The sequence below is a fragment of the Protomyctophum bolini genome (genome assembly GCF_963924005.1).
Source record: "Protomyctophum bolini genome assembly, chromosome: 2".
NCBI lineage: Eukaryota > Metazoa > Chordata > Actinopteri > Myctophiformes > Myctophidae > Protomyctophum > Protomyctophum bolini.
Genome location: NC_137863.1, coordinates 8,443,253 through 8,561,374, shown reverse-complemented (window position 1 = coordinate 8,561,374; position 118,122 = coordinate 8,443,253). Strand labels below are relative to the sequence as shown.

General features: G+C 42.8%; 4 protein-coding genes across 14 annotated transcripts in view; 1 reads left to right on the top strand and 3 right to left on the bottom strand.

Annotated features, from left to right (window-relative positions):
* Positions 1 to 18,366: 18,366 nt before the first annotated feature.
* On the bottom strand, positions 18,367 to 60,200 carry LOC308328265 (tensin-2-like). 6 transcript variants are annotated; one of them, XR_013965282.1, is made up of 28 exons: positions 59,505 to 60,200; positions 52,354 to 52,459; positions 52,089 to 52,126; positions 34,595 to 34,627; positions 34,382 to 34,428; positions 34,062 to 34,245; positions 33,272 to 33,322; positions 32,696 to 32,818; positions 32,498 to 32,562; positions 32,024 to 32,107; positions 31,060 to 31,172; positions 30,523 to 30,583; positions 30,196 to 30,271; positions 29,897 to 30,026; positions 28,921 to 28,986; positions 28,009 to 28,125; positions 26,392 to 27,741; positions 26,033 to 26,186; positions 24,140 to 25,041; positions 22,937 to 23,068; positions 22,142 to 22,234; positions 21,925 to 22,002; positions 21,703 to 21,780; positions 21,332 to 21,500; positions 21,029 to 21,097; positions 20,697 to 20,726; positions 19,517 to 20,166; positions 18,367 to 19,483 (listed from the first exon to the last, which is right to left on the bottom strand). XR_013965282.1 is itself a non-coding variant. In XM_080782032.1 (27 exons), exons 1-27 carry the CDS (start codon positions 59,625 to 59,627, stop codon positions 20,022 to 20,024), a joined length of 4,617 nt encoding a protein of 1,538 aa, XP_080638158.1. In that variant the 5' UTR covers positions 59,628 to 60,200; the 3' UTR covers positions 18,367 to 20,021. The 6 variants fall into 6 exon arrangements, 5 of the variants coding, with proteins under 5 accessions (XP_080638158.1, XP_080638159.1, XP_080638161.1 ...); XM_080782032.1 differs by having other exon boundaries at positions 18,367 to 20,166; XM_080782033.1 differs by having other exon boundaries at positions 18,367 to 20,166; positions 26,033 to 26,183.
* A 4,343-nt stretch (positions 60,201 to 64,543) lies between these two features.
* On the bottom strand, positions 64,544 to 85,987 carry eif4ba (eukaryotic translation initiation factor 4Ba). Of its 6 annotated transcripts, XM_080782111.1 has the most exons (17): positions 85,918 to 85,987; positions 81,785 to 81,934; positions 80,977 to 81,182; positions 77,926 to 78,042; positions 77,536 to 77,590; positions 77,222 to 77,371; positions 76,653 to 76,690; positions 76,577 to 76,619; positions 76,472 to 76,546; positions 75,548 to 75,739; positions 74,190 to 74,463; positions 73,231 to 73,328; positions 72,352 to 72,610; positions 69,656 to 69,693; positions 68,641 to 68,770; positions 67,046 to 67,118; positions 64,544 to 65,546 (listed from the first exon to the last, which is right to left on the bottom strand). In XM_080782111.1, exons 1-17 carry the CDS (start codon positions 85,928 to 85,930, stop codon positions 65,478 to 65,480), a joined length of 1,980 nt encoding a protein of 659 aa, XP_080638237.1. In that variant the 5' UTR covers positions 85,931 to 85,987; the 3' UTR covers positions 64,544 to 65,477. The 6 variants fall into 6 exon arrangements, with proteins under 6 accessions (XP_080638237.1, XP_080638235.1, XP_080638236.1 ...); XM_080782109.1 differs by having other exon boundaries at positions 76,577 to 76,690; XM_080782110.1 differs by having other exon boundaries at positions 76,472 to 76,619.
* Positions 85,988 to 93,371: 7,384 nt separating this feature from the next.
* LOC308328459 (keratin, type I cytoskeletal 18-like) lies at positions 93,372 to 99,032 on the bottom strand. The gene is made up of 7 exons (XM_080782290.1): positions 98,472 to 99,032; positions 96,826 to 96,908; positions 96,345 to 96,501; positions 95,646 to 95,810; positions 94,442 to 94,567; positions 93,852 to 94,072; positions 93,372 to 93,697 (listed from the first exon to the last, which is right to left on the bottom strand). The coding sequence occupies exons 1-7, from the start codon at positions 98,946 to 98,948 to the stop codon at positions 93,655 to 93,657; spliced, it is 1,272 nt and encodes a 423-aa protein (XP_080638416.1). The 5' UTR covers positions 98,949 to 99,032; the 3' UTR covers positions 93,372 to 93,654.
* A 17,565-nt stretch (positions 99,033 to 116,597) lies between these two features.
* LOC308328391 (intermediate filament protein ON3-like) overlaps positions 116,598 to 118,122 on the top strand; it is a 6,840-nt gene continuing 5,315 nt past the window's right edge. Inside the window, exon 1 of the mRNA XM_080782167.1 lies at positions 116,598 to 117,164. Within this exon, the coding sequence (XP_080638293.1) occupies positions 116,673 to 117,164 (492 nt within the window). The 5' untranslated portion in view covers positions 116,598 to 116,672. The remainder of the gene's footprint in view (positions 117,165 to 118,122) is intronic.

The window sequence follows — 118,122 nt, the reverse complement described above, 5'->3', positions numbered from 1 at the left end:
TGTCATGACGTCAGAGGTAACGAAGAGGTAAACAACTTTGACCGCGTGAGGTTTAAAGCAACATTGTTTCACTCTTGAGGTCTGATTCGTGGATCTGACTGTGGGAGAGATCGCAGGCAGCAGAGTTACATTGTGGCTGTTTCAAATTTCAATAATGCACACGTCACGTACACACACACACACTCGAACGCACACACATTACACACCGTGTTTATTCATAAACGCAGGCTTTCTTTCGAGGCTGCGTTTTAAATGTCTTTATTTTAAATTAAATAGGCCTACGCAACGGTTTAGTTTATATCCTCATAATCGACATTGTCGACGCGGTTGAAATGGTGTTGGTGTGCCCTTTCTTTGTTGTATTTGATGCGTTTTATAATAGAGAATGAGTGTATCGCAATCCAAATGTGTGCAATGAGGCGTGTGTATTTGAGGGGTGTGTCTGTTCTGCAGTACAGTGGTAGGCTAGTAGACAGCGATGCTGCTGCATGCCGAATGGAATGCCGATGTAGCCTGCTCTGCTCCATATAGCGTTTACATGTAACATACATTCATTCATTTAATGTGAGGTAGCGTACTGCAGTTTATAGTTTTGGATAAACTAATTACACCACATATTAAACGTTGTCTTTGCACTTGGTTTTAAACATGAAGGTAATGAGTACATGTATAGTCGATTATCTTGCACCTCGTATTAATTTATGTTATTATTTGTTGTGGATTGTCCGTGGATATACGCCACAGCTCTCTCGCTCGCTCTCTCTCTCTCTCTCTCTCTGGCAACTTGCAAGTGGGAATCTGGGAAAGCGGTGGGAGATGGACGGAGCCTGGAGGGAAACTGCCAGAACGTTGTGGGAGGAGGCTAGGAGGGGGCTAGCTAGGGTGAAGGTCAGGGGTGTGTCTATAATGTAAACACAGTAAGAGAGACAGATATGGAGGGAAAGAAAGAGTGAGGGGCCTCATCCGGACCCATGCATACATACAGTACATCCTCTTCCACCCAACACCCTTTCTCTGAACCCCTGCTGAGAGTAAAGTATGCTAAACCTAATTAAGCAATGTAAGGGGATAATATAATGTTGAACATGCATAATATGCATAACGTATTTAGCCTACTTTAATACAAATCCAGTACAGCATTGCACAACCTGTCATTATTTGGACATTATTATATCAAGACCCCATGAATGTTCGAAAGCTCAACTTCATTACAGACATTTGCATGCTACATTGATCTGTTCATTTAAAATAACAAATGGCAATTAAGGCAAATCTGTATGTGTATACTATACATTCATTTTTTGCCATGTTCTGTTTATCAAATTGCATAGGAGACATATTGCAGTCTCATCAGACCTCCACTTATCCCTGCATTGATCCAACAGTCAGCACAATGCTTGCTGGGTGTCCTACACTCCCCTCTTCGCTCACCCACCCACCCCCCTCCTCTCCTCTCCTCTCCTCCCCTCCCCTGGTTCAAAAAGGAGGGGCATTTTCACAATAAACATTCCACTCCATGCCACATGAAGCGCACATACATTTTGCAGACGGTGTGTGGCTGAAAAGTACACAGACCAGTCAATAATTAGGGTGATACTATAAAACCCATGCACGCATGGACAGTTTACTGTCTTGCCCTGCATACCAGCTTGTTTATGTCAGGTTTTGTCTTGTATGTGAACATGAGATTGAAAGCATTCTGAGCCTTTCGGGAACTAAGACATGTGACATGAGCATTGCTGACTCATTAATGCATATATAATGTTTGGTAGTAAAATGTATGGGCTTTAACTTTAGAAACTCATGTGTGAAGTGATCCTTGTCCTGTGGTTTGGGCAATCTCCAAGTTGGCAGCAATAATGGAGCAAGCTGTTGTGTTAATGGGGATTTATTTGGCTCCATCATAATACATCCATGTCAGACATGCTATAAGTGTGTGTCTTCAGATGCTCAATATACTCAGTAGCCACGCTACATGACCTGAAAACAGGAAAATAAAAATGGTCTGTCTGAATATTAATAATGATATCTTGATATTCTAACATACCGATTTTTGGACTGTCAGTGTGACAATGTGATGTATATTTTGTGTCAAATGACCCTTGTCTTGTAGCGGCGATGGTTGAATGAGTGAGAAGAAACGGAGGCAGGCAGGCAGGTTGCAGTCTTACAAATCTGATCAGGTTTATTGAACAGGTCAATACTACTCAGTCAGTACAAGGCAGCAGGCACGGGCTGAAGGCCCCGTGCCCTCAGTCAGGAGTCACATTGTAGCCAATATCATTGTGAACACAAGCAAGTGGTCCCAAACATTGCAATTGCGGATACAAGCTACAGGCTATCTCCGCTATTATGAGAGCCAATCAAAACGTTATACTCACAGGATGTTCCTGTGAGTAGGAGGGACACATTTGCATGTAGCTTCATGTGGCACACAGTAACTATACGGTTTATATCAATAGGACTAATTAATTATCTATACTATATATGAAGTATGCAGAACCTTATTTAACACATAATGTTTAACACATAACATCGTTGTCAGCTTTAGTCTTTTCCCCAGTGCAGTGGCCTCAAGATATACTAAGTTGCCAAAGAATTCCATAGTCTCGCATTCTCTCAAAATGTAGCTCTCAATACGAAGGCATTTCGGTTGGCACCCGGGTTCTGTGCGCGCACCACTGGTCGCTAACCATGCTTTTTTACCGTCCCTTTCTGACTCATTGTTTAAAGTGTGTCATAGAAATGGTATTCACTCCTTCAAAGATCTTTATATTGATGGGTTATTTCCGACCTTTGAACAAATACGACGCAAATTCAATTTACCCCAATCACATTTATTTAGATTTCTACAGATACGACATTTTTTAACACAACACACTGCTTCATTTCCAAACATACCTCCCAACTCATCAATGGAATCTATATTTCTACCTGATCCATTGCTCAAAGGAGGTGTTTCTCTTATTTATAATTCTCTCTCATGTTTAGATAATAATGCCTCCTTGGAGTATTTAAAAACTGCTTGGGAAAACGACTTAGGAATATCTATCACTGACGAGCAATGGTCTACATCTCAAAAGTTTGTGCACTCTTCTTCAGTATGTGCCAGGCATGGTCTTATACAGTTTAAAATATTACACAGGTTAACATTTTGTCAAAGGAAAAATTCAACAGAATGTATCCAAATGTGAATCCAGCCTGCGACAGATGTGGTCAGGTGCCGGCCACTCTAGCTCATATGTTCTGGCATTGCACTAAACTAACATCATATTGACAAAGTATATTTAAATCACTGTCAGACATTGTTGGAAGACCTTTTGACCCGGATCCACTGACAGCAGTTATGGGAGTCAGGGGGCCCGGGGTCAAACTGTCTACTTTCAAATATAACATGGTAAAATATGTGACTCTACTGGCTCGCAGACTGATACTGTTGAATTGGAAACAAGCACAGGTTCCGACTCACACTTCACTTATGAGAGATGTTATGCACTACTTACAATTGGAAAAGATTAAATTTGAATTGAGAGGGAGTGAAGATAGATTCTACCAGACATGGCAACCCTTCATTGAATATTTCAATAGGTGCACGCTAACCCCTCCTACACAATAGATAGCACAATAGAAAATTGGAGAAAAAAAAAGGAACTGAGTGTTTTTTCTTTATTTTATTTTTTATCATTTAAAAAAGAATGTCTGTAATTCACTTAATTTACAACAACATGTTGTGAAAGTTTGAGAGCAAGAGTGTCTGTCTATTTTGTTTGTCTAGTGTAAACTCATTGTTTAACTTTTTTTTGTTTTTTCATGTTTATCACATTTATGTCTTTTTTATTATGTATTGTATGTGGAACATTTACATTGCCTGTTATTTTTTTCATTTTATTTAATTGAACTACCCATTATCATTGTCGATAATATTCTGATGTCATACAAAAAATGCCTAATACAAACAGTATTAAAAAAAAAGAAAGAAAGCTCCCTGAACACACAGCTGTTGGATTGCAGTTTGAGATAGTCCACCAAGATTAGAACTGACCCGCGACCCCGAGGGTCATCCTAACGAAGACATTGTTTTCACAGGCCTGGCTGTAAATAACTCTTAAGCAGTTATACTCTTTCTATGAAGTCACCACAGTTTGCATGTCCTGTGGGTCAGCCCGTGTACCTTATCTGATCCATATTCATCATCAGCTCTCCAAAAGAGTGTGATGGAGGCCCTGTCTCCATTTCAGTCATGGCATGGCAATACAGGCCATTACAATGTAACTATCACTTTATGTTGATATGATAGTTGTTCTATTTATAGTGACTCAAAGGAATAGACAACTGACAACCAGGTATAGACTGGTGACCACCCGAGAGATGGTTGGCAACCGGAATGTAGACGGCACCCGGAAGCAGTATGGGTTGGCGCCCCAGACTGTGTCTTCCGTGAGGAGGACTGGAGGCCCAGCCGCCCAACAGCCCACCGTAAGGCCTTTAAAGGCTTGAAAAGGCCCTGAAAAGGAGTGATGAATAGAGGGCGTTACAATAGTCCAAACGGGATGAAATGAGTGCATTGACAACTTTATGGAGGTTAGGGTGGAAAGGACTGGTCGGATTCTATAGATGTTGCGTAAATGAAAAAAAACAAGTGCGAACCACGGATTTAATCTGGGCCTCAAGACAGAGGTCAGAGTCCAGTAGTACACCCAGATTTTTGGCTACTGGTGTGACATTTGCTGACAAGGAGTCGAGACAGTTTTGTAGGTGGGTTCCGGAGGTGAGAGGGCCAAACAGGAGAATCTCGGACTTTAGTGGAAGATTTAAGGGCAATTTTTTCGCCGTTAACTTCAAGTCATGATGCAGAGAACCTTTTTGGCATGGAAGTACCTTAGGATCATAGGAAAAGATTTATCCAAAGACACAAGCTGCATTACCTTTCATTTCTGAATTATACACCTTTTTCAAAATGGCCGCCACCATTTACAGCAATACAGCATAGCCCGTATCTTTGCTTCTGTTAGAGCTATAATAATAATATTGGTGCCAAAGTATACATTTTTAGGGTCAAGGAATCCAATTAAATAGATTTCAAGACTAAAAAATCTAAAAGTTTTCTCGTTACCATGACAACGGGGGTAAAATATGCACATTTCATTCGAAAACATACGTTTTAACAGGCTATAACTTTACCCCCCCTTATCCACTAAAACTTTCATTTAGTTTCCTCTTTGGCTTGGAAGTACCTTAGGGTCATAGGAAAAGATTTATCCAAAGACACAAGCTGCATCAACTTTCATTTCTGAATTATACACCTTTTTCAAAATGGCCGCCACCATTTACAGCAATACAGCATAGCCCGTATCTTTGCTTCTGTTAGAGCTATAATAATAATATTGGTGCCAAAGTATACATTTTTAGGGTCAAGGAATCCAATTAAATAGATTTCAAGACTAAAAAATCTAAAAAAAATCTCGTTACCATGACAACGGGGGTAAAATATGCACATTTCATTCGAAAACATACGTTTTAACAGGGTAACTTTACCCCCCCTTATCCACTAAAACTTTCATTTAGTTTCCTCTTTGGCTTGGAAGTACCTTAGGGTCATAGGAAAAGATTTATCTAAAGACACAAGCTGCATCAACTTTCATTTCTGAATTATACACCTTTTTCAAAATGGCCGCCACCATTTACAGCAATACAGCATAGCCCGTATCTTTGCTTCTGTTAGAGCTATAATAATAATATTGGTGCCAAAGTATACATTTTTAGGGTCAAGGAATCCAATTAAATAGATTTCAAGATTAAAAAATCTAAAAAAAATCTCGTTACCATGACAACGGGGGTAAAATATGCACATTTCATTCGAAAACATACGTTTTAACAGGGTAACTTTACCCCCCCTTATCCACTAAAACTTTCATTTCGTTTCCTCTTTGGCTTGGAAGTACCTTAGGGTCATAGGAAAAGATTTATCCAAAGACACAAGCTGCATCAACTTTCATTTCTGAATTATACACCTTTTTCAAAATGGCCGCCACCATTTACAGCAATACAGCATAGCCCGTATCTTTGCTTCTGTTAGAGCTATAATAATAATATTGGTGCCAAAGTATACATTTTTAGGGTCAAGGAATCCAATTAAATAGATTTCAAGACTAAAAAATCTAAAAAAAATCTCGTTACCATGACAACGGGGGTAAAATATGCACATTTCATTCGAAAACATACGTTTTAACAGGGTAACTTTACCCCCCCTTATCCACTAAAACTTTCATTTAGTTTCCTCTTTGGCTTGGAAGTACCTTAGGGTCATAGGAAAAGATTTATCCAAAGACACAAGCTGCATCAACTTTCATTTCTGAATTATACACCTTTTTCAAAATGACCGCCACCATTTACAGCAATACAGCATAGCCCGCATCTTTGCTTCTGTTAGAGCTATAATAATAATATAAGGGTCAATACCATGACAATGGGGTTGCAAATCCTATTCACATAATGTATACGAGACAAGTATTTGCAGAGAGCCATGTATGCTCTGACATGCAGCATTTTCAAGGTGCCTTACATGGGGCCCTGTATGGGGCACCTGTTGTGGGGGATTCTGTAGTCTTACTGGGGGTCTTCAACGCACGTGGGCAATGAGATACTTGGGAGTGGCGTGTTTGAGAGGAACGATCTCCCTGATCTGAACCCGAGTAGTGGCTTGTTATTGGACTTCTGTGCCAATCATGGGCTGACCATAACAGTTATGGTCAGTATATGTTATCCCGGGAGACTCGGGACAGCCAGTTAAGCAACTCCACAGTGGAAAAGCCCCAGAGGTTGGTGAGATCCGTCGAGAAATGCTGAAGGCTCTGGGTGTTGAGGGGATTGGTTGACACTTGACACATATTTTCAACATAGGGACAGATAGGGTGAGAAGTTCAGTCATGCTTATTCTTTTGGAAAGGAGCCATCTTAGGTGGTTCGGGCATCTGGTTAGGATGCTTATCGGGCATCTCCCTATAGGGAGGTCCTCGATGCACGTCCCACTGGGAGGAGACCCCTGGGAAGACCAAGGATGAGATGGAGGGATTACAACCATTAATTGGCCTTGGAACGCCTCTGAATCCCCCAGGAGGAAGTTACTAATGTTGCTCTGGAGAGGGAAGTCTGTAGCTCTGGTGGAGCTGTTGCCCCTATGACCTGACAGGGAAGGATTTCGAGACGCAGTCGTGGAGGAGAGGGTACGCTTCGAGGAGCTAAGGGTTGCTTTACTGCTTTTTGCAGATTATGTTGTCGAGTGTGTGGTGGCCATAGGAAGAGCATCAGCATCTCCAAATCTGAGGCCATGGTACTCAGCAGGGAACAGCTGTATTGTGCAATGCTGGGGAAAATTGTATGTCAACTTGTTGAGACTTATTTGATTAATTACAATTGTGATGGTCTGCGTCTCCAAATCTGAGGCCATGGTTCTCAGCAGGAAACCGGTGGATTGTGCAGTCCGGGTAGGGAATGAGGCATTACCCCAGGTGAAGGAGTTCAAGTATCTCGGGGTCTTGTTCACGAGTGAGGGGAGAACGGACAAGGAGATCAGCCGGAGAATCGGAGCGGCAGGGGTAGTATTGCAGTCGCTGTACCGCACTGTTGTGACAAAAAGAGAGTTGAGACAGAGGGCAAAGCTCTCTATCTACCGAGCAATCTTCGTTCCTACTCTCACCTATGGTCATGAAGTGTTCCTACTCTCACCTATGGTCATGAAGTGATCCTACTCTCACCTGTGGTCATGAAGTGTTCCTACTCTCACCTATGGTCATGAAGTGTTCCTACTCTCACCTGTGGTCATGAAGTGTTCCTACTCTCACCTATGGTCATGAAGTGTTCCTACTCTCACCTGTGGTCATGAAGTGTTCCTACTCTCACCTATGGTCATGAAATGTGGGTCATGACCGAAAAGAATAAGGTCACGAATACAAGCGGCCGAAATGAGTTTTCTTCGACGGGTGGCTGGCATCTCGCTTAGAGATAGGGTGAGAAGTTCAGTCACACGAGAGAGACTCGGAGTAGAACCGCTGCTCCTTCGCCTTCGGAGTCAGCTGGGGTGGTTCGCGCATCTGGTTAGGATGCCTCTCGGCCGCCTCCCTAGGGAGGTCCTCGACACACGTCCCACTGGGAAGAGACCCCGGAGCAGACCAAGGCGCAGTTGGAGGAAATACATCGACTCACTGGCCTTGGAACGTCTCAGAATCCTCCAGGAGGAAGTCACTGATGTTGCTCTGGAGAGGGAAATCTGGAGCTCTCTGGTGGAGCTGTTGCCCCCGCGACCCGACTACGGATAAGGGGTTGAAGATGGATGGATGGATGGATGGTGATGGTAATGAGAAAAACATTGGGGTTTTTTTAGCGGCGCTACTATATGCACAGCTTTGTGTGTACGTGTGTGCATGAGCACGGAATGTGCTCAGCTGATTGGCTGATGATGTATGATGATATGAGTGGAAATGAGCAAAATTTTATAACAGAAGCAAAAATATTAGATCTGCTGTATTATTGTAAATGGTGGCGGCCATTTTAAAAATGTGTATATTTCGTAAATGAAGGGTGATGCAACTCGTCTCTTTGGATAAATCTTTTCCAATTGCCCTAAGGCACTTCCATGCCAAAGGGAAAACTAAATAAAGGTTTTAGGGGTGAGGGGTGGAAAGTTACCCTGTTAAAACTTATTTTACGATTTAAATTAGCATATTTAACAGCTATTGTCATGGTAACGAGAAAACTATTTGGTTTTTTAGTCTTGAAATCCATTTAATTGGATTCCTTGACCCTAAAAATGTATACTTTAGCACCAATATTATTATTATAGCTCTAACAGAAGCAAAGATACGGGCTATGCTGTATTGCTGTAAATGGTGGCGGCCATTTTGAAAAAGGTGTATAATTCAGAAATGAAAGGTGATGCAGCTTGTGTCTTTGGATAAATCTTTTCCTTTGACCCTAAGGTACTTCCAAGCCAAAGAGGAAACTAAATGAAAGTTTTAGTGGATAAGGGGGGGTAAAGTTAGCCTGTTAAAACGTATGTTTTCGAATGAAATGTGCATATTTTACCCCCGTTGTCATGGTAACGAGAAAACTTTTAGATTTTTTAGTCTTGAAATCTATTTAATTGGATTCCTTGACCCTAAAAATGTATACTTTGGCACCAATATTATTATTATAGCTCTAACAGAAGCAAAGATACGGGCTATGCTGTATTGCTGTAAATGGTGGCGGCCATTTTGAAAAAGGTGTATAATTCAGAAATGAAAGGTAATGCAGCTTGTGTCTTTGGATAAATCTTTTCCTATGACCCTAAGGTACTTCCATGCCAAAGAGGAAACTAAATCAAAGCTTTAGTGGTTGAGGGGGGGTAAAGTTACCCTGTTAAAACACTTTTTTCAAATTAAATTAGCATATTTTACCCCTGTTGTCATGGTAACGAGAAAACAATTGGGTTTTTTATTCTTGAAATCCATTTAATTGGATTCCTTGACCCTAAAAATGTATACTTTGACACCAATATTATTATTATAGCTCTAACAGAAGCAAAGATATTGGGTATGGTGTAATAGTGGGTTATTGTCGGCGGCCATTTTGAAAAACATGTATATTTCATAAATGAAGGTTGATGCAGCTTGTGTCTTTGGATAAATCTTTTAGTATGACCCTAAGGTAATTCCATACCAAAGGGTTTCTCTGCATCATGACTTGAAGTCAAACGTGTCTTAAATCTTCCACTACTTGTTAGTGTTACGTTGTAGGAAGTTTGAAGACATCCAGCTTTGAAGCTCAGCTAGGCAGGCATTAAGGGACGATAGACAGTTGGGGTGGAGGTGTGTAAATTTGAGTATCATCTATCAGTGGAAATGGATGTTGTGCTTACGGATTCTTTGGCCTAAGGGGAGCATGTATATGGAAAATATGTATATGGAGGACCAAGAATTGAGCCTTGGGGGACACCGTAGATGTCAATGGCAATGGCAAATGTGAGATGTGACGGGACGAAAAGCTGTATAGAAAGAATTAAGCTTTTATGAGCCAATGAATATTGCAGTTTTATGAAATATCTTCTTCTGCCCCTAATACATAAATGCAGAGGATCATGCCAAATAGCACTGAAATACTCCAATTGGCATTGTAGGCCTAGCCTTGAAAATGAAAACTTTAAGCATAACTCATGCCTCTTTTGGCCAAAAGCCATGGACCGTATTTACACATGTGTCTTGACTCATGAACAAGAGTTGAAAACCCCTGATTTAGCCGACTGCTTTTCCTTCTCTGTTGCTGTTGGCAGTCATGGCTGCCACTATACCGATTGGCTGTTGGTAGTCATGGCTGCCACTATACCTATTGGCTGTTGGTAGTCATGGCTGCCACTATACCTATTGGCTGTTGGTAGTCATGGCTGCCACTATACCGATTGGCTGTTGGTAGTCATGGCTGCCACTATACCGATTGGCTGTTGGTAGTCATGGCTGCCACTATACCGATTGGCTGTTGGTAGTCATGGCTGCCACTATACCTATTGGCTGTTGGTAGTCATGGCTGCCACTATACCGATTGGCTGTTGGTAGTCATGGCTGCCACTATACCTATTGGCTGTTGGTAGTCATGGCTGCCACTATACCTATTGGCTGTTGGTAGTCATGGCTGCCAGTTCCCACCACATCATGTGTGAGTCCCGCCTGCTTCAGACCATGCTGAATAACGACTAAGTCCACCGGCTGTATTGCGTGTTCCAAAGGCAATGACATGATCTCCCACCATGCAACGCAACAGCACGGCTCATCCATCTTAGACAGTCCTTCCCTCTTGGGCTCAACCTTCTTCCAGGGCAAGGTCTCTGGACTGAATTTCCACACATCATTGAAGTACTGGTTACCGTTGTAGCCTCCAACTATGTACAACTCTCCATTGTAGTTCAAGGCTGAATGATCCCAGCGTTCTTCTGGAAGAAGCTGTACAGAAGGCGTGTTCATCCATTGGTTGATCTTGTGTCAAACACACTGATGGTGTTGTAGTACTCATCCTGATCCCGATAGCCTCCAAATACAAACATCTTTGACCCGATGATGGTGGCAGAGTGATACCAGAACATTGTGCTCGTGTCCAACTTGTAGATGTCATTAGTCATCCATGGTCCTCCACACAGATGCAGTGTCCAGCAGAACATTTCTCTAACGCTGTCGTTTAATTCTTGCTCTGTAAAATAATGTGTGTTCTACTGCTTCTATTGGTTCAGTGCCACAAATGACTCGCAATGTTTGACAAATCCACAAAGCCAAATCCGATGACTTGGGTTTGGCCAAACAAGGAAGATGATGGCCGTTGTTAGCGAATCGATCAACAGCACAGTCTCAGTCCAGGTATCTTCTGGGAATCCCCTGTTCTACACAGCAGACAGTCCGGTTCAGCAGCGTTGACAGCCAATCTACTTGAAGTTACTTCACGTAGATTGATTTGTCTTTAAATAGTTGCTGAATGACATTTGGTTTAGTTGACTTTTTTTTCCACACATTGAAGTAAGGCCACCGGCACCTACCACACTAGCTGAAGTCAGGTCAAAAATACTTTTTCCCCCCTGTGATGTCATGGCTACTGTCTCCAGACAACCTGTCATCGTACTCTTGCTCGTCTACATAAGTTTTCCCTTCAGTGTCAATGGTGTTTAATGTTTTGATGTTTAATTGACATCATATTTAGCGGAATTATCAACTCTTATCATGCATCATCATGCATCATCTCATACTGGCCAGTGGCCAATCATAATGCCTGTTGTTGTGGTTCAATAAAGTTTTCCTCCTTTTAACATTAAATGTGCCCGGATCTCCACTTTGTTCTATATCGATGTGTTATCCCGATTGATCCCAGGAGCACCTTTTTACAATTTTTTTATTTTTTATACCTGCACACCTCCTGAGCACATTGGTTGCTTCCTTGCCTCAGAATAGTTGCCTGTAATTGGTTAGCTGATTTGCTCGTTTACACATGACGTTCATTTTCCCTTCAATGTCAATGGCGTTCAATGTTTTGATATGTTTATATGTTGTTTTGTTTAGTTGTTTTTGTTCTTTTTTGTCTTGTTCCTGTTAACTGTATTGTCCTGTCTGTCTTTGTTTTTGTTTTATGTTATGTTATGTTATGTTTGTTTGTTTTTGTTTTTGTTTTGTTTTCTTGTTTTTTTCCCTTCTGTTGTTTGCTTTGTTGTATTATTTTACCTATGAAAGCCATTTATTTGTTAGAAGGCTTAGGCTTCAGCCTACACCTTTTGGGTCAATGTTTCTTTTGCAAAAGAAAAGCAGGCACTGTATTGATTTGTTTTAATGACCAAAATAAATAAATAAACTAAACTAATGTTTAATTTACGTCATATTTAGTGGAATTCTGACGTCATTTCTCCATTCATTGTCAATGGCAAATATTGAGATGTGTGAGGACAAGATTTAGCAGACATTTGATCTGAATTCCCCTTTCGTTGTCAATGGCAAATCTTGAGACGTGTGGGGACAAAAGCTGTTTATAGAAGGGGCTAGGGCCCCTTAATAACTGACTGTATCATTGCCATTACACTGGCACTATATCACTGTGTGTGTGTGTGTGTGTGTGTGTGTGTGTGTGTGTGTGTGTGTGTGTGTGTGTGTGTGTGCATGCGTGTGTGTGTGTGTGTGTGTGTGTGTGTGTGTGTGTGTGTGTGTGTGTGTGTGTGCGTGCATGCGTGCATAATTTGCGGGTGGCTTGAACTGAAAACTGGAAAAAAATAGTGGTAATTTATGACTTATGAATTATTATTGCTATAGCCCTATGCATCTTATGAATCAACACGGCAGATCTCTCTTTCTTTCCCTCATAATTCTGCATGCAGCAAATCCTCAACATTGTTGGGATTCCTTTGACTTCTTCAAATATTTACTTTAGGGACCAAAGGTTATTTTTCTTTTCATAATTCCTCAGAGGATAGGTGGGAGAGAATGTCGTTCTTGTTCCTGGATCCAGTCACTTCTTAAACTAAATGTTGTAATGTATTGTACGCTTACGCTTACCAACAACAACCACTCCTCGATTTACAACGATTGGCATCGCGTGTGAAGGCCTTAGACTTTAAGAAGAATGACCAGTAAACAACCTACACTCACATGACCTGTTTCTCCTGTTTAATGTCTGAGCTCCTTTTCCACAGGAACAAGTATGCTAAAGCAAGAGTGCTGTTCAGTAGTAGCCTGGTAAATAAACGAGAACCAGGCTACTTAGCTTATTAAAAATATTTAAATTATTACAAACTTTACGGTTTGAATTATTATTATTATTACCCTTATTATTATTTTATTTTTTATTGGGACTGTAGGTCGCATTTACTATGAAAACCTGCATCTCCTGTCCGTCAGTTGTCACGCCTCCATATATGGTCACGCCTCATGACATCACACCTCCATATATGGTCATGCCTTGTCACATCACACCTCCATATACTGTACAGTATGTGCCTCGTGACAACACGCCTCCATATATGGTCACGCCTCGTGACACGTCACACCACCATATAGGTTATGACCATCTCCATATGTGAAGATCACGACAGACGACACTGACCTCATCTAACCATGGATAACCAATAACCATACATGGAGAAGATCTGGGCAGAGAGAGGAAAGAGGGGAGCGAGAGAATGGGGGAGAGATAAGTAGATAAGTAAGCCTGGGACCGAGGCATATATACATTGGATATATGTCACATCCCAAACGGGTATGGACTATATTACTAGATTTACTACTAGTCCATACCCGTATTCATTTTCTCACTCTCAACCGAATGCTGCGAATTTGGTCTGTCCCGGGGTCTGTCCCGGGGTCTGTCCTCTATCGTGTTTCCTCTGAAACCATACATTAACCCACTTCCGCTAATTCCGTCCTCAAATTTTAAGCAGAGAATATCTGCCACTTATGTGTCCCCTGTGGCACACCCGTTATGCGTTGCTCAGCCAATCAATAGCTCACCTATCAGTCCCAGCGCCAATTTCGGCGCCATACATGGTCACTTTTTCCTCACATTTCGGCATCATAAGGTAATTTTTCTGTCCTCATAACTAAAGCTATTATTGTCTCCACCAGGCCGAAGGCATGGGAGGAGAGTATGTTTTGCACTCCGTCCGTGTGTGTGTATGTGTCCTTCCTTCCTTCCTTCCGTCCGTCCGTCCTTCACAAATCACAAACACACTGTGCAATTTCCGTGAAATTATACACGCACATTTCCACTAGGCCGAGGACGACATGCCACAAACTTTTCCCCCAAATCAGCCTCACGGTGGCGCTATAACAGGCCAATTCCTGTTTTTAGCTATAACTGCATCGATCTGTATACAACTTATGTATGCGCACTCCCTAGAGGCCATGGAAAAACATTGTCCCTGCATCCCTCCACATCTGCCGGTTATAGCGCCACCATGAGGGCGATTTCTGTAAAACACATTGCTTATGTTGGTCGCAGATTTCATCCAAATCTCACGCAAATCGGTCCACATGATCTCTGTAGTCATGTGATCAAGACAAGTCTGTTGGATTTCTCAGATTCTACACTGATTGGCTTACACACTATCTCTATAGTCATGTGTTCAAGACGGATCTGTCCGATATATCATTTTCCATCCTAATTGGCTAACATTGGCTTTCAACGTTTGCAGGATTGGCCCGTTTTGAACAAAAAGCCTCAAATCATCCAATTGCCATCCAAGGCAAGAAGAAATGGCACCCTTTTCACATTGGCCTATTATAGCGCCACCAGGAGGCCACAACCTGACCTCACACACACACACACACACACACACACACACACACACACACACACACACACACACACACACACACACACACACACTCTGGGACCAACTTGGCTCGTTAAACTGCTGTAGTTCCCTCTTCTGGTGGAATTGGGGAATGACTTGTATGACACTTGTATTATTTGCTCTGAACAACAACCTCTCTGCTCACCCTTGCTCTGCCACTGCATCCTACTGAATGACAAATATTGCTTTGTTGTACATTGAAATAATAATTTAAAAAAGAAAGAAAAAAGAGCACAACCAAACACTGACACGATCATTTGGTTTGGTGTTGTATTTGTAGACTTACTTGACACCAATATAATTAGTTCAGTGCACTGTCTCAGAGCCATAGACTGTAACGTCAAGCTCAGAGCACGAGTTTACCACTTTAGGCCAGCTGAGTGTCACATGCTTTCTTGCCACACTCAGACACCATGCACATGCAGATAACACTGAACCCAGGATCAAAGCTGATTTGTAAGTTTAAAAAAAGCACGTTTCTGGAGTAGGTTTAGTTTAAACTAACAGCAGCATCGAGTTACAATTTACACTGATTCATTATACGTATCACGTTTTAGATGATATTTAGGCTATAGCTCAAATTGCCTGTGATATGGTGATTTAAATCGTTCTACCAGCGCTCTGTCGCCCTCTACTGTCGGGCCGTGCTCCGTGAGGGGACCGTGCTCCGTGAGGGCGATGATCCGTGAGGGACCGGAAACTTAACTTTGGTCCATTATTTCTGTCAAAAATTATACGACACGATTACATTTTATATTTTTTACATTAAATTACATTTCTTAAAAATGTATTAGTCCTGATCAATGATGTCCAAAATATGCCATATTTTTCTGTAGACTATATTGTTGTGGGAATATAAAGATAAATAACAGTAGACCATCTTGCGAATCAGACTATACCAGTAAGACGCCCTGAGGGCGAGAAGTGAGGTCACGTGCACACATCTGCCTGGGTGACGGCAGACTGCTGGGCGAGCGCTGGTGCTTTGGCATGGGGGGTCAGATCAACATTATGGAATTAATTCTGTACTGGCCATGGAGCGTGTCTTGAGTGTACAGGGTTTGATGAGGTCAGATCAACATATGGAATGTCAGAACAGGTCAGCTCCATATATGGAGATCAGCGGGGCCAGTGTCTTGAGTGTACAGGGTTTGATGAGGGCCCAGGTAGGGCCGGGCCTTCATTTTTGGGCCTGAGAACTCTAATAACTTTGGGGCGGGCCCGTCTAGAGTTTGAATGGACAGGTATCAGTCAAAAGGGGCGGCGGTGGCTCAGGGGTAGAGTGCCTGGATTGGAACCGCAAGGTTGCCAGTTCGAACCCGGGCTCCCCCAGAGTTACTGTCGAAGTGTCCTTGAGCAAGACACTGAACCCCTAATTGCTCCTGATGTGCTAGTTGGTGCCTTGCATGGTTTCCGCTGCCATCGGTGTATGAATGGGTGAATGTAATGCACAATCTATGTAAAGCGCCTTGGATAAAGGCGCTATATAAATGCACCATTTACCATTTATCGAAGAGGAAGGACGGGTGGGGAAGGATCAACATTATGGAATGTCAGAACAGGTCAGCTCCATATATGGAGATCTAAGGGTTTGAGGTCAGATGTAGAGTTGCTGGCCTGCTCAGCTCCATATATGGAGATCTAGGTGATGATCCAGTCTTTTCCATGTATGGCTATCCAGGGTTTGATGAAGTCAGTGTCGTGATCTTATATCATATATGGAAACGGCCATATATGGTGGCGTGATTGCATATCATTTTATTATTGTTAGATTTGCATTTCTTTAAATATGCACACTTACCAACTAATAAGCTTTCAATGAAACTATTACCTACAACAAACTACATAAAACTTTTCCAAACCGAGCACGTAATTATGATTAAGCACAGCTGACCAGCAAGTGCGTGTCGTGCACGCGCATAATGTTGCGCGTGCATGTGCGCTTGTGCACGTCTATGGCACGTGCAAGCGGGGGGAAAAACGCACTTCCGGTCCCTCACGGATCACCGTACTAGTACACATCCGGTTTCGCTGGGTTCAAAATAAATGGGTTATATAAATCAGAGTTTTAGCCAGGATATGTTACTTATAATATAAAGCCGTCCAGTTCTAGAAATGTGACCATTTCCGCGGTATACAAGAAACATTTTATAACTTATATAGGCCACTGGAATTCACAAATTACATAATGATGATAATAAGAAGTATTACCTGTCAAACTACTTAGGGCACACCACCAAAGCTTTAGGGAGCTCAGCTCAGCTCCACTGATCTTGTTCAACCCAGAATCGGAATTCGCCCACAAACATTGTTCTACTCCTACTGTTATTTATCTATCTAGTTAAAATACTGTTCATAAAGTATTCAATCAATCAAATAGATTTTATTTCGAAAAGCGCAACCGGAAGTGGATTCAATAACTAATAGTGTGACTTTACGCCAAATCGCCATCCAATGATGATGGCACACACACACACTGTTGCCCTTGGGTAGAAAAACTGTAGACTATGTTGTTTGTGTTGTTAAAATCTATTTTCCATATCTTGCAGACGCACAGTGTCAATAAGGCAGAGAGCGAGTATTTATAATTTCTGTGTAATAGTGCTATTAGTAACATATCTGTGTTTTAATGTTTTGCCTTGCTTTGGCTTGCACGTAACGTAACTAACGTTGGCTAATGCAAGCTAACGTTAGCTTGTAGCTATCCATGGGAGGCATACAATCTTACGCGCAGTTTAGGCTCGCTGCCTCTCTCCTTTGAAACATTTCCAAGACCGAAATGCGAGGCGCTTGGCAAAATATACACGGTGTCATCACACATTAATATTATTCAAATAATAAACGCAGTTCATCTATATTTTAGGCAATAATAAATATGTCATTCACCCTGAATATAACGGAGTTTGGTCCCATGGTGTAATGGTTAGCACTCTGGACTTTGAATCCAGCGATCCGAGTTCAAATCTCGGTGGGACCTCTCATCCTTTTAAATTACTGACTTAATTGCTATGTTATTACTAAATGTTATTATTTGCTCTGTAGGAGGCTAGATCTATAAAATCAAGAGGCGCTGTGTGTTAGTTTGACATAAACCGCCTCCTTTTTGTGCACTTTACCAGTGTTATTACTAGGTATAGTGTAGAGTAGGCATACATTAATATTGACCTTTTATGATAATGATGAAAGTCAACAGACTCTGATCAGACTGTAACCCTTGCCCACATTTGGAGTAATTATCCTAATAGCTACATTATAAATTATAAACATAGATGACTGACATCACAGGCATCAACAGAATTAGCAGTGTCATCAAGGCACTGAATTGCCAAATTATAGCCATCTCACAGACAGACAGATAATTTCTTTATGCCCACATATGGAGATTACTGAAATTAGTCAGACTGATCTCCAAGTACTCTGATAACGTGTACTGCACTATTAGGGCCCATCTCAAAATATAATAATCTAAAATAACGCAATATCTGCAATTATGGAGCATACACTTGTTTTCTATTGAGATTTTATTTTCCTGTCAAATATGATAGAAATATTGATAGAAATATTACATTTTCCTCAGACATCAGAAGCATAAAATATATTATTTGTTTTGTATAAAGCTCCATTATGAAAAATAAGAATCCTATTGAAGCCTAAATACAGTATTATATAAAACACACAATGACCAAACACAAAAATAATACAAAAAATAAACAAAAAAACGAACACAGAAACAACAAAACATTTCAAGCCTTCAAAATAGTAATACCTTTATGGAGTGGTCAATTCTACCTACAAGGGTGGATTCTGACAATGCTTTTCAATGGGAATGTAGCAGGGTTTTTCTTACGAAATCCACAAATGGCAACAAACTGCTCCGTTCCCATTGAAAAACATTGGCAGAATCCGCCCTCAAAGGTAAAATTCCAGTTTAGCGTGACTGCGTCCTTACATAATAATTAAATCTTTGGCTTGAGGTGAAATTCTAAAACAGAATTTGTATAATGGCAATGGTCCTAGATAGTTAAGATGTGTGGACGTTAACAATTCTCTCTAGTCTAAAAGAACCAAGACAGTCAGTCATCAAGCGGTATTTTTTCCTAGAATATTGCTGGAATTCCTTCGTTGTTTATGAACCAGACATAGGTTCTATATATGAAACTGTTTTTGTCAGCCTAGCATCTATTGTGCACCAAGGTTGCATATATTTCTTGTGCTATATTGAACGGGATAAAGAAAAAGAAGGAAAAAATAGATTGTCTAGCAATTGGAGACATATGTCAGTACCATGGTTGGATTAATAATACACACTGAGGAAAGCTCTTCTTCTGAACATCAGTTTAAATGTGTCTAACCATCTCATCATTCTTACTCATTACAATGCCTCGTAACTTCACCTTATCCATTTGATCACTTACGTTTTTACTTTCTTTGGTTTTGAAACCCAATATCCACTAAATCAGGATTCAGGAATGATGTTGCACTGATGTCACCTGACACTTTAAAAACATTAATAATTTAATACAGTATTGGTACATTAATAATAAGCTTCTGCAGCTTTATATGTGGAATCATAATAGAGGGTAGCCTATGCACGTGACATCATCATCAAACCAGGAAGTTATGCAGGAATTCCCACTGAGTGGCAAAAAACGACTTTCTGCCCTTGACAGCCCATGCATCCAAACAGAGAAGTCCTGTCTGATTGCATTAAACAACGTTAAACAATGTTAAACTCACTTTGCATGTTGGTTTGCCACTCGATGTCCCACGTGATGTGCCGTTCACTTTAAGCATGCGCATACCCTCTATACTGGAAAGCAGAAAGTAAAAACGTCAATGGACTATGGTCAATTATTTTTCCAGTCAAAAGCTTTGTAAGGTGTGCTATACATTTGAATTCTTCTGAAGCATAAAAGACAAATGACAATGAGTAAAGGGACAGTAAAAAAAAATCTTTGAATCTCATTTGGCTATCAAAGTTCTCTGACTCTTTGGGGTTTTCTCACACTGTGCCCTAGACCTGTCCATCAGTCTGAATGTCATAGTAAACACACAGTCATATCCATCGCAAAACCACCTCAATGCCACACATTTCAAACATACACATAAACACACACCACTTTCACAAAAACACCACATCTTCAGCATCCTGTGAATGTCTGTCTGTCTGTCTTCATCTACGCTGCTGTAGTCCCAGCATGACCTTGTTGATGAAGTTCACAATGGCTACAGCTGGCTGCTCTGGGTCCATCTCAGCAAACAGGTGACACACGTTTTCTGTGGCACTGCCTGTCCGTCTTGCCACAAAACCAAACATTCTGTAGAAGGGAGCGGACCCATGTAAAGAGGTTATGATGGCATGAAACAAACAGTTACCAGCTGTAAACAGTCACACAGGAGCCCTGAACAATACATCTTACATTATGTGAACTTCCTGTTTATAAACGTTGCCCTGGGATACAATAGAATGTCACGGAAAAAGCTATTCAGTAACTTGCTAATGAGCTAACCTACAAAAAAATATTCACTATAATTCACTATTATTATTACTAATTACTATTAGTATTATTATTGTTTTACATTTGCTAGTGGTGTAAACAGCTAGCAAATGTAAAACAATTTCCCATGTCTCCTAGAAATAATAGTTGAAACCATCTATTCTACAGTATATGAAAGAACACCTGGTAAAAACAAAAGGTTTGCATTATTGTAAATAGGGAAAATTCACAATTACACATACAAACAGATGCAAGTACGATCATTAGCCATGCATAAATCAGCACACAGTGGAGAGCGACATTTACTACTCTCTTGCGAAAGTGAAACACATAGAGGCACAAGCACTTACTTGCATGACGTACTATCAGAATTAATCCACCTGAAGCGCGGGCAAACAAACGGAGACATAGAGACCAGACTTAGAAAAACTTGGACAACAAGAATGTAGATAGGATTGGTTTATACAACAGTAGCCACTGAATATAGCGCTGTATATTAATTCATCCGTGTCACACAGTTAACAAAGCATAACAAAGCAAATCACAAAGAGAACTTATATTGAAACGATAAAAAGACAATATAAGTTTCTTTGTGGAGCAGTAGCCTACTAGCAGGAGAATCAACAGAGCCAGAACAAGGAGCCCACATGAGTTTTTCAGACAGACAGACAGACAGCCCCACCTCTGGTCCTGGGGGTCCAGACTGCTGAAGGTTACACTGTTGATTGGATAGTGTCTCCTGAAAAATAGCCTGGATGCCGCACACACACACACACACACACACACACACAAATGCATGTGAAGTAGTATACTACATAATAACAGGTCATACCTTTGGATTAAGTCTGGTGATGTCATGTCTTTTCTCTGATAAATTCAGTGGTGGTGTATTAACATATTAACATTTCTCTTGAGGCTGAAAAGAACAAACATAATTTAACCAATCTGGAAGTTGTGGAACTATCATTTAGTCCCTTCAACATACCGCCTTTTGCTGTCAGTGAGAGTGATGCCCTGAGCTGACACTTTGAAGTGGACCACCGTTGGAGTGGGACGAGGACTCAGAGCCAGGGTGCATTTGGTTGCCTTGGAGATGGCCTGGGGTCCCGTAAGCGACTCAGTTTCCACAGAGTTCACGTAAAGTACATTGCAGGCTGGATCAAACATAGAGCATTATGGATTAACATGGATTAGCATTACCTCATTGTGGCATAATTTTGAAGTGAAAATGAAATCTAATACAATTTAGTAAAATAAAATAAAATATAAATTCCTAATCAAATCTAATCTGGTAACATTAATTTACATTACATTAATGAATAAATAAATTCCAGGCATTACTATAACCTCTTTTACCTGCTCCTTGTTTGAGAAGATCAGCTGCTGTGCTGGTGCTTGTGGAACTCTGTATCTCCTGAAGCTCTCCCACCAGATCTGAAACATAATCCTTGTTCAGTTCAGTCTTAATAAAATACCGGTACACAGATTACAAAACTAAGCATAAAGTACGCAATGAAGGATGTCTCATGTTGTGACTAAACTTAAACTCTCCACTTATTGAAATTAAATTGATATTACCTTTTTCTGGGACACGCAGAGCACATGGAAGGGAGATGGGAGTGATTGAATGTTGGTAAACCAGGGCTGATAAACTTCCTGAAGGAGACAAGAAGGATAATGATATGGCCTATGGGCTAGTTGAATATAATAAAAAATAATATAATTTTCTTGTCTTTTATTTGAGAACATTCACTGGGCTATATATCATCCAAGTTGTGTTGGAGACATGACTGACCAAAGTAGGATTCATTCTGACAGCCCTTGATCTTGACTCCCCGTGGCCCAGTTTCTATGAGGAAGTGTCTGACCAGCTGTTCCTGTGGATCCCCTGAGAGAACGAGGGGAGAAAATAGAAAGATTCAGATTTTTCAAGACTTAAAATTACTATAATAATCACCACTCATACATGGAGACTTTGTCCTTACCTGTATCAGTATTGTTATAGCTATCTCAGTCTGGATCGATTGCTTCCGGAAACAATTTTCTCTGTATTGTAGATTTGTCTCTTGTTTTGTTTAGTTTAGTTTAGTTTTTTGTTTGTTTTCCATGTTTTTTTTTGTATATTATTGTTGTTATTATGCTCTAACTGTGTTGTCTTCTATGTATGTGGGTTTGTATGTGGGGAGGGGGGAGGGCTGTGGACGGGCGTTCTGTGTATTTTGTGAAAAATTGAAAATAAAAACAAAATATTCAAAAAAAAAAGAAAAAATCACCACTCATTATGTTCTTTCAACGAGGAACAAAGACCATAAGTATGACAAAATTTTACTTGTTGGTAAAAAAATTATTAGGGGTGCACCGATGTGGAAAGTCAAGTTTTGTACCGGTGGCAGTTAACAAGGCAAACATCGGCCCCTACCGATTGTCGGCCGATACATCTGTGCACCCCTAAAAATAATATATGTTACAAACTTACAATATAACAAAAGTCTCAGGGTTCCTTGAGGTCTAAATGGACCCTTAAAGGTGTGAGAACCACTGCAATATAAGGATGCACAATGAATATTGCATTACAGTTTATAATCAGTACCTTTGTTGCCAGTGAGGTTGGCATTAGGAGGTGGGGTGGCCACCTTGAGGGCCAGGCCATACGCCCCCTGGAAGGAGTTGCTGTCTCTAATGAGGAAAGCACCTGGCTCCTTATCCTTGAGAACTGCTATCGCTACAGTGGAGAAAACAGAAAATGTAAGGCTGCTGTGGGGACAGAAATAGAGAAGCAGTTGTCTGTTGTGATGTGATCTGTGATGTGAATCTGCAAAGCAATTGTGTGAAAGCGCTCCGTTCTCATTGAAAACCATTGCAAAAAGACGGCCACATAGGCAGACAATAAAGTGAAGTATGACCGTAGCCTAGCAAATTCACAAAGAATGGATTGCACCCATTCATAGCACCATGAATTGCACATAATTGTAAGCTGCTATCAGCCCCTATTCACAAAAGATGTATAGTGTAGGCCACAAACAGTGAAAACGAGGGAAGGTATTACGCTGATGTGGCTTCTACTTCAACATCCTAAACCTCAGATGAACAAATGAAAAATCCATTACATTTATAGACCATAATGTTCTTCTGATTAGTATAAACATAGTAACAGCACAAGGCGCATACTCGTCCCGTCACAGAACAGGTTGCTGAAAAGCCATTGGATGCTTGGACAATTTACCTCCTGTACACATGACAAATCTCCTTTGAATTATCTGCCCACGATCACGCCTGTCATGACCAAGCCTTCGGCACTGCTGCCATTGGGAAGTTTGAGGCATGACACACCTTATGAATGCGCTTCAGTTACCACCAGCTCTCTGAAGATGCAAATAACTTTCACTCTAACTGCTGCAGTCTGCAGGTGGCTATTATCGCTGGTATTTGTGTTTGCTTTTATGCAAGGAGACTCAAGTCATTTACATAGAAAAGGGCCAATATTGTGCCAAATGTATGCAAATTGCCTAATTTAAATACAAGCGAATAGCACTGGAGACCTGAGACGCTATTTGCTGGGAAGCACAGTTAGGGGGTGCTTTGAGAATTGCACAATTTATTTGTGTCTTATTTGCATGAGTTTAGAGGCCTCCTGAGAGTGTAAAAAGTTCTACACGTAAACAACGGTGGTGGTGAGTATAACAACGGACTACTGTGCAATCCAAATTATAATAATCATAAAATCATGGTCGATATATCATCTTGTATTTCTAGCTCTATTCAATTCCACTTGGTTCTGCTACTCTTATTTCACCTTGGTCTCTGGTGATGCCTGCCTTGTACCAGTACTTGGAGCTGTCCTGGACAAACTTGGAGTTGACTCTGCCGTCTCTGTCTGTCTCACTAGACCCTCGTCTTACAGGTGGAGGCACATCTCCTGCAGAGGTGGAGAATGTCACATGGTGCGGTGGGCTTGGCGGGGACGGTGCAGATGAGACCCTCAGAAGGGCGTTGTGTCCATTTTGGTTTGTGCCCGGTGTGGATGACAAGCGCTTCTTCTCTGGGAGTGGAGGCTGAATGGCGGGGATGGTAATGGCTGTGTACCCCGTGTATGGCACACGGGGTACGTTCAAACAGTAGTAGGACGCCATGGGGAAGGTCGGTGTGCAATATCCGTCTGGCACAGGTGAGGGGGGCTTGGTGTCAGCCGTGCTGTCCCCGTCCGGGGTTAGTCTCCGCCCTGACGGCTCTACAGCCAATGAGGGTGCCTGAGGGAATGAGCGTCTGTCTGGGGTGCCATTGGGAGAAGTTGGAGTGGAACTGTGACTGGAGGAAGGGTTCAGGGACTCGGCCCTACTGTTATTGCATTGGCTGTCGTCAGGGATGGCAGAGCCGTTGATTTGCATTTGGATCCCTGGGACACCTGGTTGGATGGACCTGGGCCGAATGATGACCGGAGTCCGGGCCAATGTTTCTGAGGGGTTAGATCCATCTACGCCCCCAGTAACATTTTCTTCTACATTCTTGCTCAAACCCGGGGAAAGATCGGCCGTCTGTGCTGAGTCTTTGGGTGTGCTAGAAGAGCTTTGGCTTTGTGCTGTCGTCTCATTTGCATTGGAGTCCACAGAGGCAGAGGCTGAGGTTCCTTGGTTTGGATCCTGGATCTGCGAGGGACTTCTCTGCTCTGGGCTATCAGCAAGCTTCTCCTCTGTTACACTGGAAAAAGAGACATAGCATGAAAAATACACGGACAGATTCCAACTAGATAAAAGCGAGAACAAGGAGAGGGTCTGGGTGCTCAGAAAACGTTGGTTTTGTCTGAAAAGAAAACTTCGCCGTACATCATCATGGCGTAACATGTCGATTTGCTCAGACACATTTGAGGTCAATTCTCCTTTCATTGTCAATGGAATTTAATGTTTGTGTTGGCACAAAAAGCCGATTTGCTCAGACACAACCAGATCAACCAGATGCTCAATGGAGAGAAAAAATAACAATGTAAAGTAGGACTGGTGCTTCGAAGATCAGTGGGACTGGAATACTAAAGACAAGGCGGCGATCCGAGCACTCAAAAAGTTAAAAAAAGAGGAGAGGATGGATAAAAATAGATGTACTTTATTTATAAAAGTTAAAAGAAGCCAACATGTTCCGACTAACAGAGTGTTCTCACACTAATGCTGATTGTCTGACTTGCCTGTCTCAGTATAAAGGACCTGTGTTTGCTTGATTGTCTTCATACATGCCCTTCTTCTTTTAACTTTTATAAATAAAGTAGCCTACATCTATTTTTAACCATCCCTCCTCATATTTAACTTTTTGAGTGCTCGGATCGCCACCTTGTCTTTAGTATTTTAAAAAACGCTCTAAAACCGGACCAAACCGCGAAAATTCACGCATGTAGCCGCACACTCGTGCGTGCGGACTGGGCCGCTGAAGAATCTGTCCCATGTAGGTTGTAAGACAGAGATCCGTCACTGATCAATGATCATGCATCATCTCATTCCGGCCAATCACAATTTGCGCCATCAATGTTATCAATGTTTGTGTTTACATGAACACTCAATTCATTGTCAATGGCATTGAAATGTTTGTGTAGGAAAAAGATTGTGCACACACACCAAAAGCTGAACATAGGTGGGGCTATAGCGCCCCTCAACAATTGCTAAAATTTATATAACATTTTCTGTTTAGACCAGTAGGTACCCACCTATCCTCAGTGTGTGTTGGGCTGCTGCTAATGACAGTGTAATCATGATCCGAATCCAGTCCAGGGGTGGAACAGGTCACCTGCTTGTTAGAGTCTGGTTTCTCTACTGAACCTTGTGATATATGGTCCTCCATATCAGCCTGTGTGTTATCTTCTTTTGGATGAGGTGAGATGATCCAAGAAATTAGAGTAAGTAAGTAAGTAAAGTAATAGAGGCAATGCATAAAATTCTACATCAATGATGTAATATTTTGTGTCGTTTCAGTTATATTTAATAAATAAATAAAACACAGTGGCAAAGATAAGACCAACAGACATAGTCACGCTGGTTCAACAGTGCACCGTCCTTAATTACTCACCAATGTGACTCTTAGGTCGTTGCTGATCTGGGACTCCAGACGGGCTCTCCGGCACGCTGCCTCCAGGGGTTCCGGCGTTGGGGCTTGTGGGAGGCAGAGGAGAGCCCGATCCAGACTGGTACCCCGAGGCGTAGCCCCGGCTCTCATGGCTCTCAGCAGGGGAGGCCTGATATGGGGAGCAGGGGCAGGAGTGGCGAGGTGGTGGAGGGGTGTTGTAACCACTGCTGGTTCCATCCCGCATGTCCATGAGAGAGTGGGGGCTGGCATAGCTCTGGTGAGGCCCAAAGACAAAGCCTCGTTGGTCCAGGCTTTGCCTCTGCTCTAAATGGGCGTGGCAGGCGTGGTACGACGGCATGCCCACCCTGCGCTGCCAGAACTCCACTTCTCTCTCAGCCTCCCAGGGGTGTTCGGCCTCCCACAGCGCGGAGCCCTGCCTTGTGCGCTGCACCCCTGCCTCTCGCGCCCAATGTGGGCCTTCTATTTGGTCAGGGTGCAGCGGGTGGAAAGTTCTAACCGAAGCCGATTGGTGCTCCCGCCTGTTTGTGCAATCCTGACAGGGGCAACCGGGGGACGTTGCGGGAGGACCAAAGAACACCTCTCTGTATGGGCTGGAGGGCAGCGACTGGTGGGAGAGACGAGAGGAAGGCCCGTGGCTGGAATAATGGAAGAGATGACAGTCTTCCCCTGGGCACAGTCTGTTTGAGGCCGGGAGGGTGTGGCTGTGTGGGTGAGCGTGCTCCGGGGTGCAATAAGGGTAGCAGGGACTGTGGAGGCAGGGAAGGGGAATGGGTGGGCGTTCCCATGGCAGCTCTGGCAACGGGTGTGCACTATGACGATGGCAGAGGGGAGGGGAAACGGATTTGGATGGTAAGGCCGGCAGTGTTCGACTTTTGGGATTGTTTTTAGTGCCGCTGCAGCAGTGACATTTGGCAAGGCATCGTTCTCTCTCCGTCTTCTGTCCCCCTTCCCCACATTGTCCACACGAACGCTTCAAACCACCAGGGCTGGAAAGGTCCCCATCATCCAAGATAGCCGTCTCCCTGTCGCTCTCTTTTCCCTTTGCTTTGTTCTCCCCTTCTCCTCTGTTTGATGGGCATTTAGTCTCTTCTCTGTCCGGGCAGGAAGGGGAGAGAGAGGGTTCTTCCAGATGATCAGACTGGGCTGAAGAGTGACCAGAGTCCGAGCTGAAGGACAGAGGCTGGCCGTGAGACTGGGTCTGGCTGGGAGCCTGGGGTTTCACGGTGGGACTGTCAGGAAGGCATCCGTTAGGCGACACCGCCGAAGGCCCGCGACGTTTCCTCACCTGGGCGTACAGACTGCCATCCAGGGGACCTTTTGTATGAGAGATATCTACCAGAAGAAAAGAAGAGCATGTGATGAATGTTGTACTATTTGTATGTCTCTAACTGTTCTGCTGAATTCAAAACGGTGGACCCTGTTGTACACAAGTGTAGTGCCGTCCACAGTAACCGTCTTGGTATTGAGTTTCACATGAAAGCATGTGAAATGTACCCATTCCGCATACTGTTAATAAATACTTCAATCAATCAGAGAGTGTGTGTGTGTGTGTGTGTGTGTGTGTGTGTGTGTGTGTGTGTGTGTGTTAAAGTATCTTACTTTCCAAGCTGTCTTGGTGGTGCAGGTTGAAGTTCTCATAAGAGTCCCATCTCACCACAGGGTCTGAGATGTTGTAGTCCACTTTGATGGCAGGGTCATTCTTACGATATTCACGACCTTGTAAAGCAGAAAGTTTGATATGAAGCATTAAGTTAAATATGAATTATGCACCACTTTCACCTTAGTTTTACAAGTAAATGTTATATACAGTATGCAAGGGATAATGGACTGTCATCATTGAGAAATAAACAGTGACAGTGATTTTTCACTAATGACCGGCTGCCCCGTTGGTTATCCAGCTTATTACATGGCTACATAATAAAGAACTAACTAATTTGACCCAGAAATAACAACATGATTGGATTGATTTTTAAAGGGTTGTATTAATTTCCATTAACTCATGTCAGGTGTGTCCAGTGCAACATGGTCGGCTCGGAAACCACCGGTAGGAGAAATGTTGATCGTATATGAATCAATATTCTGTTAATGAATTCTCACCTCAAATGTTTAACCCATTCTGACCGGGCACCCATTTTGGTGTTAGCATCATGTTATGCTTTACCTATTGAAAAATAGCAGATCTACAAGCTCATATCGCGCCACCGAGTGGCGCGATACGAGCTTGTAGGTCTGCTATTTTTGAAAAATTCGAAGAACGACTGACATTTTTAGAATCTGATCTCAGGTCAGAATGGGTTCATCAGACCAGTGTGTGTCCAGTGGAAACCTCGTATGAATCTGATCTCAGGTCAGAATGGGTTAGACAGTGGCCTGTTATTGACTTCGGCTGTCATTATTGAAAAATCAATCAGAATCAAGCACTCAACCAAGCTGTGTAATTAGTTATGTTATTGTTTCCACACACGTACTACCCATCCACACACTAACGCAAGCAACGGCCTTCATCATTACCTTTCATTTTCTCTGCACTGTTGGAAAACACAAACTCAACGGTAGCATCAGGAGGGAACCGATCATCTGCATGACATTAGACCCAAATAAAGAGCAAATAACATTAGAATCAGTAATGTAGTCTACAAATAAATGTAAAATATTTATTATATTATCTCAATTATCATTGAGACAGACGAGGGCTAAAGTAGACAGTACATACATACAATAAAGTCTATCATCAACTAAGCACAGCATGTCTAGAATTGGAAAGTAAGTACATTTACTCATGTACTGTACTTAAATAACATTTTGAGTTATTTTGGCTTTACTGGAGAATTTCCAACATTCTAATACTTTCACTTCTACTCCACTAGATCTCAGAGGCATATATTTTACTTATACTCCACTACAATTACCCATTATTGATAACATCCTTTTAGTACTTATTGATGCCAAAATGTTTAATGCAGGACTAAAATGTGGGTACTTCTTCCATCACTGCTTGCAGATGTGTGTGTGTGTGTGTGTGTGTGTGTGTGTGTGTGTGTGTGTGTGTTATTAATTATGAACACTGCATTATGTACATGTATCTATTTGGAGCATATTTCATTTCATATTTCATGTGTCAGGGGAATGCGGTTTACTGAGGCCTCCTGTTTCTTCTCATCTGACATTGTTATTTGTTATCTGTTTCAAAGTGCATTTTGCAACAGCTTTAAAGGGTCTTGAATTATGTAGCCACAAAAACAACGTGAAGGAGAGGAATGGAAATGTAGCGCAGAAGCTTTTCACTAAAAACAAGTTTCTGTTTATGCTCTCTCTGCAGGCACAAACATCTGTGTCCCATATATTTGCTCATTCTTTACCCTTGTTATCCCCCTTTCAGCTAAAGGCCTTATAAAATAGATCTGCAATTGATGGAAAGATAACTGGACTGTTCCAAAATGGAAGATTTATCCCCTTTGGATAAACTATAAGTAGCAGAACTTCCTACCTGTGCAGGCCATGTCCAGCTCAGTCTTGCCGAACCACAGCTGAGCTCCGTGAACAGTGCACGTGTGGAACTGCACTCTGAACACCACCTCTCTCTCAGAACCCCGGGGCCTCCGATGGTAGCACCTCACCTGCAGGATGCAAGAGCAAATTAAACCCTGGCTGCATACCGTACCAACGTCTCTTGCTATGCAACAATTGAGTGACTGATTGATTTGGATATTTCTCACTGGAATTGTCTCCCCTCTCTTACTTGTGATCCTTCCCAGGGTTTATTTTGTTAGAGTTAGTATTCCTCACCATAATGTCTCCCTTCAACAGTAGAGCTGGTTCCATGGTTATACATAGCTTCCTCGCTGTGGAACTCTGGGGGTCACTACAGTGCACACACACACGCACGCACACACACACACACGCACGCACGCACGCACACGCGCACACGCACGCACGCACGCACGCACGCACGCACGCACGCACGCACGCACTCACGCACAAAAACGCACGCACGCATAAAGCCAATACATGTCGTTGTCACAAATGTAAATAAGATCAACTTTACAGTAAGCACAGAGCACCAGATATCTCGTAGGTGGTAACGTAAAACTATGCATATATTATTATACTTACTAGATCCCTGATGTGTAGACCAGCTGGAGAGACTGATAGATCTTCAGGAAGGGATAGTAACCTGTGGACAGAGATGGACCAGGACACAAGGACAATAACATGAACAAACACATGCAAGAGCTTAGTTTCTTTTGTATGAGGGGTTAAAACAGGCTATAATATATTAATAATAAAGCTTTAATTGTATAGCACCTTTGAAGAACAAGATCACAAAGTGCTTATATGGTAGTGTAGCCTACACAGCAATGATTCTCAAAGGGGGGGGGGGGGGGGGCATGAAAAAGCTTAACCGCTAATTTAGAAAGCATTATTTTGTAGAATCGGCCTCAGGTCTTAATGGGTTAAAAAATCCTGGAAAAGTGTAACAAAACAAATCTTATCTTAAATGGAGTCCCTGGCTCAAAATCTTTTCTGATAGGGGTCCACGACCAAATACATATTAATTTGGGGGTCCCTCCCGCCCGGGCATAAAAATGTTTGGACACTACAGTACTACAGATGTATAGTGTTGTAGGAGGTCAAAGGTCAAACACTGACCTCCGCCAACCTGGAAGTTGGGCAGTGAGGGAAGGAGGATCTGGTGGAGGAACAGAGGGCTGCTGTTCATCTTAATGGATCCAGACAGCAGACCACCAAAGTAGTAGATGTACCTGGTGGGTAGAACAAGGACCAGGCTTTTAGTTCAGTGTTTTTAATCTATAGTGCAACATCACCCCAAGAGGTCTCTGTGCACTTCACAGTAAGTCATACAACAACAAAACACAGCAGCAAAGAAACACAGTAAAATGAGGCAGCACGCCATGGCCAAACAAATAAAATACCATGCGGTAGTCAGAGCTGGAAACTTTACAAATCAGCAACAAAGAAAAGAAAAGAAAGAAAGAAAGAAAATGAAAAGTTACAACACAGTGTTTAAAACCACAGGACAAGAAGATGTGGTCATAACAATGGATTCGATGGAACTAGGGGGAACCATAATGCAAGAAAATAATATTTAGATTTAGAAATGTCCAAAGAGTCTGTGCATCTCTAACAGCTGGAGGGGGGATCATTCCAGAGAGAGGGGGCACGACGTGTGAATGCTCTGTCCCTGTTTTGTTATTTGTGACTTTGTGACTGTGAGGTGTCCGGCATTCTGGGAGTGTAGCTTTAGTTTCACTTATTTGAACCGGGAGTCGAGCCCGCGGCACACCGTCAGGCTGGCTCAGCAGCCTAGGTGCCCAGACGGTGGAGCTAAATGTCCGGGCCCATAAACTTATTTCTAACCTTATTATCAGTAAAACTAAATAAAGAATACAAGACCGGCGGCACCGAGCAGTCGGTGTGAGGTCGACGGAACACATGACGAGTAAACAGATTCTGATGTCTTAAATCGGCACAGTGCCAAAATAATCAGATATGAAACCACACAGGGAAGGAACAGCAAAAAACAATTATAATCTGCAAGTTAAGGAAATTTGGATAATCTGTAGATGGTATGACGTGGTACAGTATGAGTCACCTGTTCTGAGAGGGCTGTAGAGAAGTGGAGACTTTGTCTTCGCAGAATTTCCTCATGGCCAGTGTAGTGAGTGCCTGGTCTGCCCTGTAAACACATGGGTTTACAGTACATTTAAACAAGTAAATAAATGGTAATGTACAATACGGAAAGGTCATGCATTTAATGGGGATGTAGAATTAAGAGTGGCCGAAATGCTAATACATTTCAGCTGTGGGCATAGCAAATTTAAATACGTACAGTACAATAATCGTAACCTTTAGTCAATATTGCTTTATATGCAATAGGCTCGGCACAGCAGCCATATTGGAAAGAAATTCCTTACTTCCTAGAAAGCTCTGTTCTGTTTAGTGTAGCACAGTGGTTCTCAAAGTTTTTAACGTCAAGGACCAAAGGCAGGAACCAACGCAAATGAGATGAATGTACGTGCATGGTATAAACAGTCTCTACAGTATGTGATCAATATGTATAGGTTACCCAGCAGAGATCTTGCTGTAGTGCATGTACGCTGCCACAATGACGCCGGTCTTCCCTTTGTTTCCCTGTCAGAAGGAAGGGCACAAGTTATCGCGTGACGTGACTGACTACAGCACTCTTTCCACAACATTCTGTTTCCATCACAGAACAAACAGCAGGTGTCTGTGTCTGTGCAGTGTGTCTGTGCAGTGTGCCAACCTTGCAGTGAAGGACCACCACGTTGCTGGGGTTAGAGGTCAGCCATGTCTCCATGGCCTTGCACACGGCACAGATCCGGTCCAGAGGTGGGGCATGAAGATCAGGCCAGCCATAGTCCTGCACCTGGTACAGAGAGGAGAACAGACAAGGAGGATGGTTTCTTTTATGGCATTTATTTCAGACAGGAGAGTGTTGTAGAGAGACATAACATCTAAGGCGGAGGGTTAGGAGCGACATAAGACAAGCTCACGCCAGTAGGCATTCTATGGTGTTGTTATTGTGGAGATACAATTGATATGGTGACAATTAAAACACTTAGTTCTCTCCTCACCTCCAAACTGCTAGGTGACCATACAGTTTGTTGGCACGCATGCACACGCACTCGCACACGCACACACACACACACACACACACACACACACACACACACACACACACACACACACACACACACACACACACACACACACACACACACACACACACACACACACACACACACACACACACACACACACACACACACACACACACACACACACACACACACACACACTACATAATAACAGGTCATACCTTTGGATTAAGTCTGGTGATGTCATGTCTTTTCTCTGATAAATTCAGGAGCTGGTCGAACAAGAGATTTTATGTTAGTAGCCAGCAGGGATCTTTATTCACATTCAACAAAACGGAGGGCTTAAAATTGGTTCCATGTACTGAAATGATTGGCCGTTAGCATTGTTTAAACCAAATAAATAATATCACTACATTTGTAAAGTGCCGCGGCAAACTAGAACTATACATTTTACGAGTAACTGGGAAGGGAAGCATTAGCTCAATCGTCTATAATCGCTTACAGATTAAGATGCAAAAACAATAAAATGAATGGAAAATTATGCCAATGAACAAACAAAAAGGCCTTTATTTTTGCTAGAATAAAAGCCTTTTAATAGAAATCATTACTGCCATAACTCTGACGGTCTCGCATTGAATTAGGCTTTTATGAGCTGGCAAGTCATCCTTATTGCATAATGAACGCGAATCCAATTCTCTCTCTTTAGTTTAATCACACCATTTTTATAACCCTTTTTTACCCAGTGTCAATTATCTAATGTAATCCTGGGTGCTACACTCCCCCTGCCAACCTGGGGAGAGCAACGGACTGACCTCATGCTTCCTTCACTGCACGAGGAGTCCAAGCCGCTTCTTTTCACCCGACAGGGGGGGAGATTCCCCGGGTTGGACGTACAGTAGTGCGGTGGAAGGAACGCGTTATATTCCAACCAGTTCCTTTCCCCAAATTCAGCCGCGAATCCAATTCAACTCTACGTTACGTATCTGTGGTGGTCAGGTCTGTGCAACTAACCAGGAACTTGTCTTGGTGCTTGGACTTCAGCATGGCGGCCACCTCCTGCAGGTTGCGGCGGTAGCGCACTTCCTCCAGGTCGGGCAGGAAGAAGACGGAGATGATCCTCTCTGTGATGTAGGTCAGGTCAAAGTCATAGTGACGCTCCATGACTCGCTCCATCACTCTCTCCACACTCTTACTCCTGCAGGACAGGCTTAGATTATACATTTTGATGACATAACATTTTGTGTGTGTGTGTGTGTGTGTGTGTGTGTGTGTGTGTGTGTGTGTGTGTGTGTGTATATAAGCTAATCAAATGATTGACTTTGGCCATATACCTAGGCAAGGAGCACCTCTTCTTCTGTGATGTAGATTTAGTGGAGCCCTAGAGAGAGAAAGAGAGAGAGAGAGGGGGGGGGGGGGGGATACTGGCTACATGATTGAAACCTTTATTTTTATTGAGTAATTATTATATATTATATTACTGTTGTTGTAGCTGTAATGAGGTACTCATCCAAATGTAATAATAAACAGGTGGTGTATTGACTCACCAGGTCTGGGGCTGAGATACAGGTGGTCGTCACCTAAAAGTGAAATGGAGTATCGATTATAGGTTATGTAGCATTCATGTAACCACAAGCGTAAATATGCACGCACGCACGCACGCACGCACGCACGCACGCACGCACGCACGTTGGAGGGGCTGAAGCCCATGCAAAGTCATTAGTGCTTAGTCTAATGCTCTTGAGTTGTCTGCAGCTGCATAGGGATGGAGGGATGAACAGGAAGGAGGAGTGCTGATGGAGGGGACAGAAAGATCCACTCTCACTCTCTTCTGTCGTTCTGCAGCAGCTGGTTTGGGGAAGAAGCTGTCGGCAGCGATTTATCCGTTCCACATGATTGGCTGGCCAAGCCGTGATGCCAGAGTATGTGTATTGTGTGCATGTACGCACGCAAGCATGCACGTGCATGCACAGCACACAAACCTGTCATGTGGGGACCCCCCTGGGGGTCCCGACCCACAGGTTGAGATTAGAACCACTGCTCTAGAGCCACTATCAGGCCAGAAATGTCACTTGCGCACATTTAACTCCCGAACAGCATATTTCATAAACTACTGTCCATGGAATTGTCCCAGATGATGGATCCTATTGATTTCGCAATAGCCGAGTAGCCGACCCCATGGCCTTTCCGCTAGCATCACCCTTAAGCCAGCATTTCCATTTGTACACAAGATGTCTCAAAATCTACTGTGTCCAAATAGCCTAACAACCTCTAGCAATACTGCCCTACAAAGCCACAGTGCAGTAACTACAGGGAAACAAAAGTCTGATAATTGGTTTAAAAGTGGTAATTCTTTATCCTCCAAATCACGAAGGCTAATTTGACCTTTGGGATACAGAAATAATGAGGGAAGTCGCTGTATCCAAAAAACGTAGTTATACTGCACTTTGGCTTTGTAGGGCAGAATAGCTGTACGACAAAATATCACATTTTCTTTAAATGTAGCAAGCGGATTGATATTCAGGCAAAAATGTCAACACACACCAACACACACACAGTGTTAGGAGTAGCTGTGCTTTACGACTCTATTTTTCACACTGCTCAGATACAGGATACAATAATAAGAGGTACTCACTCAATAATATTGACGTTTCTTTTACGCGTAAAGAAGACTAGGAGCAGAGAGGGACATCGTTTATTACTCCACATGTGGTGCACAGTCCTTATGCCAGTGAGCCAACACTAACTTGCCAAACCACACACACATAGACATAAAACATTTAACACAGAGGTCACCCAAACAGCCATGGCTACAGTCACTATAGACTACATCCACAGAGATCATAACAGTGTCCAAACAATCAAAATAGTTTTGAATATAATATTAGACTCCATAGTGAGAAGCTTAATTTGGTAAGTCAGCGTCAGTTTTCTAGGGGTTCAGGAGAATATATATTTAGATTAGAAAATGTGTTCCTCGGAGCACAGATCTCCTTTTTTTAACCCTTTCCCCCACCCACAATCTGTGATGTGACAATAAAGTAAATTCTGAGAGCATCTCCAACCACTGCTACCTACATTGTATCAACATACTCTACCATACAGATGGTTTCATACATTAAATCCTGGGTTGTAGCAAGAAAAGGTTTGAGGATTCTATTTTATTTGATGCAGCTCATGAGTTTGTATCTTAAAACAAGGCTCCAGACATCCCAGAACAAACTGGTCAGGCTACTACTTCGCCTCACTCCCAGAACTCACCTCACCCATCCCATGCACATTGTGAGAGCTTGGAAGGGCTTAGGGTTGACGACTGAGTACAGCAACTTGCAATGGGCCTGGTCTACAAGAGGTCTACAAGATGCACCTTAATACTTCCTTACTTTCAACGAAGTCCACGATCACAACACCAGAGAGAGTTCCACAAACCAAGTTCAACCCAGATTCGGCTCAAACAAGGGTTTAAATTAATTTCGCCACCAATGCCTATGCCACTAAAATGTGGAACGCCCTACCAGCAGCCGTTAAGAAATGTGACTCCCTAGACTCTTTCAAAACCGCTCACAAAAAGCACTAACGGGTGGCTGCAATTCGAAACTAGCACCTGAAAAAAAGTCCCGCCCTATTTTATACTGTACACGTTTTCCCTGTTTTCACATTTCCTGTGTTTATTACACGTTTATTACACGTCTCCGTTGCCTAATCAAAGCCTCAGAGCACCTGCTGCACTGCTTGATTTACTGCTCTATCCAACATGACACCCATGTAAACACACACTTTTACGGCTAAACAAGCGAGAAATAGACAGTTGCAGTACCTGAAATTGGATTCTATTTGATCAACTCACTCTTTTCCGACAGTGCTGCAACTGTACCCATTCTATTCAATCAATCAAACAAACCACATTCACCAATGCAAGACGAGCTTCTAGCAAAACAAACATACCCAAACTTAAAGTGTGAAACCCTCTGGTGACATAAACCAAGAGAACATAATGACCGATTCATACTCCTATTTTACCGCTGTTTCGGCGCTGTAGTGCCGAAATGATTTCGGCTCGTCAGAAATTTTCAGTAGCACCGAAGAGCCGACTTTAGGACGGTACCCCCCCCCCCCAACATCAAATGACGTCACATTGTAGGCTCTACAGCACCGAACCGACTTTTATTCGGCTCTAAAATAGGAGTATGAATCGCCCCTAAGGAAAGGAGACGAGCCGAGACTCCAAACTCAGTTGGTTCCTTCAAAGCTCCAATTCTGGTCTCACTTGGGCCGTTTGACCTTCATAACTCTGTGTGTCAAGGCATGGTTTAAAGGCCAAAGGTCAACAGAGTTATAGTCTGCTGATGAGACCTGCATGGCAGAGGCCCAGCAGGTGTTGACAGGTGACAGTTGACAGGTTCAAGAGTCAAATCTCTGGCAGTAACCGACTAATCTACAACCAAAACAACAACAGAAAAGAAACTGTCTGAAAAGTTACCCTCCATATATTTTCACCTTGTTTTGTGTGCTAAAACATTAGTTCCCTCAGTTCCCCCGGTGCCTAGTTTGTTTGTTTTCTGTCATCTAATGACTCTGGAAGGCTTGAGTGGTATATTGAGCATGTAGGAACTGAACCAAGGGAGACTGAATGAGTGGTACATTGAGCATGTAGGAACTGAACCAAGGGAGACTGGATGACCGTATTGTGCAGGGAATGTGTGCAGTATCCATTTTCTTCCCTCTTTAGTTTTCCTCAAAAGGAATGAAATAAATTGTTCACTGGCATGTCTTTTTGATGCTGATGCTTTTATTTCCCTATCAAAGACGGTGAGATATTTCCAGTATGCCAAATGTCTCTTTCAGGATAAGGATGAAGGGATGGACAGAGAATGCAGAACGTCAACACACAGATTACATCTCTCTGGCTGCCAATTACACAGGCGTTTCCTGAGGCCTTCTAGATTATTCTGCATACACACGCACACGTGCACGCACACAAACATAGTCACATGGCACACATTAACTTAATATAAACATGCATGTGTGCACGCATGCACACATCATTAGTGTGTGGTGATGCATAGTAGATTACATGTGTACGCACGCACATGCTTATACTGATGGCCACTAAGCAGCTCCAGGGGGAGCAGATGGGGGTTCAGTGCCTTGCTCAAGGGCACTTCAGCGGTGTTGGTTGGGTGATGACAATCACTTCCCCACCCAGATTTTTCATGCCCGTCCGGGGAATCGAACCGGCAACCTTTCGGCAACAAGGGCGCTCCTCTAACGCTTAGGCCACCGCTGCGACATAGTGGACAATCGTGGGTCGGACCTACTTGACAACTTGGAACGCGTGTGTCGAATTTGAAGTCGGTGGGGCGAACGGTTCTCGGGTTACGTGGATTACAGACGTACACACGTACGGATTTCTGTGTCAGGCTGTGGCATGCCCAAATATTGAGTGTATGGAGTGGCCTTTTCTGGACAACCGTGGGTCCGATACCAATTCCAGAACCAACAGTTGCAGCCATAACTCAACCAAACCACCACAGTCACACCCACTGTGGCAACATGTAATATCCTCAGTTACTGTTTATTTTTGCAATCATGTTCTTTCCTTTTTATCCTGTGATAATAGCAATGGAACATTTGGAACATTTAATTATCCTGCACGCAGCATGGGTTTGTAATCGATCTTTTCTGTGTGTGTGTGTGCGTGTGTGTGTGTGTGTGTGTGTGTGTGTGTGTGTGTGTGAGAGAGAGAGGGAATGTTGGAGGGAATACCAGGGAGGCTGCCCCGGACAGATGCCTACATTTTGTCTTGAAAAGATACAAGATAAAGGAAATAATGAATAGAAAAAATGAGAACGGATGGGCGGACTTTCATGAAACCTTTTTTGTTTGCAGCTAGGTTTGTAGCACCAGATGCATTTGTTTAATTTGTTAATACGTGTAATATGTGGACTTTGGAAACAAACAAATTGCAACGGTTTGTAATCATCCCAAAAGACAAAGTAAACAGACTAAATGTGACGGGAACGACGATGTGGTATTAGAGACAAGACAGTGAAGGAATTCAGACTTTAAGAGAATGTGGCAAAGAAAAGAGGGGAAACAGACAGGGGGAAATAAACGGAGACAAGGAGGAGTGACAGACTGTGATTAGTTATTGCATGGCAGAAGGAGCCACTGCTGGGTATAATCACCATTATTAACCACTTTAACAATGTAGAAGCCTGTGCGCTGCATGCACACACACACACACAAACACGCACATCAAGGGGGAGAGACAGAGAGGGGTTCAAAGATTCCAGTCTTCACACAGGACCTAAAGTGAGTGAAGTCAGAGACCAACAAACCAGGAAAGATGAAGAAGAATGAATGAAATCGGAGATGTAGATGGAGAAGAAAGACCAAGCAGGTGTGTGTGTGTGTGTGTGTGTGTGTGTGTGTGTGTGTGTGTGTGTGTGTGTGTGTGTGTGTGTGTGTGTGTGTGTGTGTGTGTGTGAGCGTTTCTAAGTCTAAGGGCTGTATTTGTCTTATTACTTAATTTAAGACCTGGAGGCGTGATCAATGCCATTTGGCTATTCTGAGTGGCCCCAAACGCTTTTATTAGTTGAGATCTACACACTACTACTCATTGGTTATTTGATTGGTTCAGGCTATGTCGCAACGCAATAGGAGGACAGTATCGCCGCTCGCTCCTTGCCTGTGTAGACGAGGTGTTAACCATACCCCCCCCCATACAGTCCCACACAAGATACAACAGGTCAACAGCTCAGTGCTGCGTAGAAGTGCACCAACGCTTCTCCCTCCATCACTCCAAACATCCAAACGTCCTCAGCTGTATTAAAAAGAAATGCCTCTGGTTGGCTTCCATTACAATTGCATTGAATCCATATGGAGCTTGGAAAATTAAAGACATTTAACCCATTCTGACCGGGCACCCATTTTGGGGTTAGCATCATGTTATGCTTTACCTATTGAAAAATAGCAGATCTACAAGCTCATATCGCGCCACCGAGTGGCGCGATACGAGCTTGTAGGTCTGCTATTTTTGAAAATTCGAAGAGCGACTGACATTTTTAGAATCTGATCTCAGGTCAGAATGGGTCAATCAGATCCAGTGTGTGTCCAGTGGAAACCTCGTATGAATCTGATCTCAGGTCAGAATGGGTTAAATGAAGGATCGGGGTGTTTTGCTAAATTGACCATTCATAGACAGATGTCACAAGTCTCCCTTCCTTCTCCTAAAACCCACTAGCGAGTCCTTTGTCTCATCATTGTTTCCTCATTCCTGCATCCTGTTTCCATTTGTAATCAGGCCCAGCTAATGTGTGTGGGTGCAGTATGCATGCAACAATATCAATATTGGGCATTCCTAATGCCATTTTGATTATGCCTGCACATCCTGGTACACTAGCATCCCAACGACTATTAAAAATACTTCTCCACCTGAGAAGATATCTCCTCCCTGCTGCTCATTTCATTAGCCTCGAGTGACTCTGAGTGGAGGAGAGAGTCCCAGCAAGCACCTGAACGAATTAGTGACGTCTCGATTGGGGCCAGATCAAGTCAAACCATAAGACTAGTGAGATCTGCCCCGGTATATCACCTGATTTCAACCAACATCAATTCTGCCCACTAAGATGGATGTCCCTGGATGAATCAGAGAGAGTCCACTAAGATGGATGTCCCTGGATGAATCAGAGAGAGTCCACTAAGATGGATGTCCCTGGATGAATCAGAGAGAGAGTCCACTAAGATGGACGTCCCTGGATGAATCAGAGAGAGTCCACTAAGATGGACGTCCCTGGATGAATCAGAGAGAGTCCACTAAGATGGACGTCCCTGGATGAATCAGAGAGAGTCCACTAAGATGGACGTCCCTGGATGAATCAGAGAGAGTCCACTAAGATGGACGTCCCTGGATGAATCAGAGAGAGTCCACTAAGATGGACGTCCCTGGATGAATCAGAGAGAGTCCACTAAGATGGACGTCCCTGGATGAATCAGAGAGAGTCCACTAAGATGGACGTCCCTGGATGAATCAGAGAGAGTCCACTAAGATGGATGTCCCTGGATGAATCAGAGAGAGTCCACTAAGATGGACGTCCCTGGATGAATCAGAGAGAGTCCGATCAAGGCCAGATCAACTTGAGTCATATATTATTTCAAATGACGTAAAGATCATCTCCATATGGGCTGGCATCTGGCCTAGTCCTGAAGGAGTCGGAGGACGTCATCATAACAAAATTTGGCTTATGTAACATTAATGTCAACAAGATAGTAAAGGTTAGGTTAGCGATGTACACAGTTATTCCACCAGAGGGGGCTCCACAGATTTTGTACTTGCAAAAGTACAAAAGGACAATTTTTTATTCTCAGCAGCAGTTAAGTGGAATGGGTTACCTACAACATGATCAAACAATGAAACGCACATCCACAAACCATTTTAAGGCAAGAGCTGAACCCAGAACATCACTTTTTCTGGTCGATGCCTAATTAAAAAAGTCAGTTAAGGGAGCTACCCCATCAAAGGGCTCTTTTAAGTCGATTAGCTCTGTTGTTAACTTCAAGTCCTTCACAACATGAACGCATTGCGACATGTTGTGAGCTTGCCTTGGAGATTGGCTATTTTTGGTTTTGTGCAAAACACCATTTAATAATGACAAAGTTTAAAATAGGCTTTTGGCTAAGTGGTTAATTAGACCACTTAGACGATAAAGAGAAGTATAAAAAACTCTATTTAAAATGTTTCGGGTTGATTTGTAGATATGCAAGTGATGAAAGACAGTACACAGCCTAGCATGTTTAGGCTCAGGTTATTTCCAATTCATGGCTACTTCCAAAGATGTGTCTTATCCTAGAATTATAGATAACCTTAGATGATTGTATCCAGGCCCGGATTAACGATGAATTTACTGGAGCTTAAGCTCCAGGGCCCGCAGCTTGCAGGGCCCTGTGCGAGACTATTTCAAATATACAGGTACAGCTGTTGCTTCCGTCGAAACCGTATTCATATAGTCACCGATGTCAATGTAACGCAACACAGGAACCCCATCTAGTGTTTTTGGTTCTCCAACAGTTTCTTAACCACTCGGTGGGAGGAGACGCAAAAACAGCAGATCCAGCGTCTATGGGAGCAGCATTATAACTCTATGGGAGCAGCATTATAACTCTATGGGAGCACGTTCATTCACTGGGCTCAGGACAGGAGCGCAAAAAGTGTCGTTCTTGATTGTGTTGCGCACATGCGAATCATCGCACGTGAATGGGGCCTTTTGATTTGGTGTAGCTCCAGGGCCCTTGGAGGGCTTGATTCGGCACCGATTGTATCATCATAATATCCTTAATGTAACACATAAACACAACAGCTGGTCTTTAGCATCCAGGAGTTTTGATTGATTGATTGATTGAAATATGTATTAACAGCAGAATTACAGTACATTTCAGCACAAACTCAATACAAAGACTGTTAACTGTGAGTGGGCGACCCAAAAAAGCATTACACTACAAGAGGGTACACCATGTTCAAATCATCCAAACATTTAGAGACATACAAATAGACACTTCTATAGCCTATAGCCAAAGAACAGAACAGGAATTCATCATAAAGGAGGTTTAAAAAAGGGAAAAGAAACATTATACAGTGAGGGGAAAAAGGGGTGGGTGGTGGATTCAGAGTACTTACTTATCACCCATACCCTCTGTAACAGTTTGCACAAACAAGTGCAGTGTGCAACATCCTGGAAGTTATGTGAATTTCAGTGCAGTAGTCATATATTATTCAGTGTTACATGGCACATGTAGGTTAAAATAAGCCAGTACAATATTCTAGTCATATTGCCTTGCATCCACCACCAGCGTTGCCTACCAGGTCACAAAGACAAGCCTGTATAGAGTTATGGATCAATTGCACTGGCACCTTATTCTTATTCTTTAGATTTGAATACTTGCAGATATGTATTCCTATTTCCTGTGCCTTATTTGGCCATTGTGGGCAGCTCATCATAGGGGCAGGTGAACACATAAGGGATACAGGTGCAATAAGGCAGTTAATCATGGGCTCACATGGAGAGATCACAACGTTTTAACATTTATTATGTAATAATACAATCAATTAATATAAAACAGGTCCTCCGGTGCCCAGCCAAGTGGCTTAACAGTTGTTTGAGATAGTCACTATATTGATTTATAGATCAATGTACCGGGACAAATTGCTTCGTCTCCAAGAGACCAATTAACCGATTCCAGTTCCTGTTCTGATCAAATCAATCTAGAGGACCACCAGCTCATCAGTTCCAAGTTCTGGACTTTCATGTCTTGCAGGGCCTTTGCCTGAACAGTAGTCTGCAACATGTACAGTAGCTCTCTCTCTCTCTCTCTCACACACACACCCACACACCCTTGCACATGCACACGCATGCAGAATAATAAAACGTCGGAAATGAAGGAACATGGAGTTTCAGCCATCGGCGAGGAAGCTCCAGCTAATGGGTTTAATAATGGGGGTTAAATGAATAGTTGTCGGGCCTCAGGACGGAAGAGTAGGAGACAAACAACACGCTAACAACACACGCACACACACTATGACTACGCAATACATGAACACGTGTAGAAAGAAACGTGGACACAGTAGTGGAGTGCACTGATACACTGTATACAGTACAGATACAGGAGGGAAGACACCAGAGTCAACAGGAAGTCATTAGCAACAGGACACACACACACACACACACACACACACACACACACACACACACGTACGTCTATGGTGACCTGCAAGGCCTGAGGGTCTTCATTAGTGCATGAGCCAAAGAGATTGGTGCCATCTGGTTCCATTCGCCTTACTCCTCTGCTCTGACCTGAGGATGGTGCCACTGCAAGACTCTAATTCCACCTCTGGGACTGAGAAACACACCGTTTCGCTCAATGACTGGCTGACTGGCTGGCTGACTGAATGGCAACATGGCTGGCTGACTGGCTGGCTGGCTGGCTGACCGACTGACTGGCTGGCTGACTGACTGAATGGCAGCCTGGCTGTCTGAATGGCAACCTGGCTGGCTGACTGACTGGCTGACTGAATGGCAGCCTGGCTGGCTGGCTGGCTGAATGGCAGCCTGGCTGTCTGGCTGGCTGTCTGGCTGACTGACTGGCTGGCTGGCTGAATGGCAGCCTGGCTGGCTGACTGTGTGATAAAAATCCACTGGAAAGAGACAATATATGACAGATGACATTGCCAGGTCCTGACACACTGGCACTATTCCAGACAGAGGGATAGAGACGTGTGTGTGTGTGTGTGTGTGTGTGTGTGTGTGTGTGTGTGTGTGTGTGTGTGTGTGTGTGTGTGTGTACTGTATTTAGTGTTTGCATGTTTTTTCTCTTGGTACCCTGGTGTCCTCCATCACCTAAAGACATACTGTACTGTACAGTACATACAGTACTCCTGCCAATGTACTTGACCAAGGTACTGGCATTACAGCTGGCACGGGTCCCTGAGTGCTGCACTGTGGCTACTCACAAATCACCATGGGTCAAATGCAGAGGACAAATCTCCCCAAGGGGAGAATAAATTATATAAGAGAGAGAGAAGAGAGAAGAGAGAGAGAGAAGAGAGAAGGGAGAGAGAGAGAGAGAGAGAGAGAGAGAGAGAGAGAGAGAGAGAGAGAGAGAGAGAGAGAGAGAGAGAGAGAGAGGAAACCCAACACAGAGGATAGCTGCAGGAAGAAGTGAGTCAGAGGAGATGCTAAATGTACCAGATTGAATCATAGGTGTCAGTTTGACATCCGGGGGCAGGCTGGGTTTCGACCTGACCTGGCTCACAGCTGACATCACCCAAGGAACAAGTGACTAAAGCCTTCCCATTTCAAGCTGCAAAAGCAAAATGGACACCATAACCATTTAAAGGCATGAATAATTCCACCCTCTCGTGAACAAAAATCCAGTGTTGCAAGTGCCATAAAAAACATCATTCTGTATTCTTCTCCTATCCTTTTAAGTACAAACAAAAGGAGAGCGCCAACATTTCACTGCAGGCAAAAGGAGAGCAGATTTGGAGTAGGAGTAGTGGTGTTGCTGAGGTTTAATCCAGTAAGTTATAGAAAGCTTCACATGAAAGAATGTGACATTCTTCTTTCTTTATCCCCCTCTGCCTAGCATTTTCCCCTTCTCTGTTTTCCTTTGATCCGTCCCTCTCCATCCTTCCATTTCCTACCCCCTGCTGTAATGTCACTACTTTGGTCTATATGTACCCCTCCCTCTAACCCTCTCTCTCTCTCTCTCTCTCTCTCTCTCTCGCCCTTGGGTAAACAGAGGGACAACAGTGTCGCATGGGAAACAAGCATGTACTCCATCCTCTGCTGAACAAACAACTGACGGTACACCGAGACGTCACAGGACATCTAGATTAGCATTGTACACAGCTGGTAACTGGCAGGGGAAAAGAAGATAACAAGAATAAGTGATGTGGAAGGGAAGGAAAAGAGGGGGGAAATGCATCAAATAGCCCTTAAGGACTATTTGCGCCAGCACAGCGTATAGGTTTTTTAATTGTTCTCAATGGGGCCTCCGTGTATTTATGCCATGCTGGAAATACCAGCAGAGTAACAAGGTGTTGAACGTCTATCATGTGCTGCTGGCTGCTGAGCCATGCGTGTCTGGTGTTTTTATCTGGTCGCCAGGAGTTGAAAATGTTCAACTTTGAACGTTTGGATAAGCATTTAATTTTATTTTATATAGTATATTTATTGGTTTTAACAAAATGGAGGACAATAAACACAGACATTACACAACAAGAACATAACAATAAGTGGCTATTGATAGACAGACTCCCATTCAGGAAATGCATACATACTGTATATATATATTGGATAATAAAAAAAATTAAGCGCCTTGTGTGGAGTGTGGACAGACAGACAGACAGACAGACACACACAGAGAGATAATGTGGTGCAGACAGGCAGAGAGAGGTGTAGATATATCAATGGGAGGGTTTACTGTAGATATTGAGGGGGGGGGGGGGGTTACTGTAGACAGAGAGGTGTAGAGCGAGAGTATAGGCAGCAGCCAGAGAGATGTGGACAGCTGAACATGCCTCTCATCCACTGTCAGCGTGAACAGTGATTCCACATAGCTATTTTAATAGAGATCCTTATTTTAGATCCATACATACGGTGAAGTCTGAACACTTGACGGCTCACGTTAGGTGAAGTCTCCCCACACCCCATTTAACAGCAATGGCATACTACATACAGTACGACATACACTTTAATCACATTTGAATTTAATCACAGCCTAAGTTATAGTGAACAAATATGCACAGTTTGTGCATGGCTTATTTGTTTTGCCTCACTTTAAGTGCATTCACTCCGAGCAGCATTTGCAATGACAAAATCCCTGCGTAGACAAAAGTATAGTATAGTCTTCTCTCACGCAACACAGTAAAGGCAAGAGGACGTGTGACACAATTGAAATGGAGAAACTAAAATCCTTTAAGCCTAACTGGCTCTGGGGACTTCATTATTGCAACGCCACAGAAAATAGCAAGTGCATATATAATCCCTGGGACATTAGACAGAGCTCATTGTGGTGGCTATCTCCAAGCTTATAGACTCACAGGAAATGAAAAAAATGATGGGTAAATATAAACACAGTCTGCACGTTTACGGCGTGTGTGTGTCTGTCCCTTTATTACTTCCTTATGGAGTGTACATTAACATTACGAGATGTACTGTACACTTCATACGCACATCTACCAGAGGACCCAGTAAAGTCTATATAACTCATACAAAACAACAACAATGGGCCAATGATAACTACCGTCTCAATATTCCATACACAGCATCATCATGATCACATCCCTGTGACATTTGATACTCTGCTCACAAAATCTACCTCAGCTTCCCTCCCTTGTATTGAGCCGGCCTGTACTTTGGTCTCAACAATTCATTTTTGTCATCCAAATGATCTCCAACGACACAGTGAGCTATACGGTGTACATCTAGTCCGCAGCAGCATATTAATACATCGCAAACAGGAGAGAAACTATTGAAATGATGCTGGACAACAGCTGTGGAAACTGTTAACAAGATTCTTGCAAAATGTACTAAGGACTTCCATTGGCTCTCTCTCTGACAAGGATAAATGAACAAACTAATTCATATAAAACACTTCAGCGTACAGTCCATGCAGTGTCATAATCTCTACATCAATTTAGAAGTCAGCGCAGGACATTAGCAGAGCAGATGCTGGAAGTGTGCAGCCATCTGTGTTTCACTGTGACATTAGGGTACATCAGATGATGCTAGGACAGGCTGACAGAGACCTATCTACAGTATACTGTGACATTAGGGTACATCAGATGATGCTAGGACCGATCTACAGTATACTGTGACATTAGGGTACATCAGATGATGCTAGGACAGGCTGACAGAGACCTATCTACAGTATACTGTGACATTAGGGTACATCAGATGATGGTAGGACAGGCTGACAGAGTCCTGAAGAAGAGACATTAGGGTACATCAGATGATGCTAGGACAGGCTGACAGAGACCTGAAGAAGAGACATTAGGGTACATCAGATGATGCTAGGACAGGCTGACAGAGTCCTGAAGAAGAGACATTAGGGTACATCAGATGATGCTAGGACAGGCTGACATTAGGGTACATCAGATGATGCTAGGACAGGCTGACATTAGGGTACATCAGATGATGCTAGGACAGGCTGACAGAGTCCTGAAGAAGTGACCCATCTACAGTACACTGTGACATTAGGGTACATCAGATGATGTTAGGACAGGCTGACAGAGTCCTGAAGAAGTGACCCATCTACAGTACACTGTGACATTAGGGTACATCAGATGATGCTAGGACAGGCTGACAGAGTTCTGAAGAAGAGACATTAGGGTACATCAGATGATGCTAGGACAGGCTGACAGAGTCCTATCTACAGTATACTGTGACATTAGGGTACATCAGATGATGCTAGGACAGGCTGACAGAGTCCTGAAGAAGTGACCCATCTAGAGTACACTGTGACATTAGGGTACATCAGATGATGCTAGGACAGGCTGACAGAGACCTGAAGAAGTGACCCATCTACAGTACGCTGTGACATTAGGGTACATCAGACGATGCTAGGACAGGCTGACAGAGACCTGAAGAAGTGACCCATCTACAGTACACTGTGACATTAGGGTACATCAGATGATGCTACAGTAGGACAGGCTGACAGAGACCTGAAGAAGTGACCCATCTACAGTATACTGTAGCAGTCCACCTTTGTTCACACAAGACCGTCTAGGGTTCCCACACTTTTTTGATTTGCGAGCAACTTTCAAAATGACCACCTCAACAAGATCTACCAAAGAAAGTGATGAAAATGTATAGCAGCTCATTTGGGATGGGAAATAGAGGGGAGGAAATTGAATTAGTAGGGTTTTTTTTAAATATGTAACTAACTTGATAATGCAACTGTGCTCAACACTCTTAACAAAGTATTGCATTGTGGGTTTGAGCTGACGTCAATCAAGTCACCTTAATTCAAGTGTCAGATGCCAAGTCTTTTTTTAATTATATTTATATATTTTAGGGGCATGCCATGTGATCTACCTGCACAGCCTTTGTGATCTACTGGTAGATCACGATCTACCTTTTGGGCGCCCCTGGTCTAGACGAACACAACATTCACACATACGGTACATATGCCCCCAACAATGGAAGAGTTGCCCACAAACACGCAAGCACACACGCACACTCACACATGCCTACTGTACAGCATAAGGCACACAGTTAAAGGTTTAATTCCTGCACATTTGGCCGCTGCAGTCCCTCCTCCCCTAGTCTGCCCACAGTGGTTACAACAACCGGCTCATTAAAAAGTAAAACAGACAAATCCACTCTTTCATATGAAACATTTACTTGTAGGTCATAGCACAGAATTTGCGTTCTCGCTTCAATCTCGCTATAAAGGCGGAAATACATCTCAAATCGTAGCTTAATGCTGAATGTGATGATATTAATACCTCAGGCTAAATAATCACAACAAACTCTATCTAGTCTACAGCATGTAAGGTTTGAGACAATTGGTGTTAAAAAAGCTTCCCTGTAGAAAAGAAACACACAATAGGAACATGTGATGATAAAGACTGACATCATGACATGTGTCCCTATGACTGACCATCCACACTACAAACTGCTACCTACACCAGGTCTGTAGTAAATGAAGAACAGAATGTTTTACCTTTCAACAAGCAGCTTCAGTTCACTCCCTCTGCCTCCGAACTAGTCTTGTCTGTGCCCAGTGATACAGTAACTCTCTCTCTCTCTCTCTCACTCACACATTGCCTCCCTCCGATGATAAAACACACACACACACGCACATGCACACACACACACACACACACACACACACACACACACGCTGTGCAGGCAGCGCATGTTACAATTCATGGTATAATTCTCCCTGCCACCACTCCCACTCTGTCTGTTTCATGTACATATATTAGCTGTACAAGGGATTGCACTCTAACACCCCAGAGGCAGAGCATGCACGACGCAAAGTACTGAAAAGCTCTCTGAAAAGTTAAGCATCGAGAGAGAGAGAGAGAGAGAGAGAGAGAGAGAGAGAGAGAGAGAGAGAGAGAGAGAGAGAGAGAGAGAGAGAGAGGCAGAGAAGAATGAAGTGGAACGTGAAAAGAGGTATGGAGAGATAGCATGAAAGGTAAATGAGACAGAGATGGAGAGGTAGAGAAAGATAAGAAAGAAGGGATGGAAGTGGAATGAAGAAGGAAGCACATGGGTATAGAGAAGCAGGGCGTGAAAAAAAAAAGACTGTCTCACAATAAAAACACAGCAGGAGACTCAGACATCTACTCGAGAGATTAGTGACAACGACGACATGATGCAAGGCATGAGAAAGAAGAAGCGCAAAGGAGAAAATGCTAAACATGAAGAAAACATAAATAAATGGGTGGGGGGGGGGGGGGTTGGAGAAGGTAGCATGCCAGTTTGTCCCCATGTGCCGCAAAAAAATCAAAGTATGTGATCCCTTATAGAAGGCATGCATGCACGCATGCATGCACATTACACACACATTTTCCTCCTCTCCTCCCCAGCTGCCCCTTATTTATTTGCGTCCCCCCCGGCCATCCCTCTCTGGCCTGCACCCACGACTCTCTTGTTATGTTCTATATTTACCCATGCAGACTCCTCTCTCCTATATCCACATTGATCATCATTCAGCGACAGACACACGTCAGTCGTCCACTCACGCAGAGCCTCAGTCACCACCTGACCGGCCAGGGTTGTTTTTGGCAATCGCTACAGCGACCGGGGGGAAGAATACGACCAAAATAATAATCTCTTTTAATATACACTGCCGTGGCACAACAGCTGGTGGTGTCCAGTCGCACACGCACTCACTCACGCACACACACACACACGTGTGTGCGCGCACGCACGCACGCACACGCGCACACATTATGCTTGAGTCCATGCACCGTGCATGGGGGTTGGCCTGGCCGGGGGGTGAGGGGGCCGTTTCAAGACGCGCGTTTTCCCCCTCATAAATCCTATACAGGATTTGAGTCCTCCGTAAGAGGCGATGGTTCTCAGTGTGTGACAGGCCTCAGCACACAGTGATAAGTGACAGTGTGTGGATGAGAGCAGTGGTGTTATTATGAGTGTCGTTGTGGTGGGTGACGGCTGTGTGATGAGATGGGGAGGCGTAATATAGCACACACAGTCACTACAAGGTCATGAGCTCAGTCAATGATGCTTCACACTGAGCCACACAGCAGAGACGATGGCTTCTGCTGGTGGAATGAAATGAGCTGGGAACAGACGACCGCACAGCTGTTTTTACGACAGCAAATTCCTTAATGTTAATTTAACTTTGACAGTGTACAAATGGCTTTCTCTCTCTCTCTCTCTCTCCATCTGAGTTACAAATGGATAAATGAACACTGCTTGTACACTTATAATTGTACACAAATAATGTATTCCTTGTACAAGAATATGTATTCTTGTACAAGGAGATTTCTGTCACATCACGACTCATTGTGAGGTTGTGGACGTGGTATTTTCAATGCTTTTATTATCGTTCATTAATCGAAATTGAGGCAAAAGTTTGAAATACATAGTCCTGACATTGATTTGATGTTGTTTGGCCCAGCCCTGACAGAGAGACAGAGAATGTTGCTGCTGCCTGTGCTGTTTTGTTCAGTGACCCCACTCACTATGACCCTGAACTCCTGCATCTGACCACCCAGCATGGCAACACATTAATAATATGACTCACTACTGCCCCATGTGGACCAGGGAGACAGTCTTCCTTGTGCAAAAATGTCATCAGTAGAAATAAAAGGGAATATGCGAAACCCCACCCACGCATAGACTGTTAAAGAAATGACTGAGTGCCTGTAAGCCTATAATGACACCCAATTAGTCCACTGGATATATTTCACAATGGAAAATATCTTCCAACTTGAGCTTTTAATCCGAAGTGTAATTTTGCAGACATAATCCTCCTTCCAGGGCCGTTGATCCCTGTCAAGACGCCATATACCACACTGTAATACCAGATGTGGCAAATATTCATGACAACCTGGCCAGCTGCAGTTCTTGTAGCTCATAGGGTTGCATGGGGGTGGGGGTGAGCCCTTGACTTCTCTATCCAGACATGGCAGACATCTAGGTCACTGCACACATTTCCCCCTGATATTGTTCACTTCACTTGGGGCTCGCATCACATCAGGTTCATTACCCAAGAAACTCAGAAACAGAGAATCTTCCTACATAATTACAATTATAGAAGTGTCTTATTTGTACGTCTCTAAATGTTTTGATGAATTGAACATGGTGGACCCTCTCTTGTAAACAAGTGTAATGCTTAATTGGCTCGTCCACTCACAGTTAACAGTCTTTGTATTGAGTTTGTGCTTGAAATGTACTGTAATTCTGCAAACATTAATAATAATACATATTTCAATCAATCAAAAAAAAAGACAATAGACAAAGGGAATATTTTACAGTAAGGAAGAACCTTATGGCTTACCTTGTTCTCACATTTCTTGTGAATGGCGACCTTGCAGTCTGAGGACAGTAGGGAGTGAAATAAGAGGTTAGGGCAAGTTACAGTGGCACAGTACATAATGCGTCACTCAGTTGGCCAGCTTTGAGACAGAGAGAGACAGAGAGAATCATGCAGACATAGCAAACGGTCAGGTTTGTGTATGCATGAAAGCATCCATGTGAGTCAGGTGGCCTGTGTGTGTGTGTGTGTGTGTCTGTCTGTCCCTTCTGGTTGACTTGGGACTCACCCTTGCAGAAAGCTCCAGGGTTGTCGATGTTCTGCCGACACACATCACACGCCCGCTTCGCCCTGAAACTCTTCTCTGTGAAGGCATGGCGTTCTCCTTTAGCGAGCTGTGACAGGGCAGAAAGGCACAACACAAAAAAGTGTCTATTCTTATCATTCTCAGCACAATTCAATTGGGGAGACTGGAGATGAGGCAAAATGTCACACTTCTGAAGGATTCAAATAATAATGATCATCTATGTTTTTGTAATATTTTTTTTTAATAGTGAAAATAGCTGATCTCACAGTCAGCTCACAGTCACACCATGTCACACTCATAGGCCTTGCTTGTAGATCGTGTGTTTTCACTATTCGTCATAGTAGTTACTACTGGTGGTTAACAGTGCATAGCATACAAACAAACGGTTCTAGTGGTTGGGCTTTTTGCCAAAGAAAAATGGACACAAAAATAGTACAACAAACGAAAATACTGCTTCGAACTGAACTTGTGGAAACATATAGTGTTGACTTTATCTTTGGTCTGGCCGAAGTCTGTATTTAAGTCTAGTTTAGGTGGCCTGTAACAGTGTCAGGCTTACAACAAGTTTCCATTCAACAAGGTAAGGTGGTAGGCACTAACTACAGCACACTGGACCAATCATGGCAGCTGTGTAAACATTAGCCTCAACCTTCTGTGGCTAACGGCACGTAGAGGAAGGCAGTTCTCACTGCCTTTGCCCTCCGATCGCCATAAACTTGAATGCTGCTAATGAAGGAGTGGGCGGAAGCTGTGATGTCATGCTTGATGTAAACACACATTTACACACACACACACACACACACACACACACTTGCACGCACACATGTGCAAGCGTGTACTGTACACGCAAAGAGTCATAGAAAGGGTGTACATCAGAGCTTGTACAAGGCCTTCCCTGAGTCATAATAATTCCATGGTTTTCTCTGTTTAAACACAGTCACTCAACTGTCCCGCACAGTGAATAGAAACAGGACAATATTTATATAGAGACGTAGTGGCAACGCTTTCCCAAAGCTGCCATCACACAACATGTGAAGCACATTAAACTATTAAATCTGTTCTTCCAGCAGAGAGGGGGAGGTGGCTGAGGAGAGCAGAAGGCTGGCAGCGTGTGTGTGTGTGTGTGTTTGTGCTCGCACGTGCATGCGTGGGAGAGAGAGTGTTAGGGGGCTAGTAACACCCTACATGCAAACACTGGTGTTTCTCTTCAAACTAAATGACTTGATGCAGTTGCTGAAAAGCACACTTCTCTACTTTTTTATTTATTTATTTACTTTTTTTTTTGCATTTTCCAATTGCTTCTGTGAACAGTAGGGGCATTGAATCTGAGTCAGAAAGTAAAAGGTGTCATGTTGTACGTACGCGCACACACGCATGCACTCACACTCACACACACACACACACACCCTAACAGACACTTATTGTAAAACGCTGAGGGGAAATCAGATTAATTTATCCAGTTAACTCAAGAGTGTAAAAAATGACCCTTATGGTCACTCTCACTCACTCTCAGAGCTAAATGAACACTGAGGATGTTGTGTTTAATACAAACATGGCTCTCAAGTGGAGTGTAGAGAGAATAGCCAAACTACAAGCTCACGTGTCGGGATGTGATGCATCGTGAACTTGTATACGTACATTTTTGCCTAATCATGGTATGCCCAAAATATGAATGCCAGATTCACAGTTGTTTAGCGGTGGCCGAACAGTTTGCGGAGCGTTCTTGATATCGGAAGGTCGCTAGTTCGTATCCCCGGACCGGCACGTTAAAATTACCACCGCTGAAGTGCCCTTGGACAAGGCATTGAACCCCTACCATGAAATGTTCTATGAGCAGGGCCTGGCTGTAAACAAGTTCTTGAGCTTAGTCCAGTTACCCAGGGTAAACATAGTACCTTTCCTTTCCTTTCCTAGTCTGTCTGTGGGTTTTAAGAGTTTTTATAAGCATTTAACCAGAGGAAAGTGTTAAGAGCCTGTGACTGAATAATAACTGTATTGGATCCATTAGAACACATTTCCATGTTCTGATTAGTAATGGTTTTGGACATAGAGCCTGCAAGGTTTCCCCCGCACAGCGATTATGTGCACTAGCGTGCTGTGTGCCAATACCTCTGCTCTGATGTAATAACATGGCATATATACCGGTACAATACTAAACCTTGTCAAAGACTAGACTACTGTAACTGACTTTCATCAAAACTCTATAACACATATGTTGCAATGCTGCTACTGTTGTCACTGCCAAGCAAAAGTCACAGATCACATCTGTGATCTGTGACTTTAGCTTTGTCAAAGCAAAACTTCTAAATATTGGCGAACTGACAGGCAAGACAAGAGGACCCCCAAATTGACACTAATTACCCCACAGACCCCCATTTGAAAAGATATGCCCTCATAACTTCATAAGAGAAGATTTTTTTACGGCTCTAGCAGTGATTCTCAACCCGTTTAATTTCAAGGACGCCCAGTGGGACGTGCATATTAGGCTACAGACGTCCCATTTAATGGCATTTCTATCTCTGGGACCCCAATTTATATTGTAAAATTAATGTTAATTAAACTCAGAGTGTACAAATGGAACCAAATGGACCCATTAGGATCCATTTTGTTCCATTTGTACACTCTCAGAGTTACACAGACCATACATACAGGGTCCATTTGGTTCCAAACTATCATTTAGCTGCGGCCCCCCTGGAACTCCCTCAAGGACCCCTAGGGGTCCCCGGACCCCACTTTGGGAACCACTATATAAGCAAAGCTTGCACAAATGTTATTCTGATCAATGTTATTTATTTTATTTATTTTTTATCGTGGTGACCCATGCTCTCTGACCTGGCTGGAATCAGCTATGTATTGATTTTCAGATTACAAAAGCAACAGTGAGTGTTGACTGATGATCAACATATTGACATGTCCCACATTGTCTACTCCATCAGCATGTGCAATGGTTACTCAGTCAGTGCTGCTATAAACTCTGGCTTTGTCTGTATACAGTAGATCGTATGTGAATAAGAGATGATCTATGTGAGAGAAATTACATAGTATACAACTACAAGCTAGATCGTTTATTTTTTATTTTTTTCATTTAACCTTTATTTAACCAGTAAAAAACACATTGCGACTGATGAATCTATTTACAAGTGCTATAGACAACATAATAGGCCTAGTAGGTAACATTGAAGTAGGCTATTGTCTCACATTTAAATAATGCTGCATTATGTCATGATTTAAGAGGTAGGATCAGCTGGGGATTGGGCTACTGGGCTGGCATGATCGAAGATCATTTTGCAGACAGTCCTTTGTTAAACCAACCTCCGGTTCAACTATAGTCTACATGCAAGATTAAAAATAAATGACAGCATTGGAATTTCTATTTAGCTACACTACGCACGGTGCACCCCTTGCAAATATTAGTTCTATTATTATTTTTTTAACTTAATGTTTTCCTCCCAAAGTCAATGATGCTACACAAACAATCACCGTACGTCACATTAAAGTCCAAGCTGAAATAAATTGATGAAATCTTTATATTTTCTATGGTCGATTTTCTTTTTTTCCCCTGAACAGTTGTCAGGCACTCAGGCTACAGTTGATTTGTTACATAATTTACACTGCATGCATAATTCTGCGCAGCCGAGCAACCTCTGAATTCATAAAAGAAAACAATCAGTCTGCTATCCCCAAGCCTGGGTATCGAGGCTACTATCCCCTCAACCATCCACGTTTCCAATTGAAACTGATTGAAACACATTTAACAAAAGACCGAAACTAAAAGTAGCCTAATTTCCCTACCTTCTTACTCATCCTTTCGTTGCTGTTATAATCTCCGCAGCGAATTTCCATTTGTATAGGCTACCAGTCCTTGTGAATTAACCATAGAATTATCAAATCCTAAACATAAACTGAGATTAATAATGTGCGCCGTAAAAGTCAAAGTGGGCGGAGCTGAGGTAGACCATCCATCCACAACGGGGGATTGCAATTTGCAATTAACAACACGAGTCAGTAAACATCAATGGGGAGTGGTCAGTGCCTCAATCACATATTATTTCCATGATACTATTGAAAAGACCATCGGTTTCATTTATTATTTTATAGAACAGAATCAATCAGCAGCTATTAGACTTAACATACAGTGGCCAATACAGTGAGTGACTCATCAAGCAGACAGCGATACTCTGTCGCCTGGAAAGTGGAAACACAGGACTCATTCATATTCATAATTGTTGCTCAGTCATCATTCATATAATATTATCTTTCACTAAAAAAAAAGATAGAACGTTATTATCTCCATGACGAATGTTATTATGTAACTGTTTTATTCTTTAACTTTTAATACCAAGAAGTAGCCTATTCTTATTTTATCGACATTTCACGTTGAGATTACTGGTGAAAGGCAAGCCAAGGGCAGCCCCTAGTGGTGCAAAAGTTACATTGCAGCTAAACTTTCACCATAAATCTGAGAAGTGTCTCTCAAAATCCCCCCATAAGTAAACTCTACACTACACCACTATGGAAGAATGAAGGAGAGTAGCCTAAAGGCGAAACTGGTGGGGCTGTTATCGGAGAAAGAGAAAAAAAGATTAGACTCAAACTTGTAAAACAGATACGGTTTTGAGAGAGCATTCGCCCACAGAAAGGCTCCCATGGCCGTTAGTGAAATGACGCCATTGGAGCACCCCACCCCGTTTGGTTCACTACACAGCCAAAGTGTATGTCATTCCCCAGGCATTTTAGACCATTCCAAGGCCCAGACTCCGAGCACTTCTAATATGGAGATGGAGTCGACAGGGTCAAGGCACTGACTCATGCATAATGGATTTCTTTATTACTTAGGGGAGCATGAGGGATTTTTGCTGTGTGGGAACAATGACATTGAAATAGTTTTATCCTATCATTTTTGCAAACTTAAAGAGAACCAACAACTTCAGCAATAATGATACACTTCCATGCACGCGCACACACCACCACACCACACACTTATAAATGCAAAACCGCCATATGTACTTTAGACCACCTTTTTTGTGTGTGTGTGTGTGTGTGTGTGTGTGTGTGTGTGTGTTTTCTCTCAGTGACAGCTAGCAGTTGATGACATGCTGTGATTCTGGCTCCGAGTAACACACACACACAGACACACACACATTCCAGCCAGGAAGGGACAGGAGCAGGTGGCAGGCCAGGGGTATGTTCCTACGATGGCAGGGTATTTATAACAGTGCATGAGTAGAGGCTGTCACCTCTAAAGAGTCATGAAAAGGCTCAGAATAGGTTATAGGCATAAGTTACTGCATGTGTGAGAATCACTGAGACTACAGGGGACTGCAAGGCTGTGTGTGTGTGTGTGTGTGTGTGTGTGTGCGTGCGCACGAGTGAGACAGAGACACAGACACACGCTCACCGTCTCTCTCTCTCTCTCTCTCTCTCTCTCTCTCTCACACACACTCTTGAGTCTCCATTTGCAGTCCACCCAATCAGTGGGGACAATGCTTTCATGTTTTGGCATGGGGCACTCCACACAAACAAGCACGTGCAAATACACATTGTGGAGCATACACATACATGCACGCACAGCCATGTATGATTATACAGTTACACATGCACATATGCACATGTGTGACATATGCACATGTGTGACACATACATGTAGTTGTGCGTGCAAAGAAATGCACATGCAAATTATACATTTGGATAGGGGGGGGGGGCTTAAAGAACGTGTGATGCTTTTGTTCCAAAAAGAGCTAGAATTAGACATTACACTGCATTGAGAGATCAATGCACGTCTCAGGAGTACCCAAACATCCTGCCATCTATTAGAATTAGACATTACACTGCATTGAGAGAATTAGACATTACACTGCATTGAGAGAATTAGACATTACACTGCATTGAGAGAATTAGACATTACACTGCATTGAGAGAATTAGACATTACACTGCATTGAGAGATCAATACACGTCTCATGAGTACCCAAACATCCTGCCATCTATTAGAATTAGACATTACACTGCATTGAGAGATCAATGAATTAGACATTACACTGCATTGAGAGATCAATGCATGCCTCATGAGTACCCAAACATCCTGCCATCCATTCTGGATGCATGGTCCAAACATGTCAAACAGGAACCTTTTTTAGGTCTCTATAAAAGAGACTTTATGTATGTGACTTGCCCCTGAAGCCACGGATGTGCACTGTTCCTAAATAGAGCCAGCAGACACAGACAGACAGACAGACAGACAGACGATGGAAGTTGGAACGCGACCTAACAGTAACTTACACCATTTCCCCTTGAACCTTGACCCCCTGGGGACAATTAATACTGATCAATCTGCCCCTCTGTCATCTGTCTGTTTTTCATTTTCCTCACATGCATTTGTTTTTTGTATGTAGGCCTACAATGGTAGTTATGATATAGCACGTAAATAGAAAAGGCACGAACAGTCCAATCCAGCGCCTCATTCCTTTATTCTTAAATTGATATATTAGGTTTACTTTCTACATGGAAAAATTGGTACCAGACCCCCAAATCCTGAGTCGTATATCTGCCAATTGACTGTCTGTAATAAACAGAGTGGAAGTGGATTCTTCCTCAGCCTAATGTGTATCATCTCTTTCCCTGGTCTTAATTACACTGTACACATTCTGTGAATCAAATGCCTGCATGCATGTTCCATACCTACAGCTGAACATGAGCCCTTCTACTCTTCTGTACATGTTGATAGAGGAGTGTGAGAGGAAACATTAGCTCTGAATCCTGGCTGCTTCAGTTACATTTAAAGGATAGTGATAATAGCTGACATTCCTGTTGTTGACATACATGTTTACTGAGACACACACACAGGTGTGATTTAAGGATTCGGCTAAGTTAATCTTGTTCTGTTGGGTCTGTTCAGAGTATTGTCTTCACCCTCTGAAATGAGTGCAACATATCAAAACAAAACCTAAATTATAACAGGGCTGTTTAAAATGGATTGTTTAAAATGTTATACTTCTTTAAAAAAAATCATATACACAACCATTCGTACAATGATCTTTGGTTATAATACTGATGGGCATCCTGGTAACACCTTTAACAACTCAATTCTGCCATTGATTTATTTTAAAGCGTCCAAGACAACAGCTATGCACTTACCTCTGCAAGTTGGAGGATCTCAGGATCTATTTCAGAATCAGTGTTCTTGTGGACTTCCGCTTGTTCTGTATCAGATCCATGTGTCTTTGCGATATTGGCCCTCGTACTGTGAACGCACCCCATAGTTCAACCACCACTCTCCTCCTATCTCTTCTTTCTTCTCTTATCCACAAGACAGCAGTCCCAGTCAGGGACAACCCCTCCTTCCTGTCTTCTGAGGCAGCCTTCCCAGACAGGCTCTTCTCTGCCGAGTGGTCCTCTATTCTGTTCCCTCCTCTGTACCTCACTTCTCCATTGCAGAACGGGATTCCTTATGTTTCTGTCAGTGACGGCTGTAAAGTCATGCTGCACCTTCCACACACCCCCACAGCCTCTGTGACAACCTTTTAGAGAACCCTCTCTAGAATGAAAACAACTTTCTCTTCTACCCTCTCCTCTTACAGCACTCTCTCACACTCACTCCCTGTTCTGCAAGTATAGCCACACAGACCGTACCCCCTAACCTCTCTCTCTCCACTTACATCAGTCCTTCTCCCTAGCTCTCTGGATGTCGAGGCACTTAAAACATGTGAGAACATACGCTCCTCTCCAGGACTCCAGCACCACTCTTTTCCCCAAACCCTTTACACTTGCTCGTCCCCTCGTTCTCTACAGACCCTCCTCTTCCTCTCCTGGCTCCACACTCAGACCCTCCAGTCTTCCTCTGCCTCTATTCACGGTCTTCTAGCATGCTCAGAGAGATAGAGACAGAGAGAAAAGGGGGCAGCTGTTTTCAACCCATTGAGGTCAGGCCCTTCCCCTCTTCACTTCAAGCCCCTCTCCCTCCCTCCCTCCCACAGGGGAGTTATTAGATTCCGCTTCTCTCCAACACCTCTTCCTCCCCACATGAGACTAAAGACTAAAGTTGTGATAATAACTGATGATATTGCTTGCACTTCTACCTCCAGTGCTTCAACAAACTTGAGAAAATTCATCACCCAGTGTGAGTTCTTGTGCATGGTTTCTCTAGGGCAGTGTTGTATGAAAATTGCATCACAGAGATGGAACTGTGCACTTGAGGGACAGCAGATCTGAATTTCTCAGTCTTCACCCTCCTCCTCCTCCTCCTCTCTCCCCTGTGCATCTTCCACAACTTCCCTGTAATAAACACGACACATGACGGCAACACTACTGTCATCCAACCTCTCCTTCCTTCCTTCCCTCCTTTCCTCACTCCCTTGTCTCCACTAAAGTCAAAACAATGATGGGCTCTGTTCCTGCAACTGTGATTCCCCTCCAACTTCTCTGCCGTCTCAGGCTCTCCCTCTCTCTCTCACACACACACACACACACACACACACACACACACACACACACACACACACACCCTCAAACCGGGCTAAAACAGCCAACTCCAAACAAAATTCCCATTTAAGAAGAGGGATTTGGTCTTGTGAGAGGAAAAATCCTGAACAATAAGCTCTTTCTAAAACCATGTTTACACCCCCTATAGTTAGATCCTAGAAGACAAGCCAATGTGTTAAAAGCAGCAGGCTACAGATCTGTGGCCTACAGCTAAAATTAGGCGACAAACCTTCAAGATGCATTTCTTTTACAAACTTCTTCCCTATCCAAATGCCAGTACAGTAACTATTTCATATTTGGTAGTTGGTCATTTCATGCACTCAGGACTTCAACAGACTTTTAAATATTAAGAACACTGAGATAAGGAAAGGGGTTAACTAAAGTCAGTGAAACCTTGTCTAGAAGAACTGTTGTGGACAATTCCTCACACTGTCCTACTGACATCCCATCACACTAGAATCGTTTTCGGTTACGGGCCACCAAATATTATATAAAATAACGTCCTTTTATCCTGCTTATGTTCTTAATGTGATATCAGTCCAACTTGTTATAGAATAAAGTATTATCCTGTAACTTTATAGCGAACTCCCACATTTGACGTAATTTTGAAGCACACTATTATTGCTACAATTTACTCTATTCCACTTTTTCTTCAGGCATTTCTTGACGTGGCTTTATTAACAGTCCACAGGAGGGGAAACGGGGATAGAGTGGTGTAGTGTGTGACATGCAGCAAAGGTCAGGAGAGGAAACAGGGATAGAGTGGTGTAGTGTGTGACATGCAGCAAAGGTCTGCTGGGCCCTGTAACATGAATAATGGCAAGCTCACCTCAAATCAGTCACCCCGGACATACAGCCGGCCAACTGCTCAACCTGGTATTCCTAAAATAACTTATAAGTATAAAGTCTATAAACTATGGATCGACCTCCTCAGTTTCATGAGGGGGGATTATCCCCTCCAAAAAAGCCATGTACCGTGGCTGCGTGTGTTTTGCTGCGTTGGCAGTGTTTTTCCGTGAAATCCACGGAACAGTGGGGGGGATATCCATTATCCACCCCTCCTCATGAAATTTGGGGCTATCTGCAGACTTTGCGCACACCAAATATGTCCCCCCCAGTTATAAAATGCTATCTGCGCCACTGATTATAGGAAATAGCCTACCATATATTTTATTTTAATTTGCTTTGCATCTGAACTTGTCATTAGCCTAACTGTAGGCCTAGATTGTTTTTTTTGTTTTTTGTCTTGTAAAGCGTCCTTGGGTTTCTTGAAAGGCGCTATATAAATCTAAGTTATTATTATTATTATTAGATACAGATATTTGAATGTGCAATAAATAGGATGGACCACAGTACTGTGGTAGTATATCTCAGTTGAAGTTAGCCTTTATACATTTGTGACCAGATTCAACTGAGGGACTGCCATTGGATTTGATGTATTATTACTTTCTTCCATGTCATATAAAAGCAGGGAATCATAGTTTCAAATTCACATTGGTTGTTCGTTAAATTGATGTTACTTGTTACCATAGGCAATATTGTTATAAAAAGTTAAAATGACCAGTGAGCACCTGCAACTGCACCATTTAATGTCATGAAGACTTGGTATAAATACATGAGCCCATTACGTTTTACTGGGTTCTAACTTCTGACACAAAATGTGATTTATTCATTCTGATCGGTTTGAAAAGTAGAAATATACAGTAGGCCTCCTTATAGCTGCCTCCTTCCAATAAAAGGACAGTATCAGAATCGGTTGAGACAAATAAAAGCCTAATTGAGGATTTACAGTAGCAATAGCCGATTGCCCACAATATCGAGGGCCTAACATCGCCACATACATCGTATCGTGACGTACCCATATCGTCCCCCACCCAATTCATTAAAAAAATCACACCTTTGTGAAGTGAGGGGCGCTAATATATTAAAGTCTAACTCATGTTGATTACTTACTTAATCCTCTTCGTGCTAGGTAGCACATAAGGTCTTCACCAACGAACGCCAATGCCGTCTGTCTTCTGCCCAATGTTGCAGTTGGTCCCAGGTCCACCCCAACTCCTCATGTTGATTAGGTGATGTAAAACAAACGGCCATAAACGCCATTAACAATAAACAGACAATATGACGTAATGAGTTACATTATGACAATTTTTCCCTTCATTGTCAATGGCATTTACAAAACAAACATTGAACTAAAGACAAACATTAAACCAGTGTATAAAGGCTACCACTCAAAAATAAACTTTTTTTAGGTTAGTTTACTCTGGGTTGTGTGCGCAGTGCTGTGCACCCGACAGATAAGCCCAATGAACTTCAAACTGAATGTTAAACTCTGAACTCATTGAAAACACAACAATGACCTCAATGGAAAACAAAACTGCTGCAGAAAATCTTAAGTTATGAATAAAAAGGAGCATTATAGATTTTGAGATCATATTAATGTGAATTTGATCACAATGAGTGGTAATTGATATTTAGCATTTGAGTAAATATCGGCATATTCAATTTATTCAGGCATAAACCAAATGGTAAATATTAAGATTATGTGAAACAGTGCCTTGATTCCATATTTAAAGAATCATGAAAATTGCCAAATTATTAGGCTAGCTTGATTGCAGCTGTAAAATGTGTGAACATTTGTGAAAGAATTGGACCCAGGCCTTCTGGCCTGGCAAATAGCCTATTTTACAAGGCAATGTGTGCATTTGTCGTTAACATAATTCAACACCATGTTGCAACTTGTTCAATTAGAGTATGGCCCTTTAGCTCACTTTATATTGCCCTCTTGAAAAGGAGAGAACCCAACAAATATAATGTATTACCTTCAGTTTGTGTTCCATGTCCTGTAATCCTGTATGAATGGTCTCTACGGATTGGATAAAATTGGTATCACAAACTAAACATTGGCTGATGTGGGATATTACTTCATAGACAATGTCCAGGCAAGCAACCTGTTGCTCACCAGCATTCCTTTGGCAAATCACAAACATGCTGCTTTATGTTCCATGTTTACAACTTTGACAACTCTGAATTTGTATCGTGTGGTTACTTGTAGAAGGGCTCAGCAGGACTCTTGCCAGTTGCCATCAGGCATCCAACCCTCAGCAGGGGGTGGAGAGAGAATGAGCTCACAGAAGAATCATCGTCAAGACACTTTAGACCACACCAAAGCAACGATGAGGGGAGAAAACGTTTTGTGCTGCAAATAAGATGACATATCGGATGATGAAATCCCCCCCCCCCCCCGTCTCCGTTCATAAGCAGCCAGCAGTAGCTTCTTCACACCTTACAACGATCCCAGAGTGAGCACATACATCAATGCAACATGGTTAGATGTTGTCACAATAGTGTCTGCTGTAAAAAAAACTATATAGAAAGTCATGTAATCGTCGAGTGTAGTTTGTCTTCCGTTTTAACGGAAACATCAAAGCAACTACCATTTGATTTTGTGCCATGATACATTGCACTTAATCTTAGTGGAATGCACACAATACTCCATGGACATACAATAACCACAATTTATGTACATAATGACCCCAATTTATTACAAATTGGAAGACAAATGTATGTAATCTCTTGATAATCCTCATATCCTCCCTTAGGCAACTAGATTTCCCCCCAAAGCGTCTGCTCACCTCAGGAAGGAAGGGTGAGGCATTGGAACAGCTGTGTTGAATAGCAAGATGGAAACAGGGAATACGAGGAGACTTTAATTGGTGCCATTACGTCATCAGAAACTGCAGTGTTGAAACATCTGCATCATGATTGGATACGATAGTAATGGCGCTCGACAGACTCCGGGTGAGAATCCCCTGCTGGTCTGAATTTGGCATGCAGGCCGCTGTGCTGTTGTAACAGTGTGAGCCTTAAGACAACTGGATCTGTTAGCATGCAGGCCGCTGTGCTGTTGTAACAGTGTGAGCCTTACAACAACTGGATCTGTTAGCAAAGCAACCACTGCATAATGATTTATAAATGATTGAACACTTTTATAAATCAGTAAACTAGTTTCAACATTTCACATGATTGTTAATGATGGGGAGACAGCATGTCTAGCATTTTGCATGGAAAAAGATCTACCACAGAATGATTCACAAATTATTTCATAATATTTAAATATCTTTTTGCTAATGAATGAAACCGATTAATAGGGAGTTGGAGTTACGAATTACGAAGGTCAATAAGTCAAAGTTTGAGGAAAAAAAACAACTTCCATTTAGTAGGCTACATAATCTGCTTAAAAGGATTCAACTTTTACCACACCATGATCCACAAATATACAAATTCATTTTTCCCCACGTTTTCATTTATTTTATTACAATTAATTCAATTTTATCCATCTTTTTTTTTCCATGTGTTATCTCTACTCCTTTCCTTTTCCATTTAAAACAAGTCCAGTATGTGACTATTCTCTTTTAGAAACTGAAAAGTCCAGAAGAAAGGAAGGAATTGTGGGGTTGGGAGGGGGTTGTAGGAAGTTAGGAAACGAGGGGAGTGACACCCCTCCCCTCCCAGCAGCCTCTATTCCAGGCGAGGAGACACTTTTCTCCATATTTTATGCATGATATCTTCCCCCAATTCACCGTTATTTCTCCTCTTCTCATCGTTAGGGGTTTCTCTCTTTTTCATTCATTCGACCTCTTCGCAGTCTTCTCCGTCCATTAGCAAAGCGGCATATTTACTGGCTGAGCTGAACTTCTGGAGAGGAAAGAGAAAACATTTTTTATCAGCTTGCAGAGCTTATCAATGATCGGACTTTCTTTTTTATATATATATTTTTTATCCCACGATTTTGTAACCCATTTTTCACCCCTGTGTCAATCATCTAATGTGATCCTGGGCTCTACACACCCTCCACCAACCTAGTCCCCATATATGGGGGACATGGGGAGAGCAATGGACTTGAACTCATGCTTCCTTCATGCCCGAGTGTCCAAGTTGCTCCTTTACACCTGACAGGGGGGAGTTTCCCTGGTTGGATGTAGCGCGTGGAAGGAACACGTTATTCCAACCAGTTCCTTTCCCCTCCATCAGGCGCCCTGGCTGGCCAGGGGGAGGCAGTTTAGTGACCAGGATTACTGCATGTTTTTTGTGAGGGTACCTACCCTAGGGGACACAGGGAGAACATGCAAACTCCACACAGAAAGGCCCTTTCGCCAACCCCGCCTTCAGGTATGGGCACTGATGACGCAGAGGAGGAAACACGCCGCCAGCACCCACAGCGTCCCGAGTGGGAATCGAACCCGGGACCTTCTAGCTGTGAGGCGACATCACTACCAACTGTGCCACCGTGCCCCGCAATGATCGGACTTTCTAGTCTTCTAGTCACCTGGTCTAGTAGCCATGTAGTGGTGAGATTTTCATGATTGTCTTGTCTCTAAGCCAATGGGAGACTAGCCCTATACGGCCAATGGGATATTTCTGGCAGAAGCCCTTGATGGCTGATGTCACCCTTCTGCTGGGACACAAAGCCCCATGTCCAATGGGACACTAAGCCCGCTTTCCTCTCCCCACCATGACTAGAGACTGCAAACGAGACTACAGAAAGCCCCAACAAAAGGTACAATATGAAAGACAATGGAATGCAAGCAGATATATAATTACTAGAGTCATTTATTGCTTTTTAATAACATGGATTGATCAGCCATTTTCTTTTATACTCAAATTATGAGCAGCACCAATCATTAAAACTAGCAGAAAAAGGGGGATCTTTGTTGTTGTGTGTGGAGAGCTCCCTCTCTCAATCTGCAGGAAAAAGCTCCAGCCTATGTAAAACAACGCGTTTCAATGAGTAGTACAGTACGTAGGATGGCTGTGACGTTCCGGCATGAGCTCTAGAGACACACACACACACACACAACACATTGTAAAGTGCTTTCTCATGTTCTTCTCATGATGGAATCCACATTAAATATCAGACAAGTTCCCCTTAAGCACATGGGTATAGATTTATTCGAAAATATGATGATTATTGAAATTAAATGAGGATGGAACCACAAAGGGCTTTAGGAACTGAAGCCAACATGAATGGACTTTGTTTGGGGGGGTGGGGGGGGATATTCTTTCTCTAGTTGCAAAATCTGATCGTTTGGGGACACTAGAATTCTTCAAGGGGAGGCTACATACACTCTGGGTGAGGGCGGAAACAGGGTGGGGGGCAGTGAGTCAGGAAGTGACATCACCCAGTTAAGACTCACAGGGGTGGGAGTATCTTCATATTTCTTTGGCTCTGGTGGTGGTCTGGAGTCTCGATCTCTTCTGTTATCCTTTCTACAACCACAACGGACAATCGGACATGAAGGTCAAAGTTCACAGGCTGAGCTGACCAATGGAGGGTTTGAAACTAGGATTCAAGTGTGCACCTAACACACAAGAGCACAACAAACCAAATGGAACCAAGCTACACTTATGACATGTTTCTTTAAAAAAAAAAAAGATAATTCTCAATATATCAAAATGTTTTAAAAAGTGCTGCAAGCTGTAAATATAATAAAAAAACGAACTTGTGAAGATGGTTGGTCAACACAGTCGCCTCAGAACTGATTTTCTTTCAGGGGAAGGAAAAATCAAGAAAGCCTTCCCAGTATTTCACCTACACTGTGGTGAATGAAACCATTTAATTTAGCAGATCTACAAGCTCGTAGCGCGGCACTCGGACTACCAGTCTTAAATCCAAGAACCCACAGTGTACTAACACTTGTTCAACCGAAAACAAATCAAAAGACTTCTTGGCCAGTTCCAAAGGTTTCTACATAATAGAAAGCAGGACACATAAGCAAAGTCATAAATAAATTACCAACATTACAATCGACTGCCGTAATTGATCAACTGCATGTGAATAAGGATATAGTGTAGAGATCAATGGTTCAATGTTGCAGGGCGTTATCCACCATAAGGAATGCTATAAAATTAGCCTCTGTACCAATAGACTACACCAAAAAGTCCTGAGCTAATTTCACTCGGAGGGCCAGATTCACATACGCATACATGAAAGACAGGTTAAGCCTTGCACACACCGTCTACGAACGCCGCGCGTCAAAACAGCCGCCTCGGTTATTTTCAATGAACCTATCGCACACCGGCGGCGTCCGACGCGCGTTCACGCCTCGCCTGACGCTCCTATACGCCACCGTTCTATTTTCCAGGCGATGCCGCGGGGCAACGCCTGTGCCGTGTCGCTGCACACCCGGTGTGTGTTGGGCTTTAGACTGCCATGTTGATACAACTTTTACAACTTGTGTTCCCAATCCCAATCTGCATGAAATCAACATCTAATTTACTATAACAGCAGCTACTGACAGTCGTAATAGATTTATTGATCCCTTAGTGTACAGTAAATATTGCATGACCGTTTAAGCACCTTGAACATTTGAAACAGTCTTGTTCTGAAAGATCAAGGTCTTTTGAGGCCAATATATAGAGGGTATGCACGTGGAATCATCAACATAACCGGAATTTATATCGTACTCAAAATCAAATGATCGGAATCGGATCGGGAGCAAAAAAAACCTGCTCGGGACATCCCTAATTTCTATAGTGTTTGTTCAGTAACAAGGGTCTCTCCAGCTTTTACATATTTCTATAGTGTTTGTTCAGTAAGTGCATAATTAATCTGAAACGGGGTGCAAAAGGCTTAGTAAATCTGTCCCATAAGAGTTGAATTAACTCAGGATTTTTGTGTACAGATGCAATAGATGAGTTATTGAGCATCAGCCAGCCATTAGGGTTTCCATAAAAAGCCTTGCCTCAGCCCCAGACCCATAAGTGGGTCTGGGGCTGCTGGTTGGCTAACCTGTCTGCCTCCCTCCGTCGGTCTTTGTTGGGCCCCTCTCCACGGCCCCGGCCCGCTCCAGGCCCCGTGGACCCCCCTCGCCCCCGTGGGGCCCCCGGGTCCCGACGCACACCGGCAGCCTTATTCTCGTCTGTAAGGAAAGCTCAGACAGTTGAGTGTTGAAGGAGAGGTTGGTAGACTTACTATGGGGACTAAACTCATGCCAAACTGTAGCACTAATAGGCACCCAGCTGAATTCTAGAGCAGAAGCGTTTTTCTGACGGAAGGTAAAAATGGCAAATTCACACTTTTAGAATGCAAGCTGTTTTTTTTTTTTTTTTTAAACCAGCCAACAAGCCTGGTCCTGCACAAACATCCCTAATTAAACTATCAATCAAACGTAGGGGTTAGCAAGCAGACTGTGTGTCAGACTGTGTCCATTATGGTCAATGAGTTCGCCCAAAAATTCTACATCAGGTCTTCCCAATCCTGATGTAAATAAAATGATGGCTTCGCACATTCAGAAAACTCTTTGAACATTGAAAATTCCAAGTGTTCACTGCATTATCCAAAATGCGTCCAAAAGTGGTTATGGGCATGAGTCACTTTCTCAACACTGACGCAACACACAGTGTGAGGTACAAGAGGGTTATCGATTGAAAATTAAATGTTCCACAGAAACAAGAGGTTTATCATTCAAGACTAGGATTAGGCATAGGCAATTCCATTCCGTTCCAGATAAAGAGATCCACCCTCCACCACAACGTCCTCTGTTTTAGCCGATCGCCAGCGGCCTGACCAAGGAAAGGGAGATTACGGAGTTCTCACTATTATTCCATAAACTTTCAGTGCAGGAATATGCAAGTTTTAAGGCACAGGGAACCAGTCTAGTGATGAGGGGGTGAATGCAAGACAACCCAGTCACACTCACTCTTGACTTCAGAACGTGTTTTAGTCAGAGATAGATGACAAGACTTCATCAGGCCACACCGAGGGTTGGTTAGGTGATTAAACACAGTTCATTAGTGGACCTTACCCTTTCCAGATCCTCTTTCATCTGCAGAACTCGACGAGCTAAAAAGAAGAAAAAAAATAAGTGAATTAGAAAAACATTAATTAAAAGAAACGCTCAAATTTGAAGAGGGGAAAATCTGATAGTACATGAACATTTATAGTTTGGGGAAATTAAAAAAATGTATAACTAAACATAGCCTATACAGTATATTATAAACACCTCATTACTTCCTCTTCTACCACAATGGAAACAAGCCCTTAGGGATTTTGTGTCATGCTTTTAGCATCATTGTATAATCGTACGACTGTACCATTTGCAAACGGTTAATAGAGTAATCAAAACCATTTTTACAGTCTTTGGTATGACCCAGCCGGGGATTGAACCTCAACCTCTCAGTTTCAAGTTCTCAGTTGTGAATGTTTGACACAGCAGTAGAACTGATACAGCCGAGCACTGAAGGGATTAAACAGGTGGGCCTAATGACAAGAGACAAACCACAGAAAGATCACTGGTTTCTATTGCATTTTATTTCTGTCTTGGTGTCCTATCCAGTCCACGTGCTTCATTTGTAAATTCTACAACAGGTCGTTAAGAGGAAGCAATCCGATTGGTTGAAACAGCCTTCTAGCCGGTGGTTTAACCAGCACTGTTCACCACCTAATCAAAAGAAAGAATTCAGCTGCTCTGTTCTCCCAGAGCGCTAGCAAACTCGGTGGCTAGGCTAGCTAGTTTCTTTGGACATTTGTGGTCGTAGTGACTACATCGTCATTAAAAAAATATATTTTTTCAGCGATTCTCTTTGTTTTAAGTGTAACTGTTGTAGAATAGCAATATTACAATCGAGGGTGTTGTTTAACGTGATTATTGCGGTAGGGGAACGAGCCGAAGTCGAGTTCCGCAAGCATCACCCTCTCGTGTAATATTGCTTAATTATGAGGTGCCGGAGCTCATGAAGACATTGAGAGCGCAGGAGGCAGGTTCCTGAGTTGAGCTACGGCATTAAAGGACGGAGATTAATCACAGGATGGAACATTAATGATATCATAACCTAGCTCCACAGGATCCACAGGCTCCAAAGTGGTCCCCCTTTATTTTAGTGGATGAGGAAAAACATGAAAAATGTTAATAACTCTTGATCTAAATCAATCCGTCCCAATTCCAACCAAAGATGGGGTTTTTTTACAGTTTTTTGTAGCTTTCGCCTTTTTATTTTATATTCTTTATAGAGGGACAGACAGTAGGCTGACAGGAAATGGGGGAGAGAGATGGGGGAGTGACATGCAGTCACGGCACACTGCCAGACTCGGACTACCGGCCAAGGTTCCTGGACTGCTGAGCCACGGCCCAGGCCCAAAGATTATGTTTTTGATGACCCATCTGGGTCGCGTCGCTTGTCGCGTTAGAAGTATCGTCACCGTGTCGATCGCCTCAGGGGTGTTTTGGCTACATCAGCTACATCCAAGATGGAGCCTTGTGCACCTTGAAATGGGCCCTGAAGAAACAAATCGCTGGGCGTCCTGATTTAATGGTTACAAATACCGAAGTCGAATATTGCGGACAAATCCAGTAACCACATCAAAACACCACATCCACAGCGATTGTTTTAGGTTCACAATACTTGGGAATCTCAGTAAGGCAAGAGATTCTGAAGACAAGAGATTTCCTTCACACCAGTATAGAACTCAGAGAAAACACTGCCCTGGGAAGTTAACACCTGAACGCCCGAAGTCATTTAATCAATTAAAATCATAGCGCCCAGCGATTTATAGCAGCAGAGAACATTTAGGGACGGATCGGATGTTATCCCGGATGTGGCTGAAGTAGCGTGTTGTAGCCAAAACCCTCTAGAGGTGATCGACAAAGGGAGGTATGAATAATTCTACCGCGACTAGAGACGGGACCGTCTAACACAATCTTTTCTTGGAATTGGACGGAATGATTTAGATTAAGAGTTAACGTTTTAAGATTTTCGATCTCGTCGGCTAAAATGGAGGGGAACATTTTCGATGACGTCCCACCGGAAAATAACATTGAGTGTTGCGCAACAGATGCTCCCAGCCTGTGGAGCGATGCGATCGGTTTTGATATCAATAATCTCCGTCCTTTTGAGCAATCTCCGTCTTGAGCGCTGGGCGTTACTAATTGATAGGGCGGAGAACTCCGTCCTGTGCACTCAGGGTGTTAATATGGGAGCGCCGGTTAACCAATCCTCACGATTTTGTAACCCATTTTTCACCTGTGTCAATTATCTAAGGTGATCCTGGGCTCTACACACCCTCCGCCAACATGGGGAGAGCAACGGACTTGAACTCATGCTTCCTTCATGCATGAGTGTCCAAGTTGCCCTTTACACTTGACAGGGGGGAGTTTCCCTGGTTGGACGTAGCGCGTGGAAGGAGCACGTTATTCCAACCAGTTCCTTTCCCCTCCATCAGGCGCCCCAGCTGGCCAGGGGGAGGCAGTTTAGAGACCAGGATTACTGCATGTTTTTTGTGAGGGTACCTACTCTAGGGGACACGGGGAGAACATGCAAACTCCACAAAGAAAGGCCCTTTCGCCAACCCCGCCTCAGGTATAGGCACTGATGACGCAGCACCCAGCACCCACAGCGTCCCCAACGGGAATCGAACCCAGGACCTTCTAGCTGTGAGGCCACAGCACTACCGACCGTGCCTCCCTGGAAGCCAGTTCTAATAGAAGCCACAAAGCATTCTAACCTGAGTTTAGCAGGAGCAGAGTCATTGGGAGAGACAGGAGGTCGTGCGTCTCCATCACTGGATCCGGCACTAGTGACCGCACTGCGCTTGGCCCAGGCGTTCTCCTTGGGAGGGGGAGCAGGCATCACCTTGAGCGGCTCCTTGGAGGAGCTGTTGGTGGCAGGGGGGCGGGGGGAGGAGCCAGGAGACGAGGGCTCGTCTTCTCTCCCACTGAACACCTCGTTCTCCACAGAGCGCTCGCTCTCACGACGCCGTGAACCTGGTAGGGGACATGAGCGAGGGAAAGTGTGTTTAACCGAGGGAGTGGTGAATGCTGATGGCAGTGAAACCATTGTAAGCATCTAGCGACTAAACATGACTGGATATTGACAAATGCATGGAGGAACTGCAGACCTGCCAACATTTTGGGAAAATGTACTATCGCACCACTTTTGCACACTTAGTTTCTGTGTACGCAGAGTAAAAAAAACATCCAATAGACACTAGGCTGAACGAATGCAGCGGGAGCAAGTCTGACCCAACACTGCAGCAAATGGCCAAAAACTGCCGATCTACAAGCATAAATGACAACTGACGGACGGACAACTGCGTGTGACAATGACATTTAATTGGAGAAAAAAAGGGTAAAATAAATAGTTACTCAATGAAAATAAAAAAGTACTCGTACCGGTACTAAGAATTAAGTAAGAAAATGGACAACTCTACTTGTTACTAATACATCAGCTTTGTGTTGTGTCGATTTATGACAAGTAATCTCGTTTTTTGCATGATGCAGAACAACTTGTAGTTGTCTGAGACAACTTCATTGATATTTCTTGGATGTATTATTATGCAATATCAATCAGGGCTGACATGTATGAATGAATGCCGACATCTTACCTCTTCCAGAAGTGCTTCCTGGCTGTGATGACTCACTTCCTGTGCGGGAACGCTCGGGACGCTGCTCGGTAGCTTCCTCATTCCGCCAGGTGGGTTCTCTGAACACAAAACAGAGGCCGTTAAAACCATTACACACAAGAAAAAGAAAGGGTAGAAATTCGAATATTTTACTTTTATACGTTTTGAGCATTTGAGAAATGGTGGTTACAGGAAATATAATGCATTTTTGTATGTCATTTTCATATATTTTCTGCATCAAAAAGGCTCAGTCTGTGTGCCGTCAGCCGTAAACCACACCACATATTATGTACTATATAAGTATAGTGAATCATATATATTATACCATTATTATTATTAACTACAATTGTTATTAGAATACACATATATATGAATGTATACCTATGGACAACATGAATGTATGCACTGTGTAGGCAGATAGATGTGCTACACCTGCACAAATGGACTCCAGGGGTAGGGCCCCGACAAGCCTATGGCTTCTCCCTAACCCCTTTTCGGATCGGACAGGACATGAGCTATGAACACTCAAGAAAAGAAAAGAAAAAATAAGATGGAAACTATATGTGCCATCTATGAACCTGCTTCCGAAAATAAACTGAACTGAACTGATGTATAGGATGTGGCCACGATGTTCAATCAATCCCATGGTACAACCCATTCTGACCCGAGATCAGATTCTAAAAATGTCTTCCACATCCTGACAGTTTTCTGAAAAGGCTATGTTTCTATGTCAGTCGTTCTTCGATTTTCCAAAAATAGCAGACCTACAAGCTCGTAGCGTGCCACTCGGTGGCGCGTTATGAGCTTGTAGATCTGCTATTTTTCAATAGCTAAAGCATAACGTAATGCTAACATCAGAAGGGGTTCCCGCCCAAAATGGGTTAACCTCCGTTACATCATAGTCTGACATGTAACAAACATGAAAGATGCAGTACTCTCACCTGTCTCTGGGCTTTCTGTCAAGACCCCGGCCTAGGCCATCATCCAGTTGCTTCTGCAACCTCTCCTGCTCTTTCTTCAGCCTCTCCTCCACTTCACGCTCCTTCGCTGCCGTGTCCACCGGCTTGGCATTGCCGAAAATAGAGGCCCTAGGTGCACTAGGTGCTGGGGCACTCCCACCACCCCCACCACCACCACCGCCGCCACCGCCACCTTGTTCCTCCTCCTTGGGAACACTGCGAGGCTTCAGTTGCAACTTGGGCCTTGAAGTTGAACCTGAGAGGGGCGAAGAAGACGATGCAGGAACACGGGAGGTTGAAATTGTGCCGGTATCATTGTTCCATCACAGAGTCAGCACCACAACACCATTAACAACACTACATAAGATGACAGTGAAAAGCACACCCCTATTTATTCACTTGCTACTAGCCTAGTTACTTTGCAGCACTTCATTGTTTTCTTGCCACTCAGCAAGTTGGTTGACATTTGCTTTTACTGCATTATTACATTCACTGCATTATTGCACTTTGTAAGTCACTCAGATGCTCAAGAGCTCCGCCTCAACAACACTTTTTCTAGTTTCATGTAGCCAGACAACCAGAGATCTTTGCCTACCGATTAGCCCTGGTCCATAGCTCTAATGCGAGGCATTTAGAGCCATGTTACTCTCAACTTTTGCCCAAAAAGTACGGTTTATATGTGTGGTGGGGGGCTCAAAGTGCTTCCACTAAGGAAAGTAGGCTTTCTAATGACACAACACGCCTTTGTTTTGGTGAGTAAAGATGAGGCAGGTCTGCGTTCATGCGAGCGGTGGAAGTTGAGTAACATAGCTCTAAATGCATCGCATTAGAGCTACGGATCAGAGCTACCTACCGATATGACTGCAGACATTTAATTTCAATATCTTTGCTACTAGGCAGGGGGGGAACATTTAGAAAGATACTTGCACTGTAGGTCCCTCATTTTGAGACAATGAAAGGACTGTTTGTTAAAGCAGTAGGCATAGGTTTGTTATTGGCCGTTCTCACCACTGGTGAACCACCAACTACATGGAATTTTGAGTAGTGATGGGTCCTATTAATTCATTCATTGTTAATAGGATCAATTATATGCAAAGGCTATATTGTCATCCAAAAGCCTGCCCATAGTAACTACATTTTAGAGGATAACATTTATTGTGTTAGCTTAGGCCTACTGCAGGTGACTTGAACACTATACGGTGCAATGTTGAGGGCTACAGGCCTACTAAAGTGTGCCTGCATTATTGGTATTGATGGTAATGGTATCCGTTAGGCAACATTTATGTGGATGGATAACAGAATATTTTGTGGTGCTTTATTAAAATAAAAACGCCTCTTACCTTCGCCGCCCTCACCGGATTCTTCACGCCTCTCTTCACGTCTCTCATACCGGTCCTCGCGGTCACCACCACCATAACCACCACCACCGCCATAGCGACTACCGCTACTACTCTGATAGTCATCATTGTCACGCCGGAAGCCCGTGCCAAAGGCACGGCGGCCATCTCCGGTGTCTCTGCGAGAGCCAAAAGCTGGGAAACATCAGGGAGGACAGATGAGGAGAGGCGCATTTGGAGACTAAAGCGACTGAAAGGGTGCACAATCAAAGATGGCGCAGCCCAAGGTCTAAGCTACTGTAACAACGGATAGCCATCCAAAGCTAATGAGAGTAGCCTGTCCACTAGATTGGATGAAACACATTTATACAAATGAATAAACGTAGGCTACGCATTTTTGCAGCGTCGCTTCCCGATAAATAACGCAGGCTACGTATTTTATATGGGGATGATGAGCCCACAGTGCACACATTGCCGTCTGCTTGAAATGTATTTGGAAAGCTTAATGCCCATGTTTAATTATTGGCCAAGATTTTTTATTTTAACAAAGTTGGTTATTGGTGACCATGTGTACCTTTTGGTCAATATATTTAGTTACTCTTAAATATAAGGTATAAAGTTAAATCTGACTTGACCTAAACCTGCAGATAACGTTGCATGTATTTTTCACAATGGACAAAAGTATTATTTTTTTAATACAGAATGAGATCATATTCACAACGGTTTGTGTCGGTTATCGGCCATAACAGCAATTAACGATATCGGCCAAAATGTCTCATCATCGGTGCATCTCTATTTCAGGCATTTTCAAAGTCTTGCACACCAATCTCAGACTTCATGTAGTATCGGTCGGCTATCACGCATCTATGACATCATGGCGGCTGGAATCCTACAGAGCCACGGTGTAAAAGGAAAACCGTAACTCACCTGAACTTCCACCAGAACTTCCTTCATAGCGGTCCCGACCGCCCCCACGATCGTCATAGCGATCGCGATCCCGTCCTCCGCCAAAGGCGGAAGACGAACCCCCACGATCGTCATAGCGATCGCGATCCCGTCCTCCGCCAAAGGCGGAAGACGAACCTCCTCCTCCGCCAAAGGCGGAGGAGGAGGTTTCCTTCCTGGGCTCATAGCGGTCACGTGATCCTACAAGAAACAACAAAATACCAGAGGTTCTCATAGCGGTCACGTGATCCTACAGGCACAACAACATAACAGAGGTTCTCATAGCGGTCACGTGATCCTACAGGCACAACAACATAACAGAGGTTCTCATAGCGGTCACGTGATCCTACAGGCACAACAACATAACAGAGGTTCTCATAGCGGTCACGTGATCCTACAAGCACAACAAAATAACAGAGGTTCTCATAGCGGTCACGTGATCCTACAAGCACAACAAAATAACAGAGGTTCTTTACACAACTGGTTCCCAAACTTTCGTTTTTCTTAAACATTTGTTTCCTAATTTATGGAATTTCTTTGATATTCTTCTAGTTCTTCATGAGATTACTGCAAAATATCATGGCATTTAGTTTTTAATTGATTTTATTTTTTTTAGGCTTTGATGCCACCGCATACACACATAAGAGCACACACACACACACACACACACACACACACACACACACACTCTAATGCTTAATATTTGCTATGAGGCAGCTAGGTGGAACTCACTCTCGCCAAACGCCTCTTCTCGTTTTGGAGGAGGTTCATCGTCATCACTTTTGGGTCTCTTGACCCTCCAATCACTGTCCGTCTTGTCAGGGCCCAAGTCCGACATGCGACCACCCCGGTCGCGTCCACCCATAGAGCCATTGTCTCTCTCTGAGGTGTACAGGAGGAGGTTAGAATATAGAATATTACAGTACACATTTTGCAAGAAAGAGGTTCAGTAGGTGACTTGTTAATTCCCCAAATGTACCAGCTAATTATATTAGATTACGGTTCAAGATTTTGTGGTTGATAAAATGAAAGCGGTATTAATGTACCTTTATCGTTAGACTGGTCTGCGATATCCACACGGATCCTTCGGTTTCCCAAGTTCTGTAGCCATAGATGGTAGGAGAAAAGAAAGGTTATGGTTTCCACTTTCCAGTATTATATTTCTTCAGAATTAACAAGATGTATGTGCATCTTCACTTGACTGTGCTCAAAATTGCATTGCACATTGGCGAGTTTGTCAATTGTGGCAAACTAGTCAGGAAAACTTATCTCCACCAGCCAGAGTGGCTACTTTAAAACCAAGTATGGACATAAGAAAAAAGAAAACAACCTGGCAGCAAGTTGTAAATTGTGGCGTTACTGTGAACACATCAGGGAAATTGTACTTTACCTTTTACACTGATTAAATACAAGTAGGTACAAAACAAAGCACTCACCTCCTCGTTGAGACTGAGGGCCCTTAGAAGGGAATCCACGTCATCAAACTCAGCATAACCAAACCCCTTGAGCCGCTCTGGGTTACTTGGTTCCCGAGGGAGACGCACCGCACTGATCTGGAAATGTATGAAGAGAGAAACACATGAATTGGGAACACACTGGCAGCAGGCTGACAAAGCCTCTTCACAATCAGAGGTGAACGGATGAATCGATCCAAAGGTCAACTGCATTTCACAGGAAGACAATGACACATTTTGTCATAAATATAGAAGAATTATATTTTGGCCATATAATTCTTAGTCTTTATTCGGATAGCTTCCACTGCTGCGGTCGCTAGTCTTCCTGGGGTCCACACAAAACATAAACATATACAATACCATAACAACTGACACTACATAACTACTGACTGTCTAAATCTAAATTCAATTACATCAGAATGTTAAAGATAAATAGATAATGTAGGTTAAACATCATGTACAAAAGCACATCAGTCCAATTGTGTGAACTCTTGCAATAATGTTTTTTTTAAGTATTTACTTTTGATTTGTATTAACAGATAATGACTTCCACTGTTGGGTGGCTCAATAAATAACAGATTTTTTTAAGTGTTTCTGTATTTGGTTTTGGAAGTTCCAAATACCCTGAGCTTACCCGTCTAGTTTGATATCCATGTTTTAGACCTGAACTAGAAATCTGGCTTTCCCCTCAATTTTATAGTAGTTAATTTATCCTTTACACTTAGCCATACTAAACTGTGTATGGCTAAACATCCTAGAAACATTGGTTTTAAAAGAGCAGTGCAGCACTAATCTTGCAGCTCTATTTTGTGCTAGCGGGAGTTTTTTTACATCTTTTTGCAGCAGAGGACCACACAACCGTACAATACAAATCTGAAAGCACGAATGCCTGTGTTACCTCCCTTCTTATTAGTGGTGTAACATAGGGAGAGCATCTGCGTGTAACCGCAATACCCTGCTCCATTTTTACAACAATCGTATCAATATGATCCGACCAAGTCAAGCGCTCATCAATTGTGACACCAAGTAACTTTATTTTATTAACTTGCTGTATTGGGGTCCCCTCATAGTTAAACTCAGTCGGGAGTCTCCAGCCAGCATATGTTTAGTGCCCGGTCCGGTGCGATATGAGTCTTGGAAACATTCAATATCAATTGTCAAATTGTTTTCTTTTACCCAATTTGACAATTGTAATTCCTTCGTTAAAACTTCATTCAGTATATTGCACGTTGTTGCAGCGCTAAACATGGTCGAATTATCTGCATAGGCATATCATTTGTAAAAATGGGGGAAAAAAGTGTACCTAAACAACCCTGAGGAACTCCATATAGTACATCCTTACTCTCAGATAAGACTACTTTAAAAAAAAAAAAACACTATTTGCTTCCTCCCAGACATAACTATCCATCCAAGAGAGGGCAGAGGATAGAAAACCATATGCTTTCAATTTGGCTCTTAGCAATTCGAGATCAATAACATTGAACACTGCACTGAAGTCAGGCATCCAACCAGTCTTATTGTCCAATTCATTCAACCATTTGTCAGACATGTGAACTATAGCAGAGGTAGTGGAGTTACCAGCTCTGTATGCATGTTGACATTTTGTAATTAGCTCATTACTTATGCTGTATTAGGTTGAAAACTATCATCTAACATTTTACTGAGCACCGGTAGTAGACTTATAGGCCTACTATTAGCCTCAGAAAATGCAGCTTTTTAAAAATCTTTTGGCAATGGAATTATTTTAGCTTCTTTCCATAGTGTAGGACACACAGAGTGTGCAGCCCTAAAGTGTGCACGCATGTGCAGGCCCTTTCGAAAGGTGTTTCCTTGGGCAAAACAATGTTCATTTGCACAAAACTTTAAACTGCATAAAAACATATTAAGCAGTGGTTCCTAAACTTTTTCAATTCAAGGACCCCCAAATGAATAGGTATTTGGCCACAGAATCAGACCCCTCATCTGAAACATTGTTGTGCCAGGGGGACCGCCTGGAACCCCACCCAAGGACCACTTTGAAACCACCGTCATAAAGCACCAGTGCAGTGTGCTGGAGGAGTGGGTATGAGTGTTGGAGCATAAATAAAAGAATATACTGAAATACTTGTCTGCTAGTGTTACCGCTACAACTTTGTGTATGTCAAATTGTCAATCACCAGAGACCTGACCATTGCGTCCGCCCAAGTGAATTCAAACTGAATAATGCAACATTTGTTTCCAAGCTTCATATTGACACAATTTACTTTGGAACCACAATTCCTGAGTAATGCATACGTGTCAAAACATCCCTAGAAAATCTCATATGAGGAACAGGCTTTATGAGCCTCCTAAACGACCAACTACTGTTTTACGTAACTAATGAGCTGGGACCTGTGTGTCCTGTTCCTCTTAGTAAACAGCAATAGTCCTGATGCAAAGGAATGAGAGCTCACGGGCAAGGTGTCTACAAGGCCCCAGGCATGCCATCATTCATTTAAAAAATAGAAAAAGCATATAAACAGTTGTGCAACATTTAGGTTTTTCTTTTCTCAGAATCTGTGGCATTTCTTCTATTGAAGTTTTCTAATGTTCAAATTCTATAGAAAAAGGCAGATGCACAACTCAAAGGTTTGGTGAAAGGGTCGTAGGACAAGTACTAAAAGGGCATCTTTGGAGAGAAAAAACGACCCAAACACTGTCGGAAACTTCCATAAAACGTTGCCCTTTATTAACCATAGTAAGATAATCGTGAACTGTCACATGGGTTTCATTTTGTTTACATGGATCTATCAACCATGGCTTACTTTTCAATATCCATCAAAATTAATGTATGTATATAAAATTGTGGGTGCAACAGCAACCACAACATGCCATGAAGACAATACTGTATAGAGGTAATCTACTTCATCTGTTTTTATCTGCATTTATCATTTTTGACAGTAGTATTGATGCATTGGGTACTAATTTACAAATATTATCCTACATGCAAATACATAGAACAATACTATATATATTGTGCAGCAGCCCTCGTGTGTGCACATGCATGACACTTACTGCTAGGCCACGGAAAAAGTCTTTGATGGACTCCTCACTGACATCATAGGGCAGGTTGCCCAGGAAAGCTGTATAGGGTGGGCTGCGAGGCAGCCGGGAGCGGTCCACATTGGGCTCCCGGGCCGACCGCGGCGCTGTGGGGAGGATGGATCGGTCGATGGCTGGTGTCCGGTATGAATCCTCCTCCGTTTGCCAGGACGTGGAGACTTGGGAGAAAATGAGACCAGAGCTTTAATTAATTATCTCCAACAGAGGCGCTCCTATACATCTAGTTGTTTAGTAAGTGTTACGGGCCTACGGATTACTAATGCACACACACACCCACCCATGGGTGTGGGTGTGCAACAGACGACAATCAACAGTCAAGCTTATAAGCAAACAGCTAGGATTTCCACTGAGGGTGACATGGAGTCAACCTAATATTTTACAACACATCTTCTTTGTCGCCATGTGTGCAGGTGAGAGAAACAAAGCCTCCCTAGAAATTAATGTTATGTTACAATTTAAGAACTTGACAGAAAACAAGGATTTGGTGGTACAGAATGTGGTAGTCTCGCATAGCCAGATGAATGACATCTCCAACTACCGATACATCAAAGTTTAGTGTAGTGGCTAAAACGGCAGTCAATAAACCTACTAGAGTTGTCCCGATGCAATTATTTTACCTTCCCGATCCCACAACTTGCTTATCAGCCGATACCGATCAAAGAGCACCAGAGTGCTTATAATATAATAAAATATATGATTATTATATTAACGTTAGTGTCAACCAATGGATTGGTCTAAGTCTAGGTATGCCTTGACTCACCATCTCCATCCAGGTCCTCGGTTTCGTCAGCCCAACTGGTGGACTTGATGGACGGGTAGCTGGGGGGCGGAGCTGGGGCATTGCCTCCACCGTCCTCGGCCAAGAAGTCAGTCAGAGTTAGGGTCTTGCCCTTCTTATTCTTCTTCTTAGCTGGAGATGGAACAAATACACACAGATGAAGTGATGTCAGATCATGTACTGTACTGTCTGGAATAGATAACTGTTCCCATGTTATTCACACCCATTTAAACACTCGAATTCTAGCGTCCCTATTTTGGGCTAAATATTTGTGGAAAATAGCAGATCAAGCAGTTCAGCTAAGATATTTGGTCTAGGGCTGTCGGAACGAATTTCAAAATATGAAAGAAATCGAAAATACATACGGTATTCGAATGTTATTATTGCCATTCGAAAGTAGCTTTTATCATTTATTAATTCCATTTAATAATTTAATTTTGTTTTATATTTTACCCGCTCGCTTAATGTAATGAATAACAAATCTAGCGCTGTTGAATGGGCCCGGCCGCTTCTCGCCTTCCAGCCATAGAGTTATAGCAGGGGGCGGTGCTGTAGCTGCTGCTGGGCGTGAGTCAGACTCAGGGGGGCAGTCAGACAGATATTTTGTGAAGCCACTAAGGAAATGAAAGTTCATATAATGGCCTGTTGTGGCGCTGTCATTGGGCTCAAAAAAACCCATAGCCCTATAGAAGTCCATGAACTTCACCTAGACTGTATTACCTTAATAAACATGAATACTTTTTGCTTCCAGTCACTAGTTTAAGGTCTCATTTCTAATGTCATAAAATTCTTTTTGGAAAATTATGGTCCCATTTATAAAAAAAAACGACCATAAAGTTGCGCATGTTCTGAGGGGCGTGGCTACCGTTACAGTCTATGAACGGGATCCCCCACCCACTCTAGTCAAAATATAAACCAACAAAGAAGAAGGGGGGGAAGTCCCGCCTCGTTGTCTGGGCCAGCCAATGGGCCAGCTGGGCCCAAACGGATCTAGAAAGATGGCGACTTCCAGTGCAAGGACTGACAGGCTTCATTTTATGTTCATGTTAGACCCGCGGAACGCTTTGTCCATATTTTTTACAGTCTATGGTCAGACTAAAAGCAGGAAGCAGTGCTGCAGCAGCACGTATAAACAAACAAGGCAGAGGTTCAAGACAGAGGCTGAACCAGACAGATCACCACTCCAGAACATTTACGTTCGGAAATATCGCACCGGACCGGAGCATAGTTTGCATTGCACCGTGCAGTGCAGTCAGTGCGCCATTTTCCGAACGCGGTGACGAGTGGAACGTGGACGGGAAAATAAGATCAAGAGAAAGCGTAATCTGCAGTCTGAACTCTGTCTGCAGACTATGCATTGCTGGCCTGTTCATCTGATAGCCAAGCATTCTATTAAAATAGAGAAACAATTGCTCTATTGCTGGTGATCTGGAGTTAGACTGACTAATGAAACATTCTTGTTTTTTTTACCTGCTAAAATAGCTTTGGCCCTCTAGTGGACAGAACGTGCATACAAAACTTGATATTCTGTGAGGCGTTTTTTTCAGTAGGCTATAATGAGCTAAAATGAATGTAAATGTTCCAATATTAAAAATAATAACGCAATGAAATACGAATGGGATTATAGAGGTAAACTGACAGCCCTAATTTGGTCTAGAGAGAAATACTAGCAAACTTAAGGTGAACCGTGAAGGCAAAGGAAACTACGCAATAAACGCACCTGCTAATCCGGTGTCTGGGATCAAACCAGGAACTCTGGGGCTGGGGGTACCCCTGTTAACTAAGTATATAGGGTTTAAGTCATGGGGTTAAATAGTAAATACTGTTTACAAATGGAACAAAATGGAGACTGTGGGAATCAGCTTTCCAAGATGTGGGCTACAGCCCTTATGTAAAATACTTGTAGTTATTACACATCTACACATGATTTTCATACTTTTAAATAAATAGCCGATCAAAAGCTTATAGATCTGCCCGACACCGAAGCACAACTAAATATAAATAATCAAGGTTTATTGTTACACTACAGGCTTATTAATTGGTTTTACTGGAGTTTGCAATGACTACACTAAAAGGGAAAACCAAAACATGCAATTCATTACAAATTTGTTTGTGGTAAGTAGAGCAAATCAGGATCCACACAACCTGACAACCACCACCATTTTCTGCCATGACTAACAGGACAACAAGCTATTCTTCTGAAAAGGCTTGCATGCATGCAGGCCTTCCTTTATATGGACAGCTGCTGTGTTGTGTGTGTGCAGACAAACACACCATTAGCAGTGTTGCAGTGAGCTGTGGAGTGTGCTGCTCCAACAATAACTGATAAGGGAACTGCAATGTGCGAGCCATGATAAGGAAAACCGAAAACACTGTCTTTTTGTTTTTAATGGAGATTTCTTGTCCAACATGCGGCCAAGAATGAAGTTGAACCTGAACACTCGACTGCCCCACACTAAATAGGGAGTGGTCTGTCTGTTACTGTTTCAATGCTGTAGGTCAAAAACATTAATCAACAGACGCCTCACCATTGCATCCGCCCATTCAAACAGAACCCTAACCATCGTTTCCAGGTTTCATAATGACACTAGGTGACAGAATTTAATTTGGAAACACAATTCCTGAGTAATGCATACTGAACTTTGCAAAACACCCCTGGAAAATGGGGATAGCTGGGGGCTTCAAACAGCTTTGGTTTGTTTTGGTGCTGTCAGAGCACCACAAAGCAGCTGCCACGTTCATTGTGAAATTCTCAGCTGTCAGGGCATTCTTTTCTCCCTCTCTCACACTCACACACACAATATTTACAACTGTGCCCTGACCATGATAATGCAGACTCACTGTTTACAGTTAAGTCATGGTGGAGGTGGAGCCAACCAACTGAATTGAGCAGCATCAACAATTAATACACATAGTCACAAACTAGCGAGGCCCCTTACATGCAACCGCCCCTCTGATGACATAACACAACAGTAGCTAGAAGAAAGCTAATTTAACTGGGCTGCTTGTGTGTGTAATATACATCTAAATATATAAATAATAGTTGAGTCACAGTCAACTGAAGGATTTAACAGCACGCAAAACCAGGTAGCTCTCATTGTCTAATGTATATATGCCCCTGCCTGGGCTTAGTCATCAGAGGAGTGCTGACGGGAGAGTCTCCCCGCTTAGCTGTCTAAGGTTTAGGGCCTAGTGCTCGTGGCTGCGCCAGGACCGATGGAAGTGCGCCATCATCGGATGGCTCAAAGTTGCGGGGGTACCGGGTCGGGTGGGCGGTTGAAATGCGACCCGGACACATGTCCCTCTTCTCCCGTCTGTTACTAAACAATAGATATCTATAGACCCAAGTTAGCACAGCACACACCGACACACGTGTTTTATCTTAGGTACTAGATTAGTAGCTACATACGGTAGCCCGAGTGCACATAATCAGTAACACCAACATAAGTAGGTCAGTCAGGTGCTGGATAAAAATACTCAGCACGTGAAGAGTCGAGCGAAGTGACAATATATGATATATCTGCATTATTCTGAGCATTTTGATGGGTTTTTAGGAAGCGAGCAGCGCGATACGACCCAACCCCACTGCTCCGGATCAATGCGCGTGCGCCCCAGCCGCTGCGCACACAGCTCGCGCCTCGCCTCGCGCCACCACCACGGCGAACAGAGCAGAGCTAGAATGTGGCTGTCTGGCTGGCTGCAGCCAGCAGGCTAGCACCGCAATTCAGTTGGAAACACTTAGCAAACAACGTCTCACGCCAGTACAGAAAGCACCAAAAGCCCAACGACATCGCAAACGCGGCGTTGTCATTTTGCCTAATTAGAGGAACCCGTCCCACGCCAATAGCAGCAGCATTAAAAACAAATGTTCAGATTGTTGTGCCGCTTGAGCCTATGTATGCTGCCTCGCGGATGCCCCCCCTTCTTTTGCGGGCCACTGCGTCTTTGCCGGGCAAAAACAACCGACAGACGTGTTTAGACACCCGGGACAATTACGCCGGCCCACACGACACTTCTATAACAATCCATAAACACAAGGTTCTACGTTATGTCGAGGCAATATCCCCTGAAAACCACTCCACACGACCCAGATCGTTCACCCACATAAACCTCACCTGACGCCGCCATGTTGGAGAGCGAGCTCGTAGCAAGTTCCCGGATGAAGGCGTCACAACTTTATCAACGGGAGCGCGCATATGTTGTTCACGAGCCAGTCTTCCCTCCTTGCCCTTGTAGCCCAAGCCCAATGAATTTCATTCTAAAAAAACACCACAGCTGGGGCGAAAAAACTACATTTACGTTTTTACATTACATGATCTGGGTATTCTTTATTTCTTTCAATCTTTTGCTTAGCGCAGTTGGTATGCTGCAGCTGTATGATGTAGCCTATCCTTATGCAATAATAATAATACACATAGGCTACACAATAAATATAGATCCTTGAGCCACAGTGACTTGACAAGTTGACTCCTCTCTCCTTATTGTCTTTGCCAAATAATATTTTGGTAGCTAAATGGACCACAGCTGTATGTCGAGAATCCATTCCTTATACCATATCTTTCTAGTTTTTTTCCTCACTTTTTTGTAAAGCGCCCAACACTGTCACTGCATGTGTATTGTGTGCATTCATTGCATCATACATCTAATTCAGTAGCAGTTTTTACTATATTGTTGAATACCGGTATAGATAAACTATAAGCTGATACTACACCTCCTTCACCTGCACCTTTGTGCAGCCTGAAAGAGAACATTTCACCTGTCATTGTCAGCAATGCATTGTGTAAATGTGCTGTCTAATTAGGTGGCTGTCCAAACACTTTGACAGTTATAGGACAGGCCTATATACAATAGGTAGTAGGTATATATAAATATAAAAGTTAAAAGTATACAGTAAGTGAAAGCGGGGACATCAATATGACATTCATAATGTAGCTATTTCTTATGATTATGATCCAGTCTGATTTTATTGTGCCTTCTGTTTTCAAGATGGCAAATTCAATGAGCTGCCTTTTCACAGCACTGCAGTCCAGACTCCAGAACAACAGTAGGCCTATAGTATTATTCCCCCGGCTGAAGTCATAACCCAGGAAGTGCTGCATGAGTCCTCAAGGCTGTTTAGCAAAATGGTGTCAGGGGCATTGCTACAACTGACCAGTGTTTTCATCGTATTTTTCACTTTCACTTTCAAGTACAATGAGTAGTCAGATAAACACAATTGTTATCAACAATACAAAAACAAATAAACTGCAGGACAATCAAATCAGTAGACCTTATATCAGTTTAGGATTGTCCAGGCAAATCCTCTTCTTCATTATTCACAAGCCTCACATAACACTAATACACACAACAGGATTAATTGAATCGTTAAACAGGAAACATGCAAGTGCAGGTACATAATTAAGTTCAATAAGACAACTGTCCTATATGTAGGTTATCAATTGGATTATCCAATGGAAGCGTCAAATAAAAGAAACAATCATTAATTGCATGCATGCGTGCGTGCAAATACTCATATGTAGAATTATAGTTGTTATAATATATATGTAGTACTTCTGTAAGATATACAGTCTTCTGTAAGATATACATTACTACTGTATACATTCCTATACAGTACTGCCATAAGATCCAGTTTGTGAATTGTGGGAATTTGTGGCATCTTGCTGGTTATATAACTCCAGCATGGTATTTAGTGTTTGGATGACTCCAGCAGACATTGAAGGGTCAAATAAAAAGGCAAGGCACACTGTCGTTGCAAAACCCATCTGTAAGAAAGAAATAACAGAATTACTGTTAATGTACTGTATTTGATTTTCTTCTTGATTTTTCTCTACATGTTTTAGACTCCACTGAACTCAACAAACTGGGTTCAAACACATGTCACATGTGTGTGTGTGTGTGTGTGTGTGTGTGTGTGTGTGTGTGTGTGTGTGTGTGTGTGTGTGTGTGTGTGTGTGTGTGTGTGTGTGTGTGTGTGTGTGTGCGTGCGTGCGTGCGTGCGTGCGTGCGTGCGTGCGTGCGTGCGTACTGATAGGAACTGATAGCATAACACTCTCTCAATTCTTTGTGTATTGCATGAACCTGTAAACCATACTGTGTGAACTCTGAGTTTTAATAGAATGGAATGAGACTTGTACACTTGTGTCTGGTATCATGTGACAGGCATCACCTGTCTTACACAATTTACCTCAGTCTGACTGATATATTACTTAATCCGGAATTCACAACTCTCTGAGTTACAAATGAATACATTAACACTGATAATTTACTGTGTAATATTAATATACTATTAATATAATATAATAATATAAAATATACTTTCAAGTTATACAGAGGTGCACAAACTGTGGGTTGCGACTCATCATTTTGTCATCGAACTAACATGTTTATTGGGTTGTTGAATCAGCAACATTAGAATGGCGATGCGCAATCAAGATTAAGCTACCCTTGCACAGGCTTTTTGGTCCAAAGCTAAATACATTTTGGCAATCAATATTTAAAACATTTTCAGATGTATTAGAATAGAAGTGCCCATAGAACCCTCTGCCACTATTGCAGTGTTTGGAGTTATTTCCCAAGATCTATGTCTTAACCGGCAAAACAAGAATATGATAGCCTTTGCATCTCTTTTGGCTAGGCGGCTAATACTATTTAAATGGAAGGAAAAATTCCCACCAACCTTTAAATCTTGGGTTAATGATGTTCTACATCATTTGACATTGGAGAAGATTCGTTACTCCACAAGAGGGTACGCTTTAAAATGTGCGTTAAAATGTTACACCATTTGGCAACCTTTTTTAACATATATTGAGAGGATGAATGCGGCTGACATCAACAATCCTTAATAACTCATTACTACTGTAATTTTGTATTTATTTATTTATGTTATTGTTATTATTATTATTTATTTATTTTTGTTTGCATATTGTGTCCAATATTTAATACATTTCTTCTATTTTTGAATATGTATATTTGTATGTGCCTTTTATTTCAATGTATGGTACAAGATACTGGGGTTGTGGCTCTTTCAGAGCGGGAACTCTTGGGGGAGGGAGGGGTAAAAACTTTCAACAATATTTGTATGCTATTTTTGACTCATATGTGACTTATATGAAATGAATAAAGAAACTTTGATAAAAATAAAAAAAAGAATGGCGATGCCATTTTAATTAATAAAAACATGGCTGCTGTAAACAATGAATTATCATGAATAGCCTATGTGTTACGTTGAGTTGGCTGTCTGTCGACCAGCATAGTGATATCTTTGTATCATTGCTGAACATGTTTGTGCACCCTGATCACGTTCACCTTTTCATAAACACAGCAAACACGACAGCAGGCTCAGCCATGCAAGGGGCCTGCCTGCTCATGGAAACAGTTATGGCTTCTGTGTCTTACTCAAGGACACTATTACATGTCATGTGACTCGTGTCAGAAGGAGCCATGCAGGATCGATCAGAGAAACTTCCAATTCCCAGGTGAGGTGGTGACCTCTCTGCCTCCTGAGCCACTGCAGTAATCATGAACACCACTGCAAATCCTTAGGGAATTGCACACCTTAGAAAACAGAAGAGTAGTACGTGTGCCATAAGAGCGGACATTGGCTGGACTTGGAGGGATTTCGTAGCCCATCATTGGCTTTAGAACCAATCATGTACGGTCTGAGTTGGTCTGTATAGTGCAGCGCCTCATTCCTGAGCCGTCCCTGAGACCTCCACAGAGAATGTGGGAGAGAAGTAGAAGTCATTTAAAAAAAAGATCATCAATTTAATTAAAGTATAGTAATAATGTTCTTTTTGTCTCATTCAATTTTTATTTGTTTTCTGATCAAGCAAAAATACAGTATAATAATTTTCAAGTATACAAAATGTAACTTAAAACACGGACTCTCGCTCGCACGCACACACACACACACACACACACACACACACACACCCCCCCCTCCCCACCCCATCCTAGTCACAGAATAATCAACCCACAACACATCCATTACATCACCGGGTCAGTAAGTCTTTCAGGTCTGATATTAGGTCTGTCCACATTGAAATTGTGTCCTCTTGGGCCTGATTAATCCTTGCCGATGACAGTTCCAGATAGGCAATGTCTCTCGCGCGCGCGCGCACACACACACACACACACACACACACACACACACACATGCGCACCTGCTAAACCAGTTACATTAAGATTGTGTATTTCTAGCTTGTAGAACTTTATCACTTCCAACAGGAAGCCCAGCATTCTTTTTTTATCTTGAAAAATCTTGAAACTATTGAGAATTAATGAGTTTTCTCTCCAAAGAAAGGTAATGGATATAACCAACATTGAGAGCAGCCACTTGATGAAAAAGAATGCCACACAAATACTCATAGGCCTACTGTATATCAAGCAACCTGAGACAACATTGTTTTGGAAAGATATTCGTTTACACACTACAATACATGGTCAGAACGTATATAGTGCCAATGAATTGAAAAAGTAGTTTGCGTGTACAATACATTACAGTATGTAGTACAATTCCCCTGTGTTACCACTGTAACATGGCCCCATTATACGTTTCTGTCACAAAAGCAGGCCTATAGAAGCCACAATGTCCATGTTCTCAATAGCTGGTTCAATCTGTATGTACAGTATGTGCAGTGGGGGCAGAGAGGGATTAGGATAAAATGAAAAAAGGATGAAAGAAGAAAGATGGACATTGAATTAAGTGTGTATGACCAACAATATTATTCAAGCCTGCTGAACAGTATAGCCTATACAGTAAGTAGTCAATATAGCATTTTGACTACCATAGTGAACTGAGACTCTTAATTGCTGATGTGGAAGACATGGAAACTAGTTGCACATTGCTTTAAAATGGGGTGCATACTTAGTTTAGACTAGTTGGTTAGACATAAGGTTGGTGAGGGGTGCGTTAAAACGACCGGATTAAGGTTGGTGAGGGGTGCGTCAAGGGTTGGGAGAGGGTTAAGATTAGGTTTAGGTGTGCTGCCCCGAGGGAGGTTAGGGTTAGGGATTTAGGGTGAGGGTTTGAGATAGGTTGTAGGATATTTTGTCTTTTGGGTCTCGAGCCAAAACGTTTGGGAACCACTATGTTAGAGTGAAAGTGTGAGACGGAGACAGACAGACAGACAGACAGACAGACAGACAGACAGACAGACAGACAGACAGACAGACAGACAGACAGACAGAGAACATAACTGAATATCTTGACTTACAGTAACAGTGATGTCGAAGTCTTCCTGACCTTCATCCTCTGTCAGAGACAGGAGAGTGTAGCTCTGTTACATGTCCACCAATGGTAGAGAATTTCCTGTGGCATGACAATCGTAATGGACAAGAATTGAAGAGGAACATTTTATAGTGGCAAGCTACACATAAGCTTTTCTTATAACACAAAGCTAAACCAATGTGTTGATTATTAATAACAACAATAATAATAATAATAATAATAATAATAATAATAGCGTAGATTTATAAGTCGCTTTATGTAAAAGAAAAAGGAAGGTACCAACTTTATTAAGAAAAACAAAAAACATTAAGAGATAATGTTTAGATTAGAAATCAATAAAAAAAGTTATAAGCATGGGTAGGATTGCATTAACCTTTGAGCAAAGGAAAAGGAGACTGTGACACATTTTCAGACACAGTGAAAAAATCTCAGCCTCATTACTACATAGAGGGTATATGTGCATGCGTAAAGTGAATGGCAAAGTGAGTGGAAAAGTGAGTTTAACGTCGTTTAACGTAATCAAATAGGACTTTTGTGTTTGGATGTATGGGCTGTCAAGGCCAGAAAGTAGTTTTCTTTGCCACTCAGTAGGTGTTCCCGCATAACTTCCAGTTATGATGATGATGTCACATGCATACCCTCTATTACAGCCATTTATCAACAGTTCTAGCTGGTAAGCTTCCTCAAATAACTATGTCTAAAATCATTACATGCCTCCGTCCAGCCTGTAGTCCTGATGCTCAGTCTGAAGGTGATGGCTCCCTGGATCTGTAGTCCTTATGCTCAGTCTGAAGGTGATGGCTCCCTGGATCTGTAGTCCTGATGCTCAGTCTGAAGGTGATGGCTCCCTGGATCTGTAGTCCTGATGCTCAGTCTGAAGGTGATGGCTCCCTGGATCTGTAGTCCTGATGCTCAGTCTGAAGGTGAAGGCTCCCTGGATCTTAAAAAGCCCCACTTCATGGGTGACAAGCTGCTCCATGAAGGGCATCAGAGGGTCCTTTAATCCCCACAGGTAATGCCACCATCGGTGGGATGAAGGGGAACAGACGATTCATACTGTCGCCGCATCTACAAGTCCTTGTACTGAGCATACAGCCCACAGAGCAAACACACACTAACCCACACACCTCCTATGTAAGTTGAGTCCCAAGAGGGGTGGAGGAGGAGTCTCATTACAACTACCATTCCAAGATGAAAATACCTTGTTTTATAGCCTTTATGTGATGACATGACCAGTCCTCATGCAGAAGGCCAGGTTGTTGTATTATTATTATTATTATTATTAATATTATTATTATTATAATACCATAGTCATATTTACTGTACAGTATACTTGTCTTTTATTGTTGCACTTTTTGATACTAATGTTAATACTCTAATGTTATTCTCTATGCTTACCTGTATCTTGTATCTGGTTGTGTGACATGCTTTGTCTGTCTGTCTGTCTGTCTGTCTGTGACACATCACTCCTCTGATTCCAGAATGCTATCATGTCATGTCATGCAAAAGCACATATGGTGGCGGTTTTGCTTGCGTTCCTGTCCTGTGTGAAGAAACAAATTCAACGAGGAAGGCTGACTGAGAGGGACCTCACTGACTGCATGCAGGTGGGATGAGGATTTGACCTACTTATACTACCTTGCTTCTTTCTACCTTCTGTTTGGAGGCTCTGCACTCCTTACTCACTGATGCCATCTTGCACCTCAGTGCAACACTTTTCAGCTGAAAACACTGATTCGGGTGTCATACAATAAACTGAATTTGGGGCTCTGATGTTAGGGGGTAGGCAAAGTATCAAAGCACACTATCATAAAGTGCTCTGATATCAGTTAATTTACAAATGGTCAGAGTAGATAATCAACATTGCCATATGCCATTGTCATCTTTATGTCAGACAGGGCAAGAGACAGAGGTTATGTTTTCTCCCCTGTCTATGTGTCTGTCTGCCTGCCTGTGGGTGGGCCCTCATATGCACACGGCTGCCATCTTGCCAGCAAGGTGCTAACTAGGTCCCATAGACAGCCCATTCATCCAAACAGAAAAGTCCTATCTAAAATACACCTCTATTGAAGGTTTAACACGATAATGAACTGTGTAGGTGAAGTGAAAAGGATGAGACTTGTGTAGTCTCAGGCTGTCAAGGCCCTGCTCTGGATGGGTCAGTCATGACTCATGATACAGTATAGCTCCTTTCTGCCCTCCGGTGTGAGAGAGAGGAATGGATGGAGTCATGGAGAGAGTGAGAGGGACTGAGGAGAAAGGTTGTGTCACAGCGCAAGTCAAACAGATGAGTCATGCGATCACAGGTGTATATGATACTAAATCAATGGACAAAAGCAGTTAACAATGGACAGATCTTTATTCATGTTCTCTACCTCCAAACCAGGTTACATGATGACGGGGTAAATTTGTAGACCATGAGTTTGTGCAAATTAAGCCCACAGTCTGTGAAGTGAAAGGCAATGCACATGAGTGAGTTTACATGCCCTTAAAACTGTGCCCATTACAAATATGTCTTTACATACTGTATAATTACTGGCTATGATTCAATTTTGGCTGATTCAACTGGTAGGATTATTTTTCTCATGAACAGTTTTTCCATTGTTGTAGTTCAGATTCTTCATTAGATTGCAGCCAGGTTCAAGTCAAAAGCATCTTCTTCATGCCTGTAAAAACACAGATTAGACATTTTAAATATCCACCTTACTAATGACCATGTTCATCATATTCACATTTTTTGGATATTCATCATCACCGCCACCATTTTCATAATCATTATTATCATCACTGTCATCAGCCCTGTCATAAAAACACCCTTACTTCAAATCTCCACCATCCAGGAGTGTCCTATAGGTGGCGATCTCTGCCTCTAGTTTCATCTTCATGTTCAGCAGAGCCTCATAGTCTTGGGACTGCTGTGTAACATTGACACGCAGGTTCCCCAGCTCCTCCTCCAAGCGACGGATGATAGAGTTATACTTCTCTGTCTCCATGTTGTTACGCATCTCTGTGTTCTGTAAGGTGTCGTCTAAAGACCCTTTCTGTGGATGGAATATGAAGCATGCATATGGTTAAGGTACTGATATTATTCAAAGTTATCAGGTAATGTGATTAAAGAACAGAAACTGAATATTGCAGGAAATGTTATACTTATTATACTATTTACTCTGTCTTGGCAAAAGTGTTGACTGTGAGAGTCTTGGGTGAAAGTGAGCCATCATGGAATGATTGAGGATACGACCTTAAATTATCCACGACTTATTTTAATGAATGAAATATTATTTTTAACCAGCAGAGTATGTTAATACAATATAACTATAGCCGGTCTGCAGTGGTTGGAAGTTGTCTCCCTACTCTACCATTGGGAAATTTCGACCCTGGTGTCAGGTCAGGTGAAAAGATATGCTTACCAAGCTCTGTTGAGATGCAAGTTCAATCTCCAGCGTCTGGATCTGTCTGGATAAGTCAGTCATCTCCACTTGAGCCCCCTGCAGAGCCTCTGTGTTTTGTGAAACCTTTGCAACTACCTCTGAAGTCTTAGAGAAAGATGAGGAAAATACAGAGGCTTGTTATATAACAGTAGGCATAGCGTAGGTTACACTCACACAGTTAACCGTGCAATCTTTCCCAGTTAAATGTAACATTAATTAAAACTCAGTCCATCAGTGTGTTTTACTGGAACCTGCAAAACATACTTGTTCCAGGTTCTATCAGACTATTGGTTCAGTTGGGTGTTAAATCAAGTGAGGCTACTCAAGAATAAAGCTCAAGAATCAAGAATGTTTTTTTCGTCATTATTATGGATGGCTTATTTTCGAATTGGAAGAGGTCACCAATCTGCATTGGAGATGTATAGTAGACAATAAACAGACACATTTTCCTCAGGCACATTTCTTCCGGTACCTTCAAATTAGGCACTTTGTAAGTGAACATATCCCAGAATTTACAGTCAAACCCAAGAGCTATGTCAATGGCATAATTCTCTCACAAACTTTAAACATTTTGTTTGCTGTTTTGTTGCTGCTTTTGGGGTGTCGTGGACTTTGGTCATCTCAGAGATGCGTGGGCTGAGGAGCTGGGCAATATCAGATGAGCTGTATGAGGAGGGCCTGTCTAGCATTCAGAGCTTTCTCTCAATTCTAGATAGCGGCAGGTGAGTCAGTAGGATACGACAGCAGTGACAACACAGAAAATGTGTGGGGAGGAATCGACAACTAAATTGGGGAGAAAAGCTGTGTATGTGATTGGTTTGCCGATTTGCTCGTCTACATATGACGTACATTTTCCCTTCATTGGCAAATGGCAATGGTATTTAATGTTTGTGTTGCCACAAATTACGTCATATTTGGCAGACATTTGACCTAATGTCTGCTTTCATCCTTCCTTTTTTGTGCCCTATCTTTTCTGTATGTACTCTTGATCTTATTTTTCATTTATTGTTGTTGTGTACTATTTGACAAAAAAAATTGTAAAAAAAACAAAGTACACGTAGCAAAATGTTGGTGGGATGTGGTCACAAATTGTGCTCACATTTTAACGTAAATAATAAAATATAATAACAAATTTACAATATACAAATATAAAAGATGTACATAAAGAATGACTATATTATACCTGATTTTCATGCCAATGCTTGAGCTCGTCAGCATTCTTCAAGGCCATCTTCTCATAGTTAGTCCTCATTTCCTCCATGATCTGGGCGAGGTCTTGTCCCTTTGGTGCGTCCACATCCACCTGCACACCTGACCTAGAGATGTGACTCATCAGCTCCATCACCTCCTATATGGAAGTAAATAAATATATGTCATTATCTTCCATGTTAATGAATAGTATAGACCACTGAAGTCCTGGCGTCTTAGATCGCCTCATATAAGGACTGTGTTTGAAAAATAAACAAATCACCCCTGCGATTTTACTCATATGGCTATGAAGCGTCAACTGAAGGTGGAAATATACAAATATACCCAAAGAGTACCCACAATATATCACTAGAAAGACTAAAGACAACCCAAAGACTACATTTCCGGGCTGCTGCTGCTGGTTGTTGTCTTGACGTAGTGTTACGTATTTTAGTAGCGTCATTGATTTCAGACCCGGAAGTGTAGTTTTAAGACGTTTACGGCAGAATTAATTAAAATTCCTCCAGAAACAGCTACTGCATCAAAATATGAATGAATAACATAAACGCTGCAGAGCTGCCCCCATGACAGAAAGTCCTGGATGATTTGTTTATTTTTGGAAACACATGAGAGCTTATATGAGGCGATCTAACATTTCCCCCTTCAACACAAAGCAGGTAAAACCATAGCTCACATTCTCATGGTTCCTCTTGAGGTGGAGAAGCTCCTCCTTCACGGCCTCAATCTCACTCTCGATGTTCATCCTGCTCATGTTGGTGTCATCCACGACTCTCTTCAGCCCAGCGATGTCTGCCTCCACAGACTGGCGGATGGCCAGCTCATTCTCAAACCTGCAGGTTTACACACAGACACTACTTTAGATGCAACGTGTGTGTGTGTGTGTGTGTGTGTGTGTGTGTGTGTGTGTGCTTGTTAAAATAACTTCTCCATGGGTTGTCTCATCTATCTTTTGATGAAACATGGTTCAGATTCTCCAAAAGGTACTTTCACTGCGATATGATTGGGATTGTATTCTAGTGCACATCTGATATTCAAAATACATCTGATACCTAAGCTATAGCAGATTCCTTTAATTTGCTTTTTTATTTTTAAATCAAATTGTCCACACCAAATTCACATTAATGCACAGTCACTTGATTGCAGTCTTAACCTACTTGATTTTGAAGTCATCAGCGGCCAAACGTGCATTATCAATCTGGAGCACAAGACTAGCATTGTCCACAGTCGAATCAAAGACCTGGATGGGAGAAGAAAAAAAAGACTTAGGTCTTATTATGTTATTTAAGATGAATTATGTTATTTATGATAAATTAATGTTTTGTTTTATACACATATATAGCTGATTCCAGAGCAACATATACTTTTCTTTATAGTGTATAGGTTTCACAACTCTCTGAAAACGTGCATCACAGTTGTTTGAAGCACCATGTTCCCCGTGTGTCATAGAAACCATAGAGTCTGTTTACACAATGGGGACAAACATGTTTGAATCTATGGCAACCGTTACTGAAAAGAGGAACCCACAAACCGATGATGAACTGGAAAATATGACCTTTCCATGCCAAAACAGCTTAGTTTTAGTACTTTTTGGTAGAATGGGAATTCCCTAATAACTCCAAAGAGGCACTTCCCTCTTTTCATTTTTCTTCTCTCTGTATGCGTTTATGTAGGTGTGTACTGTGTGTACACTGCATAGTGTAATGCAGAGTTTCTTTGGAGTTGTGTATACTGTGTTGGTATTTTGTGTATTTGATGAATCCATGGCATCCTGTTGTGGAGAGTGGCGATGAAGGCTTTATGTGTCGGGATGTTACAAAGAGCAAAGTGACCATCGATGTGTCATCAAACCATACACATACAGCATTGAAGCTGGACTCTAGCAAAGAATGTGCCATTTGACCCTGCTGAGTGAGGCTGATTGTTATACAACCAACACACGACACATGCATCTGTGCGTGAACACACACACCCACGCACACGGGCACACACACACACACACACACACACACACACACACACACACACACACACACAGGCAGTGTGGGATTCTTTGTAAGTACTGCACATCTGGTTCTCATTGGATCCCTCCTACGCCATAGCATGCGTTTTATATTGACCACTCACTATTGGATTCATTCGGAAATGTTCTTGCGATGTTTGTAATAGTTGTGTGAAGGTTTATAGGGTCTTGTGTGGCTCTCACGTGATGATTCATTATTTCCTTATTTCTGATGAATCAGTAGAAGTCATGCTTGTGGCGTGAGAGAGAGTTTTATGGGGGGATGGGGGTTGTAAGAGGATAGCTACCACACCCTCCATTCTTGCTCGAAATCTGATAATCTACAAAAGCCAAGTTCCTCATAATACTGTATGTAGGGAGGGATACCCATCACACGTCCTGGAAAGGGCTGACTCATTTATAACTAACGGAATAAAACAAATATCATACAACGAACTGATTGTGCAATAGCTGTCACAAAAAAGGGATGATCATCACATGCATTCGCTGATCATTAAGTTCCTTGTTATGCCACCATTTGCAATCAAATACTGGTACTCAAAATCAGAATCTTTGCCTCCTTGTCTAACGTATTATTTAGCACCCATTTTGATCTATTCATCATAGTAACTCTGTCATCCTCCACCCACACTGACTCACAGATGCCTTTGTTTATCCACTTGTAATTACATGTCATCATCTACCAGCTACCCAGCTAATTTGACTTTAAACGTGTAAAAACTGACCCTTTGGGTTTCATGGAGCCACGAGGGCCCATTTGTTACTCGGTCTAGTACTTGCCTGCTGACGTAGGTCTTCGATGATGGGGGTGTATTTGCTGTAGTCTCTGGTCTCAGGTCCCCCCTTCTCCAGGGCCTCTCTGATCCTCATCTCCAGCTCCTTGTTGGCCTGCTCCAGGTTCCTCACCGTCTCCAGGTAGTTGGAGAGGCGGTCGTTCAGGTTCTGCATGGCGCCCTTCTCGTTGCCCATGATTCCGCTGTTGGCACCGCCACCGCCACCGGCCGACAGGGATGAAGCGGCACCCGCCATGCCTCCACCCATGCCTCCACCCATGCCCATTCCGCTGCTCACCTTGTAAGCGGACGAGGAGGAGATGGAGGGCGCTCCCGAACGCAGGCTGGAGAAGGAGGCGGTGGAGATGCGTGCGCCATGCCCACCGGCACCGCCATAGATGCTGGCAGCGCGGTGGGTGGGCATGGACCGGTTGAAGGAGATGTGCGCAGAGGGTGTCTGCATGGTGGACCTGGCGTAGCTCATGGTGGAGAGATGGAAGCACACTGGAGAACGGGAGGGATGAGGAACTCTGGGCTGGCTTAGAAAGTGGCGGTGGCAGAGTTTAGGGGGGAACTTATACTCGCCGCCCCCTTCCACCACCGCCCCCCCACCCCTAGCCTGTGTCCCTCAATCACAGCTGCTCTTCCTGGCCCGGCCCACTTCCACATACCTCCGTCCTCCGGGCCCTCCCTCCCTCATGCTTCCTCCCGCCCTCATCTCTCGTTCCTTCATTCACAGACACACATTCCCCATTTTGTCTACTGGTTTTTCTATTTTCTGCCGTGACTCCAGGAAAGTTTGTACTGTACAGTACACTTGCGCATGGACTTCGTATGTCAGATGAGCAATTTATTTTATGAATCTATACACGACCAGTTTATCTGCTGAAAGTTTATGCCAATTATGAAGAAAAAAGTCACACCCATGTGAAGTGAGGGGCGCTAATATATTAATTAAAGTCTAACTCATGTTGATTAGGTGATGTGATGGTGATGTAAAACAAACGGTGAAAAAACAAACATTAAATTCTCTTTATTGTTAATGGCATTTAATGTTTGTTAGGGATAAGATGACGTAAATGTTCCCTTGTCAATGTTCATTGTCAATGTTGTTTTTAAAACAAACATTGAATTAAAAACAAACATTAAACCTGTATATAGGAGGGGCTAGTGCTGTTAGGTATTTTTCTTTTGTAGATCTGATATTTTGGTGGATGACGGTTCTTGTGATCTATGACCCGGTGTCCCCTATGGTCTTGCCGAATTATGGATAATGAATTGCCCTGTGACTGACATTTGATGTCACGCTGTCCCACTGACTGTAAAATAGTACACTGCTCTCCTAGCTAGCGTTGGTAGATAAGAAGTGTTTTGTTTCCGTTTGCCATAATACCCAGCTTCTGTGTTTCTGCCCTTGAAGTTAGTATTCGCTCTAACAGACTGCAAACTGCACTCAATGACGTTATGCCCTGTCCCCCGGTTCCACTAACTGATATTGCATGTCCGGACTATCTCTGCCCCGTGAGATAGTTCCTGTATGCAATATTCGTGACGTCTTGCATTATCTGTCCATTTGTAAACAAATATGTTTTTTGACCTTGTTGTTCAACACATTTTCCGGTGTATTGATTACGGTATGCTATATTAACCATGTTCAATTTGGACATGGTCAGAGATCCTTGTGGAAACGCTGTCCGGATTGCATGCCTTCTTCTCTCCCAATACAATGGTGAATATGAATATATCTGATTGAACCCCCTCCTAGCTCTGCTTGTCTGAAATGGTCTTCCTTGTGTCTGTCAAATTCATTCTAAGGTATTTTGGTTAACTCCGTTATACTCTGACTTTTACTCATTATTGTCTAAAAGGTTTTTATAACCATTTCTGTAAAGTTACAAGCCTTCTGCTTCTATTCCAGTGAAGAGTATTTACTATTTTATTGTAATTAGATTACTTCCAAAAGTATTTATACAGTTCAGGTGTTCCGGAGCTCTAGCTCTCTGCTATCGAAGCTTTTCCTTATTTATCATAGTCTTTATTTGAATACAGTCCTTTCAAGTATAATGGTAGAAATATTCCCATCAAGTGCCCCTCACAAATAAAATGAGTCTGACTCAAGCAAATGAAAAATTATAATATGCAAGCGGTGTAGGACATAGACATGCAGTAGCCTACAATTCTATAAAGAATTGAAAGAAGAAACTGAAATGAAACTAGACGAAAAACAATGTAAATAGGAAAAACAGACTTGGAGGCATGCCATGCAGTACAATTCCTTTGGTTTGTCCATAAAAGGCATAATGCCTACTGCTTGTTACATGCCCTCTAAATGATGTGGTCTTCCACGCCCCAAAATAAACATCTCTGGACTGCTGCCCTGGTTACTCTTAACTGATACAGTCAGAAATTGCACATACTGTAACTGCAGTACACAGAATCCTTTCATTGAAAACAGAAAGAAACCGCATTTCCTCAGTAACCTGTTAAATTTGTCTCTGCAATAGTATAATACATAATGTGTTTTACGTTTCACAAAGTCACTATATGTAGCAGATCCTTCACTGGAGTGACCTGAATGATTGCTGACAGCCAAAGACACTTAATGTTTGTGTTGGGATAATGACGTAAAACTGGCCATTCATTATCAATGGCATTTAATGTTTGTGTTAGGACAAAGTTTGTGTTTACACGCATACTAAAAGCTGGACATAGGAGGAGGTAGCGCCCTTCAATGAACATGCTGAGCATATAAAGGGAAACACTCAGGTTTCAGACACATAGACGTCCATACAAGAGATGAAATGCATAAAGGACTCAGGTAAACTGATATCGCCATTTGACCTTAGATTAAGCAATACAATTGAAGCAGACAGACAGACAGACACAGACAGACAGACAGACAGACAGACATGTAGACAGACATGTAGACAGATAGATAGATACCTTTATTATCCCATTCAGTCACCCAGAGCCGGCACAGCAGTTAAAGGGAAACTTCACCCTTTTTGTGTTAGTGACGTTAGAAGATTTAGAACACTTTCCTGGGGGTCTTCATGTGTGTAATATGTGGTTTTAGATATCTTAGATTTTAGGAGTGAGCCCAGTGTCTCTGATGTCATCGACACTGGGCTCACTTACTTCCTGGACTACATGTTGTCTCAGTAAGACAGCCCTCCCCCTATCCACAAGGAGGAGCAGTGCACCAAAGCACATTGTCATTTTGCTTTTACTACTGCAATACAAGATTCATTTAGTGTTGTCATGTCAGTAAGCAAAGGTGGTGTCGTCGGCACAGTAACAGTTTGCTGTTTCTTTTACTTGCCAGCATGTCTCATAATGACATTAACCGGTTCAGTCGGTTCACATAAAATCAAACTGGCTTAAACTGGTACACCGGGCGAGCTAAACAGGAAATGGACAGAAGTCTGCGTGTGCATTTGGCAATTCAGTTTGAGCCCACATAATATGACAACATGCCGATATGACTGTAACATACTCCTACCCAACTCACGGTAAGATGCCCACGCATGTGTGTCGCTGGTCAGTGGACACAGACAGGGGAAAGGGAACACAGTTTGTCATTACTGCATCAGACAGTGTATAAGTATTATTGGGGTGTGCCTCCTGGTACTTCATTACGCTGTGAAGAAGTACATTATCTGACATACTAATATTGTATACTATAATAATTCCAATGCTGCTACGACACACAGTTGCTTTTATTGCAGCTCTCTGTAACTCTGAGCTTTGTATCTCAAACAATGCTGCTATCATGCTGACAGCGTGCAGCAACATTATAACTTAACTAAAGATGCCAGCCACTTAACTATATATTAATATACTTGGCTTTGAGTATATAATCATATCATCATCATATCATCATACTATAATTAACTCAATGTCTGAATGAATGAATGTCTGAAGTCAGAAACACTGCCGTAGCTCCTCACTCCCACTTTTCCTCACATCAAGTATTTTTCTCTCAGAAACCGTCAGAGCTACAGTCACAACACTTGGAGGAGAGGTTCATAATAATTATTAAAATTAATGTATTAAATAATTACATCAGTCGGCCTCATGGTGGTGCTATAACAGCCCACTTTACATTTCGCCTTAACCCTTGAACCATATAGGCCACGCCCATTTGCGTCAGGATAGATTTTCCGCCATTTAGAATTTTCTTCCAAACACACATTTTGCTCTTCCACCTACAGCTTTTGTGCAAATCTCACAAAAACCTGTACACATGATCTCTGGACCTATCCGATGAAAACGCCACAGCCAGAATTTTCATAGTTCCGTATCGTTAGGCTGTAATCAGCGTCCAAAGTTAGTGAACCCGCACTCTGTGTCATCTAGGCCGGGGTGTCAGCTCATGGAGGGAACTATAGGGTCAACCACAACGCAGGAGTAACCTCAAGTAAGACCTTTAAGGCTTTGTACATTTTGTATTGTATCAAAAATTGCATATACTTTCAAAAGTATCGTCAAATGACCATGTCAATCAAATTGGCTTAACCCATTCTGACCTGAGATCAGATTCATACGAAGGTTTCCACTGGACACACACTGGTCTGATGAACCCATTCTGACCTGAGATCAGATTCAAAAAATGTCAGTCGTTCTTCGAATTTTTCAAAAATAGCAGACCTACAAGCTCGTAGCGCGCCACTCGGTGGCGCGCTATGAGCTTGTAGATCTGCTATTTTTCAATAGCTAAAGCATGACATGATGCTAACACCAAAATGGGTTCCCGTTCAGAATGGGTTAAGCGAGGAGCGACTGGCGGGCGGGTGGGCAGACCACATGCTGTATGGGCATATACTGTATTGACGACATCAGGGATCTCCACATACTATATGGGCATAAAAGGGACAAGGATTGACAGATACAGATATTATATATCCGTGTAGCAAGTTTTTATACATTTTTGTTTTGTATACTGGAAACTATGTGCAGTGTAATTTACCTAGTATTATGTGCTTCTTGGTTAGAGTGGGTGACAATATTATCACACGAAAAGATGAAATTACCTATACCTAGGTTCCATACTGGAGGCCAATCTTTCCGGTGATGAAATGGCCACCAACGTAATCAAAAAAGTCAATCAAAGAACAAGATTCCTTTACAGGAATTTTCTCCTCACTGGTCAACAAAAACACCTTGAAGACCGTAACAGGAGCCCACGTACAAGGTTTCTTTGACTATGCATGCACCTCTTGGTACCACAGCACCTCAAAGCCCCTTAAAACAAGGCTCCAGACCTCCCAAAACAAACTGGTCAGGCTCCTACTTGGCCTCACCCCCCGAACCCACCTCACCCCTGCCCACTTTGACAGGCTGGGATGGCTTAGGGTTGACGACAGAGTACAGCATCTTGCAATGGGTCTGGTCCACAAGATTCGATACACCACCAAGATACCCATGTACCTGTCTAAATACTTCCTTAATGTAAACGAAGTCCACACCCACAACACCAGAGGGAGTGCAACAAACCATGTACAACCCAGATTCGGCACAAACAAGGGACTAAATTATTTTCGCTCCTATGCCACCAAAATGTGGAACGCCCTACCAACAGTCATTACCATGTGAATCCCTTGACTCCTTCAAAACCACTCTCAAAGGGCACCTACGGACGGCTGCAATTCGAAACTGGCCCCTGTAAAATCTGAATCCCCCCCCCCCCTTTTCCCCTCACTGTATATGTTTCTTTTCCCTTTGTGCTTCCTTTATGATGAATTCCTGTTCTGTTCTTTAACTATATACAGTAGAAGTGTCTGTTTGTACGTCTCTAAATGTTTCGATGAATTGAACAAGGTGGACCCTGTTGTAAACAAGTGAAATGCTTAATTGGGTCGTCCACTCACAGTTAACAGTCATGGTGAGAGCCTTCAGTCGCAGCACAATGCAGCTGAAGAGTCTGCCGAGTACAATATCAACCTGGGCCCCAGAAGGGAACAGAAAACAAGTGAACCACCCAGAGGGAGTTAGAAAAGCCTCTAACACCCTCCTGAGCTCTCATAGAACTTGGCTCTATTCATCTTGCTTCCTACTTTACCTTTATGCTTGATCAAGTTTCAATACGTTCTCACACTTGCACCTAGCTCTGGTCCATAGCTCTAATGCCTTCATTAGAGATATGCTACTCTTCCCTTCCTGCGCTCGCATGAAATGCAGACCAGCCTCTCGGCTGTAGCGAAAATATAAAGAACGTTTTTGCTACTTTTGCCAAGGCGGCTTGTGTTATTAGAAAGCCTACTTTCCTTAGTGGACGCACTCTGAGCCCCCCACCACATGTATAAAATGCACTTTTTTAGCCAGAAAGGGATTTTTTTTCCACCGGAGGAAAAATACTTTTAGTTACTCCACTGCGCCCTCTATCGAAAAATCATAGGTCTGCATTTCATGCGAGCACAGGAAGAGAAGAGTAACATAGCGAAGGCCTTAGACTAGAGCTATGGACCATGAAGAGCTAACTTACACCATTTCCATTTCAGCTCTTCACTGTGTAGTTCTAATCTAAAGCAGTTTGTGTGGGTGTTTTGTTTTCTGTTGTTGCTATTTACTGAGAAGCAAACCCATGAGATCAAACAGGATCTTCTGTAGCAAAGATATTGCCAAGGAAACACCCATAATTCTGGCTTCTGAATTAGAAAATGGGTCAATTGGACTACAAAGAAGAAATTGTTAAGAATGGGATCAACGTGACTCATCTGTCATCATGACAGAGCTCTACTTCCACCCGTCTTGATTAGTTTAAATGAGCAGCGTGTGTGTTTAATAAAGGGGACGAGGTAAACTCAATGTTCCCATAGAAAGGAGGTGACATTCACTGCAGACGTACATTTTTCCCTTTTCTACTTTATATTTGTTGATGTTATTGTGAGAATTAAGGACCTCTTTAGTGCTATACTTTTAGCCTAAATATCTGACTGTACCTGATGCTGTTTACAATTCTGACTAATAAAGTATTCAATCAATCAATAAGCTACATTAGAACATGCATAAGAGAATACATGAAAGCAAAATATATAATTGTCACATGACATTTGTTTAAAACAAACACAAACGCGCGCGCACACACACACACACACACACACACACACACACACACACACACACACACACACACACACACACACACACGCTCACACACACACACACACACACACACACAGTTGAAAACATTAAAAATACTGTGATGAAAATACTGTGATGAGGTTTACCTGCTTTGAACTGAATTTACCTACTGTAGTCACACAGTAAATAAAGCTTTCCCTATTGGGAAAGCAATGAAATGTGACTAAACCAACGTCCTCAGATAAGGGAGGGCAGGAGAAATGGGGATAAACAGAAGGAAATGGAGTACGTGAGTCATAGGCTAACAATAAGCAGCATGCAGGAGGTTTCTGCTCATGCACTTCACAGATCCTGGACAACAGTCAGAAAACTAACTCTCAGCTTGACTTGATTGTATAAAATGTGGACTTACATGACTGCTTGCTTTCCATTCAGTCATCTTCAGGGAGGAGGACGACCACACATGCACGCACGCACGCACGCACACACACACACAGATAAACACAGACACATGGCTATGATTTTAGCAAATCTGATTTGAACCACATTCCTTCTGCACTCACATTGGCAGCTACAAAGCTACAGGCTAGAATCCTAGTTGATTTGCCTTCAGCTTCACCCACAAAGCTTCTCCCCTTTTCACTTCTCTCTTCACACAATTCCTGTTTGGAAAAGGGGAAAACTAATTATTTGCGTCACGCAGTTACAACTTCCATGTTCTTTTTAACTCTGGGCTTTATATATTTTTTGCTTTGTCTGACACATGTTGATCAGCACTTCAACAATGACCCAGTGACATGCTACGTTGCTAATTGTAATTGTAATTTGTATTTTCTTAGCTGCCAGTGTGAATGGCAGCATTAGCCCAATCTGGGAATCCATCTGCGCCTTTTCCTTTACAGTCTGTCTTGAGAGATTGATTGATTGATTGATTGAAATTTGTATTTCACAGTATGCAGATGGGTACATTTCAAACAAAATGACACACCATGATTAAGCTTTACATTTGTTTACAACACGGCCCACTATTTTCAATTCATCAGAACATTTAGAGACGTACAAATAAAAACTCATATCATCATAGAAAGGAAAAACGGAAAAAAACAAGTAGGCCTACAGTATGGCAGAAAAGGGGTGTGTGTGTGTGTGTGTGTGTGTGTGGGGGGGGGGGGGGGACGACTCAGACTTTATTTATGGGGGCCAGTTTCGAATTGACAACATAGGTGTCTTAATGGCTGTTGGTAGGGCGTTCCACATTTTGGAGGCTAAACTGATCTAACTGATCTAACCAGAATGACACATGATGGGAATCATAGGATGAGGGGATCATAATAGTGGGCTAGCCAAAGAGTACCACTTAAACTGCTCCACTAGAAATAACTATAACCTAAACACATACAACACTATAAGATTGATTAACTTTTGTCTAAAACCTAATAACAAAATTAACTAAATAAACGCCTGCCCCTCATGGTGGAGGGACAGATTTGGTTCCCCTTTCTTTGGCGAGCCAATCATCTCCAGCAGCTTCCCAACGGGAAAAGAAAACTGAATTAACTTAAATGCAAATTCAAACAATAATGTGTGGTTTGTGTTTGTGGATTTGGATTTGGAACAACAGCAGAAGACAACCAAACACAAGTCACCAGCCACTATCATCTCCACCCTCTGCCAACAACTCACCAATCTCCAACCACGCTGACCACTCACCACACCAACCACTGGGGGTATTTAAACACAAGTTTAAAAAATGGCGGCGTGCATAGTTTTCAGTAACCCTCCCTCCGTCCCTTTTCTCTTCTACCTCTATCTTCTCTGGAGGTTCCAAAGGGGGTTTCTACACACTTCACACAGGCTCTCGCCTTGACCCCTAAGCCAAAGTATTTGGGTCCACAACCCCTCGAACCCCCTTAATCTCACTGCCGACCACGTCCCGTGCTCTTGACCATCTAAACTGCATGCTACACGGCACACACTTGTGTGTAGTGATGTCCTTAGATGATCTCGCCGGCGCCCCACACGTCATTCGTGCCCCTGACCACCAAAGCCGATGACCTTAGGCTTAGATGATCACGCAGGCACCTTTAATGGCATCCCCTGCCCCCTGGCCATGTAAGCCGCACACTACACGCTTGAGTGTAGTGATGACCTTAGACGACCATGCTGGCTCCCCTATATTATGTCTTCCCGTGCCGTGGCCATTTATGCCGCACGTTCCATGCTTCGCATGTGACACCCATAAACGTCCATACTCCATGACACTTTTATTCAATAAAAAAACCCTAAACGTATTTTTGTCTGATTACCAGTTACCATACAGTATAATGCTGTCTCAATGTGTGGCTGCTGGGGTGCATAGCCACCACATGGACCTTACTGAGGTCCAATCTTTATACGCCCAAAGTGAGAACTGTGTCCTTATCAGGGAGTCTGACTCATTCTTAGTGGGGGTGCCTTACGCCAGGGCTGTACATTATCACCTATCCCGTTCGGCATATTCATGGACAGGATATTGAGATATGGAGTACTGGGATGAGGATCAGAATCTCTCAATCTGAGGCCATGCTTCTCAGCAGGCAATCAGTGGACTGCCCACTTCAGGTAGGGAATGAGACCATACCCAAAGAGTTCAAGTAGGCTATCTCTGGGTCTTGTTCACAAGTGAGGGTGGAGCAGGAGATCATCCAGATAATTGGAGAAAGAGTGGTACTGCGCTTGCTGTGCCACACAAAAGAGAGCTGAGCCTGAGCCAAAAGGCAAAGCTCTATCTACCGGTCGATTTTCGTTCCTATGGTCATGAAATGTGGGTCATGACTGAAAGAACAGGATCATGAATACCTGTGGCTGAAATTTGTTTTCTCCCTTAGGGATAGGGTAATAAGATCATCCGGGAAGGTCTTGGAGTAGCCTCATCTGCTGCTTTACATGGAAAGGAGCCAGTTCAGGTGGTTCTAATATAGATGGCTCCTGGGAGTCTCATCCCTATGAGGTTTTCCACGCAAGTCCTGCCTTGTGGCAGACCAAGGATCAGATGGGGGGATTACCTGTATATTGCCATGCGGGACCCTCGAACACCTTATGACCCGATGAACAGATTCTGGATAAGCCTTACAGATGAAATACTATAAAAAATAACTCAATCTTAACTTAGCTCTGTTTTCTCCTACAGCTACTAGTTTTATTTCATGTGGGGAGTGGCCCTGCACTGTGACAATGACAACTGGGTGTCTGTGGGTGCTCACTTCTGCCATTGCAGTCTGCATTTGTCTCTTACCCATCTAATTTGTCCATGTTTAATGTGTGATCGAGTTCTGGTTTGCAGACTGCTAATGAAAACTGGTTTACATACTGTAGATGCAATAGTTTCTCTAGATTCATGGATCTTCTTCTAAGAGAAGGCTCTACAACACAATTACTGTACAAAAGGATTATCAAAACGTTTGTTAGAAAATATATTGCCTCTTATTTATCTGTATTTAAGTCTTGTCAAATCTTGTCAATTCTCATTAGTCGACTGCTAATAGATACAGCATTTAGCGCTTCATGCTGATATGCTGTGTCCTCCGAGCTAGGGTTGGCTATTAACATTATTGTTAGCCCTATTGGGAAACACTGAAAGTGAAAACAGATATGCACAGAGCTTGTCCAGAATCATGCATGGTGGATGGTCACTGCCATACAGACAACTCTTTTTTTTTTCAAGACAGGAAAGAGGGAGAGAGAGAAGGGGAGAGACATGCAGCAAACTAGCAAAGGTCGTCATGAACGGATTGCTATGTTGCACAAATCTTTCATTACGTCCCAGTGCTCTTCCAGAACTGCAGGACTGTAGTCTTCAAATATGTCGATCGAACTGTCTTTATTTCAACCGTAGGTCGCAGATTAGGCTACTATGAAAACCTGCTAAACCTGTCCGTCTGTCAGCTCACGCCACCATATATGGCCGTCAAACCCTGGATAGCCATACATGGAGAAGGCTGGAGTATCACCTAGATCTGCATATATGGAGCCGGCCAGCAAATCTACATCTGACTTCAATCCTCAAACCCTTAGGGCTCCATTTTTGTTTGAGCATTCTAAATACACTATTTGGGGATTTAGCAGTGGGGAAGGGGTGTTCCCCCACTAAAGTTGGTATTTTGGTTACCTGTCTAAATCCCTAAAACACCTCCGTTACCCGTTACATTATGCATAGGTGTGTTTTGGGCGTTGCCTTTAAGAGATCCCTTATCCGTTGCCCGTTATGCCCAGTGCTATATTGCTTTACAGCCTTATGGTCTATGGCCCATGGAAGAGTGATGTGTTGCTGCCTTAAGTCTCACTTGTGCATAACTTCTTTGACTATGCAATTATATAAACACAATGGACACAAAGAAGTGGCAGGCACTCACTTCTGCTAATTATAGGACAATTACAATTACAGTTGCGTAGGAGAATAAGAAGAGATGACGCAGCCTGACTCCGCGGACATCTCCATTGCAGGCACGCAGTGAGTGTCACTATAGCAAACTAATTTGGCATTACGGCTTTACGGGTGCTTCTAAACTCCACTATGCGCCTTCCCAAATGTGTGTGACCAAAATAGAAATTGAGGGGAAAGCGTGCCAACACACCCATGACCACACCTCTGGGCACATATACCGGTGTCGGCATAATAGATAGCGGGTGACGCTGGACCAAAATACCATTAAGGGACAGAGCAAGCGGCTGACTTGCACAAACCCTGTACACTCAAAAAGACACTGCCCCCTCTTCCACCCTTCATATATGGAGCTGAGCTGTTCTGACATTCCATGTTGATCTGACCACATCAAACCCTAGCTGTACACCCAAGACACGCTCCAATATGGAGTAGGCTAATTATGTGGAGACATGCTGGTGCCAAGCGGAAGCGCCCCTCTCTAACTCTTATACTCCTCAGTCAGTCAGTCAGTCAGTCAGTCAGTCACCAATTCACTGACTAATACATTACATTCACTCACTCATGATTCATTAATTCACTCTCACACGCGTGTGCGTGCACACACACACACACACACACACACACACACACACACACACACACACACACACACACACACACACACACACTTTAATTGTAATTTATATGTGGGCCGGGGCAGTAATCAGTGGTTAGTGAAATGTGACAAATACAAGACATTTTCACTATGGGATGTCATGTCCATTTTTAGCACATAGACATTCCATAAGAGGCCATTGAAACAGTAATGATGTCATTGTCACAGTGCAGGGCCACTCCCCACATGAAATAAAACTAGGCTATTAGTTTGAAAATGGTTTGTACACATAGATTATTAAACCAGCTTCATCAAGTTCAAATCACTTCTTATATTAAAAAAATAACACAGATAACTATTCATTACAGATTTTGTTGAGCTGAAATATCAGCTCAACAAGATCACAGGTTGAGCTGATATTGCAGCACGGGTGGCTCTAGTATTAGAAAACACTTGTGATCAGAGTCAGAGGAATGCTGTGACATCTGTGGCTGTGCAGCTGTACTGGGTTGAACATATTCAGTTCCATCGTCAAGCCACTAGATGGCATAAGTCTCACAGCAAATTACTTTTTACCAGTTACAAGAATACAAGTTCTCCATCAGCCCTAACCTTGACCTGCTAGTGACTCATACTGCACGATTGTTTGACTAACGTCAGAGTCACTGCCTGTACTGTATGTTAGTTACCTCAGTACCAGAGTACAGTATGAGCGTGTTTTTAAGGTTCTGTGTGTGTGAAGGGCATGCATGAGTATGTAAGCATAACATCAATCAGTCAGGATTTGCTCCCAGCATTGTTTTCATGTTCTCAAAAAGGATCCATCCGGCTTCACAAAGTTCAAAATAAAGATCATATAAAGGTCAGATCTTGAAGACCGTCCAAAATCAATCGATCTGCTTTTATCTGGGATTTGTAATATCCAACCGGACAAGCTTAGGGTGGGAAAATTAGCATACGGTAATCTTTACATTTCTTTTTGTTTTACTCGCAGGCTTGCATTATACTGTCATACATATCCTTGTATAATATAAAAAATGCCTAAAGTGATAGGACAAACGTGTCGTTCACAAGAACATCGTCATCTTGTGACCATTTTCTTGTCACAGAGACACGTCAAGTCACCCTTCATTTTTTCCTTCACCTCTCCAGTTCTTATTTTATTCGTATGTACCACATATTCTTTCTGAATAGAGGGTATGCACGTGACATCATCATCATCATACCAGGAAGTTATGCGGGAATGCCTACTGAGTGGCAAAAAACGACTTTCTGGCCTTGACAGCCCATCCTCACATACAAGCAGAAAAGTCCTATTTGATTGCATTAAATGACTTTAAGCAACATTAAATTCACTTTGTCACTCACTTTGCCACTCGATTTGACACTCGATCTGCCATTCACTTCATGCATGCGCATGATGCCCTCTACAGAGCGTTATATTTTGTGCCGATCAAATAATTTGAAAGAAGAAAATAAAGGCAGGATACAACACTATTTGTTTCTGTTTCTGAAAACAAATAGTTTCTGAAAGGGGGCAGGACTGCGACGCTCTATATAGTATTGTGTCAATAAAGCATTATTCTAATTATTATTCTTAGAAGGTATGCACGGCGATATCCATCACATGCTTCCATCCATACACTACAATTGCCCCTGGGTTTCCTGCACTATGCCGTTTCCTGGACACCACCCAAATGCAAATGAACATCTCACAGTAAAGCCGCGAGTCGTTGTGGAACGGGCCTGTTTCTTCTCTTCTCTAATTAATGTCTCCCCCACCCCAGCCGACCCTCTTTCTGCCCCTTCTCTCTCACTCATAGCATGTACGTGTCTGTCTCAGCACATTCCTATCTTTATGTGTCACGTAGCAGCGTCACACAAAGCAAAACATTACTACCCTCTCAAGAAGCGTCAGGTCAGAGGTAATTGTCTTAATTTACCCGATCACACCCCTCACACCAAGCAACCAACGAGCAGCTCTTATCTGGAAAAGAAATAAAAACCTGAAATTGTACAATGGTACATCCTTACAATTCAATCATCAAAGAGATTACTGGGGTACTGTACATCTGTAATTGATGTATATTAATTGATATCGTCCAGGGGGTTGTGGTTCAAGTCAATAAACCATTGGCCAGTTCATCAGTCCATATATGGTTGCCTGGAACCAAGCACAACACTCCCATTGTGGACTGAAAACATCACTGTTTGCGTCAGCCAAGAAAAACATGCACAATTCCAGATTAGTTCATGCTCTTTACAGCCACTTTCCATGTCACTTACCCCTGAGCTTTTTCATATTTAGTTTCCAGCCCAGAACGACACCTAGTAGGTCCAGTGTTTCTGATTGGCTCAGTAATAGGGTGTGGAGTCTGTGGACTATTTTTCAGTGCTGCCAACACAAAATGTGCCACACAAAAAGAGTGCTGTAAAAGTTTAGCGACAGGGTACCTCAGGCTTGTTCTGTAATATATTAGGCAACAATATTGGCAATGACTTCATAAAAGATAACCAGAGAATTAAAAATGAATTCAGTTTCCTACTGTTTGATGTTTATTTTTAAACACGACTGTAATGGGACGATAAGATTTTCCAAGGGGAAGTGTGTAGGCTGTACCAAGTGCAACCATGGCAACACATGAAAAACAAAGCAATGCAGCTGAAAGAGACAATGTATCTCCCTGTGCAAAAACAAGGGGGAAAGCTCTGTACTGTCCTGCACAACCAGCCTGATCTTGCAGAAAAGAATATGTACGGAATTGCAATTCCGTACATACACGACAAAAAAAAACCAAAATCCATAATACTACTACTGATGGGGGCGTGGCTTTCACAAACACGGAAGTGCAATTTCACCGTGTCTGGTTGGGGCTGGGTGAATTCGGGTTTTACATTTACTATTCTGTGCCTATCGGTTTACAACTCAGACTCGGCTCTACCGAACTTCGCAACACTCGGCACGGCCCAAGGCTTAAGTTCGGTAGAGCCGGCTCCCCTCCGTCATTGTCTATGGGGAGGTATTTCAGTGTCATACTGTATGTACGGATTTTGGGGGTTTCTCGTCGTGTATGTACGGAATTGCAATTAGGGATGTCCCCCCCGATGTTTTTTTGCTCCCGATCCGATTCCAATCATTTGATTTTGAGACATACCGATCCGATCTTTATATTTTTATATAACATTATGTGATATCACAATAGCAAATATCCTAATGTATGTCACTCTAGTCTAGTCTGTTGTGAAAGGCAAAATGTGACTACACTTTTATTAGAACGACTGTCATTGTGTGTTTATTTTTCTTTCCATAGAGTGAATACAGTTCTGCAGCTTATATAACTGAAGTCAAGTTAAAGAGTATCTCTCTCATTCAGAGGGAGTACTGCAGACACCTACAGTATGCCATCATGCATAGCAGGGGTTGCATTTCCTTTGTTTTCATATAGGTGTCTTTTCACGAGTATGACCAGTCTTTGTTTGATGATCTCTGACTGGGTATATTCCTGCACTATACCTGCATCGAGTGATCTTGGTACATAGAAGTTGATCTATTGAAGATTCTGACCTTCAAAGTACATAATCTTTGTTTTGATTGTATTGCTGTATTGTTGTATTGTTCTTTCTGCTTTGGCAATGTAAACGTATGTTTTCTCATGCCAATAAAGCCCTTTGAATTGAATTGAATTGAAAATTGACTGGGACCAGAAGGAAAACAACTACAAAATCTCATTGCTTATACATCTTTCTTTGAGATTTATATTAGACAATAAAAAATCTGATCTTTTCTCCCCCCGATTCCGATCTTTTGAAAATCATGTGATCGAAGCCGATTTCCGATCACCCGATCCGATCGGGACAACCCTAATTGCCTAATGTATGTACGGAATTGCAATTCCGTACATACAGTACAGTATCTTACTATTCCTGTGAGACCGGGTTGGCAGAACAATGTGCACAGTATCGTTGCAGTGCACTCAATCTCAAACACATTGACAGCTTTCTAATGCAGCTGATTAACATATCTGGAAAAACAAGCAGCATTATGTAAAAGCTGCCAATTGTTACGAGTAATCTAAAATGCATGATTTTATCTGAGGTATGTTTCCTACAATAGAGAAAAAATGTCATTGACTGAAACATTTTAAATTAATCTGTTTTTGGCCCTGAAAAGGCCATTCACACGGAGCACTATAACTTTAACGATAACTATAAAAATATAGTTTTAAAAAGTCAAGTCGATGGCAGAGTTCACACCCAGCCATTAAAAAAAGGTACAATGGCGAACAATATAGTTATAGTTATCGTTATAGTGCGCAGCGTGAATTAACCCACTTGACCCACCAGCTGTGCACTGGGTTGGTCTATTGTCACACAGATATGCCACAGGAGGAGAGGGTGGGGAAACCACAGGGAAACCCCAGAACCAAGATGGGGATGAGAATTATGTCGAGCAAAATAATAAAAAGACGAGCACTGTTTGCTCTTTACTCAGAAAACAAAGAAATTATAAACAGTCTATGTACAGTATGTATCTTCTGAATAAAGCACCGTGTGTGTCTATGTGCAGTGAAACAAATCTTATAACTTTTTTTGCTGTGTAAGTGAGACTTGAGCAGTATAGAGGAAACATCATGCATGGGCTAAGCAGGTTCTCCCACAATGATGAGACATGCAGGCAATGTCAACAATATCACACTGTGCACACATGGGCTTCTGTGCAATATGACAAGAGTCTGAGAACTGCTGTAAAGGGAAAGAGGAGACCTTTAAATCTGTCTCTTCATTATTAAAAGTTTTATTGCTGTATATACTGTATGTACAGTATGCATGTACTGTATGCATCTAAATGTGCACTCCGTCCGTGTGTGTGTGTGTGTGTGTGTGTGTGTGTGTGTGTGTGTGAGTCCGTGTGTGAGTACGTCCGTCTGTGTACATCTAATCTCCGGCACCATTAACCCGGTCGATGCCAAATTTTGCACACACACTCCCTGGATGCCAATGATGAACCTCTGCCAAGAACGGCCTGTTATAGCGCCCGAGGAGGCAGACTTTTGAAAAACACATTTGTTGATATTACTTCTCCAGATTTTGTCCAAAAATTCCGCAAATCATTACACAGTATCTCTATAGTCATGTGTTCAAGCCGGATCTGTCCGATATCTCATATTTCATCCTAATTGGCTAACATTGACTTTCAAAGTTTGCAGGATTGGCCCGTTTTGAACAAAAAGCCTCAGATCATGAACGCAGCGTGCAATTTAAGTGAAATCTTTCAGACTTTCCTACTAGGCTGAGGAATATATCCCACCCTTTTCACATTGGCCTGTTATAGCGCCACCAACAGGTGGATTTTTACAAAACACGGAAGGCGTAAGAAGAAATGGCACCCTTTTCACATTGGCCTATTATAGCGCCACCAGGAGGCCACAACCTGACCTGCCCTGGTGGAGACCTGTGCCTGAATGTCTCCGTCTGTCTGCATGTACATTGTACAGTACATTGTACAGTATGTAAATATACGGTATTATGTGCAGTATGCATGTTTGGATATATTTATATCCCTCATACCAACCAAACACCTTGGCCTTAACTTTAGCAATGTGTGGCTCCTGTTTTATGCTAAATGTAAACACAGTTTAATGTATACTACAACATCAGCACAGATTACAGCTATCATATCATCTGTTAATATGCTATACACAACCTTATATAGTTCACAATCAGCAAGCACAGCTCAAAAGTTTTCTGGAAGCAGAAAACTCAACTTGAGTTTCCACTCTCTATACTGTAGCTTCCCAGAGTCTGGCAAACCGTGTGTTATGTAAGAATAGTGCAGTGCACTATTCCATGTGCTGTAAATGTGTAACACGATTCTTTTTTTTCTCTTCCTTCTTTTCTTTCCTGGACCATTACCCCATCTTTCTCCTCCCCTCCCTCCCCCCCCCTCTCACGCCTGCTAGACACACTGGCCAATCACGCTGTGCCTCAGTACCTCCCCTGCTCTGATAAAAGGGATCCCAGGGACCAGGGTGGGTCTATCTGTTCTGCAGCGTCTCTCCCAGCTTCCACTAACACCAGCCCAGTGCTGTAGGATCCGTCTGCAAACCATGTCTACCAGAGCCGCTGTGAAGACCACCACATACTCCACCAGGTCCAGCTCCACCGGGGGCATGATGCAGGGCCCGTCCCAGGGCTTCAGTAGCCGCTCCTTCTCCGGCTACGGGGGCCGCAGTGTTGGCAGTGGAGCCAGGCAGAGCTACACCGTCCGCAGCTCCTACGGGGGCGTGGGGGCGAGCAGTGGTGGCATGGGATTCGGGGGGCTCAAGGTGGCCGGGGGCTACGCGGCCGGGGGGTCCAGCCAAAGAGGCGGCGGCGCGGTAGAGTTTGGGTACATGGGTATGGGTGGCGGCGGGATGGGCCTGGGCATGGCAGGTGGCATGGCCAATGGAATGGTAGCCCCCATCACCGCCGTGACAGTGAACAAGAGCCTCCTGGCCCCCCTGAACCTGGAGATCGACCCCAACATCCAGTCGGTCCGCACCCACGAGAAGGACCAGATCAAGGGCCTGAACAACCGCTTTGCCTCCTTCATCGACAAGGTGAGTGGTTTTCATGTGTTTCTGGGGTTCCAGTGTTGTGTTAGTTGGCTCCATCAGTTACATGAAAGGTCCTCAATGCACACAGCATAGAAAACACTTCAATATCACAGAACCTTCACTGAACTACCTGTGATTCAAAATCAATAGCTCAAGGTGATGGAAAAGTAATATCCTGAGAGAGCATCTTTGAAATTTGTACAAACTGGATTGAAACCAAAACAGCATGCTTCTCTGTGTAAGCCATGGTGGTGTTTACAGAACTGATGATATACTGTCCGTTAAGAACCATGCATTACAATAATCCATACAGTACATGTACTCTATGTGTGATAGTTAACTTCCTGGGGGTTCATACAGATATAAAGTTTTGAGTTTTTGCTTGGTGGAGTGGGTATCTCGTAACGTACACAATATCCTGCAATAAGATAAACAATATCCATATGTTATGAAAGTAAACAGTGGGGCAGATGTGCTATTTCATTGTTCCCCGAGGGTAAAGCTGCGTAGGTGTGCTATTTTTACGCTAACCATCAGGAGTTTCCTGAGAACTACCGTATAAAGAGTGGGAGGGGCAGGGGTGAGAGGGTTTAAAACAAGTAAGACAAGCTGTTGTTAAATCAGCTGATCTTATTCTGTACAGTTATACATCTCTTCAGAGGACTAGCTTGGTGATCTGTACATTGTCTTACAGTATATATACTGCACTAGGAATTGTAGAAGCCTACAGTATATGGTGAGGTTTTCTTGTCTGCCTTATAAGGCGATGTCATAGATCAATGCATACATTGTTGTTAGCATGCATCCATAATCAAACAGAGATAAGAGTTGAGATCGATGACAGAGCTGTCACGTCCATCCCAAGACAAGGTAGCACTGTTCTTTATACCGATCTCTCATTGCACTACATACCTTAGTGGGGCCCCTCGTTAATGAGAGCATCATAGGAGCAATGACAGGT

Excerpts from the sequence above, each read along its gene's own strand:
- LOC308328265 (XM_080782032.1), bottom strand. The coding sequence starts at position 59,627 with ATGGGGTGCGTTCACAGTACGAGGGCCAATATCGCAAAGACACATGGA. Across the intron at positions 52,460-59,504 it reads AGATCCTCCAACTTGCAGAG|CTCGCTAAAGGAGAACGCCA; the intron begins GTAAGTGCATAG and ends GCCCTGTCACAG. Across the intron at positions 31,173-32,023 it reads CTACAGCCCTCTCAGAACAG|GTACATCTACTACTTTGGTG; the intron begins GTGACTCATACT and ends TCTACCCACCAG.
- eif4ba (XM_080782108.1), bottom strand. Across the intron at positions 77,591-77,925 it reads CCCTCAGTCTCAACGAGGAG|AACTTGGGAAACCGAAGGAT; the intron begins GTGAGTGCTTTG and ends CTATGGCTACAG. Across the intron at positions 67,119-68,640 it reads CGACGGAGGGAGGCAGACAG|AAAGGATAACAGAAGAGATC; the intron begins GTTAGCCAACCA and ends TTGTGGTTGTAG.
- LOC308328459 (XM_080782290.1), bottom strand. The coding sequence starts at position 98,948 with ATGAGCTACGCCAGGTCCACCATGCAGACACCCTCTGCGCACATCTCC. Across the intron at positions 95,811-96,344 it reads TCAAGAGGAACCATGAGAAT|GAGGTGATGGAGCTGATGAG; the intron begins GTGAGCTATGGT and ends ACTTCCATATAG. Across the intron at positions 94,568-95,645 it reads AGCATTGGCATGAAAATCAG|ACTTCAGAGGTAGTTGCAAA; the intron begins GTATAATATAGT and ends TCTTTCTCTAAG.